The sequence below is a fragment of the Oncorhynchus mykiss genome, chromosome 10 (assembly GCF_057628025.1).
Source record: "Oncorhynchus mykiss isolate SJ-2025 chromosome 10, ASM5762802v1, whole genome shotgun sequence".
In the NCBI taxonomy this organism is placed as follows: domain Eukaryota; kingdom Metazoa; phylum Chordata; class Actinopteri; order Salmoniformes; family Salmonidae; genus Oncorhynchus; species Oncorhynchus mykiss.
This window is the reverse complement of record NC_143031.1, coordinates 40,219,967-40,364,145: the sequence shown is the minus strand read 5'-3', so window position 1 is coordinate 40,364,145 and position 144,179 is coordinate 40,219,967. Positions and strand designations below refer to the sequence as shown.

At 43.1% G+C, this 144,179-nt stretch overlaps 1 protein-coding gene across 19 annotated transcripts; it reads right to left on the bottom strand.

Annotated features, from left to right (window-relative positions):
- Positions 1 to 34,068: 34,068 nt before the first annotated feature.
- On the bottom strand, positions 34,069 to 140,657 carry LOC110533873 (unconventional myosin-XVIIIa). 19 transcript variants are annotated; one of them, XM_090186609.1, is made up of 46 exons: positions 97,574 to 97,825; positions 95,965 to 96,245; positions 95,727 to 95,758; positions 94,148 to 94,984; positions 92,297 to 92,389; positions 91,916 to 91,987; positions 89,257 to 89,322; positions 88,221 to 88,308; positions 87,861 to 87,967; positions 87,548 to 87,724; positions 87,174 to 87,384; positions 86,770 to 87,013; positions 86,509 to 86,572; positions 86,215 to 86,359; positions 83,825 to 83,995; positions 83,148 to 83,238; positions 82,800 to 82,992; positions 80,659 to 80,745; positions 78,686 to 78,824; positions 76,092 to 76,251; positions 75,813 to 75,999; positions 74,860 to 75,067; positions 74,536 to 74,645; positions 73,337 to 73,402; positions 68,336 to 68,464; positions 63,290 to 63,433; positions 62,908 to 62,997; positions 62,486 to 62,605; positions 62,225 to 62,342; positions 59,718 to 59,845; positions 59,447 to 59,601; positions 58,551 to 58,674; positions 58,195 to 58,395; positions 57,990 to 58,100; positions 55,549 to 55,653; positions 54,396 to 54,542; positions 54,032 to 54,145; positions 49,993 to 50,109; positions 49,000 to 49,083; positions 47,977 to 48,114; positions 47,123 to 47,308; positions 46,826 to 46,968; positions 46,247 to 46,291; positions 42,390 to 42,512; positions 40,166 to 41,648; positions 34,069 to 36,567 (listed from the first exon to the last, which is right to left on the bottom strand). In XM_090186609.1, the coding sequence occupies exons 2-45, from the start codon at positions 95,999 to 96,001 to the stop codon at positions 40,181 to 40,183; spliced, it is 7,575 nt and encodes a 2,524-aa protein (XP_090042735.1). In that variant the 5' UTR covers positions 96,002 to 96,245; positions 97,574 to 97,825; the 3' UTR covers positions 34,069 to 36,567; positions 40,166 to 40,180. The 19 variants fall into 19 exon arrangements, with proteins under 19 accessions (XP_090042735.1, XP_090042736.1, XP_090042744.1 ...); XM_090186610.1 differs by having other exon boundaries at positions 40,217 to 41,648; XM_090186618.1 differs by lacking the exon at positions 40,166 to 41,648.
- Positions 140,658 to 144,179: the final 3,522 nt, after the last annotated feature.

Sequence of the window (144,179 nt, the reverse complement as noted above, 5' to 3'; positions counted from 1 at the left end):
GAAGGATGGGTCCCGGGTCTCTCCGGGGCCACGGGATCCGGGGGGTTGTGGGTGGTTGGGGTTTTAGCGGTTGGACTAGTGGGGACCAATTGGAGGTTTACTTAGTTGGATTGCAAATATCATGGTACAGCTATATAGACACTCAATCATCACGTCACTTTTTAATGGTACGTTAACAAACATATATTTTGATAAACATAATTGAAACTTGTGTCTCATTATGGTCATTGATGAAATAAGTATAGCCAGTTATTGTAATGGCTTAGCAGATAATAAGAAAAGACGGTCAGTATTTAACCTTTCTAGCGCAGGAGTTCCGCTAACGGAACCCCTCGACAACATTCCGCTGAAAAGGCAGCGCGTGAAATTCAAAAATATTTTTTTTAAATATGTAACTTTCACACATTAACAAGTCCAATACAACAAATGAAAGAAAAACATTGTGTTAATCTACCCATCGTGTCCGAAAGTGCAACATATGATTATGTTAGGTCATAGCCAAGTCAAAAAAATACACAGCCATTTTTCCAGCCAAAGATAGGAGTCACAAAAAGCAGAAATATAGATTAAATGAATCATTAACCTTTGATGATCTTCATCAGATGACACTCATAGGACATCATGTTACACAATACAATACATACAACACAATACATGTTTTGTTCGATAATGTGCATATTTATATCCAACAATCTCAGTTTACATTGGCGCGTTACATGCAGTAATGATTTGATTCCAAAACATCTGGTGATTTTGCAGAAATACTCATAATAAACATTGATAAAAGATACAAGTTTTATTCACAGAATGAAAGATAGACTTCTCCAACAGCAACAGCTGTGTCAGATTTCAAAAGAACTTTACGGAAAAAGCATAATCTGAGAACGGCGCTTAGAGCCCAAAACAGCCAGAGAAATATCCACCATTTTGGAGTCAACAGAAGTTAGAAATAACACCATAAATATTCACTTACCTTTGATGATCTTCATCAGAAGGCACTCCCAGGAATCCCAGTTCGACAATAAATGACTGATTTGTTCCATAAAGTTCCATAAAGTCCATAATTTATGTCCAAATAGCCACTTGTTGTTAGCGTGTTCAGCCCACTAATTAATCTTCATGAGGCGCAAGCTCTCCGTTCAGACAAAAACTTGAAAAGTTATGTTACAGGCCATAGAAACAACTCAAATGATGTATGGAATCAATCGTTAGGATGTTATTAACATAAAACATCAATAATGTTCCAACCGGAGAATTCCTATATCTGAAGAAAAGCACTTCAACGAGAGGTAACTCTGTCGGGAGCGCGCGTCACAAGCCTGAGATACTCTGCCAGACCACTGACTCAAAGAGGTCTCATGAGCCCCTCCTTCATAGTAGAATCCTCAAACCAGTTTCTAAAGACGGTTTACATCTAGTGGAAGCCGTAGGAAGTGCAACTTGACTCCATAGACACTGTGTATTCGGTAGGCCAAGCTTTGAAAAACTACAAACCCCAGATGTCCCACTTCCTGGTTGGATTTGTCTCAGGTTTTCGCCTGCCATATGAGTTCTGTTCTACTCACAGACATCATTCAAACCGTTTTAGAAACTTCTGAGTGTTTTCTATCCAATACTAATACTAATATGCATATATTAGCATGTGGGACAGAGTAGGAGGCAGTTCACTCTGGGCACGCTATTCATCCAAAGTGAAAATGCTGCCCCCTATCCCAAAAAGGTTTTAAGGGAAGGAATATAATATATTGTTTACAGGAAACTCTTTCAACAATTTTAGATGAAGTTTTGTGGAAAAATGACTGGGTGGCTAAATATATTTCTCCCATGGGCAAAGAAATTCAAAACGGGTGATGATATTAATTAACAGTAATTTTGATCCAAACTCGCAAATTGTCTAAACAGATCCTCAAAGTAGATGGATGATTTTAAATATGTTATTGGACCATAAACAGATATGTCTTATTAACCGAAACGGTCAAAATAATGATGATCCAAGCTTCTTTGAAAATATGTATAAGAATTTATCAACTCTACAAGCAACATTAGACTCTATTATTATGGTGGGGGATTTAAATACAGTTTTAAATACCTCTATGGGCCGTAAAGGAGATCACACTACAAACTATCACCCTCAGGCACTTAAGGAAATCATGAATGTCATGGATATATTGGAATTATTGGATATATGGAGACTTAAATACCCTGACCTAGTGAGATATACATGGCGCAGGCTTAATCAAGCTAGTCATCTTGATTACTTTCTTGTGTCATTCTCTCTGGCACCAAAAGTTTAAAAAGTGTTGATAGGGGACAGAATGCGGTCGGAGCATCACATAATTGGCATATATATTACTCTTACATAATTTCCACGTGGGTGAGGATATTGGAAATGTAATTAAAGCCTACTAGATATAAACATGTTTTTAACGAGGACAGAAACATGTATAACTTGCTTTTTCCGACATAACATAGGTACAGCAGATCCCCTTATTGTATGGGACACTTTTAAATGTGCCTTTAGAGGCCATGCAATTCAGTACTCATCTATAAAACAAAAGCAATTTAGGTCAAAAGAGTCCATATTAACAAAGGAAATTGAAGGACTAACAGTACATACAGATAATGTAGCAATAAAAACAGTACCATAAAGGCACAGAGGTAAGAGGAAAAACAAAAAGAAATGGAGGAACTTAATTCAAGAAAGATCCAGTGTACTATATTATAAACTGAAGCGAACTGGATAGAATATGGGGAAGAATGCACCAAATTCTTAAAAAAATATATGTATTGAAACTTGTTACTTATGATGGAGTCACTCATGATTCACCGAATTATATTTTGAAAGAGGAAGTAAAGTACTTTAAGAATACGTTTTCATTTCAGTCTCCTCCATCTCCACTAACCGAAGCTAATTGTATGGATTTTTTTTCCTATTAATAATGTAAAATTAACATCTGTATATAAAAAGTAATGTGAAGGCCAAATTACAGAGGAGGAACTTCTTGAAGCAATTTAAGCCTTTAAGTCCTGGAAAACTCCAGGGCTGGATGTTATACCAGTGGAAGTATACCAAACTTTTTTTGATATACTCAGATGACCATTTGTAGCATGTTTTAACCACTTCTATATAAACAGTAGATTATCAGACACGCAATAAGAAGGTCTGATTTCATTATTACTGAAACAGGATCAAAGTGGTGCATATAAAGATTCCGTCCATTTAAAGAATTGGAGGCCTCTTACTTCAGTGTTGTGATGCAAAAATTCTAGCTAAATGCTTGGTGCATAGAATTAAAAAGGTTTTGTCAGATATTATTCATCCTAATCAGACAGCTTTTTTTACATGAACGATACATTTGAGATAATAAAAGACAAGTACTGGAAACAATAGAATACTATGAAATATCGGGAAACCAGGCCTGGTTTTCATAGCTGACTTAGAAAAGGCTTTTGATAAAGTATGACTGGAGTTTATATATAAATGCCTGGAATATTTCAATTTTGGAGAATCTCTTATAAAATGGGTTAAAGTTATGTATAGTAGCCATAGGTGTACAATAGTAAATAATGGCTACATCTCAGAAAGGTTTAAACTGTCAAGAGGAGTTAAACAAGGTTGTCCACTATCGGCAAATCTATTTATTATTGACATCGAAATGCTAGCTGTTAAAATTCGATCCAACAATAATATTAAGGGATTAGAAATCCATGGCTGAATAACATTAGACCTCTCACTAAAGGCATCAGTCATACAAAAGTTATATTTACGTAAATGTTTCTCTAGGAAATTTGTAAGACTGTCTCACCCCATGTTCAAGAATGTCCCTTTTCCCTTTATTCAGATTACAACTGCTCACTTTCACTTATTTGAAAATGAAATTATCTCCAAAATATCATTATTTTTTAAACAAACCTTAGAAAGTTGGTTGCAGTTTCAGTTTAATCCACCTGAACAGACAGAACAAATAATACAACAAATATTGTGGTTAAACTCAAATATACTAATTGATTTTTTAAAAAACATGTTTTTGATAATACATTTTTTTAAATAATCTTTGTAAATTATATCATAAATAGGACTGGTGGAGTTACAGTATGTCACACATGCAGCTCGCACAGACATGTACGTAAATGTCTGCGCTTCCCAAAATTACAACTAATTGCAGCATTACCACACAAATGGAAGAGGCAAGTGGAAGGGGGAAAAGGTAAGGAACTTGTCTGTCGACCCTGCATTAAAGACCAAAAATGGCTAAAGAAAATTGTGATAAATAAAAATATATACCAGTTTAATTTCAGTACCAAAAAATGGACAGGTGTGCCATATAAATTGCAAAATAGTTGGGCCGAGATTTTTTGATGTACCGATTCCATGGCACATGGTTTATGAATTGACACTCAAAACGACACCGGATTAAAATTTGAATTTTTCAATTTAAATTATTATACTAAATTCTTGCAACCAATATAATGTTATATAATATAATGTTACAATCTTCCCAGCTCGGCAGATTTTGCTGTGAGGAGGCAGAGTCATTAGATCATTTACTTTGGTACTGTCCGAACTGTATGTAGCTCGTTTTTGGTCACAGGTCCAGGAATGGCTGAAGAATTGCAACATTTATCTACGCTGCAGATTGCAATACTGGGTGATTTGGAAAGTCATAGTCAATCAATCAATAATATAATCATTATTTTAGCAACCATGTTTATATTTAATTTACAATTTGTAGAAACTATGAGAATAGAAACGTTCAGTACTTTTGTGAAGCATCACAGCACAGTTTAAAAATATATGGCAAATAGAAATCCAAAATGGATGGTGTTAAGAGATAGATGGGAGGGGTTGAATGGAGCTGAAGGGTGGGACTAATAACAACAAGATAACCAATGTAAAATATATGGGGTCTGTAAAATGAATATAGGTTCAGAAATGTTGAGAAATAGCACAGTTACAAATGGAAATCAAACTGGATGGACAACAGAAATAGAGGAAGGCCAGGACTAAAAACAAACAAAATATAACGATTGTAAAATGGACTGTGTCTGTAAAATGTGTATAAGATGTATAAACTGAAGGTAGAAGCCTAAGTGTTATTGTTTATTAGTTTACTCCAATTGGGGGAGGGGTGGAGGGTTTGCAAAGAATAATAAAGTTATTTTCTAAAAAAGTGTGTATATGTATGTATGTATATATTTATGTGTATATATAGTATGTGTATATATATGAATGTTTAGTGAATATATATAAATATATATGATCATGAGGCATTTATAAGTTATATCCTTCAAAAATCAATGGGTACATACGGTATCATTAATTTCCAAGTCCAAAAATGGATGTGGGTGAAGGTATGGGTGTGGTTGGAGTCCTGTCCTACCAACAGGTGCTTTCTTGAATTATGCTGCATTCATAACTAGTGGGAAATTCGGAAAATACTACTTGTGAACTGGGCGCAAAAAGAGTTCTGTTTTTCCTGTGTCTTGTATCATATTGTACAACAGCCAATGAAACCGATCACTGTAAAAGTGTGAAATAATTTGATCAGTGTTATTTCCTGATAATTTCTGGTTGAAAATACAATATACACTGGACCTTCTAATCAGCAGGTTGTGCATGGGTGGAGTTTCAGCATCCCTGGTGACATCACCAGGCGGTAAATAAGTTAATAGACCAATAACAAGGAGAGTTCCAAACCTCTCTGCCAAAAACAGCTTTTAGGTGTCCTCCCCCTTCCCAACTCAGACCACTCCCAGACTGTCCTAACTATTTATTGCTTAAGAAATATTTTTTTGCTAAAGATATGTTTTTGTTTCCTATTGACCATTTTAATGGAAAACTATTACAGTAAGGTACTTAATTGTTACCCAGAAATGATTTGATATTGATATAAAAACGTCAACATTGGGACTTTAACCACAGTGTGGATCAATCCACCAGAGTGGAGGGGCCTAATGAGAGGGATATATTACCTGAAAACTAGCTGTTATTGGCAGAGAGGTTTGGAAATCTCTTTGTTTGATCTGTTTATGCCACCTTCAAAACAACTTGGAACTCCGAAATCTCAGACTTCAGTGCGTTCAAGACAACTGGGAACTCAGAAAAAGATCTCAGAATGGGAAAAATCGATTTGAACAATCATCTGACTCTAAATTCCAAGTTGGGAATTTGGGCCTCTTTATAGAGCTCCCACTCCGACATGAAGCCTCTGGAAGGTTTGCAGAGACATAGAAAGAGAGAAAAGATACGTTTGAGTGGGAAGACAATGGGTGTGAAAATGTTTAACCTATTACATTTCAGACTCAAAGCCATGAAAACTAACCAAGATAGTTTTCTGTAAAAAATGTAAGAGCCCTAATTGAACATTTTGAAAATGTGTCAGGTTGCTGTCATGCCAAATAGTGACCACTGCCAGATAGTGGCCACCCTCTGCGTCACAATGAGCTAAAACAGGGTCACAAAGAGTGTTTTTTGGTAGTCTTACAAATCTTCATGGTATCAAAAGAATACACCTCACACACACATGGCTATCGGCTCAAATTGAAGAAGACACTTGTACTATGTCAGATAATGAGTTTAAATGTATTTAAGTTTTAGTGTATATCCCAATATTACATGTTATATTCAAAACAGAAGATTAAACATAAAAAACGTATTTTCTTTTTAGGTGTACATAAAGTGGAGTATTCAAAAATGGTCTGTTGGTTGATATTCCCCTTGCGGGACTCCCCATCATCTTCTCAAAATGTGCAAAACAATTCATTGAGTCTTAGCTTTCACAATAGCTGATAACTCCAACCGTGCAAAAGTTAGAGACACATTTGTAGGAAAAAGATGACGTAATAGTCTCCTGGAATATTGGGGGGGACATGTCCCACTCACTCTGAGCAAGGGAACACGACCTTCGTTTGCTGTTTGCTAAGATGGATTTCAGGCCTCTTTTCTCTCATGTGCCACTGTTATGGTGGAAAAATAGACATGGAATTTTTTTTAACAATAGACACCTTACATTGGTCCTTTACATTTTCTGTTGGATTAATTACTTTATGGTAGGGATTCTGGTTCTGGTTGGATTATAAGTATTTATTTGATTTAGACTTACTCAAACAGTCAAACTATGGTTTTGGTAGGAAGGTTTTCAGTTACATTGTGAATTTTCTCATTGCACTTTTGGCTCCTACAGAACCCTTCATTTGTTGTTGATGTTTGAATCCTTATTTTGTTGTTTATGCTGAACCCCTATGATTTTTCTATTAATACCATCATTATTGCAGTGGCCAAGTTCCTCAATATCAAAGTTTGTGGTTTATGGAGAGGGCCGTGTTGTATGCTAGGGCCACCCGGGGCTGGCCTGAGCTTTAGGTATCTGAGTGGCTGCCTCTAATTGAATGGTCTGGGTGAGGGATGGTCTCCGGGGCGATGTATGACTGCTGTTTTCTCTGGTGCAGGCGGCCTGCTGTGATACATGTGCAGCACCACAGCCAGGAGACTGCTCCATTCATCAGCACTCCTCCCCCAACCCCCTAAGCCCGCTCCGCTGGGTGGGTGTAAATATGATCTGCACCCCAGTGCGGCCCGCCCGTCCTTGAGTGATGGGCACAGTGTCCGGAGGCTGCCCACAGGCATAGCTCTCATCTATCCTCCTCACTGAAGGATCCATTTGGCCGGTGAAATACATTCCAGGAACCTGGTATCGCTCACCAAGATTTACACAGCTTCCCCTCCTCTATCTTTCATTGTCTCAATGGTTTTTAAAGGTATAGGCCAAGGACATCCCTGCAGTAAGCCCCACGCCTCAGCCCTTATGTCATCCTGTATATAACTTATACTGCACTGAGGGGATTCATGCTGGGGTTCAAATGCAGTTTGGAAGTCATTATTTTTCTTGCTGGTTTTGTAGTGTCATTTCACTCCCACACTAACATAGCTTCACCAGATCCCTGATAGGATACCTTTCAAGCTCACTGACCTATCAGCTTTGGTTTGTCTAAGCCAATGAGAACTGGCTCACAGTGGCATAATTGAATGCTTTCCTGTCATATCTATTAATGTAAATTAACATAGTGAGTGAAACTAGCCCAGGCTCAGTTCAGGGCACACTAGGCATAACAGTATAATGAGGAACAGGCTCCCCTTCTACATCATTTTTGATTGAGATAAAGTAGCAGCATACCTGAATAGTGTGACATTAGCCTCAGCCTCCAGTTTAGCCCAGAGCAGATACCATTCCTCCATCATGTGGGTGTAAAAGTCATGTTCATAAGCATTCCCGATGATCCTGGTCTGGCCAAGGGAACTCCCCCGGGAGTGGGGCAGGATGAACGGAAGAATGACACAGCATAATGTCCTTATGGCTCTAAATTGCAGTGTATGATTCTTATTGTAGTCTGTGGTGCTCAATGGCCAGTAATGAGGAAAAGGTATCACTGATGAACTGATATTGATTTGTAGCTTTGTGCTTATCCTGCAATGATAAGTGTTTTATTCTTACTGTATGTTGCTGTCAGTTGAGCTATGTTAGATGTGTACACATTGAGTTTAAATATTAGGCCACAGACATGGTGAATATACAGTGGGGAAAAAAGGATTTAGTCAGCCACCAATTGTGCAAGTTCTCCCACTTAAAAAGATGAGAGGCCTGTAATTGTCATCATAGGTACACTTCAACTATGACAGACAAAATGAGAAAAAAAAACAGAAAATCATATTGTAAGATTTTTTATGAATTTATTTGCAAATGATGGTGGAAAAGTATTTGGTTAATTACATAAGTTTATCTCAATACATTGTTATATACCCTTTGTTGGCAATGACAGAGGTCAAACGTTTTCTGTAAGTCTTCACACGGTTTTCACACACTGTTGCTGGTATTTTGGCCCATTCCTCCATGCAGATCTCCTCTAGAGCAATGATGTTTTGGGGCCGTTGCTGGGCAACACGGACTTTCAACTCCCTCCAAAGATTTTCTATGGGGTTGAGAACTGGAGACTGGCTAGGCCACTCCAGGACCTTGAAATGCTTCTTACGAAGCCACTCCTTCGTTGCCTGGGCGGTGTGTTTGGGATCATTGTCATGCTGAAAGACCCAGCCACGTTTCATCTTCAATGCCCTTGCTGATGGAAAGAGGTTTTCACTCAAAATCTCACGATACATGGCCCCATTCATTCTTTCCTTTACACGGATCAGTCGCCCTGGTCCCTTTGCAGAAAAACAGCCCCAAAGCATGATGTTTCCACCCCCATGCTTCACAGTAGGTATGGTGTTCTTTGGATGCAACTCAGCATTCTTTGTCCTCCAAACACGACGAGTTGAGTTTTTACCAAAAAGTTATATTTTGGTTTCATCTGACCATATGACATTCTCCCAATCTTCTTCTGGATCATCCAAATGCTCTCTAGCAAACTTCAGACGGGCCTGGAAATGTACTGGCTTAAGCGGGGACACGTCTGGCACTGCAAGATTTGAGTCCCTGGGGGCGTGGTGTGTTACTGATGGTAGGCTTTGTTACTTTGGTCCCAGCTCTCTGCAGGTCATTCACTAGGTCCCCCCGTGTGGTTCTGGGATTTTTGCTCACCGTTCTTGTGATCATTTTGACCACACGGGGTGAGATCTTGCGTGGAGCCCCAGATCGAGGGAGATTATCAGTGGTCTTGTATGTCTTCCATTTCCTAAGAATTGCTCCCACAGTTGATTTCTTCAAACCAAGCTGCTTACCTATTGTAGATTCATTCTTCCCAGCCTGGTGCAGGTCTACAATATTGTTTCTGGTGTCCTTTGACAGCTCTTTGGTCTTGGCCATAGTGGAGTTTGGAGTGTGTCTTTTTGAGGTTGTGGACAGGTGTCTTTTATACTGATAACAAGTTCAAACAGGTGCCATTAATACAGGTAACGAGTGGAGGACAGAGGAGCCTCTTAAAGAAGAAGTTACAGGTCTGTGAGAGCCAGAAATCTTGGTTGTTTGTAGGTGACCAAATACTTATTTTCCACCATAATTTGCAAATAAATTCATTAAAAATCCTACAATGTGATTTTCTGGATTTTCTTTTCTGATTTTGTTTGTCATAGTTGAAGTGTATCTATGATGAAAATTACAGGCCTCTCATCTTTTTAAGTGGGAGAACTTGCACAATTGGTGGCTGACTAAATACTTTTTTCCCCCACTGTATATCTCAATTGTTTATTATTTTGAACAGCTGATGTAGTTGCATTTTGTATAAACAATCAAAATAATTTGGAGTTAGAATGTTATACATCACTTGAAAGGACACAACCTCTACTGCAGAGTTCCCCAACTGGCGGCCCGAGGGCTGAATTTGGCCCGAGGGTGATTTTATTTGGTCCCCACGTTTTCTGAGCAATTCAATTTTAATTTAGGAAATATGTTCCTAAGTATTCCCACTGATCATAAACAAATGCAAGCAAGGTTTGAAATTATTTTTATCAAATATTATATCTGTTTGGGCTTGCTGCCGTAAATTTGCAGTCTACAAATGATTTTTAATTATGTTCTGGTCCCCCTACCATGCACTCAAGATAAAAATCGGCCCACAGCTCAATCTAGTTGTTGATACCTGCTCTACTGTCTACTTCGATGTCTGTACACAACTCTTGACGTTACAGTCAGCGAATAATGTAATTTGAAAACATGACTAATCTGAAAATGTAAAAGGCACATACGGTTCTTGGTCTGTAGGGCTCAACTGTTAGGGAGGATATGATATTGATACTGTATGTAGAAGATCATAGAACATATGGATTTGACTGGATTCATCTGAAGAAGAAGAATCGGTCAGAAGGAATAGTTTTATAATATGTTATGACACCGTGAACATTGATGTTGTCGTTGTGAATAACTAATTTGAGCTATTATGTAGTGATGGCTCCTTTTTGAGGCCGTCTCTCTCTGACACAACTGATTTATCAAGAGACAAGAAGATGACGATTGTGATTCTCTTCAATCTTCACAACAGTGAGATGTTATTTCCCCCCCAGCGCTAGAAAGTCACAATGATTTGAAGTCAAAAGGGCAGATTATTTTCCATATAAGTAGGCCTACATACACCGCCCTCTTTGCTTCACGCACTTCCAATCACCACTCTCACAGCATTAAAGACACAACAGACCAGTTCAGCATGTTAATGATCATCAACACATTGAGATTTGCACCCAACACAATTGCAGTCATCACACAAATGAAGAAATACATAGTGCATTGCGCACCAGAACAAAAGAGATGCATTCCAAATGCTCCAGTCTAATTAGAACTCAAACATGTGATACAGCAGAGTCGGGCATTCAGATGCATTTTGTTTTATTCATGGGACATTACTAGACGCTTTGCTTGTAGTGCTGTTGTTGTTCCCCTGTGCAAATTGCAGGGTTGGCACACATTGGCTCAATCGTCAATCACACACTGCTGACTGCACACACACACACACACACACACACACACACACACACTGATATGACACCTAGGCATTCTAATTAGTTCCACAACCACACACTGCTGACTACACACACACACACACACACACACACACACACTGATATGACACCTAGGCATTCAAATTAGTTCCACAATCTCACACACACACACACACACACACTGATATGACACCTAGGGATTCAAAATAGTTCCACAACCACACACTGCTGACTGCACACACAATCATCAATCAAACACTGCTGACTGCACACACACACACGTACACACACACACAAACACACACTGATATGACACCTAGGCATTCAAATTAGTTCCACAACCACACACTGCTGACTACACACACACACACACACACACACACACACTGATATGACACCTAGGCATTCAAATTAGTTCCACAATCTCACACACACACACACTGATATGACACCAAGGGATTCGAATTAGTTCCACAACCACACACTGCTGACTGCACACACAATCATCAATCACACACTGCTGACTGCACACGCACGCACACACACACACACACACACACACACACACACACACACACACACACACACACACACACACACACACACACACACACACACACACACACACACACACACACACACACACACCTAGGGATTCAAATTAGTTCCACAACCACACACTGCTGACTGCACACACACACACTGATATGACACCTAGGCATTCAAATTAGTTCCACAACTAAGTATTCACCATAGTGGGGAGTAACAAGTGGAAAGTTGACTGTACTCTGACATCAAACTTCCAAGTTGCAAACTCCAAAGTGTTTCCCCCACTGTTTGCTTGATTGCTGCTTCATTGTAATGTGAGAATGAGTGGGTGACGAAAACAATAACAAGCTCTCTTTTGATATATCTAATTTGGATTCAGGTACAGGAAAGGAGGCAAAAACTAAAGGCCACAGCTTTCTGATTATCACATGGGAGGACAGAAAGAAGACACACTCATGCATGCACGCACACACATACGCTCATAAGCACGCTTGTTTATGCACACACACACATGCGTACTCGCACACACACTCAAGCTTAAAGGCCCAGTGCTTTCAAAAACATGATTGTCCTGTGTTTTATATATATTTCCACACTATGAGGTTGGAATAATACTGTGAAATTGTGAAAATGATGATAATGCCCTTTTAATGTAAGAGCTGTTTTGAAAAGACCTCCTGAAGTGTCAGCCCGTTTTGGTGGGATGGAGTTTTGGCCTACCTGGTGACATCTCCAGGTAGTAAATTAATGAATAGACCAATTAGAAAGAGAGTTACAAACTGTCAATAACAGCTAGTTTTCAGAGTTCTCCTCCCCACTCCTAGAGAATCCTAGCAAATTTCTCTCTTGCGAATTTGCTCTTTGCTAAGAAGCTATATTTGTTTATTTTTGACTATTTTAATCGGGAAAAAAAATCACACGATTTGTTACCCAGAAATTATGTGATATTGAGATACAAACAGTTGCATTGGACCTTTAAAGAGCTGAGGCACCCTGCTGCTCCTCCAAAATCACCATCTGCTGACTGATATTTGACTCTCTGAGAGCATTTTATCCAGGCTGGTAGTACGCCTGCTCACCCTCCCACTCTGTGGGTTTTACCTCATCTTCTGAAACGATGCAGTTTAAAGGGCACCTCTTTGAAATATACTGAGTCAGGGTTTTGTCCCAGAGAACCGCTCAACACTGTATGCATTTGAGGGGCTATAAACATCGTCTTCAATCTGTTTTCTTGTGTGCTGCATGTCAACCTCAATGCGTTCTACATGCTCAGCTAAACCTATTTCTACGATATATAATATACAAACCAATAACCATGTTTCCATTCCCAGATTATTTATTCAGTGGTATAGCTCCAGATTAGTTTTGTCCCTGCACATAACCTATGTCCCTGGGAACTCCTATACTAGCCTGTAATTAAATAGAAATCATTATTCAGTGATTTGATTTGTTGTTGGGGCTCATACAGTTGATTCTGAGTAATAATTGACCCAGCTCACTTTAGACTGAAGAAAAACAAAATTCTAAAATGTACTAAAATGGACTAAAATGTATATAACAGTCAGGTGGAATAAACATACATATATTATATATAACAGCTCCTATAGATACTGTAGTGGAAATCCAAACCAGGGCGTATACATACGAGGGAAATGTAATTGTTAATCCATGTCCCCGTGTGTTATTAAACATGATGCTGAGAGCTCAAGCTCAACCAACCAAAAGGGACTTAATTACCTTATATTTACAAGTTACACTATTTATTTCTGAACATGTCTAAATATAAGCCCTGCCTGTTGAATATTCATGTCCCCCCTTGCTTGCACACAGGTTAATATTTGTCTGTGTCTGATGAATAACTGAAGGCTGATGAATAATGGATGTGCCTGGGCCTGCCTGTTATTTTTTTTATTACCAGCATTGGGTCTGCCTGGCTGAATCTGGCTGTGCCTGATGTGTCACGTGTCCATTCTGTCAGCTAGTGGAAGTGACTCCAGGGATCAGGTGTCTCTCTATGTCTGACACAGTTGCTGTACAGAGATCACGATTCGCTATCTACCCAGTTTTTTTTGCACTTTTACGCAGTCAGCATTGCATAGCATGAGGACATGGTTTGGTTACTGGAGTTGAGCTTCTTGAGACCGGGACATACGGTACTGGAGGAAGTCTTAAAATGCCTCTTCTAAATGTTGTTTTGAAACCTCTACAGGATTGGTGTCCCCCCCACAGGACGGTTAAACTAACGTAGGCTAATGTGATTAGCATGAGGTTGTAAGTAACATGAACATTTCCCAGGACATAGACATATCTGATATGGGCAGAAATCTTAAATTCTTGTTAATCTAACTGCACTGTCCAATTTACAGTAGCTATTTACAGTGAAATAACACCATGCTATTGTTTGAGGAGAGTGCACAATTACGAACTTGAAAATGCATTAATAAACCAATTAGGCACATTTGGGAAGTCTTGATACAATATTTGTAACAGACATTCAATGGTTCATTGGATCAGTCTAAAACGTTGCACATACACTGCTGCCATCTATTGGTCAAGTGGTCAATATCTAGTGGTCAATATCTAAATTGCACTGGAATATAATAATACATTATGGCATTTCTCTTGCATTTCAAAGATGATGGTACAAAAAAAATACAATATAATGGTTGTTTTTTTCTTTGTATTATCTTTTACCAGATCTAATGTCTTATGTTCTCTTGTATTCATTTAACATATCCACAAACGTCAATGTGTTTCCTTTCAAATGGTATAAAAAGGTCCTGAGCTATAGGCAGTTGGATGTGGGCATGTCATTTTAGGCGAAAATTGAAAAAAAGGGGCGGATCCTTAAATGAAACAAAAATCTGTCCATTATTACTGTATTTAATACAAGGCACCATGAATCTACCTGATCTGTTTTAAAGTTCAGCCTCCTCTTTCCTTCCATGAGCAGCCTGTGTGTGTTTGGCTGCTGTGTCTGCTCCATCTGTGTTGTAGTCCTTTGACAGAGTGATTATGGATGTTGGTGTCCAGGCATGAAGAAGTGTCTGGCATGGCATGTGTTGCTCTAGAATCATTATGTGGAAATGACGAGACCGCAATTGGCAAACAAGGACACTTGTGATTTGACGACTATATTTGGAGTTATGGAATAGATCACACTAGTATTAAAACTAACTGCATATTAAAATAACTGAGCTAAAACAGATCATTGTTATTTGGATTAAATGTCAGGAATTGTGAAAAAAATTAGTTTAAAGGTATTTGGCAATGGTGTATGTAAACTTCCGACTTCAACTGTATACAGTACATACACTATATATACAGTACATGAAGTACATATACAGTACATACACCACTATATATAAGGTACATATAGTGCATACACTATATATACAGTACATACACTATATATACAGTACAAACAGTACCTAAGCTATATATACATAACATACAGTACAAACACTATATATACAGTACATACAGTACATACACCATATATACAGTACATATACAGTACATACACTATACACACAGTACATATACTAGACATACAGGACATACAGTACATACACTACACATACAGTACATATACTATACATACAGGACATACACTACCTAAGCTATATATACATAACATACAGTACAAACACTATATATACAGTACATACAGTACATACACCATATATACAGTACATACACTATACACACATTACATATACTATATATACAGGACATACAATACATACACTACACATACAGTACATATACTATACATACAGGACATACACTAAACACACAGTACGTGCACTATAAATACAGTACATACACTAAATATACAGTACAAACAGTAAGTACACTTTAAATACAGCACATACAGTACACATACAGTACATACGCTATACATACAGTACATACGCTCTACATACAGTACATACACTATACACAGTACATACACTGTATATACAGTACATACACTGTAAATACAGTACATGCACTATATATACAGTATATACAGTACATCCCCTATATATAGAGTAAATACACTATACATACAGTACATATACTATACATACAGTGTATATAATATCTATACAGTTCATACACTATCTATGCTGTACATATTATAAACACACAGTGCATACACTAAATATACAGTGAATACACTATATATATAGTACATACATTATATATACAGTACATACAGTACATACACTATACATACAGTACATACACTATATATACACGATATACAGCACATACACCATATATAAAGTATATACACTATATGAAGTACATATAGAGTACATACAGTAAATACATTAGATATACATTAGATATAGTACATACACTATACATACAGTACATACAGAGTACATGCACTATATATACAGTACATACAGTACATACACTACATATACAGCACAACCAGGACATACAATATACATACAGTATATACACTCTATACACAGTACATGCACTATACATACAGTACATACAGTACCTATACTACACATGCATACATATGCAGTACATACAGTACATACAGTAAATACACTATATATGCAGTACATAAATTATACATACAGTACATTCACTACCTATAGAGTACATGCACTATATATACAGTACATACACCATATATACAGTACATACACTATATATACAGTACATACACTATATATACAGTGCATACACTATACATACACTACATACACTATATATACAATATATGCAGTATATACACTGTATATACAGTAAATACAGTACATACAGTACATACACTATATATACAGCACATACAGTACATACATGATATATACAGTACATACACAATACATACAGTGCATACACTACACTTACAGTGCATATACTATATATACAGTAATACAGTACATACACTATATACACACACTATATATACAGTATGTGCATTATGTATACAGTACATACAGTACATACAATATATAGCCATTATATATTTTATATATACAGCACATACAGCATATACACTATATATACTGTACATACAGTACATACATGATATATACAGCACATACACTATACATACAGTACATACACTACACTTACAGCGCACATACTATATATACAGTACATACACTAAACATACAGTACATACATGATATATACAGCACATACACTATACATACAGTACATACACTACACTTACAGCGCACATACTATATATACAGTACATACACTAAACATACAGTACATACACTATACATACAGTACATACACTATACATACAGTACATACACTACACTTACAGCGCACATACTATATATACAGTACATACACTATACATACAGTACATACACTATACATACAGTACATACACTACACTTACAGCGCACATACTATATATACAGTACATACACTAAACATACAGTACATACATGATATATACAGCACATACACTATACATACAGTACATACACTACACTTACAGCGCACATACTATATATACAGTACATACACTAAACATACAGTACATACACTATACATACAGTACATACACAATATATACAGTGCATGCAATATATATACAGTATATATATTACATACACTATATATACAAAAGTGTATGGACACCCATTCAAATGAGTGGAATCAACTTTTTCAACCACACCTATTGTTGACAAGTTTGTAAAGTCTGGCACACAGCCATTCGATCTCCATAGGAAAACATTGCCAGTAGAATGGCCTGACTGAAGAGCTCAGTGACTTTCAACGTGGCACCATCATAGGATGCCACCATCCTAACATATCAGTTTGTCAAATTTCTGCGCTGCTTGAGCTTCCCGGGTCCACTGTAAGTGCTCTTATTGTGTAGTGGCAACATCTAGACGCAACAACGGCTCAGTCGCAGAGTGGTAGGGGTTTGGCAGATGCCAGGAGAACGCTACCTGCCCAATGCATAGTGCCAACTGTAAAGTTTGGTGGAGGAGGAATAATGGTCTGGAGCTGTTTTTATGGTTCGGGCTAGGCCCCTTCGTTCCAGTGAAGGGAAATATTCATGCTACAGCATACAATGACATTCTAGATGAGTCTGTGCTTCCAACTTTGTGGCAACAGTTTGGGGAAGGCCCTTTCCTGTTTGAGCATGACAATGCCCACATGCACAAAGCGATGTCCATACAGAAATGGCTTGTCAAGATTGGTGTGGAAGAACTTGATTGGCCTGCACAGAGCCCTGACTTCAACCCCATCGAACACCTTTGGGATGAATTGGATCGCAGACTGCGAGCCAGGCCTAATCGCCCCACAGCAATGTTCCAACATCTAGTGTTAAACCTTCCCAGTTATAGCAGCAAAGGGGGGACCAACTCCATATTAATGCCCATGATTTTGGAATGAGATGTTCGATGAGCAGGTGTCCACATATTTCTGTTCATGCAGGGTATATAACGGCTGACATTTCATTCACCCATTCACCCATTCACTGACACACCAAGCTGACATGGGGACAATTGAAATCCACGTAAGTGTGTTCCTGTATTTAAACATTCCACTGTGTGTGGACCACACAACTCTAAGGTCTTCTGCCAGGTAAGAAGAGCACGATTCTGTATCTATTGTAACCTCTACTTTTCCTGGAACTACGTGAGAGCATATTTCCGTTTTTTTATCATAAATAAATAATCACCCTCTTGAGACCATAATCAGTGAATTATAGCGGTCTGTGTCTCTGACAGACACTGCAGGGTCAGACACAGGGCGGTAACAGGCACTGCGGGACACAGCCGGTCCGTCTCCAGAATAAATAACTCTATTTGTCCTCCCTTACTCTCAGCAGGGTCATGGTTGAAAACACTTTCTACACTTCTGTAACTGAGATGATTTATAATCACATCTCTCAGGTCTGACTGCAGGAGAACAGACCCTTCATCTAGGGAAAACAAGACAATACAAGACACAAGGGCTTGAACATACAGAGAGGTTGACTACATGAATGTAACTACAGGAAACTATGTAATACAACCTACTGGGCACACCACGTAATTTCAACATGGACATTTGGGAAATATTTGGTTGAGACAGTGATCAATTCCAATTGAAAAACAATGTCTAAGTTTTGGTTATCACTTTGCTTTCAACCATTTAAAAGCACAAGAAAGTTCAAATGGGAATACAATGTCAGATATTTTATATTTAAATATAACGTGTTATCACTGTGCTTCATCTAATAGCACAACCAAATAACCTGGATTGCAGTTGAAATTACATTAAAAGTGGTCAATGCTGTTTGATTTTTCTCAAATTATTATAACAATATTGGGAAGATCTCCACAGACCTGTGACCTTTGCATGGTAACATGCTATCTTGAACATGCATGCTTCCCATGATTACATTTCTAGTCCCAATGTGGCCATGGACGTATTACTCATTTTAAGGTTGAATAAATATTTCCATTTGTTTGAAAGATAGACTTAACTTTAGGCTTTTTACTGTTTGGCAAAAGTAATCCTGAATTGTGTTTGGTTGTCAACGCAACCAAATATCAACATTTGAAGGAGATGTGTCATCTGTGCCACTGACTTAGTCTGGATTTAATTACAGTTTGTCTAATTAATATTTGATATGTTGGATTCACCGTCTCCATCTCAACCAAAAATCAAAGTTAAAGAATATGACTAAATCACATCAAACTTGAAATGCACTTTTATTAAAGTTTGATGTGATTTAGTCATATTCTTTAACTTTGATTTTTGTTTGAGATGGATGTGTGAATCTTACATATAAATGATTAAATTGAAGATTCAATTTCAAGTCAACCAGTACAGGATGTATTGTCTATATTTAGTTGAACCCTGGGTTGAATATAAAACAATAGCTGTTGATGACTTCGCAAGTGGTACTGTACGTATACCTAAACATGGATGATACTGTACATGACTTATAAAGTATGGTTACATTTCATTTGCTCTCTTAAACCTACCCTTTCAGGACTTCGATAGCAAGAGGTGAATCTCTTTAGTTAATGATAATTTCTCAATAATCATTCTCACGATAGCACATTGGAAGCAGTCAGGGACAATTATCAAAGCTGGGCTTGGTTAAAACCCTGCATGGGAGACCAAACGGATAACTGTAGATAGATCAATTCTCCAGTAGGAGGTGCTGCCCAACCTATAGTTTCTGATTGTTGATATAACGTAGAAGATCTGATCTGATCTGATTTTTTTGCAAGGTTTGTCTATGTTGAAAATTGGTTACCGTGATGACATAACCCTTTGGTTGAAATTTCACCCTCAAAACATAGAAACACCAGCTAACTACAGCACAGGTAACTCCAGAGGAATCTGTACCGGGAGGGAGTGTGCGTTCCCTTTGAAGAAAGTATGTTAAATGTGTCTGCCCTTATGTGCTGTGCTGCCGTTGCCAGGTGGTGAACATCATTGTGTGCTACTGGAAGGAGGATGTTCCGGGCACATATGACATCAGCTGCCGCATCCCTTGCTTTGTCCAGTTGGGAGTTGAGGAATCGCAGTACCACTCCCGTCCAACCCATCCAACCCAGGCCTGATGAAGGTGAGGAACACTGCCTGGATACGGAAAGTATCACCTACTAACACTGAATAATGCAGCAACTATTAGAGTGCCATTTCCTTGGACAAAATGACTGCTGTCCTGTAGAGGGGATAGGCTAAAAGTAGCATTCCTTCACACTGTAATCAGATCCCTATTGTGAGGAATGAATACACAGAGGACTCTGTTTGTAGTGTGTATATCCCTAAGGATACATTGCATTGCATTTAGCTAGACAAACCCCACTTTCTACCCTTAATAAGACTTTAGAATATCAAACCAACCAACGCATGTAATTAAGTCATAAACCTCAATGGTGAGAGATTCAGAATGTCTCTGTGCTTCAGTAGAGGTATTGTCCTTGTGTTCATCAGATATGCTACCACATGGGCAGTGAGACGGAGCCCAACGAGAGGGACCAACAGACAGGCAGGACGGACGTCCATCTCCTGTCCCAGTTTGTGTCCCACTACCTCCCGGGCCTGGAGCTAGAGCCAACCGTGGTGGAGAGCTGCCTGTACACGGTCAGTCCAGTGGCGATTTCAGCATATAAATCTTGGTGGGGCAAACTCCCCCAAAAATGTTTAGATGCATGCCAGCAAAGCCACTACACAACACAAAAAATACAATAATTGCACTTTAACAGTGACAAACGGTGTCCACAAACTGTTAAGGTCTACATAAATCAAATCAAATCAAATGTATTTATATAGCCCTTCTTACATCAGCTGATATCTCAAAGTGGAGATTATAACAGAACATGGCCAAGATGTTCAAATGTTCATAAATGACCAGCATGGTCAAATAATAATAATCGAGGGTGCAGCAAGTCAGCACCTCAGGAGTAAATGTCAGTTGGCTTTTCATAGCCGATCATTAAGAGTATCTCTACCGCTCCTGCTGTCTCTAGAGAGTTGAAAACAGCAGGTCTGGGACAGGTAGCACGTCCGGTGAACAGGTCAGGGTCCCATAGCCGCAGGCAGAACAGTTGAAACTGGAGCAGCAGCATGGCCAGGTGGACTTTGGACAGCAAGGAGTCGTCATGCCAGGTAGTCCTGAGGCATGGTCCTAGGGTTCAGGTCCTCCGAGAGAGAGAGAGAAAGAGAGAATTAGAGAGAGCATACTTAAATTCACACAGGACACCGGATAAGACAGTAGAAGTACTCCAGATATAACAAACTGACCCTAGCCCCCGACACATAAATTACTGCAGCATTAATACTAGAGGCTGAGAGAGGAGGGGTCAGGAGACACTGTGGCCCCATCTGATGATACCCCCAGACAGGGCCAAACAGGAAGGATATAACCCTGTTGAGGGTGCACTTTGCCAAAGCACAGCCCCCACACCACTAGAGGGATATCTTCAACCACCAACTTACCATCCTGAGACAAGGTCGAGTTTAGCTCACAAAGATCTCCGCCACGGCACAACCAAATGGGGGGGCGCCAACACAGACAGGAAGATCACGTCAGTGACTCAACCCACTCAAGTGACACACCCCCTCCTAGGGACGACATGAAAGAGCACCAGTAGTAAGCCAATGACTCAGCCCCTGTAATAGGGTTAGAGGCAGAGAATCCCAGTGGAGAGAGGGGAACCGGCCAGACAGCAAGGGCGGTTCGTTGCTCCAGAGCCTTTCCGTTCACCTTCACACTCCTGGGCCAAACTACACTCAATCATATGACCCACTGAAGAGATGAGTCTTCAGTAAAGACTTAAAGGTTGAGACCGAGTCTGCGTCTCTCACATGGGTAGGCAGACTATTCCATAAAAATGGAGCTCTATAGGAGAAAGCCCTGCCTCCAGCTGTTTGCTTAGAAATTCTGGGGACAATTAGGCGGCCTGCATCTTGTGACCATAGCGTATGTGTAGGTATGTACGGCAGGAACAAATCAGAGGTAGGAGCAAGCCCATGTAATGCTTTGTAGGTTAGCAGTAAAACCTTCAAATCAGCCCTTGCCATAAAGCTATCCCAACAGCAGAGCTTTCTTTTCAGCACCATGGAGTGAATCCTTACCACTGCTACACCTGGCTATCAGCGGAGCCTTGTCTGCCAGCGAAACAGATCAATCAGCCTCACTTAATTCCCTTCAAAAAACATATCTGATATGGCTGACTTGCTTAAACAAATATGGTTTCTACTGACAATTGAGATGTACAAACTATGGCATAAGGGGACGACGAGGGGATAAGAGGCCATCCGTGATTTCAATTAAGACATTAATGAGCGAGCTAAAAAGGACGTGGTCAATATAACTATTTGTTCAGCACTTTTGAAATGTACAGTGACGGAATTCAGAACATGGGCTGTTCTTACAGTGTACTCCCTGTACACCAAGTCAGAAATGTGGGATAAAAAAATAGGGTATATAAGCAGACACTGAAAGCTCTTACAATATTCGATGATTACATTTCTCTAAATCAGAACAGTAAGCTAAGTTCTGAGGGGGAAAGGGACCAAATTATTAGGATGAGGCACATGGGCAACTACCAGTTTACTGCACAACATACACTTAGTATTGCTTTCTTAGCTACATTATACATAAATCCCTGGCATATTACATAATTTATGCAGCAGCATACAATATGTTTTTGAACTCCCCGTTGTTGTGCTGTGCTCACATGAACAGGAAGGTTGCGTGGTGGTCCTTGTGGGCAAATTTTGTCATCAAACTTTGTCATCAAAGTCTGGCATTCTCTGGATGTATATTGTGCTTTCGAGACAACTGGGTACTTGGGAGGTTGAAAGGTTGAATCATGACGTCAGTGATCTTCACATTGGATCTCTAGAAAGAGGCCCGAGTTACTACTTGGAATTCCGAGTTGGATGGCTATTCAAACGTATTTTCCCGGTCAGAGCTCATTTGTTTCAGAGCTCCCAGTTGTCTTGAAGTCACTGAAGTCGGAGATTTCCCAGTTCCAAGTGTCCAGCTGTTTTGAACACGGCAGAACTCATGCTGGATTGACAGCATGGCCAATGTATTCAACCTTTTCTGGCCCATTGTGTTGAATATTTATCCTTTTAAGCTAGGAAAAGAGACCCTTAAACCCAGACTTTGACCACACACCCACTCCACTGAATAGCAGGCTAGTGGTTGCTTTGCAACGCTTGCAGTTAGCCACTCATTCCTTCCAAACCACTCATTGTTCAATTTGCGATTTCCAACTGGTTGTGTAATGTTTATGTCCAATGGCCGATGAGCACTGATACGTTCTACCTATTATTTCTTCATATGACAAGGATTGAAAAGGATTTGCCAGTAGATTGTCGACGTGATTCATGATGATTACTGCTTGTCTAGCTTGCTAGCTAAGATTGGAAAGTATGATGTTGACATGATCAGTCCAATCAAAGCTACAGTAGATATAACCTGATTTGATGTCATTTTATCTGTGGCCAACTCTATGGCAGCACCCAAGGGGCTTGATTTTTTATTTTTTTTGCTGAACAGGTGGGGCTCTGAATGACGGGTCGCCACTGCTGCAGTCTCTGTACTACAGTAACCCAGAGCTGAACATTTCACTAGATGGATTAATCCTCACAAATCTAACTAGAGACTTAGCTGTCTGACTAAACCATCAATATCATTAGTATTGGCTATTTTCAGAGCGTCGATAGAGGCTATCAACAATAACTGTAGAATGTGTTAATTGTGTTAACTCATGACATTATGATTACAATGTTCTGTTGAGTGACTCAGTTGAGCGTGCGAATGGAACACAAGGTTAAGTTCAGCAATCCAGTTTGGATTCATGTAATTAGAATAAAAGCATTTATCAAACTCTCAGAGAGAAACAACATTATTGAAGAGAGAACACTGAGACACATTTTCAGTACTCAAAACAACCCTCCAACCCTCCAACAAAGCTCTTAATATTCTTGATTTACACTTGTAGATAAAATGTGGATACGTTTACTGTACACAGGTGTACACTTTACAAGGAGTATGCATGCTCTCTTGTTGCCTGCAGGTCACACCAGACCATCACTTTGTTCTAGATCGTCACCCTCACCACAACAACATCATCATTGGAGCAGGATTCTCAGGTATTTTACAGGAGTTCCTTTGTATTCACCTCTCACAGTACTGTGCTCTCAAATCTCTCTACAATATCTATCTGAACATTCCAGCATTGAGGAACCATATCCCTAAAACCTACAGCCAAATGGCAACTTGTGTAAGTTTCTGCCAGCCCCTCAGTTGAAAGCCAGGTTTGTAGCCTGGCTACGTCCCTTTTGATGTTGACAGAGTGTACTAATCCAGACTGGAAGACCATTCACTCAGACCAGGAGAGACTTCCCAGAATGATTTCTGTCTGTTCAGCGGCTTCTGCTAAAGGATTCTGCGATTCTGCGAACTTGTAATTCATTTCTGCTCTTTAACAGTTTATAGCCACAACCCGTACAACTTGGGGGGTTAGGAACTCCACCAAGCTCTTCCACAGCCCTGGCATGGTGCCAAAGCTATTCATCTTGCGGTGCATTGTCTTGCATGTAACGACACAACTGGAAAAACAACCGGCAGTCTGCTACACTTAGCGTGCTCTATTGTTCTTCCAGCCTCCTCATATTCGTGGGGTTTATGGTTTATTACAAGCATTCTCTTGCTTTAATAAGGCATTAAGAGAAATGGACGGGGTCACCATGTATCACTATTAATTTGTTTGATGCTCTTATACCACCCACATATTGTTTACCGCGTTCACAGTGTAATACTCTCATATTGCACTTAAACCACTTATATTGTGCTCATCTAAATGGCTTACATGCTAGGTTCAGGTCTAATTAATCTGATTTGAATCTTTCTACCACTCTGTCATTTGAAAATATGAAATATATTATACTGGAATGCAATGGTAAATCCTAAAGATATAGTAGCGACAAATTTCAGGAAGGAATTTTCTGAACCTCGACTCATAATTATTGGGTTGTGCTACCTTTTGTCTACCAGAATAGTAATCAAGCAGACAGAATCAGACAAAAGAGATTCTGCTGGCCCTATTGTGTCTCCTCTCTCATTCTCTCTCCTTCCCCTCCATCCCTCCCTCCCCATCTCTTTGTGACACTGTATGCCTGTCGCGGCCAGGACCTGCTCCCCCAGGTCTACCATTGACCTCCTCTCACCTCAATAAGATTAATGTATTTTGGGCAGGCAGCACAATCACCCTTTGAGTGATCCGCTCATCCCTCACCTTCGAAAAGCCTCCTTCCTCTCATCTGCTTGAACAGCTATTCTTAGAGAAAAGTGTGAGATGGAAAAAAGTGAGAAGTGCAAAAAAAATACTATTACCTGATTATAGTAATTCAAGATCTACCACATAATGCTCTCATTCTGTAGACCCTTTTGTTCGTAAATGACATACTCTACGTTTTACCCAGATTTATCTTTAGACATTGTATTATATGCACATATTTTAGAATGACATAAGGTCACTGAGCACTTTCTTTTCCCAGGTCATGGTTTCAAGTTTGGTCCAGTCATTGAGAAGGTGCTGTGTGAGCTGAGCCTTGGACAGATGCCCTCCTATGACCTCTCCCCATTCAAAATCCAGCAGTTCCAGTCCAACCCCAAATCCTCTTTATAGACCTAGTCACAAAGTAAACAACTGGAATCAGAAGCAAGTATTGATCCACTTTGGTTCATCTCAGTACAGACTGATTGACAAGGTCCAATGTGAACATTGTTATGAATGTGAAGTATCCAAGTGCATATGATGCCAATACCACCTCTCTTTGTGAATGTTGCACATACCATAGACTTCTGTATGATTTACAAACAAGGCAGCTACTCATTGACTTCATCAGAGCTGCATTATAAATCAAGATAATAATTAATGTAGATGATGAAGACTGAAACCTGTGTTGTTTATCTATAGGTTTTCAATCCCTGCCTTGGCACTCACTTTGATTTTCACCCCAGTGTTTCTCTCTGTAATGACAATCCCCCTCATAAAGCAAACACATTGTTAAAACGCCATCAGCTGTGGAGACATTAGTCTTTCTGCCGTGGAAGCTAACAGCTAACCCAGTAATGTTCCACAGTACCTGTTCTCTCTGTAAACATTTTCATCACTAATCAGCAAGTCACACAATGACCACAGTTCATCAGCTTCAATGGGGAAATTATACAGTGATCACCAGGATATTTATTCACAGTGCTGGAAATGAATGTATTGATTGAGCTAGACAATGGCCACATTAAAAGGCCATTACATCAGCAGCACAGGGCTAAATCCATGCCTCTCCCTAAGCAGCAGCAGAGGCTGCATGAGCTGGGGCTGGGCCAGAGGCGGAGTGGTGCTTCATGCTGAGTAACCAGGGGAATACAGCACGTCAGAGGAGAGAAGAAGGCTAGAATTACATTACATTACACCACATGAGACATTCTCCAGACAAATTCATTTGTCAGGGGTGACTTCATCACTTGGGCCATTTTTACACCTCCTATATTCTGCTGTGTTACATTTTTACACCTCCTATATTTTGCTGTGTTACATTTTTACACCTCCTATATTCTGCTGTGTTACATTTTTACACCTCCTATATTCTGCTGTGTTACATTTTTACACCTCCTATATTCTGCTGTGTTACATTTTTACACCTCCTATATTCTGCTGTGTTACATTTTTACACCTCCTATATTCTGCTGTGTTACATTTTTACACCTCCTATATTCTGCTGTGTTACATTTTTACACCTCCTATATTCTGCTGTGTTACATTTTTACACCTCCTATATTCTGCTGTGTTACATTTTTACACCTATATTCTGCTGTGTTACATTTTTACACCTCCTATATTCTGCTGTGTTACATTTTTACACCTCCTATATTCTGCTGTGTTACATTTTTACAGTTTGATTTTTTATTTTGGAACAGTTGGATCTCTGCAATGTGCCTTGTATTAAAATAGCATGTTGAAATTTAGGTTAGTATATAGGGTCATTTTTGTGTGTCAATTGAAACAGGCAACACATTCAGAAAAGCACCTGCAACACATTTCAAACGGTGGTCTAAGGTTCTGCGTTCAGCATGAAATGAAAAGCATTTAGAAACGCATCAGATGGGACTTCGAATGCTCCTAGCATAAATTATTCAGCTAATTGTTTTTGCTCATTTTTCTAATTCCACCATTGTTTATCTAGCTGCACTCCTGTCCTCCATTCAAACCGAATTTGACAAAGTGAGATTCATGGCTGCTTTTAGGGAAACAGAAATGCAACGTTTAATGGTTTCTTTCCAGCTTTTAAACGCCGTATTTCGTGGTGGCCTAGATTACTTTTGATTTATGCAGCAGAAAAGTTGGAAATTAAAACACAGGCATAGTAAATGCACTGTGTCAACAGGTAACTATGACAACACATTATTTTAAGGTAGAGAGGGCTGGTGGCTTACGCTATTGGAGGGGAAGTATTGAGAGAAAAAGAACAGTGTGTATATCATTTTGAAGGGGGTGGGGGCTCACATTGGTGCCAAAATTATACTGTATTGACATTCACTTCTTTAGCTTCTGATTCATTTTTTTTTAGATGGAGTTCAAGATCACAGACCTGGCCAGTGGGGGACGAAATGCATGAGCTAAATTAATAAGTCTAAAGACAAACAATATTTCCCTTCAGCATCAGTTAAATGAAAAAGCTATGAAAACACTGTATCACAGAATGTGTTACTGCATCTGAAAGTTTGTGCATCATAGCTTTTAAAAGGAAAGTCTATGATGCACCAATGCCCTTGAATGTACTTAGTCAGATGCAGCGCATTCGGGAAAGCATTTTGTTACGTTACAGCCTTATTCTAAAATGGATTAAATAAAACATCTTCAATCTAGACAAAATACCACATATTGACAGAGAAAACAGGTTTTTGGACATTTTAGCACACTTATTTAAAAAAAAACTGATACCTTACTGACATACGTAATTATACCCTTTGTATTAGACTACAAATTGAGCTCAGGTGCATCCAGTTTCCACTGATCATCCTTGAGATGTTTCTACCACCTGTGGTCAATTCAATTGATTGGACATGATTTGGAAAGACACACACACCTGTCTATATAAGGACCCACAGTGCATGTCAGAGCAAAAAACAAGCCATGAGGTCGAAGGAATTGTCCGTAGAGCTCCGAGAAAGGATTGTGTCGAGGCACAGATCTCGGGAAGGGTACCAAAACATTTTTGCAGAATTTAAGGTCCCTAAGAACACAGTGGTCGCCATCATTCTTAAATGGAAGGTTTGGAACCACAAAGACTCTTCCTAGAGCTGGCACCCAGCCAAAAGGAGCAATCGGGGGGAAAAGGTATTTGGTCAGGGAGGTGACCAAGAACCAAATGGTCACTCTGAGAGAGCTCCAGAGTTCCTCTGTGGAGATGGGAGAACCTTCCAGAAGGACAACCATCTCTGCAGCGCTCCACCAATCAGGCATTTATAGTAGAGGGGCCAGACGGAAGCCACTCTTCAGTAAAAGGAAAATGACTGCCCGATTGGAGTTTGCCAAAAGGCACCTAAAGGACTCTGAGACAATGAGAAATAAGATTCTCTGGTCTGATGAAACCAAGATTGAACTCTTTGGCCTGAATGCCAAGCGTCACGTCTGGAGGAAACCTGGCACTATCCCTACGGTGAAGCATGGTGGTGGCAGCATGCTGTGGGGATGTTTTTCAGCGGCTGTGACTGGGAGACTAGTCAGGATCGAGGCAAACATGAACGGAGCAAAGTACAGAGAGATCATTGATGAAAACCTACTCCAGAGCACTCAGGATCTCCGACTGGGATGAAGGTTCACCTTCCAACAGGACAACGACACTAAGCACACAGCCAAGACAACTCAGGAGTGGCTTCAGGACAAGTTTCTGAATTACCTTGAGTGGTCCAGCCAAAGCCCAGACTTGAATCTGATCGAACATCTCTGGAGAGACCTGAAAATAGCTGTGCTGTGACGCTCCCCATCCAACCTGACAGAGCTTGAGAGGATCTGCAGAGAAGAATGGGAGAAACTCCCCAAATACAGATGTGCCATGCTTGTAGCGTTATACCCAAGAAGACTAGAGGCTGTAATTGCTCCCAAAGCTGCTTCAACAAAGTAAAGGGTCTGAATACTTATGTATGTAAATGTGATTTTTCTGTTTTTTATTTTTAATACATTTATTTGCAGAAATTTCTAAAAACCTGTTTTTGCTTTGTCATTATGGGGTATTGTGTGTAGATTGAGGGGGGAAAACTTTTATCCATTTCAGAATAAGGCTGTAACGTAACAATGTGGACAAAGTGAAGGGGTCTGAATATTTTCCGAATACACTGTAAATATGGATCTAACACCAAATCAAAGTTTAAAAAGAAAAGTATTCATCCTTATGAATGTTGCGAATAGAGAGACCAACAGGGCAGGCGAGCATAGAAACCAGCGGCAATATTTAGAATTGTAATGAGCTTGGTGCTTTTGGGAAGCTGTGAAAGTGTCAAAAGATTTTTCTCCAGCTTCCCACTATCAGAGGCCCATGTGGGAGGGTTCTCTCTCACTCTCTCCAATCCCTAAAACGGAGCAAGCTGCTCTGGGAAACATCCTGGGACCTCATCACAGAGGCACAGCACTTCCACTTTGGCAGAGAGACAGAGCATGGCAGGAGTGTTTTGGCCACCTGCATGCTAGTAGTTGAAGATGGAAGAAGAGAACTCCAGTGCTGAATTTGGTTGGAGTCATAAAAGCTTTTGCTTTTTTCCACTCCAAAATGTTTCAGTAATTTTGTTTCTGGCTCACAGTCAGCTTTAATATGGCTGTGTGGTAAGAAAACATGAAATCAAATATTTCTCCTCCACGATATCATTGAATCCCTTTCATGCTAAGTTCCACACACAGAGGGAAAACGGTTGTATTGTTCCTCAGGCCCTGTAAAGACCTATGCAAAATGTAAATATTGTTTGAGCTTACCTCTGAGCCGTCTGACAAAGGCCCACTACTGTGCAGTGTTCATTAGAGTGGAATTGACATGTGCAAACAAAGAAAAGCGCCCAAAGCAGCACCCTCTGCTGACTCTTTTCTTCTCAGAGTTGCAAATGAATGCAGCTTCCTCACCTGGTCCCTGCAGGCGGTATCCAAGCGCCTCCAATCATCCTGTTATTGACAGAAGGCTGCCTGTGGAAAACTGTACGCTCTAATCACATAGGATGAGGCCTGAGTTAAGAAACATCCCCTCCTCTGCCTGCCTGTACCCCGACAGGCCGTATTGCCTGAGAGAGGGTGCTCCATCCAAGGGCAAAATGTGGAAGTGTCCCCTGATCAAATGGAATGCAACACGTCAACACCTGCTGGGTGAGAAACTAATCCCCTATCATTCAGTGGCATCACACTTTAGAATGAATGAACCCAATCTCCTGGGTGAACTTGGACAGCATAGTCTAGACAGCAGAGTCAACAGCAGTGTCAAATGCAAGGTCACTGAATACTTCAAGTGTGGCCCTAGTAACATGGTGTGGCAGCATATCGACTCATTGCAATAGAGAGCTACGGGGGGCCACGACAGCGAGTGAAACTCGAATAACAGTTGTTGTAGAACTAAGGATTACTCACCCCGTACTGGAGGAATACTTTTTCTTTAATGAGACCGACGAGAAGGATTTACTTCAGACACCCGACAAGGCCCTCATCCCCATCATTCGCAGGAGAAAGAGATGGAGGTATGGAAGACGAAGGTCCGGGTGCCTTGTCTGTCGCTGAGAAGGTAATCCACCTTTACCGTCAGTCCTATTAGCCAACGTACGATCAATCGATAATAATATAGACGAACTATGATAATGTATATCCTACCAACGGGACATTAAAAACTGTAATATCTTGTGTTTCACAGAGTCGTGGCTGAACGACGACATGAATAACATACAGCTGGCATGTTTTAAGCTTTTTTGGCAGGATAGAACAGCGGCCTCTGGTAAGACCAGGAGTGGCATTCTATGTATTTTGTAAACAACAGCTGGTGCACGAAATTTAAGGAAGCCTCGAGGTTTTGCTCACCTGAGGTAGATTATCTCAAGATAAGCTGTAGACCACACTATTTACCAAGAGAGTTTTCATCTGTATTTTTTGTAGCCGTCTATTTACCACCACAAACGGATGCTGGCACTAAGACCGCAGTCAACCAGCTGTATAAGGCCGTAAGAAAACAGGAAAACGCTCATCCAGCAGCGCTCCTAGTGGCTGGGGACTTTAATGCAGGGAAACTTAAATCCATTTTACTTCATTTTTACCAGCATGTTATATGTGCAACCAGAAGAAAAAAAACTCTAGACCACCTTTACTCCACACACAGAGATGCAGACAAAGCTCTCCCTCGCCCTCCATTTGGCAAATCTGACCATAACTCTATCCTCCTGATTCCTGCTTACAAGCTAAATCTAAAGCAGGAAGCACAGGGGACTCGGTCAATAAGAAAGTGGTTAGATGAAGCAGATGCTAAGCTATAGGACTGTTTTGCTAGTACAGATTGGAATATGTTCCGGGATTCTTCCAAAGGCATTGAGGAGTACGCCACATCACTGGCTTCATCAATAAGTGCCTCAACGACGTCATCTCCACAGTGATCGTACATACATACCCCAACCAGAAGCCATGGATTACAGGCAAATATCTCACTGAGCTAAAGGGTAGAGCTTCTGCTTTCAAGAAGCGGGACTCTAACCCGGAATCTTATAAGAAATCACACTTTGCCCTCCGACGATCCATCAAACAGGCAAAGCATCAATACAGGACTAAGATGGAATCGTACTACACCGGCTCAGACACTCGTTGGATGTGGCAGGGCTTGCAACCTATTACAGACTACAAAGGGAAGCACAGCTGCGAGCTGCCCAGTGACACGAGCCTACCAGACGAGCTAAATTACTTCTATGCTCGCTTCAAGGCAAGTAACACTGAAGCATGCATGAGAGCATCAGCAGTTCCGGACGACTGTGTGATCCCGCTCTCCGTAGCCGATGTAAGACCTTTAAACATGTCAACATTCACAAGGCCGCATGGCCAGACAGATTACCAGGACGTGTACTCCGAGCATGCACTGACCATCTGGCAAGTGTCATCACTGACACTTCAACAACACATCTGTCACGCTGATCCAAAACACGGAGGCCCCTCAGGAGTGTTTGATCAGTCCCTCCTGTGCTCCCTGTTCACTCATGACTGCATGGCCAGGCACGACTCCAACACCATCATCAAGTTTGCAGATGACACAAGAGTGGTAGGCCTGATCACCAACAATGATGAGACAGCCTATATGGAGGTCAGAGACCTGAACAGCTAATTAAAGGGTTACCCAGAACCTTCTTTTACGCTGCTGCTACTCTCTGTTTACTATCTATGCATAGTCACTTTAACTCTACCTACATGCACATATTGCACATTGACTCTGTACCGTACCCCCTGTATATAGCCTCGCTATTGTTATTTTACTGCTGCTGTTTAATTATTTACTTTTATTTTCAATTTTTTTACTTCTTAAAGCATTGTTGGTTAAGGGCTTGAAAGCATTTCTACACCTGTTGTATTTGGCGAATGTGACAAATAAAATATGATTTGGTAAACAACTAAAGAGCTCAGCTAAAAGCGCTGCCTGCCTTTGTTAGGCTGACCCCCCACCCCCTCCACCGGGTTGTGTAACAACGTTACTGCCAAAGAGGTGAAACCAGGAGAATTTAATCTGCCACTCAGTGGAAAGGATTTAAGTAAAGACAGACACACATCCACTCAGACTCACACTAGTCAGATTATGGGGACATCTCCCCTTCATAGGGTGCAGCACAGAACGGTTCGAGGAATAGAGGATTCCAGATTGGGTTGATGGGGGATTCTAGATACTAAACAGGGGATTCGTTTGAACATCGAAGTTAGTCTGAATGTCAACAAATGTACTGCGCTATACTCATTAGTTACTTAGCATCTATGTAAGCCTCACTTCTCTAACACAATGCCTGATTGTCAAGTTTGTTTCTTAGTGATTGCTTTTGTTGATGGAAATGTACCATGTTTAGGCCTAGATTCAATCAGATCGTTAACCGGCGAAAGCCGACACCCGCATAGCTAATGTTTTGGTGGTGTCGGAGGTGTAACTGCTTTGGAGCTGTCAAATGGGTGAGCAGCCACACCCGTCCCACTAACATTAGAAGTTCAGAACGTGTGTAGGCTTTCTAGAAATAATGACACTGACGCGGATCTGATTTAATAGAGCCCTTATAGCTTAATGTAAGATGATCTAGTTGCATAGCAGTGAGAGTGAGCAGTGTTCATACATTTGTCTGGTGTCTGGTGTCTGGTTGTAATTATTCATTTCAATTGTGTTTGTTTTCCCTCTCCTCTACAGGGGGAAGATGGATGGTATGATCAAGTGATGCACTTGAGGAGATGAGGAAAAACAAGTCAAGCACATCAGTAAAATGTTCCTGCTGTTTTCAATAAATAACTCTCCTTATTTCCATCCAAACATTTCCGTCTGATGACTAATTCAGCTCCAAACTATAACCGTGTTACCATTCCACCACGCAATAAGACACAATGTTACTGTAAACAAACCCCTGCATTTATTTACATTCAAATGAATGCCAGAAAAAGCATTCCTATCACAAGTGGTCAATTGTTCAATATCATGAAAATAAACAAACCTGTTTGAAAAGCTATGATGAATATACAATCAATTTCAAACATGTTATATATTAATATTTTGGAAAGCCAACAATGCCTATTCAGATGCAAAAACAAACATTTAACAGACATATTTTTATTTAACAAATCCCAACGCAGAAGCATTGACAAAGTGTCCAGTGTTCCGTATTATATTCGTACCTAATGCATAAAAAAAACTAGAAGTGTGAAAACAAGAAAATATATGCAAATAGTCTGTCCCACACACATGAACAGACAGAAGCAACGGAAACATGGACACACACACAGATATACACGTGTGTACATACGCAAACACCCTTCACCACACTATTCTACATAGAGATACAACATTTGCATATTTATTAATAAATTAATAAGGTCACGTTAATCTAAAGGATATCATTGTCACTCAGTAAGGCCAAATACAGATACAGTGTATCCTACATGAGCAAATTCTTCCAGGGATCTCAGAGAATTTTATACTGAACAAAAATAGAAAACGCAACATGCAACAATTTCAAAGATTTGACTGAGTTACAGTTCATATAAGGAAATCAGTCAATTGAAATAAGTTGTCCCTCACATGACTGGGCAGGGGCGCAGCCGTGGGTGGGCCTATGAGAGATTGGCCCACCCACTGGGGAGCAAGGCACTGCCAATTAGAAGGATTTTTTCTACACAAAAGTTGTTTTTTTTACAGACAGGAATACTCCTCAGCTGTCCGGGTGGCTGATCTCAGACGATCCAGCAGGTGAAGAAGCCAGATGTGGAGGTCCTGGGCTGGCGTGGCTACACGTGGTCTGTTGGACATACTGCCAAATTCTCTAAAACAACATTGGAGGCAGCTTATGGTAGAGAAATTAAATTCTCTGACAACAGCTCTGGTGGATATTCCTGCAGTCAGCATGCCAATTGCACAGTCCCTCAAAACTTTGTGTTGTGCACATTTTAGAGCCTTTTATATTGCGCAGCACAAGGTGCACCTGTGTAATGATCATGCTGTTTAATCAGCCTCTTGATATGCCACATCTGTCAGGTGGATGGATTCTCTTGGCAGAGGAGAAATGCTCACTAACAGGGATGTAAAAAAAAATTGGGAGAAATCTCAAGATTTGAGAGAAATAAGCTTTCTGTGGATTTGGTAAAATTCTGGGATATTTTATTTCAGTTCATGAAATCATGATACCAACACTTCACATGTTGCGTTTATATTTTCGTTCAGTATACATTATAACTTTTGTGGCATCCATGTTTTTCCCCATAAGGGAGGTGGGCTTATAGCACTTAGGCCATTTGTCAAAAAAAAAGAAAAAGATGTAATTCCTATTCTTTTTTATATCCAGCGCATGTGTATCTTGAAAGATGAAGATCCCTAGAAAGCCCCCCGTCACAACAGATAGTAAATATATTCCCTTTGAAAACCAACAGACATGACACGAGGAGACAAAAGCATGGCAGAGCTTTAAACGAGCAAGACCAAAAACCATTCCAGCATGAACTACTGTATACAAATGTAGCAGATCCAATCCTTTTCCCTCAAAGCAGCTCCCCCTCCCGTTCAATAAGAACCATACTTTCCAACATTGATAGAAAAACAAAACAGTCTCGAAACAAGACAAGTCTTTCTTCTAGTTACTGATATTGGCTAAATATTGTTTGAAACGCATGACCAGAGACAGTCCAAACACATGTAGAGGAGACAATGGCATTTCTAAGTGCTAAAGAGGATAAGCTGGACTGTCAGGCATATGGGCCTGCAGTGAGAGGTCACATTGTAAGGGAGACTTAAACCGATCCTGCTACAGTCATTTGAATAAACCACAAGCTCTCCAGTCCTCAAACAACAGATGACAGCAGGAGCATAAGTTAGCCTATGAAAAGCAGTTCTCTTAAATAAGCCAGTGGTAATAAGCTCTACAGATATATCTTAAAATATGCCATTGGTGCTAAGCTCTATACTTATATTGATTCAAAGCTGCAGAGCTGAGGTGGCCACTATGCTGTAAGATTCTATGATGGAATTTCACTTTTCCAAATCACCCTGTAAAGAATTCTTCAAAGCTCTTAGTAGCATCCATTGAGATTGAACCACGGTGAGTTCCACAGTATGTGCACTCTGACCTTCCCCTGTTCTTGCATCTGGTTCTAGCTAGCATTGCTCACCGATGTTCAAATGAGGATGGTATGGGGAGATGTATTTTGATTAAATAAATCATTATATCTGTCTCTGGTGTGTTCGTGTAGGATGGTGGTGGTAGTGAGAGATGTGACAGTCTCTGTTACGCTGTGGACTCTGCCAGCTTGCTATCACTGTCACTTTCCTTCAGGGAGTGTCTGCTCGAACGCCTCTCCTCTTTGTCCTCTTCACTGAGGTGTCTCCGGTACAGAGGAGGGCTGTGGGAGGAGAGGACAAGAGAGAGCTTTTTATATAGGAGAAACGCTGCTGAATTGAACCCTGCCTGAAAACTATGGGTGCTTGAGATTTGCAAAGGTCACAGGTCACATATTAAGCCTACTGACTCCATCTTCCTCCGTGGGTCAGGGCCAAGGTCAGCAGTATAAGCTGCTTGAATAGAAACACAGCACATTACCCCTTTCAAAGTAACATTCAATGCTGGAGCAAAGATCATGCATGGCTGCCAATAGCCAAACAAACCAAAACACTGCAACATTACTAGATCCACAACACTAGTTTCATGCACAAAAAAACAGTACAGGTTTTCAAAGTCAGAATGTGGACCTGTGTTTTTTCTAACTCAGTTTTGTCCAGTGTTATATTCATTTCTCTTGAAGCTTTTCATAATCGCCATATGGTGAGATGGAAGGACAGGCTGAAAATAGAAAAGGTCCAAGGTAGGACAGTTTAGCGTTCTGGTTTACGCTTTCATTACCCTTCGGGGGCTAACACAGAGCTTCGAAGTTGATGAAACAAGGACAAAGCAGTGGTACAGTGACTATACACTACATGGCCAAAAGTATGTGGACACCTGCTCATCAAACATCTCATTCCAAAATCATGGCCATTAATATGGAGTTGGTCCCCCTCTACTCTACTGGGAAGGCTTTCCACTAGATGTTGGAACATTGCTGCACGGACTTGCTTCAATTCAGCCACAATGGCATTAGGTGTTCAATGGGGTTCAGGTTAGAGCTCTGTGCAGGCCACAATGATCTCGACAAACCATTTATGTGTGGACCTTGCTTTGCACACGGGGGCATTGTGATGCTAGACAATTTCGCTTCACAATAACAGCACTTACAGTTGACCGGGGCAGCTCTTGCAGGGGCAGACATTTCAGGAACTGACTTGTTGGAAAGGTGGCATCCTGTGACGGTGCCATGTTGAAAGTCACTGAACTCTTCTGTACGGGCCATTCTACTGCCAATGTTTGTCTATATAGATTGGATGGCTGTGTGCTCGATTTTATACACCAGTAGCCAAATCCACTCGTTTGACGGGGTGTCCATCTACTTTTGGCCATGTAGTGTGGCACGCAGACTCTGCAGGAAAGCTGAGTAACACCACCTCTTCAGACCAAGTGGCTCTGCCCACTTGTTTCTATTATTATTGTCATGCTGTTGAAGTAACGGACCTACCGTATGTAAACGGTTCCCCTCAATCCAGCATATTAAATACATGGTGGATATATGCTAATGCAGTAATCAGTGTTCATGTTCAATCAGGTCTACAGTTATGTCTTGTTGAGGCCCGGAGGGAGCACATTTAAAGTGGCCATGCTTGATGGATGGTTGTCTAGTAATATGTGCACCAACATGCAGTTAGCTTCCTCACCATCACCAAGCACCATGTTCAGGGAAGAAATCTCTATTGTCCCTTTGCACTCGTACCCGTATACGGGTTGAAAATTGAAGATTTAGGCACAGATAAACGCCTAAATTGGAACGCAGTGGCCGTACAGTGACATGCTATACTGTACCTGACGTCGAAGCTCTGGCTCTTCGCATGACAGCCGTTTGAAACTTGAGCACCTCTCGCAAAAAGATGTTGTCCCCATCCCTCCTGCTAATTTGGCAACATTTTGGGGGGCACATGTTTTGTTGTCGGGAGTGCGGGAAATGCTAGAAATTAAGATGGCTATGTGTTTTGAAAGATGAGAAGTTGTGGATTATAACAAATGTCGCTTTGATGTCATAAAAGCAAGCGTAACACCGGTGAATCCAAATGTGCACTTCACATTTCCACATCCGAAAGCTCAAGTCATACGCAGTGTCAACGTCTATGATCACTATGTTTGATGTACAGTTACAAGATGACATGTCATCATATCCTGGGTTGTTCTGAACAGAAAGAGCCCGTTTGTCTATTGTGAAGAACATTTGCAGCAGCACAGGCACTATCATCGGTTTGCCTGAATTGCACTGTGAAAGCCTAACTCTGTAATCTCATATTTTATAACTTACCTAGTCATTTTGGCAATAGAACAGACTTTCAAAAACTGCCCACCTGATCTAGATTGTGATTTTTGGTTTGCGTAAACAACAGTAACTGTGTAATTGCGGGATGCAGGGTTGTGTTCCAAACAAAACAACTACAAGTGTGCTTGCCCTAGTTCCTCAACGGCACAGCTAGGAGAGCTCAAAAAACACCTTATAGTTGAAGACTCTTTTTTGAGTCATAAAAGTGCATTGAAATTGCTTAGGAACTGTGCACACTTTGGAGAGACCAGATAGTCCTCTCAAACCCGTATCTTTGTTTTTTGTCTTTGTCTCGCATCTACCTCACATTTTCCAGGAATATTCTTATCATGTTGATAATGTATCTAGACTATCTTCAGATTTCTTTACCAACAAATGCAGCAAAAAAGTACAGTCAATGTAAAACATAAAATCAACAGTGTAATGTTTGGATTCAGTCTTGTGTCAGATGAACTGTTGTGTCCTCGCCTTTGGTCTAATAATTTCCCCTTTCAACTGTTCCTTTCAAATGTTACCCTTTTCATGCATTAGCTTTTCATATTTTCTTCTGTAAGAAGTATCTCAATTTAGCCTTATCTATAGAGGCCAACTCCCACGAGTGTGAAGGGTTAACATGCAGAGACAATGTGTCCTGTTTTATTTCCTCAGGGACGGGAACCCGGCGCCACAACGCATGTTTCATTTAGCAATGGTCATGAGTCATCACTACAATTCAGAAAGAAAGGCATTGTGGTATTTCACATCAACCCGGATACACATCGAGTGGAGGAACACTTATGGCCTAAACTTGTGTTTATGTCAAATGAATAAGTATGTAAAGAAATCAGATACACGTGTTGATGGTAATAATGCTACAAAATAAGTTTGTGGTCATACGCACATCCTTAAAAAACACATAGGTGCTGGGCTAATAAAGAATAATAGTATAGAACACCACTTGATTGACAAGGTTCCATCCGAAATGGATCTTCGTCAGGTCAAACACACTGAGTGCTCATAATAAATATGTACAAAATGACCAAGTGGGTAACCTGGAAGGCAAAACAAATCAAAGTTAAGTGACATACTCAGGCAAGAAATGGTCTGACATCAAACTCTTGATTCAGACCTCTAGGAGACATGGTACACAAACAGTGAATCCAATTACAATTCTCTTCTCGATAATAGATTATCAGTATCTCCGCTCCACCTGGGAGTCATGACATGTTCGATGCCAATGTATCTCAGAGCGAATGTTGTGGCGATATTTATTATGTTCTGGAACCATTCCATGCACCCATTCCATTGTTATTTAATTATTAGAGATATACAAACGTTTGTTGCACCCACCATGTGCCATGGCCGCAATGGTCATGTGAGGTGAAATGTGGATGTTTTGGGATGTGAACGCTCAGTGTGTTTGACCTGACGAAAATCCATTTCGGATGGAAACCTTGTCAATAAAGTGGTGAATTGGGAGCTTTAACAGTGTACGGGCCTGCTTGTTCTATACTTTAAAGTCAACATGCTTGGTTAGTCACACCATGCTTTCACTCCATTCCCAGGCATCACCTACTGCTAGCCAGGGGCTTTAGTCACTATCAGGCTTGTAGAGATATTTCATCACCATGCTGTCCATCTTCTTCTTCTTTTTCTTCTCATCCTTCTTACTTGGGGGTCTCTGTTCAGCGGCATCTTCCTCATCTGAGGCAGGGCGGGCTGGACCTCTCTTCACACTGTTGGAGCTGCGGTAGGAGACGGTGGAGGCCGAGCTGGAGGAAGAGGAGGACTCCGAAGAGGAAGATTCAGACTCGCTCTCTTTCTTCCTGGAGCCCTTCCTGGACTTCTTTCCCTTCTTCTTGGAGCTCTTCCTGCTGTGGCGGTCATCGGAGTCTGAGGAGCTGTCTGAGGAGCTCTTCTTCTTGGCCTTGCCTCTGCGGGAGCTGGAGCTGCTGGTGCTGTGGGAGCTGAAGCTGCTGGAGGACCTGGTGCTGTAGTCCACTGCCGAGCCAGACGCTGAGCGACGCACGCTGGATGCACTACGGCCCAGACCCTCGTCATCCCCCTTCACACTGTTCCGGTCATCCTCATCTTTATTTACCTCATTCTCTTCCTCGTCGTCAGACTCGTCCAGTTTGCTGCGTTTGAACTTGATGGGCTTGAAGCTGAGGACCTCATTGATAGCCTTCTCCAGGTCAGGGTCAAGGTAGTTGCGGTGGGTGACAGCCTTAATGTCAGAGGTGTCTGGGGGGTTGTCGTCAGAGGAGCGAGGCTGGGCCGGGGTGGAGAAGCTGCGGCCTAGGGAGTGGGGGCTGTAGGCAGAGGTTCCCTGACTGAAGGCCATGCTCAGAGCATCATCATCGTCGTCCATGCGCAGGCCGAACTCACTGAGCCGGCTGCTGCGGGCCACAGATATACGGGAGTCAGCCTTGCTCACGCTGCCGGGGCTGCGACCACCAGTGCGCCTGCTCATGCTGGGGCTGACCGAGGTCCCGTATGAATCGCTACGCCCATCATCCTTCCAGGAGGTGCTACGTCGCAAGCCACGAGGGCTGGTACGACTAACACTGGTGATGCTGCTAATGGTGGACATATTGTCATCATCCATGTTTGGCATGGCTCTACGGCTGGACCTGCTAGGGGCCAGGGAGGACACCATGGAGTCCTTGTCAAAGTCAGGGCTGTGTGGGGCCCAGCGGCGCTCCAGACCCTTCCTGGCCCTGCTGGTGGCCTCAGAGTAGGCCTGGGAGATGACCGAACCACGGTCATCATCATCTTGTGACTTCTTCCTGTCATCCTGGTCTGTAGACTTAGACTTGGCCTTGCGTAGGGAGGAGCGGTCCGGGGTGTCGGACTGTTCCTTTAGCGTACTGAAGAGGGAGCTCTCGTCCCCCTGGCCTCCAATGGAGTCTTTCAGGTTGGAACGCTTCCTGTAGCTAAGGGAACTCATCACAGACACCGATCTGCTGTCTACTTCTTTGCCTTCTTTGCCTTCCTTGCTACCTTCTTTAATCTCCTTAACCTCTTTGCCTTCCTTGGCATCTACATTCACTGCATATCTGAGATGCCATGAAGAGGAGGGTGTAGGAACAAGAACACCATGGAAACAATCAACAGAGACACAGAGAAACATAGAGAGAGAAAAGATGAGAATTTACAGACAATGAAATTCTGAAATTAAAAGTTCAGAAGGATGAAATGCATATGATTGAATCCCTGAAGTGTAGAATGCTTGTCAACATTCCCCAAATATTCCAGCAGCATCTAACTGAAGTTCCTGATGACACTTTGTCCTCTGAAGTGAGTGTAATAAGGAAAGTTAAGTGGTGAGTCGATCTGCTAAAGCTCGTCAAAAAGAGCAGGTATATATTTGGGGCTATCCTGTGCTGTCTGCCAGGGGGGAGGAAATGCATTCATCTCAGGCAGAGCAGAGAGAGGGGCCATTTAGCAGGTTTGCCAGCTGGCCTTGGGCCACTTCAATAAATCTGACAGGCAGCACAGCGCCCGTATCCCTCTTCCCTCTGCTGTGCCGCCTGCTGTCATTAGAGGGATGACAGGAAGGCAGAGAGAAATGACACCTAATCTCATGAAATACTCACCCTTCCATTCCACCCTGCCTCAGCTAATCCTGGGCTCTTTAGCTCTCAGCAGGGTAAACTCATATAGAAATGGGATGGGATTGAGGAAGCCATCACTGCTTTATCAGGGCCCAGCCAGAAGGAAGGGGGATGATAACATAATGAGGAGGCTGTCGACTGAGGAGGCTGATAGACAGACAGACAAGTCAAGACAAGACTGACCTGGAGTTCTTCAGACTGCCCTCGTCTGACAGAGTCTTGGTGGAGCCCTTATTCTTGGACAGCCAGGACTTGACCCCGTCCACACGGTCCTCCACCTCTGAGTCCGTGTCCGACTCATCACCACTGTGAGGAAGACAGGAGAGCAAACAGTGTTGTTATGTTGCTGTTGGTGTTGGCAGGAGGCAGAGCTGTTTAAAAAGAGTCATCTGGGAGGGTTAGCGAGGATCCTCCATCGAGGAAAACTGTTGGTTTGGACAGGAAGTACAACACAGACAAATCCTATGTTTTGAATGTCATAAAGACAACAGCTTTCTGATTTAGTTAGTCAGACAGCATCTGTATTCCATTCATTGTGACAGTAACCTGGGGTTGAGCAATGCAAAGGCAGACAGTCACAACAAGCTTTAGGGAGACAACAGCAGTCTGTTAACGTAGAGCGATGACAGACCTAGAATTTTGCACCCAGTCGCAAACTAGTTTACCAGTCAAAATCTAGTGTTGGACTCTGCTACTTCCTGAATATTGATACAAAAAAATATCAGCCACAAAGCTAAAGTTCGCCAAAGTAAGTTTGATGAAAAACCAAGAAGCCTCATTTAAAAGAGAGAAAAAAAATGATATTAGATATTGGTGCATACATAAATATGAATGTGTATAGTCCTGAGTGCTTTCTCTTCCCCTGTTAAATGTATAATCGCTTATGATGGGGGCGGTCGGGCGAAACGAGTCATGGTGCCTCCGAGCACAGCGGAATGCAAATGAATGGAGCTCATGAAGGCGTAATTAACTCTGTGGCCATAGCGAGGCTTTTAGGATGTCTGTGGCGAGTGGCTGAGCGCGGCCTGTTGATGTAGATTGTTATTGGGGCTGAGCCGATGAGATGGCCCTCTAGCCCCGGCCTTGACAATAACAAGCAGTAAACAGATACTGGAGGGAACCCGAGGAGAAATGATATTAGATCACGCTTGGGAAAGGTCGGCGGGAGCATTTCCATCCTGATTCATCTGTTCCTCAATACTGCAGAGGTGAAGCTTCTCTGACACTGTATTATGCATGTGTTGCTTGATGGACGGGACGGACGGACGGACGGACAGGGGAGTAGGAGAGGTGAGGGGAGAGGGGGAGGGGGCCACCCACAGGGGCTAAAGTCTTAGGTAATGGACAAACGCGTCTGGGAACAATTAAGCCTAGCAGTGTTCATTCGTTTCTAGTACCAGAATGAACTATACATGAACATTGACAGAAAAGAGCAACAATTTGGATCATAACCAACAACATTCAGTCTCTGCATCAATCCAAACAACAATTCCAGCGTCTGTTGTGACGTGACATCAATCAAAATGGCACTATTTTGAGATGAGTGATAAACACCAAAAGCAAAGGACAGGTTTCCTTTCTTATTTGACCAGCTTATCTGGCAAGGCTGTGGGACAGGATGCAAAGTGCTTATCATGAGCCAACATAGTGCATCTTATTCAAAGAGGTCTCAGATGATGGCTTTCTTTAATGGTATAGACCGCTGGGCTGCATCGCCCTGCTCACATTTACATGCCTGCTATTAAAGCCTCCCACTGCAGAGAGCAATACAGCGGTATATCATACATTCAATCAAGTCTCCATGAACAAAGTGTTTGTGTTGCCTCCCCTCTCTGCATGTGCAGAACCACATTTACCTGCATAGAGACAGAGATGTGCTCTCAGAATGGCATACAGTACACAGCGGCAGGAAGTAGGGGTGCTGAGGGTGCTGCAGCACCCCCTGATAAATCACTAAAAATTGTGGCCGTCTGGACATGGACATTTGCTACCTTACTAGACTCAGTCATTTAGGGTCTCTCTCATTTTCAATGTATCAAACAAAGCTTTCTGGGGAAAGACAGTTTACGGACTGTCTCCCACATGCAAGGCAAAACTAATCTCTTTTTCCCACAGACCGAAACACACAAACACCTGCACTGGAGCAGCTGTGGGACAGAGGCGCCTTGTAATCGAGTGCTTTGCAAATCGTGTCACACACAATTTATGTCTTTGGCCTCACACCACTGGCTAAGCAGCGCTGAGGCTCCAGGGAGCAAACAAGCACAGAGAATTTAGAGCCCGACATTAATCGCTTATGACAATCGGCCTCCACTGGTTGTATATCTCTGTCCCACATACCTACAGTACATCCTCATGAAGCTCCATAGGGATGGTTCCTGTCTACAGTACATCCTCATGAAGCTCCATAGGGATGGTGCCTGTCTACAGTACATCCTCATGAAGCTCAAAAGGGATGGTTCCTGTCTACAGTATATCCTCATGAAGCTCCATAGGGATGGTTCCTGTCTACAGTATTCTACACTTGCATCCTCTTGGTCCCAGCATTTCCTATCATGGTCAAACAGTTCACTGATTACGGCAGAGACAGGTCCATTAAATCCATGTTATTTGAGCAGTGTGCGCAGTACACTGTGTACACACAGACTCACATACTCTACAGTCTTCAAAGGCCTGTACTGTTCAGGATATGTTTGTGTGATCTTCTTATGGCCGTGAAAGGGTACATTGGATAAAGAACTGCCTGAAAATGAAGAGTGCACTGGAAAGGTTGACACCCTTCCTTCCCTCTTAATGTTTCAAAGTACATCTCAGATAACCTGGAAAGAGACGTCCAAAGGTTTCATACCGATTCATTATTCGTTATCCCCTTCACACGCACACAAAAACCATTCCTACCATTGTCACCTTTTATTGGTGCAATTACTCAAATCCAGATCAAAAATAAGTCCTAATCTACCAGAACATTCCCTTCACAATTCGATGGCAAATCAATTCTTCCATTAATGTTTAGCTCGCTGCTATTACATACAGATCAAAAGGGAGAACAAATTTGCTCCTAAGTAACCATGGTGATCCACTTTCTTTTCTCTTGAGCACAGCTAAGTGAGGAATCCACAAGCTTGATGCTGATGTACAGACAGACACCGTGCACTGTGCTGAATCACATGAGCTGCCTGTCTGATGGCAAATGAATGAATAACAATGAGAGAAATTGACTCACAGGGCAGCGAAGTGTTCTCTCTTGGAACAAGCAATTAGAGGTTAATACTGACACAACTAAAACATGCTGCGAAAATGAACTGCAGACACTAACTACAAATCACATACAAAGCACCCTCTTTCATTCAAAATTGTGACGCACGTTTGCATTCTTCCGTCAAGACATGACGAGCTACACTGGAATTGGAATGTTAACTTTAATTATGGGGCTTTAGAATAAATGATTTTATGTCCGAGTCCAAAGTGATTAAGACAGCACGGTGACTTGAGTAGAGCAAGCTAGGCGCTGCGAAACAAGCAGCTCAGCCTACCACACCATCACAGAGAGTTGTAAACGAGTAAACAAAGACTCAACCTTTTGTTATTAATAGGTTATACTGTATAGAAATCCACCAATGCGCTTGAACACAGTGAAATGAGTTAGTGGGTCCTCAAAAGCATGAATGTAAAATAGCATGTCACATAACAGAGAGTGAAGGTCCATGGTTGTTGCCTAAAATGGGACAATGGTTCATGATATTTCATTGGAGAGTGATGCAGTATCGACAGGTATTCCATGACCGTGTTTAATTCAAAAATAAAATAAAATAGATAGCATTTTTTTTCTCACAGCGGTCAGCATCCCTCAAACAGTAGGTTTGTAGAGATGCTCATCTTAAAGTAGTTAGAACTAAGTTCCTTCCGCTCAAAATGTCATCGTTAAACAGCAGAAGTGCAACGTCTCCCTAATACAGCATCATTCTCTCGTGGGACGAGGATTTTAAAAACTCGAAAGCAAACAATAATGGGAAAAGAAAGGATGCATTGTCTGTTCTTACGTTTTGTTCTTTCGTTTCTGATACTTTGTCACCATGTCTTGTAAACTGGGCGATGAGTGGGAGAGGAAACAAAAGAGAAAGAGAAAAAGAGAGGAACAGAAAAGGAGAAATACAGTTAACAGTTTGAGACCAACCCAACCGGGGATGTAGTGTGCCCCAGGATAGATAGAGCTTCATTGTGTGTGAAAAGAAGACAAGGCGGCTCAAAATAATTTGCTGCAGAAAATCTAATGAACATCTCTCCATACTGCACGGTTTTGGGCAGTGATTCAGAATACCAGCTCACTCATCCTCTCTCTGACCTCACTGTTTAAAAGGGAGTCTAAACTCACTCTCAGAGGCCTTGTATGGCAACAGTGTTTACTTCAGTGGGCCTCAGAGGTAGTGTAACCCTGAACATGCCAATAAAAGAGACCTCAGCAGGCAGCTAAACAAGTGGACAAACCAACAAAGAATCAGGAAACGGGATTAAAGCAGGACAGACATTAAATAACAGGCAGTTGTTTTCTGTCAACTTTATTACAACTTTATTACAAAGAGAATCTGTCCTCCGACTGAAGGAGAGAGGGGGGCACCTACTTGTTCACGAGGTCATCGTCACCGTCACTGTCGACCATCTCATCCTCTATGGCGGCCTGCAAGTCTCCAATCCTCTTGAAGGCCAGCTTGAGATCTGCCTGCAGACTCTGATTGGCTGCCTCCAGACTCTCTATGTCCATTTCCTGATGGATCATAATGCAGAGTAAGTGACTGTCACCCCAAACCCCTGTAAACCAAGACATCCCCACCCTAAATGAGGATATTAGCCCTGTATGACCTAACAAGGAGAGTCCAGTCCAAACGTCAGTACTCTGCTGACTGGGCCCTCTTCCTTACCAGCTCATGCTTCTTGCGGCTGGCCTCGGCCTCCTTCTTGGAGAGCTCAGCCATCTCCTCTTTGATGTCCCTCATCTGTCTCTGTATGCGTTTGTTCTGCTCCTTCTCCCTGTTCTCTCCATTACCGCGGTGGTCTCTCTCCTCCGTCATCTTCTCCAGGTTCTCCTTCAGACGACCTGTAAGGCTCTGGGGACGAGGAGATGGAACTGGGTCAGAACCGCATAGAACACAGCTGAGACATCCAGCATAGGTGCCTGAGCAGTGAGCACATTTCACTTTGAGGTTTTTGGTGTGGTTAATGTAGTTGGAGAAGGGTCAAATTGAGGTCACTAAGAATTTCCAATTGAGCTCAGGTGTGCAGAAATCACAGCTGGCCAGAGAAAGATAGTATGGCTGTCGTAAAATATATTTCCCTCACAGCATTTGTTCAATGACCCAAAATGTGGCCTCACAGCTTGCCCTCTACCTCCCACATACAAGCCCCTCTCTCTTGCTCTCACACACACACTCCCTCCCCCTCCCTCTCACTCTCTCCCCCTCCCTCCCACTCTCTACCCCTATCACTCACTCACTCACTCTCTCCTTTTTCCCCTCCTTCCTTCTCCCCCACACTTTCCCCCTCTTTCTCCCTTTCTCCCCTCCCTCCCTCCCCCTCTCCTTCTTCCCCTCCCCCTCCCTCCCTCCCACCCACTCACTCACTCACTCCTTCACTCACTCCCTCCTTCTCCCCCTCCCTCCTACTCTCTCCCCCTCTCACTCTTTCTCCCCTTCCTTCCCTCCCTCCCTCCCTCCCTCCCTCCCTCCCTCCCTCCCTCCCTCCCTCCCTCCCTCCCTCCCTCCCTCCCCCGTCTCACCTCCAGGCGTTTGATCTGGGTCCTCTCGTACTCCAGCTTGGTCTCGAGCTCACGGATCTTGGCCTCCTGCCTGCTGACCAGGGACTTCTCCACCATGGACTGCTCCTGGAACTCCAGCTGGCTCTGCAGGGACTGCAACTGGAGGGGGGCAACACACACACAGTGACATACTGAAGTACTGATTACACCACACTGAACACCTCCACTCTGCCCTATGCAACCCTCCCTCTAATTCTTCTATAATCAATACTAGGCCTGCATTCAACAGATATGTGTTTGTGCCCAAAATAAATACATTCACCTCTTCCCTTCATCTGCATTGTGAATAGCATCCCCCCTGGCTGAAATGTTGGGAATCTAGCCAGCATTTTTGTTGCCTCAAATGCTAGTATTATCTGATGTGAATAGCCAATAAGCCGAGGATAGGATAACCCCAGTAGCCTCTACAGACCTAAATAACGATCACAGATCCCACTGCACAGCTTTGTGGAGGGGAATAAGATCAATGCTTTGCAAACTTGTTTCGTCTTAAGACTTTTCTCATATCTGATAAGAGGATGAAAGACATACACTAACTAAAAGTACCCAAAATGCACCAGGGCTCCTAATGAGGAGCTTTGCATCTGAGAGAAGGAGGATTTAGAGCTGGCCTTTCATGTCATTAAAGAACACAGTGTTCCTCTCATTGTGGATCTGTTAATCACTGCAGGGCTACAGGATTTAGATAGATACAATAGATAGATAGATAGCCATCTATCGCTGCCTTTGGTGGCAGCTCTTAAAACTCCCTTACAGCAAGCAGAGTGAGGGGTAAGATCAGGCTGCAAGCAGACAGACAGAGCTCTGATCCTCTCCAGGTGAATGTGCTGGTGTAGCTGTAGGTGTAGGACAACCTGTATGATTGTGCTGAGGGCATGATGTCCTCTGAGTGGCTGGTGAATGTGTGAGTAGATGGGGATGGGTGGGGGGCAGGCAGGGGGATTGGGGCTCCCATGGCAGGCAGCCATGGCAGTGTGTAGTTACCTTGTCCTGGATCTCCTGCTTCTCCTTCATGGCTTCCTCCAGCTGGGCCTGCAGGTCACTGATCTGGGCCAGGTCTCTGGCAGACTGTCACATCACAAACACACAGAGATAGTTACAGTATTTGAAGTTTACTTCCAAAACACTATATCCACCAATTTTTTACATTTGTGTTTTTTCATCAGCAATTATTATGCGTACCTTCAGGTGTGTGTAAAATATTACTGTCGTCACATTTTTAATTCCTACATTTGAGATGTCTGAAATGTTCTATTTCTTTTTTGCAAAATGCTATATATACACAAACACACAGACACATCGTTTATCTCAAATGGAATGTTCATATTTTTTAGCATTGTATTTGTCATTTAGCAGACACTCGTATCCAGAGAGACTTACAGGAGCTTCATTGCTCAAGGGCACAAACAGATTATTCACCTACTTGGCTCGGGGATTTGCCCGACGCTCTTAATCGCGAGGCTACCTGCTGCTCGTATCCTGTATATTTTACTGTGATATGTGGTTGTTTCACCTAGCCATCTTCATTTTAAGATGAATACCCTTACTGTAAGTCACTCTGAATAAGAGCAAAAATGTCAAATGTAAATGTTTTACATAGATTTCATATTACTGTATTGAGTTATTTTTTAAAAATGAAATATGGATGAGAGGGATGCACAGTATGTGTCATAGTTCTAGTGCAGGTCTACAGACCAGAAGCTGTGTAGCTGAGAGGGATGCACAGTATGTGTCATAGTTATAGTGCAGGTCTACAGACCAGAAGCTGTGTAGCTGAGAGGGATGCACAGTATGTGTCATAGTTCTAGTGCAGGTCTACAGACCAGAAGCTGTGTAGCTGAGAGGGATGCACAGTATGTGTCATAGTTCTAGTGCAGGTCTACAGACCAGAAGCTGTGTAGCTGAGAGGGATGTACAGTGTGTGTCATAGTTCTAGTGCAGGTCTACAGACCAGAAGCTGTTCAGGGGCAGGGTTACCTGGGAGACGGCAGCCTTGTGTTTCTTCATCAGCTCGTTCATGTCCTCCTGGTCCTCCTCCATACGAGACTGCAGGTCGTTCTTCTCCCTTTGCAGGCGGGACACCTGCTCCTCAAGCTGAGAGAGAGGAAGAGGGGAAGAAAGAGAAAGTCAAACTTTAACAGCTGAGCTGTTTTTCAACCAGAGCCAGTGAACGTAATCAATGGTCAACAGCTGGCCAGTCATCTAATGGATATCTATCTACCTGTGGCCTGACCCTGGTAGTGGATTAGTGTGATTTACTATAATCACACCGGATTGGGTCATTTAGACCTGCAGACAGACCTTTGTGGCCAATGCACCATGTATTAGCTTGGAACTAGTGTCCTAAGGCAGATCATCAGATCTACTCTGGAGGGAAAGACACCCAGCCTCTTAGTATGCCATCCCAAACTGGAGACATTTAAAATACCTTTCATAGCCATAAACACACCAATTAGCAGCTCTACAGGGTCACTCTCTGTCCTCTCTCTGTCCCCAGAGGACCACAAGTGTCACTCTCTTCCTGCAATTTCCTCTAAAACACAGAAAGCACTCTCATGGGAAGTGATTATGGAACGCATTAATGAGGACATAAAAAACATCAACAATGCTAATTAAACCATTAGCACATAATCGAGAAATGGGCCATTTCCAGGAAAAACTCAAATGTCAATGATGATGATGGGGGGGGATTTGTGCATATTCGTGGCAGTGTTTTAACACACACTAAAATAGTCTACCCTGTGTGAAAGGGAGAGTAAAAGAAACGACAGGCTCTCCTACTGTTTTTAATAACACTGTTTGGTTTTGTTGTGTAAAAAATGGGGTAAAGCGCTGTAATTACACAAAAACGGAATGATTTCCTTAACAAAAAAATGTGTCGATTGTGTATCACTACAATAAACAGGGTCATCAAGCATGCAATCTCATTAGAATATACCAATCTGCATTTCTGTTCAATTAAATTAAAATTGCATGGACAGAAATGGTTCCTGTCACATAAACACGAAGTATAAAAAACATTAAGAACACCTGCTCTTTCCCTGACAGACTGACCAGGTGAATCCAGGTGAAAGCTATGATCCCTTATTGATGCCACTTGTTAAAAATCCACTTCAAATCAGTGTAGATCAGTTCCCAAACCGGGGTACGGGGGTACGCGCAATGCTGTCGGGGGTACGCCAAATAAAAATGAGATTCACATTTTATTTTTAAACAGTACATTTATATTTCCAGTTATACATTTGGGTGAGGTTTTTTCCCCTCGCCTGAGTAGCCCAATTTCACTGCCAAAAATAACATTTAACATTTAGTGTTAAGTGAAATAACAACACAATGTCAATTACAGGTAGCCTAGTCAAATAATTAACATCCAATCTAAACGTCACTCTCTTGCGGGAAATCTTCACTCTTGCGCAGACATTTAGAAACGAAACATGACATTTAGAAAAATAAGAAGAAGAAAGAAGGGGATAGAAGCGTCTTATATGGTGAGCTACCGAGTGGCTTGGACAGGCAAGGCCCATACTACTGTGGTGGACTTAATTCTTCCTGCTGCCGTGAATATGTCTGGGATAATGCTGGGGGAAAATATCCAAAATAACTTTATCAAACAACACTGTTTCACGACACATCAGAGACATGCCAGGAGATGTTTTGAAACAATTACTGCTTCGCATACAAGCCAGTGAATTATTGGCGTTACAGCTGGATGTGTCAACAATCAATCAATCAATCAAATTTATTTTATATAGCCCTTCGTACATCAGCTGATATCTCAAAGTGCTGTACAGAAACCCAGCCTAAAACCCCAAACAGCAAGCAATGCAGGTGAAGAAGCACAGACGTGGAGGGCCTGGCACAGCTCCTGCTATATGTCCGGGACGTTTATGCAAACCACTGGAAACCAGGACAACATGAGAGGATATTTTTAAAGTACTGGACAGTTTCGTGACATCCAATGGACTTTGGTGGTCAAGATGTGTTGGTATCTGTACTAATGGCGCAAAAGCCATGACAGGGAGACATAGTGGAATGGTAAAGCGCGTGCAAGCAGTTGCTCCCGACGTCACTTGATGTTAAAGCAAGACCCCTGAACTCTCGTTTATTTTCTGTTTTTAATTGAGAGACGAGCTTAAAGTTTTCTTTACTGACCATAATTTTCATTTGTCTGACCGCTTGCATGATGACGAGTTTCTCACACGACTGGCCTATCAAGGTGATGTTTTTTCTCACCTGAATAATCTTAATCAAGTATTATAGGGACTCTCCACAACTATATTCAATGTGCGGGACAAAAATGAGGCCATGACTAAGAGGTTGGAGCTCTTTTCTGTCTGCATTAACAAGGACAACACACAGGACTTTCCATCATTGTATGATTTTTTGTGTGCAAATTAACTCAGGCTTAAGGACAATATAGCGAAGCACCCGAGTGAGCTGGGTGCGCAATTACACAGACACTTTCCCGGAAAACGGATGACACAAACAACTGGATTGGTTATCCATTTCATGCCCTGCCTCCAGTCCTTTTATCGATATCTGAACAAGAGAGTCTCATTGAAATTGCAACAAGCGGTTCTGTGAAAATTGAAATTAATCAGAAGCCACTGCCGGATTTCTGGACTGGGCTGCGCTCAGAGTATTATGCCTTGGCAAATCGCGCTGTTAAGACACTGATAACCTTTGCAACCACGTACCTATGTGAGAGTGGATTCTCGGCCCTCACTAACATGAAAACTAAATACAGGCACAGACTGTGTGTGGGAAATGATTTAAGACTCTCTCCATTACAACCCAACATTGCAGAGTTATGTGCATCCTTTCAAGCACACCCTTCTCATTAACCTGTGTTGAGTTATTCACCATTTGTGATGAACAAATAAAAGGTTTTATATGTAAGATGTTTAAATAAAGAACAAAATAATTGATTATTATTATATTATAATTCTTGTCCTGGTCCTGTAACAGCTCTTTGTCACTTCCCACAAGCCGGGTTGTGACAAAAACTAACTCATATTCTTATGTTTAATAAATGTATTGTATAGTGTGTATGGCTTACAATGATAGAAAAAAATAAACATTTGAGAGTGCGCTGACCCAGGTCTAGAGGGGGTATATGCAGCTGGAGGTTGAATGTTCGAAGGGGTACGGGACTAAAAAAAGGTTTGGGAACCACTGGTATAGATGAAGGGGAGGAGACAGGTTAAAGAAGGATGTTTAAGCCTCGAGACAACTGAGACACCCACAAAAGTACAGACACACATTGTGGTATTGAACATTTTGTGTTGTGGATATGTGGTGGTCTAGGGATGTTATATGATGTGCTGTTATCGTTAGCTCATTCAGTACGAACATAGTTCCCTGTTTTATCTGTTGTTTTATATGCAATGTGGGTGCGTGCTTTGGTGTGTTTGGACCCCAGGAAGAGTAGCTGCTGCCTTGGCAGGAACTAATGGGGATCCATAATAAATACAAATACATGGATTGTGTGTGTGTGCCATTCAGAGGGTGAATGGGCAAGACAAAAGTGCCTTTGAACAGGTTATAGTAGCAGATGCCAGGCACACCGGTTTGTGTCAAACTGCAACGCTGCTGGGTTTTTCATGCTCAACAGTTTTCCCGTGTGTATCAAGAATGATCAACCACTCCAAAAGACATCCAGACAACGTGACACAACTGTAGGAAGCATTGGAGTCAACATAGGCCAGCATCCTTTGACACCTTGTAGAGTCTATGCCCCAACTAACTGAGGCTGTACTGAGGGCAAAATGGGGGGGGGTGCAACTCAATATTAGGAAAGTGTTCCTAATGTTTGGCATACTCAGTGTATGTTTTACCTAGATAAATGGCTATCTTTACTGATTTAACGAGGCTGTAAGCCCTTTTAAAAGGATATTGAAGTACAGCACAGGATGTGGACGTACTCCGTACTCTGTGTGCAGTTCACACTAGGCAGCTATAATGGTAGGGAATCCTCTTATATTGAGACGGGACAGCTGAGGGAGCTCTCACTCACCGACATCTTGACTTTGACCACGTCCTCCATCTGGATGTGCAGGTCCTCGATCTCTATCTCCATGCCCTTACGAGACTTCACCGCCGCCGCACACGTGAACTCTGACTCCTCCAGCTGTGAATGGATATATAACAGGAGGAGGAAGCGGAGGTGGAGGAAGAGAGGGGGAGAGAGGATTAGAAGGTCAAGGTCCGGGAAAATAAGAAATCTTCAGAAATCACTAAATGTAACACCCTGTCCTTGATCGGAAGGATACATTTTTGACAGGACTATTTGTAGTAGAAGAGCTGAGAATGTCACTGAAGCACCTGATTGACCTGATGTTAACAAGACGGGCCATGTAGTGTAATGTAGGCTGGTGTACCTGGTTTTTGAGCTGGGCGGTCTCTCTTTTGCTGGGGGCGTTGTTCTTCATGTGGTCCAGCATGATCTGGGCGTCAGCCAGTAGCACTTTGGTGCGTTTCAGGTCCTTCCTCAGCCTCTTCTCTGTCTCCACGTCCCTGCAGCCCACCTAGAGATGAACACGCAAACAGTCTCTGGGTCATTTCACCAATTCAGTAGAACTGACTTCTATTTTACAGGCTGACTACACCGCTCGCGTCGCGTGCGTTGCAAAATACAGTTTGAAATCTATATTACTCAATTATTGCACCCACACTGCTCTCGCGCGCCAACGAGCGTCTGCATTGCCAAGGGCTAAATAGAATTCAGTTCTATTTGTGACGCAGATCGCGCTACAAGTCCTGCCTCTCCAATCTCCTCATTGGTTTATAGAAGCAGATACCCACATGCAATCTCCTCATTGGTTATACCCACGTGGGTGACAAAGACGAACGAGGTCAGTGGCGGTAATGCACCTAATTTATGAAAGCTGCCAATCGCAATATAAAGTCAAGAGAAGAAAAAGCCTGGAAGGAGGAGAGATGACTAGAAACGATTTGGTTGACTGTTTTATGTGTGGATTAACTGGCGGAGTAGAGGACCTTGTGCATTTCAGGTAAAATAACAACTCAATGTTTATATCCCAGGAAAAAATAGCTAGCAACAGCAAGCTAATTAAATAGGATAAATTAGCTAGCAAGTGCAAGCTAGCTAGCTAGCTAATTTGCCATACATGTTTAATGCTTTTCGACCTGTCCCCAAATTAATATAATTGGTTCAGAGTTTGTTTTGATATTTTAACCTGCGTGTCGTGATTGCGTTTGATGTGGGGGGACAAAATACATTTAAGCATGATGGCGCACGCGTGCAGCTGGTTTAGGTTCCGTGTTAGCCCATGGCAATGCAGAAGCTCGTTGGCGCGCGCAAGCAGTGTGGGTGCAATAATTGAACAATATAGATTTCTACATTTATTTTGCAAAGCGACGTGAGCGGTGTAGACAGCCTGTCAGAGTGATTTAAAAATGTATATTTAATTATTTTATTTATTTAACTAGGAAATTCAGTTAAGAACAAATTCTTATTTACAATGACGGGGTGATGAGCACACACACATCAGTAACAGTGTGATGGAGTACCTGGTCCTGGGCAGACAGCAGTTTGGTCTCCAGCTCTCTCCTCTCACGCAGGACTTTCTGCTTGTCATCATACTCCTCCTCCAGCTGTACCTCCATCTGCTTCAGCTGTAGAATGGACATACAGACAGAGACAGCCAGGAAGAAGATAAGTAGACTCCGTAAACTTGGTCTCTGTGGATGGTTTGTCTTCTGACAAATCAACTGTAAATTTCGGTGTTCCTCAAGGCTCCGTTTTAGGACCGCTATTTATTTCACTATATATTTTACCTCTTGGGGATGTCATTCGGAAACATAATGTTAACTTTCACTGCAATGCAGATGACACACAACTGTACATTTCAATGGAACATGGTGAAGCCCCAAAATTGCCCTCCCTGGAATCCTGTGTTTCAGACATAAGAAAGTGTATGGCAGCAAATGTTCTACTTTTAAACTCAGACAAAACAGAGATGCTAATTCTAGGTCCCAAGAAACAAAGAGATCTTCTGTTGAATCTGACAATTAATCTTGATGGTTGTACAGTCATCTCAAATGAAACTGTGAAGGACCTCAGCGTTACTCTGGACCCTGATCTCTCTTTTGACGAACAAAGAAACTGTTTCAAGGACAGCTTTTTCCATCTACATAACATTGCAAAAATCAGAAACTTTCTGTCCAAAAATGATGCCGAAAAACGTATCCATGATTTTGTCACTTCTAGGTTAGACTATTGCAATGCTCTACTTTCCGGCTACCCCGATAAAGCACTAAATAAACTTCAGTTAGTGCTAAATACGGCTGCTAGAATCCTGACTAGAACCAAAAAATGTGATCATATTACTCCAGTGCTAGCCTCTCTACACTGGCTTCCTGTTAAGGCAAGGGCTGATTTCAAGGTTTTACGGCTAACCTACAAAGCATTACATGGGCTTGCTCCTACCTATCTTTCCGATTTGGTCCTGGCCGTACATACCTACGCGTACGCTATGGTCACAAGACGCAGGCCTCCTTACTGTCCCTAGAATTTCTAAGCAAACAGCTGGAGGCAGGGCTTTCTCCTATAGAGCTCCATTTTTATGGAATAGTCTGCTTATCCGTGTGAGAGACGCAGACTTGGTCTCTATTGAAGGCTCATCTCTTCAGTAGGTCCTATGATTGAGTGTAGTCTGGCCCAGGAGTGTGAAGGTGAACGGAAAGGCACTGGAGCAACGAACCGCCCTTGCTGTCTCTGGCTCGCCGGGTCCCCTCTCCCCAGTGGGATTCTCTGCCTCTAACCCTATTACAGGGGCTGAGTCACTGGCTAACTGATGCTCTTCCATGCCATCTCTAGGATGGGTGCGTCACTTGAGTGGGTTGAGTCTCTGACGTGGTCTTCCTGTCCGGGTTGGCGCCATCCCCTTGGGTTGTGCCGTGGGGTTATCTTTGTGAGCTATACTCGGCCTTGTCTCAGGATGGTAAGTTGGTGGTTGAATATTTCCCTCTAGTGGTGTGGGGGCTGTGCTTTGGCAAAGTGGGTGGGGTTATATCCTGCCTGTTTGGCCCTGTCCGGGGGTATCGTCGGACAGGGCCACAGTGTCTCCCGACCCCTCCTGTCTAAGCCTCCAGTATTTATTCTGCAATAGTTTGTGTGTCGGGGGGCTAGGGTCAGTCTGTTATATCTGGAGTATTTATCCTGTCTATCCGGTGTCCTGTGTTAAATTAAGTATTTTCTCTCTCTCTCTCTTGCTGTCCCCAGTCCACCTGGTCGTGCTGCTGCTCCAGTTTCAACTGTTCTGCCTGTGGCTATGGAACCCTGACCAGTTCACCGGACGTGCTACCTGTCCCAGACCTGCTGTTTTCAACTCTCTAGAGACAGCAGGAGCAGTAGAGATACTCTGAATTATCGGCTATGAAAAGCCAACTGACATTTACTCCTGAGGTGCTGACCTGTTGCACCCTCGACAACCACTGTGATTATTATTATTTGACCCTGCTGTTCATCTATAAACATTTGAACATCTTGGCCATGTTCTGTTATAATTTCCACCCGGCACAGCCAGAATAGGACTGGCCACCCCTCAGAGGGATCAATGTCATACTCTATGCGGCACTAAATGCCTGACTGTCAATGTGAAATTACTGTGGGTAAAAATGTATAAAGAATTATACAAGTACGTAAACAAAACATTCCAAATGACAACAAATCACGTCAACAGTCATTTCCAGATATGGTTGCCATGACTTGTTGCTATTGGGGAAATTAAGGTAGTCAAGATAGGATTTCAGAGTGCAGCGTAATTTGACACGATTGCCTACACATTATTGTATGTGTTAGTTTAAGTGCCTGTCAGAGCTGTTGTATACTTGACATGGGTCGGCATGTTGTTTTTCTAAAGTAGGGAGGTTATGCATAGCTGATAAAACACAAATAGGACTGCTGTGGAAAATAGAGTTGTGTGCTGAGTGTAAGCAGGCCTCCATACCTTCTTACTGCAGGACTGCCTGATCTCCTCCACCTCCTCATCCTTGCTCTCGATGTCTTTGGAGTGGGTCTGCCGCAGACTCACCATCTCCATCTCCAGACGCAGCTTGGCCTGAAGGACACACACAAATAGACTGTTATAGACCAGCAACTACTATAAGGGCTCTGTATTGTTCCCCTCTTCACCTCCTCTCCTCCTCCACTACCTGCTCCAGCATCTGGATGGTCCCGGCCTGCTCGTCCAGCTCCTCTTCCTGGTCTTTGACCTTGGCCTCCAGGTCGCGGAGGGTCTTCTTGGTCTTGGACAGCGACGCCTCGTCCTTGGACTCCTGGGAGGACAGGTCCTGTAGCTCCGCATCCAGCTGCTCCACCTTCAGCTGGACGGCACACAGCTCCATGTCTTTGTCCTGCAGACAGGCAAGCAGGTAGGCAGGGGGTAGTAAAGAGACAGAGATACTCAGAGGACTCCTGGACCAGGCCACACATACAGAGGACATGGAGAACATGGTCTTCCCAGGGGCAACGATAACATTATGATCTATCATCCTTGTCCAGCTGGTACCTGCAGCTGCTGGCGCAGACTGAACAGCTCCCCAGTCATCATGTCTCTCTCCCGGCACAGCTTCTCTCTCAGGTTCTTCTCCCTCAGCACCTCGTCCTGGGCCTGGTTCTGCTCCAAGTCAAACCTGCAACACACAACACTCATGTTACACTACTGGCAGGCCGTCATACAGCCTCAAGACCTCTCCTAAGATCAAATATTTAACCAGGGCCATTTGTTGAGTTAAATCATTTACAACTGAATTCATTGCAATAAAAAACTATTTCACTTCCTCTCATCCCACTGAGGACTATAGCTAGCAGTATAGCTTCCATTTTAACCTCATTATCAGCACTCACCTTTAAATGTTATGAGTGGCCTGTTAATTTACAATAGCATAATGTTCTATTCAATAGTCTGGGCCAGCTATACTTAGGAGTGTTCAGCTGAATTGTGAAGTGTTCTGAACTGTCAGGTCTCTTAATTCTCTTTTTCTTCTCTAAGAGGAGCCGTCCTCGGCTTTGCACAGCTGAAAATGATTACTCCCACAGAGCATCTTCAATTAGCCCCAGGGGAGAGATCACATTCTGTCACAGCACAAACCTCTCAAGTTCTAAAAGTCTGACTCATTCCCTTGGCTAATGCAATTCCACAGATTACAGCCAGTCTCTATTCTCTGTTCAAATGAAGAAATGTGTAGTAGTATCCTAGGTAGGTCACCTAGTGAGAGTGAGGACATTTCAGCAGACAAAGAAACAGGTTCATCACTTCTCCCTCTTTGGATGGTAAGTCATCTAGTGCTATATGTGACCGTCTCTTATATCTATAGTCAGTGTTAAATAACCAGAGCTGGTGAATGAAGGCTTTACCATTGTGTATCAGTGTGTGTGCCTGCAAGTGTGCGTGCGTGTACATACTTCCTCTGTTTCTTCTCCAGGTCGTGGTTGCGGCTCTGCTGGCCCTCCAGGTGCAGCTTGGTGTCCTGCAGCTCAGCTGTCAATCTGCTACACTTCTTCTTCAGCTGCTGCACAGAGCGCTGCACCTCATCACTGTCCGCCTGCAAGTCAGTCAGCTACACACACACACCCACACAGTCTGAGTGCTCTACTATCATACAGTATGAGACATCACTTCAGTACACCGGGGAACAATATGGAATTAAGCATTAGTGTAAGACCAGGGCTGTACCCTTCTCTCCAGGTGTCTTTTATTCTGCTGCTCCGTCTCCAGCTTGTCTTCAAACTCCTGCTGAAGTCTCTTCTTGGTGAACTCAGTCTCCCGGATGGCTCGGTCGTACTTCAGCCGCCACTCTCCTCCTGAGAGACAGACCGAGGACAGTACATACGGTCAGGGAGTGACGGAGACAGACCATGGGACATTTGGAGTGACCAATCCTTTAATGCTAGATTGGCTGACTGAACGAGGATGGAGGCTCAATGTGACTGAGCCAGTGGATGCTGCTGAGGATCATTAGGTTAGAGACGATTTTCTGTGTCTCACATTCAACCGTTGCCAACAACAGACACGGAAACTTCTACTAAACATTTCATCATAACTTGATAACACAAAGGAAAACAAAGGAAATACTCCTGTTCAAGGGAACAAGAGTATCCCTCAAGATATCGTCTCTACTGAGGGAAGATGACAAATTCATCAACTACAAGGAGATTAATGTAAAAATGGACTTGACACCATTGAAAACACAGAGTATGGAATCTGTAAGGGTTTATGTTGGAAGGGCAGAACCTAACAGCATAGCTACAGTTGTAAATGTGCATTTATTATTATTATTATTAATACTATTATAATATCATTCACTTCTCTTTTTTTTACCTATACTGTTGGAGCTCGGAGAATACGAATTTCACTGTACACTGCGATTACATCTGTGACCCTGTGCATGTGACTAATAAACTAATCTAATCGATCTAATCTAGAGCTTTAACTTGGCCCAGAGCTGTGGCTGTCAGAGACTATCTACACCAAAGCAGCAGAGACTAGAGGCGGGTCCAGGTTCATTTCTCAGACTTATCGTTTGAGAGGCTGTCCATTCCCCCTTCACACAGGAACACTGGGGCTTTCCATTACGAACAGACATTTGCATATATATAGTATAATGACAGCTTCCAGGGGCCACCGGCTCTGATCCACAAGATTATTTTCTCATTTATCTGAAACCTCCCCACTCTGGCTTTATGGAGGCCGGGTATTCGAGCTCCTTGACTCACGGGCACAGAGAGACTCAAGGACAATACACTCACAGCATGACACCTCACTCAATGCAGAAGATCAGAGGAGAGAGAGGACTCAGGCCTGACAATGGGCATCTTAATTCCACAGCTGTAAATCCATAGAAGATCGGTCAATTCATGGGCCAGTTATATTATAATGCAACTATTGACCCAATTTCCTACTGTATGGAGTCTCAAATATTGTACTAAGGATGAGTCACACAATACCCTCATATTACCAGTTTGGAACTATTAAAGATGCACTATGCAGAAATCGCACCAGGTTGCAAAACTTCTAATAAACTGAAATTAGGCAAACTATTTGACAAAACAAGCAAGTGTTGTGTAGAGATTCATTGAACCATCTAAACCGCTGTGAAATATAGTTTCCATAACCACAAATATTGTAGGAAACTTAAGGAAAAGCATAGAAATAGTGCACATAGAACAGATCTACCGCTTCTTAGGCTTGCTTTCAAATGAGAATGATAGATCTATAACGAGCATTTCTAGTGAATTTGGTCGGGTCGCCCAAAAAGTTACATATTGCAGCTTTACATACCATTGGCCCCTAAGCTGTGTCTGTTAGCCTCTGAAAAACAAAGGTGATCATAATACAACTTACAACCCACTCTTCCGATGTCATTTGTGAGTAACCTCTTATACCAGTAGTCTTATACCAGTAGACATGCTATGGAGTGGGTTGAGAGCTTCAAGTTCTTTGGCGTCCACGTCACTAAGGACTTAAACATGGTCCACACACACCCACACAGTCGTGAAGAGGGCAAGACAGCGCCTCTTCCCCCTCAGGAGGCTGAAAAGATTTGGCATGGGTCCTCAAAAAGTTCTACAGCTGCACCATCAAGAGGATCTTGACTGGCTGCATCATCGCTTGGTATGATAATGCACTGCCCTCGACCACAAAGTGCTACAGAGGGTGGTGCAGACAGCCCAGTACATCACTGGGGCCGAACTCCCTGCCATCCAGGACCTCTATATCAGGCTGTGTCTGAGTTCACTCTGTTATTGTCCAGCTAACGGTACCGCAGCATCTGCTCTAAGACCAACAGGCTCTGAGACGGTTTCTACCCCCAAGCCATAAGACTGCTAAATAGTTCATTAAATGGTTACACCTCTTATTATTATCTATTCTGATGCCTAGTCACTTTACCCTGCCTTCATGTACATATCTAAGTACCTCGTACTGCTGCACATTGATCTGGTACTGGTATTCCCTGTATATACAGTAGCTCCATTCTCATGCATTTTATCAAGTATCAAGCCCCCTTTTTTCCAATTTTCACCTAAAATGACATACCCAAATCTAACTGCAAAGGACAAATACAATTTCATTCGATTTTTTATATTTATAATGCCGTTCATTCCCTCAGCCATAATGACAACAGAATAGTCATTCAATGGGTTTGTGTGGATAAGAGACTTTTGGGCAGCAGAAGAACTCACCTGCATCATCATCGTCGTCGTCCATGTCCCCGTTGAGCTCTGCCGTTCTGATGAGACGAGCCTCCATCACCTCCATCTCCATACACTCCATCTGCTTCTTCATCAAGTCAAACTTAGCCTGAGGTAGACAGAGGTAGACAGAAAATGGAATACTCCCCCTACTAAATGTTACGTTCGTGCTCCATCTTCTCTGTCCTGTTATTTAGGCTCACAACATTAGTGTAAGTACAGACACTCAAGAGTGAGTGAGTCTGTCTGTACCTGTAGGTCCTTCATGTCTTTCTCCAGTCTCAGTCTCTCAGACGTCTCTGTCTCCAGCAGCTGGGAGGCCGACTCTCCAGTGTTCCTCTCATCCGCAAGCTCCGCTGACAACTCGGTGATCTGGAGGAACACACACACAGTATTTAATGTCTATTCCCCATGGCCTGGCCTATCTTCGGTCACAGTGCACTACAAACACACCCTCAAAAGGCTACCTATGAAGCCCGAGAGTCATATCCTCAGCCTACTTTTCTTATCACAGACGGAGTCAAACATTGAACAAAGGTGGACTGTTTGAGTTGATAACCTGACACAGCTTCTGGTGAATGAAGACAGTATGACTGAGTTACTTTATACTACTCCTGCAGCAAACACTGTCTCCCAGAATGCAGTGCATAGAAGAAAGGCCCCAGGAGACTCACCCTGCTCTCCAGTCGATCACTGTTCAGTCTCAGTTCGTTCCTCTCTTTCTCAGTCTTCTCCAGCTTGCCCTTCAGATGCTGGATCTCCTCCTGGAAGAGAACATACAGTACAAGCACAAATATAAGAACGGGAAAGAGACAGTAGAAAATAGCTACAGCAGAGGTAGCCATGTTGGAATCCTGTGCAACACTATGGAGATATTCACCACTCCCACCTGACATCATATAGCAACTCTGGAGACTTGACTCATGGTCGTGGGTGTGCAATCACACATTTCCAAGTATGAAAACCCTTACTTTAGTCATATGGAGCAGATTTGCAGTGGGTGAGGTTGGATGGCTAAACAGGCTTAGAGTCAAAAAGCGAGACAGAGATACTCACATCTTTTCCTCGAATCTGTTCCTCTGTGAGCTGCACCTCGATGAGCGGCCGTACGGTGGTGAACAGCTTCCACCAGGGCCAGCCCTTCACTCCCTTGTTCTTCTTGATGTTCTTCTGAATGCAGCGGATGGCCAGGTCGTGGGTCTGTTCAGCACACAGAGAAAGAGAGTGGGTGCGATGGTACTGGACTGTACCGTATGGGGCTGAGAAAGTGTGAATGCAGAGGAGAGAGTGGAAGCATAGAGCAGTACAGTGCAGAGGAGGTACAGTACAGCAGAGCTAGCCCTACTACAGAAATAGAGTACGCAGAGCCACTCAACGCACTAACTATAGAGAATGAATATCTCATCAGATTAGTATTATCAGCCTAAACGTCACTGTGATTTACTCTTTGCTATTGAATAACGTGCCGTTTTTGATCTTGAGAAACCCTAGCCCTAGTCTCCATGTTATTGACATACAGGATGGCTGGACATGTACACATCCAATAATCATGTGTTGCAGCATCGGCAAACCAGCCAGGCCTCATCAGTCAGCCTTCTCTGGAGGGTTGCTGCAGACCATTTTCCAAGGCTGGAAGCTCTTTTGATGAATTAAATCAAACATCAATACATCTTGGAAGCCGATTCCAAGTGTTACACGATTTCCATGCAGCTTGTGCATGAGCATTTGTAGTGGCGGCAGATTATGGCAAAACCCAATTAGACAACACAATATTCCCAGCCCCGAAGTCAGCCTCTATGGCCAATTAGGATTTGTTACGCCATGAAAGCCGTAACACAGTGCTACATTCAGCAAATCTCAGACAGACATATTCAACAGGACTAATTTGTGATGTTTAGACCTTAATGAATGAGGCAAACAGAAGAGAAATAACCAAAGGGCTATTCATATTGAGAGGGTGTCTGTCTGTCTACTGTATGTCAGTCTGTTGAGAGGATGTGAATCGTGGGCCAAGATTCTGACATAATCATCTACACTCTTAGAAAAAACGGTGTTGTCTAGGGAACCGCCGAAGAACCCTTTTGGAACCCTTTTTTGTAAGAGTGTAGGGCTAGGTAGGAGTGGATGTCATTGCCTGGGTAATAGCTTTGGTTCGGTGTGTCTCTCTCCTACCTGTGTGTGAATGTGTGTGTGGTCTGCATGCATGTGTGTGTGTGTGCGCTGTGTTTGTGAAGACTGAGCTCTACTTTGACGGTGCAGGAGAAGCACCCGCCCACACCACCTGCTTCCACTCAGCAGCGCACTCCCTGACTTAAAACAAGCACTTAATTAGGAAGCTCATCGGCTGCTCTGTTCAATTCCCCCCGGCTCCCAGAGGTATACATGAGGAAAGAAAACACACAGAGGAAGACTGGGCTGTGTTTCAAAAGAAAACATCCTGTCTTCCATATGCCCTCCCTCCACTACTGTATGAGAGAGAGAGAGGAGATAGACACAGGCACACTTTCAAAAGGGAAATTGTTGCTTCTCGAAAGGGAGATATATATTCCTGATGAAGTCATGCTGGGACGACTTCAAAAAGCTCTGGAAACCATGATAAATCAATCAAAAGTTACAGGACATTCTATGACACAGCCAGCCGCTTATCAAGCACCATGGGCTTTTCGTATGTTTGTCGCTGCCATAGAACACATTCCTAACACTCTCAGAGTGTATTTCCATCTAACCACGGCACATCTGTTGAGAACGGATACATCATACAGTGACATTATGGAAGCCTAATCAAATTTCATGAACGGGGAAGACGGAGTGAGAGCCCTAGTGGGTTTCATTATACAATCATTATTATAAGACAGGCCTCTGGATAGAGACACACTCCGTTAATCTTCCTGCTAGAGAGGGAGGCAGGAAAGAGGGAGGAGGGAACTCGATTCGCACAGTAATATACCACTTCACCGCATTCCTCCAATTACACTTTTCTATTTCTTGGGCTGGTGCATTTGGAATAACTACTTTTTTACCAACTGCATATATTTGTTAAATGTTATATATTTTCAGAGCAGACAGAGAAATGCACATGGCCTGGTCTATCATCATTACTATACTGACTAAACCAGACAGACTCAAGAGGTTTGCAATGAAAAACTAATTGTTTTATAGTTAATCTAGGGCGGCTAAGGTTTTGTGGTTTTTATCTGGTTAGGAGTGGTTGTTTCATATCAGTGTATGTAAACGGTTGTTTCTGTTCCAGTAGAAAAAGTGTTATTTGAGTAATTCTTGGTTTGGTGGTTCAATGTTCGCTGGAAATAATATCCGGTTTTTGACCTGATTGAACATTATATTAACATCATATTCATCAAGTCATGACTTCATATGTTTATGACTTTATTTAACATTACAAACACATTATCTAAAAAGTTCATATAATGTTAAATCAAGTCAAAAACCTGATATTATTTCCAGCGAACAATGAACCACCAAACCAAGAATTACACAGACTTAGACTTCTATTTTTCAACTGGAACAGAAACAACCGTTTCCATACACTGATATGAAACAACCACTCCTAACCAGATAAAAACCACAGAACCTTAGCTGTCACCCATAATTGAGTACTACATCTTACCTCACAAAAACCTGAACTTCAGTTCAGAGGCAAAGATTTTACAATAAAAAAATCAATTGAATCTTATCTTTCTATTAAAGATAAACGTACGAGAAGAAACAGAGGAGAAAGCATTCAGAAAAAAAATAGGCGACCCGAATAATGGATTTAGTAATGGTACAGTTAGCCTTCACACTGTTCCTCAGTGGTGATTTCCTGCCCTTTCCAGTGGATTATAAAGCGCTCCTCACCCTCAGTCTCTGAACGATGGCCTTTGAACTTAATAAGAGAAAACCTTGGCCTTTCCCGGGTTCCTATTTCCACCACATGCCCATTACTCAAAAGCTGCTTATTTTGTCATGAGGGCAAAACGAGAAGCACAAATCTTTAATAGAAGCAGAGATAACAAAAATGTATTAAGGCTAAAAACTTCAGCTTTTTGCTCAACTAGCTAAAAAATGATTCCCATAGGCCACCTTGGGAAGATACTGCAGCGTATGTCCATTTCTCAGAAAGCTTAAAGCCACATGGATGCTTCCTGGAAACAAAGAGAGTACAAAGACATGGCTGAAACGGAGCTAGTGATGTCCTGTGGGTGGCGGTGAACCAGCCAGTGAGTGTAGTGATGTCCTCTGGGTGGTGGTGAACCAGCCAGTGAGTGTAGTGATATCCTGTGGGTGGTGGTGAACCAGCCAGTGAGTGTAGTGATGTCCTGTGGGTGGTGGTGAACCAGCCAGTGAGTGTAGTGATATCCTGTGGGTGGTGGTGAACCAGCCAGTGAGTGTAGTGATGTCCTGTGGGTGGTGGTGAACCAGCCAGTGAGTGTAGTGATATCCTGTGGGTGGTGGTGAACCAGCCAGTGAGTGTAGTGATGTCCTGTGGGTGGTGGTGAACCAGCCAGTGAGTGTAGTGATGTCCTGTGGGTGGTGGTGAACCAGCCAGTGAGTGTAGTGATGTCCTGTGGGTGGTGGTGAACCAGCCAGTGAGTGTAGTGATGTCCTGTGGGTGGTGGTGAACCAGCCAGTGAGTGTAGTGATGTCCTGTGGGTGGTGGTGAACCAGCCAGTGAGTGTAGTGATGTCCTGTGGGTGGTTGTGTACCAGCCAGTGAGTGTAGTGATGTCCTGTGGGTGGTGGTGAACCAGCCAGTGAGTGTAGTGATGTCCTGTGGGTGGTGGTGAACCAGCCAGTGAGTGTAGTGATGTCCTGTGGGTGGTGGTGAACCAGCCAGTGAGTGTAGTGATGTCCTGTGGGTGGTGGTGAACCAGCCAGTGAGTGTAGTGATGTCCTGTGGGTGGTGGTGAACCAGCCAGTGAGTGTAGTGATGTCCTGTGGGTGGTGGTGAACCAGCCAGTGAGTGTAGTGATGTCCTGTGGGTGGTGGTGAACCAGCCAGTGAGTGTAGTGATGTCCTGTGGGTGGTGGTGAACCAGCCAGTGAGTGTAGTGATGTCCTGTGGGTGGTGGTGAACCAGCCAGTGAGTGTAGTGATGTCCTGTGGGTGGTGGTGAACCAGCCAGTGAGTGTAGTGATGTCCTGTGGGTGGTGGTGAACCAGCCAGTGAGTGTAGTGATGTCCTGTGGGTGGTGGTGAACCAGCCAGTGAGTGTAGTGATGTCCTGTGGGTGGTGGTGAACCAGCCAGTGAGTGTAGTGACGTCCTGTGGGTGGTGGTGAACCAGCCAGTGAGTGTAGTGATGTCCTGTGGGTGGTTGTGTATCAGCCAGTGAACTGAGTTCTAGCCAGGCCAGATGAAGGCAGCCTGCTCACTCAGAGCGCAATCACACAGTGAAGGAGAGGAGTGCTGGATTCCATACATCAACTGCAAAAATGCTATCAGCGCCAGAGAGATGGCCCCATACCATGTGGCGAGAGATTAATGGAGGGACAAGGAGATAGAGCTGAGGAGAAGGAGATGCTGGCATGTATAATAGGGCTGCTTTTAAAAAGAGCTGATCAATGAGAGTGTGATTAAGGGGGACATGTCACCCCCCTGTCCCTGGTGCAGATAGTGACAGGGTGATTCAGGTGGGATGGGGGTGGGGTTAGGCCAACAGATGTACAGCAGAACTAGCTGTAGTCCTATGGCGGAGCAAACAACCTTTAAAATGGGACCTGGAACAGGCTCCTTCACTCCAGACCCCGAGGCAACCACATCTCTCTATTTTAGATCACATGAAAGTTGTATTCTCTGTCTCTAAATCAATAGTAAAATATTGTTCTGTAGAGTTTACTGTAGAGCTTGCCGTAGTCTAAAAAAAGACTTCAGGAACAGGGGCAATATACAGTAGGAAGACTGAACTGTTCTCGACAACAAAAAACTATCAATGTAAATCATGGAAAATAAATCCTGGATTTCAAACTATAAAACAGTTTCTGATCATATTGGACAGTCACAGTCATAGCCTTGACATCCACAGTACATCTTTGTCTCCTTCCCTGCTTCCATCTTTATATCCTGCCTTTCTTCTGATGAAGTGAAGCCGTGGTGGAGTCATGCCTACCTTCCTCTTCTTGAAGGCCTGTCTGGCCAGGTACCCACTGCAGGCTGCTTGGAACAGGGTGATGTTGCGTCTGGTCTGCTCATCCCTCTGCTCCTCCAGTTTAGCCAAGGTCCCCGCTCTGAAGAACAACTGGGGAGGAAAGTACACACCTTTTAGTTCATCATCAAGCAAAATAGATATAGTCACATTTGTTCAAGTCTGGAGCTGACTTAAATAAAATAAAACGGTCACATAATTGACTTGAAATTGACTTGAGGAGAGTATGCCTTTTTAGCACCTATTACACAAATACATTACATTAACAAGAAAGAGGTAGATCCATCCACTGTAGTCTAAAGACAACGGCCCTTTAATCCAAGAAGATTGGGTAATAAAGTAATTGAGCGTGTTTGAGTGGTAAGGTGAAAGCAACCGACTGTAGACGAAGGTCGAGGAGGGAAGTTGGGGAGGTATATCTTTGACAGTCGACAGTCGGAAACTAAAGTTGTTTATGAAAGTTTTTATTTATAATGTTGAAATATACGTCTCCAACTCCCATAACACACACTCACAAACTGAAATCATATGTGTGTAGGGCTACATTGTACAATCAGTCAGTGAGAGAGCCTCAAATATCACATTCATTTGTATCACTCCACCATATAAATGAATCGCACAAAAGCTCCTGTTTCAGTCATTCTTCCCCATAATGCAACAGACTTTGAAAGGCGCTGAAAAACGATGGTCACCGACTTAACAAAAGTGATCCGCTGGAACGCGCCCGTTATCTCTGCCAGAGAGTGTCAGCATTGTGTCCTTATTGGCCGGGTCAAAGATGAAACAGAGTTAAAGGGCCAGTAGAAGTGCCGTCACATGACAATCTCCTATCATTCACATACGCTCTGAGAGATATCATCAGGCCAGGGTCAGGCACAGTGTGAAGACTGGTGGCAGTCAGTCAGCTTAAAGGCGAAGGATGGATGGGGATGGGAGAGTTGACAGGCTCCAGTGCTTTATAAAAGATCAAACCTCTCTGGCATACATGAAAGAACCAGTAGGTGGAACAGGCAAACACTTTTTTTATTTTTTTATTTCACCTTTATTACTTAAGCAGGATATACTGTATTACCAATACGAAGAGGAGGGGTTCAGAAAACACACTGTATAGCAATGTTAGAGGGATAATGTCATGGATTTGGCTTCAAAATAAAACAGTAAAGTCATGTTTGTCATATGCATTTTGTCCATAATGTAACTCTACATCAGAAAACCACAAGTTAGGAGATCTCTGGGTGTCGGCGTCATATTATGATCAGAATGGGTAAATCAAAGCGGACATGAGACGTGACTTCCTGTTGTGGCAATGTTTACCACAGTGAGAGTTGTGTGGTGGACCCAGTGTCAGGAGAAGATTTGGTGCTGCTGTTAATTGGCATTCTGCTGAGGCCACTGCTGTTGCTAGGACACAGTTGGAATGCTTTGTGAACCACCATCTTGGTGCTAATCTACTCCAAAGGCCATTTCAATCTCCAAACCCCGAAGGCAACAACAGCTGTCTCCCAAAAAATTACCATTTTTAATTACAATACTTTCTTGTTGGCTATGGGCCACTTCTCAGCTGATGGGATTAAACAGAAGTGTGCCAAGCAGTGTTTACTGTGATTAGTCTACAAGTGCCAGGGCGAAAGACAACATCGAAGACCATCACCTGCCAGAAATTACTCTATAACGACATGAATACAAAGGAGACATGATTGTGCGTCTCACGGTGAGGCTGGAAGGCAGGCATGCCTCTCAGACCCATCCTCCCCAGCCAAGAGACTTTCAGGACAGGCAACACTTGTCAGACAGTTCACCCAGAGTCACAAACACATCCCCGCTAACAACAAACATTCCCACAACATTAGTCTCATTAGGTCATTAAATAACGTTTTCATAGGAATGTTCATGTGATGTTCAAGGAATGCTTCCAAGCGACCATTCCCTTAATGTCCAATAAAACTTACCCAGAACTTAAGATAATGTTCTAGACAGGTTTCATGGGAATGCTGCAAGAACATTCATGTGTCCAGTTTTCTGAGAGTTAGGAAATTATTCCATAAACCTCCTACCAAACATACACAGAACACGGTCGCCATGTTCTCAGAACAAAACATATTAATATTCTAAACATGTTTTTATGGGAACGTTGCAAGAACATACATTTTTTCCGCACTTCCTGTCATTACAGGCTGCATCACATTCGGCCGTGAATGGGAGTCCCATAGGGCGGCGCCTAATTGGCCCAGCGTCGTCCGGGTTTGGCTGTCATTGTAAATAAGAATTTGTTCTTAACTGACTTGCCTAGTTAAATAAAAGTTCAATCAAATTATGCCATCCATGAGTAACGTGCGCAGGTAGCCTACATTAAGTAATAGTTTGACAATCAGTTAACATCATAACCAGTTGTGTTTATGCCACATTAAAAAGGGAGGCTAATTTTAAGTTAAAAGACATCTTTACTATTAGGTCCATAGAGATCCTATTAAATTAATATGGATACTGTATGTAATTACTGTATATGATCAAATAGATATGTGCATGCACACATGGGAGGTCTCATATACAGAAATCCCTTAATTTGCTGAAATTAGTCAATCAAATCAATGATGAGAGACTAGTCAGAATAACTGATACCTGACATGGACATGGTGGCAGTGCAGGAAGATCGGAGTACAACGTCCCATGCAATGTACCATGAACCAAGAGGTTGTGAGTTCAAATCCCAGGAGAGGACATGTTGAATAATAATTGCTGTATAAATGAACATGCACAAATAGAAGTGTGTGTCAAATATGTAAGTTGAAAGCACTCTGTTAAAAGCACTGTGTGTGTGTGTGAGTTTCCCTTACCTTGCCAAACAAAGAGATGAATGGATGAGTGGTTCACCAATCAGGGCTTTGATTGGCTTGGCAAAAGTAACAAGACTTTCTTTTTTACACCAAAAAATATTATTTCAGCAAATGAAGGGCTGTGTGTGCATGCACATATCTATTTGATCATATACAGTAATTACATACAGTATCCATATTAATGTAATAGGATCTCTATGGACCTAATAGTAAAGATGTCTTAACTTAAAATGTATTAGCTTCCCCTTTTTAATGTGGCATAAACACAGCTAGTTATGATGTTAACTGATTGTCAAACTATCACTTAATGTAGGCTACCTGCGCACGTTACTCATGGATGGCATAATGACAGGAGGTGCGGAATAAATACGTTTTAAGCCTCATTAAAATATGTTTTTCTGCTTCGAATTTCCGACATTTGGTAGGCTATCTGTTAGTCAAATTGTCTATAATTAGATACATGCAGCTTCTCTTCTGTCATTACTAGATACTCGTCTAGAATATGAAATAAAGCCATGCTCACCAAATCGATAGAATGATCAATGTATCATCAACAATCTAGTTGACATCGGTAAAGTTCTCTTTCATTTCTGCTTCTGTCACGGAGCGAGGACGTAAAGAAACCAGGGATAATTCCAAATGACATAATCATGACCGGATTTAAGGAACAAATTGTGACAAACAATCCTGCATGTTTCTGATATTTTAGTTAGTCTTGGACGCATATTTTATGTGGTTGAAAATAAAATAAGGTCAGCTTTTATGCTGCTGAAAGAAATTGCACGTAGGCCGGGAACACTTCTTTCTTCAGAAGTTAATATTGTAATAGGCTCAATGTGAGGCCTATAGTCAGTGTCCAGACTTCTATTCCAACTATTAGGCTACTGGACTAAAATAATTCTGGCATCACGTCTAAATAATGATATTCAGTGATTGTCATTCATTAAGCCTCCTACACTAAGCCTCCTACACATGTCTTGTAACTCCAATTGATGCATACACTGCTGTCCATGTGCGTCTTGGTCTCGACCACTTATCTTTGCCTTGGCAATAATGTGTTATTGTTGAAACACCGCATTTTGAGCGTATTCCACACGTTTTCAAGACTATTCACAAATTGTTCATGCGACTGACATGAGGTAATGATAAATACTGTGATAGCATACAGTTTTCATGGAATCTGTTTTCATTATTGTGATAGGCTCATGTTTTACCGGTACGGCGTACCACCACTATTTATTTTGCCAGTAGTTCATACCGGACCATTCCAGCTTGCTTTCACCCCTGGAATAGTCTAAAATAACTGATCATGTACACAGACATGGTGACGTAGCAGAAATATATGAATGTTGTGAACCATAAGGTTGTGAGTTCAAATCCCAGGTAAGGACATATAATAATTACTGTATAAATTACCATGCACAATGTAATAATTTATGTGGTGTCAAATACGTACGTTGAAAGCACTGTGTGTGTATCCCTAACCTTGCCAACAGGCAGAAAAAGAGCTGTGAATGGATCAGTGGTTCACCAATCAGGGCCTTGATGGGCTTGGCAACAGTTACAAGGTGTAATGTGTAATAAAGACACATTTTTCTAAAAACATGGCAACCATGTTCTGTGTATGTTTGGTAGAACGTTGATGTAATATTCTTCAAACCCTCAGAAAACTGGACACGCATGTTCTTGCAACGTCCCATAAAACACATCTAGAACATTAACATTGTAACCATGTTCTTAGTTAGATAAGTTCTGTTTGACATTAAGGGAATGTTCTCCTAACACAAACACATGCTAAAAAGGTTCTCAGAACGTTTTTTGCTAACAAAGATAGAATGTTCCCATATAACTAACGGAAAACTAGACCCCTAAACATTAGGGGGAAATTACGGGTAACATTATGAAAACGTTCTCTCTCAGAATTGTTACTGGGATTCCTCAAGGAAAAACAAGTGGAAGGAGGAATCTTTAGCTACAAGTTGAAGAAACCTACTGTATGCATGGGACAACATCTGTTTTCTGGGTTTCTATAACCCATTTTCACTCAATATAAATATGAACAGAGGTAGTTTAACCAGTGACTAATTCAAAGCGTGAAGTGTTTTAATGTTGTGGTAGTATTGGTACTCACCCTACTCAGTCCCATGTGATAGCTGCTCTTCTCCAGGTCCAGGGACTCCAGCAGCTCCTCTACCGCCTTGAAACGCACACAAACACACAGATCATTCCCTGCCCCTCTACCCCCGGATTATCCCTCTACAGCAGTCCCGCCAAGCTGCCAACTGACACAATCCCAGCATCCCAACAACCACTCCTCTAATCAGACAGATTGACAGAATCCTGATCTGTCGTCCTTTCACATTCTACCTCACACATCCGGCCCGATTCCCACCCTCTCCTCTTCTATTCTCAAGGACACAGAGCATGTGCAGGGAGAGAGGCAAAAACTGACCAGACAGCTCGTCCTCCAGAATCCACCTTCTCCAAGCTTGTTCCTCCTGGCCCCGTGGTGGTCTCGGCCCCATAGTAGCCTTGAACACATACAGCCTCTGCAGAGGGGCACCACCTGCAGCTCTCCCTCTCTGTGTTACGGTCGGTCTCTGTGTGTCTCTCTGCCGTCCCTTTCCCTGGGTGGTGTGGACAGGTCCACTTGAGCCCCCAGCCTGAAAGGCCCCATCTAGATTACACTGTGAGGGGAGCTGCAGCCCCGAGCACTGAGGGCCTTTTGTCTGACGCCGTTTCCACAGAAACCCCGCTACGAGACACTGACTGCTTTTCTCTCTCTGTACCACCTTCGCTCAGTCTCTCACACTCTTCTGTAAAGAGTAGCTTTTGTGTTCTTTTCCCCACCATTTCACTTCAGCCTGGCTCCTCTTTCAGGGGACCAATACACAATTGACCCTCATTGATAGTTAACCTCAGAGTGGAACCCTCATTAGCAATCCTCCCTTCACAGGTTGGGTCACACTAAAATACTTTTAGGCCCTCTCACCATTTACATCGCACATAAACCATTGCAGTGGAGAGTTCCTATCCTAAGAAAATCATTAGGGTAAAACCACCAGGCAGACAGCCTCCAGGGTAGACAATATATTTCACAAAGTTGATAAGTTCAGCCCTAAACCCCAGTGCAATTAGAAGGCCTTTCCTTCCTGTCTCTGCTTCTGCTATGTTGATTAGGTCATCACAATAGCTCTGATTAACGGAGGTTTATTCCTCTGTCAGTGGGCTACTGACAGCCAGGAAGGAGACGGCCTCTTCAGATTATTAATGTAACACTACAGACCTCAGCTATGCTCCACACACACACACACAGAAAAATAGACTGACCCTCTTCTCATCCTTCACTATGTAGTTGCGGCCAAGTTTCTTGGTCAGGTGGGGTGCCAGCACATCGAAGCGGCGGCGGAATTCTGAGAAGACCATGTGATCAGGGTATCCTGTAAAGACAACGACATGGGGGCAAGGTTACGGAGCTACAATTTTTTACAGAACTATTTATTCTAACCACATAGTCTACGTGACATACAGTAGAGCAGTGTTGGTCGTTTGGTTTGTTTGTGAAGGAAACCAGACTCCAGTCTAGGCAGGTCAGACCCGTCAGGACCTTCCTCATCTAACAACCACAGCCTCTAGCTCTGTCAGCCTTCTCACCTTGTCTGTAGATTCTGAGGGCGTCCAGCAGCTTGGAGCCGCGGAGCTGGGACCGGAGCAGGGCCACATCCAGCTGCATCAGGCCAGAGTCTCCACTTTCCCCCTGGGCCTCCAACTCCCCTCTGCCCGCCCGCAGGGCATCAGCATTGGGCAGCAAGCAGTGGACAAAGTGAACCCTGGACCTCCTTACCGTGTCCAGCAGAGCGTCCTGAAGGAGAGAAGGGTTAGCTGGGATGATAACAGTGATAGAGGGCTAGAGGATAGGGCAAGGCCTCACCGTGCACTGAGAGAGTAGCCCAATTTAATCACAGACCAAACCTCTTTAATCATATGCAAAGGCGCCACACAGTGGCTCTCACACATTTCATACATTAAGCAATCTTAGAAAATAATCAGCTTGAGTTGTAATAAATGGTATAGTTAAGAAATGTACTCTGGACCAGGAAATCTAATGCCTAGACCCTGCACTGGGACGGCTTCTAGCTCCTACCCTTTAAAGCTGTTATAACATAGCAAAAACATAGGAAGATAGATTATACATTTAGCAGACACTCTTATCTAGAGTGACTTTCAGGAGCAATTAGGACTAAGTGACTTACTCAAGGGTACATAGGCAGATGTTTCACCTAGTTGCCTTGGGGATTCGCACCAGCAACCTTTAGGTTACTGGCCCAACGTTATTAACCACTAGGCTACCTGCCACCCCAAACACTGTGAACACCTCTCTCAGAGGGAGGGCGTACATTAGGCAATGCTAATTAAAAGACTCCATTTACTAAATCAGCTCGTGTATAGGATTTAAATGAGGGGCTTGTGGCCCAACACCACGTGGATATACACATAATGAAACATGGATGAAAATATAATAAGTTATTTGGGGCCCTCTCGATCTCTCTCCCTCTCACAGTCCCTCGACCAGACCTGGCCCCTGCAGATGGCCCCTAGCCTCTCACCACTTGTAGTTTGATCTGGATGCAGAGGGACTTCTTCTTGACGGCTGCCACCCCAGTGGTGAAGGTCTTCCTCATGCTGGTGGCACGCCGCAAGGTCAGCTGGGAAACGCCCTCGAGGCCAGCAATGGAGCCTGACAGGATGGTGGCCCCACCCCCTCGACTCATAAACAGACCACTGATGTTCTTCCTAGAGAGGAGAGCGACAAATCCAACACGGTCAGAAATGTCTGTTGCAAGTGTTGCTAATCAAGCTAAAACATTATGTGGGACGGGTGTTACTTTTGGGAGTCCTGTAGGAGACTCCCTGCGTTGGTCGAGACAGGGTTCTGTTTAGCATGGCTCAGCCAACCACGGGCATCATACTCCACCCAGTCTGTACCATGGCTGTGGCCCAGCAGGAAGTGATGTAGTCTCTCACTCTTCAACAGCAAGGTGTGACCTGACCAGTAGAGAGGATAAAGGAGTTGATAACAATTATGTATGCCAATGTTTGCCTGTATGGATGTCTACAGTATGTGTGGTAATGAACATTATGTGAAAAAGAAGAAAAACAACAAATCATCGTCACCTTTGAGCAGACAATATATTTTCTATAAACCTGTATTTTTTTGTGTTTTTGCAGTAAAATTATTTTAGAATATGGCAGTTTAGAAAACAGAGAATTCTTTGAACATAAACACTGTTTGCTGCTATAGTTTTCTCCCCATCGTTTTACAGTGAAGAATAATAGAAACAGAGTGGCAAATTGCATACCACAACATATCTGGGTGATTAGTGCAGTTCTGTTAAAGTAACCTTTCAACTCTGCCACTGCATTGGTAACCGGACTGCCAGTCTGTTAATGCTCTCTTCCCAACTCCTTATGGAATTGCCATGCAATTGTTTGGCTTGACAATCACAACGCAGGAGGCAAAAGCACAAACTGATCTGGGACCAGGCTAGTGTATTGGTGGGTTCAATGTAAAACGGACTTTACCTGACGAAGCACATCCATTCACTCCTTTGCATTGTCATGACAATTCTGAATCATAAAAATCATCCAAAGGACAGTTGGTAGAATGTTTAAATGTAGAATGTCTGGTCGATAAGAGTGACAGTGTTGATTTGAAACCCATTTTATTGCTTTGCCATGGTGATTCTATTCATCAGAACGCAATTACATTTGAAAATGATGATATCAAAATGTTTGTAGAATTAAGAACGTTAGAACAGTTGGTTGATAGGATTTAGAAAATCTGTTTTGGTGGCAACAACCTCAAAACTAGACGTGCAACTTGTTTCTGCTATCCAAGATTTTCAATTGTTAACTCGGTAGAGCATGACACTTGTAATGCCAGGGTAGTAGGTTATTTCCAGGACCAGCCATACATAAAATGCACGCACGCATGACTGATGTCACTTTGGATAAAAGCATTTGCTAAATGGCATATCATTTTACAAAATGAGCTTCTACACCCAGCAATTTAACCAGTCTGTACCATGGATGGCACAGGAGCATCGATATCTTCCTATCAAATAGTTTTTTCTTATCAGTATTTGGTTAATTGCTTATTTTTGTGTATTATCGACATTCTATACTGAACAAAAAAAAACAACATGCAACAATTTTACTGAGTTACAGTTCATAAGGAAATCAGTCAATTGAAATTCATAAATTAGGCCATAATCTATGGATTTCATATGACTAAGCAGGGGCGCAGCCATGGGTGGGCCTGGGAGGACATAAGCCCACCCAATGGGGAGCCAGGCCCTTTTGACACAAAAGGGCTTTATTACAGACAGAAATACTCAGTATTTCATCAGCTGGCCGGGTGGCTGGTCTCAGACGATCCTGCAGGTGAAGAAGCCGGATGTGGAGATCCTGGGCTGGCGGGGTTACACGTGGTCTGTGATTGTGAGGCCAGTTTAACGAAATGCCAAATTCTCTAAAACGACGTTGGAGGTGGCTTATGGTAGAGAAATTAACATTTAATTATCTGGCAACAGCTCTGGTGGACATTCCTGCAGTCAGCATGCCAATTGCACAGTCCCTCAAAACTTGAGATCTGTGGCATTGTGTTGTGTGACAAAACTGCACATTTTAGAGTGGCCTTCTATTGTCCCCAGCACAAGATGCACCTGTGTAATGATCATGCTGTTTAATCAGCTCCTTGATATGCCACACCTATCAGGTGGATGGATTATCTTGGCAAAGGAGAAATGCTCACTAACAGGGATGTAAACAAATTTAGAGAAATAAGCTTTTTGTGAATATGGAACAGTTCTGGGATCTTTTATTTCAGCTCATGAAACTAACACTTTATATGCTGCGTTTACATTTTTGTTCAGTGTATGATTAGAATGCACTTAGGTACATATAGAACTGGTTTTATGAGTGAATTTTCAGATATCTGGCATTGTGAGTGCGACTGTCCAAGTCCCTAAATATGACCAGCTTCCGCTTCCACAACCAGCACTGGCCTGAACAGGAGAAACGCAGGCTGTTCCACAAGCACATAGCGGTGAGGTGCAAGGTTGAATTTGACAGTAAAGCGAGGAGGGAGTTCTATGATCAGCGTGTGACCTCAGGCAACAAGTTGCTGTTTTCTGATGAAGAGCGAAACTGGAAGCCATTCCAGGGGTGCTAGAGTTGGCCGCAGAGATGGGCTTCCTGTGAATCTCTGCCCCTCTGTTGAATTACTATTGATTTATTTTGGAGAAGTAGTACTAAGACAAGATTGGATAATATAAAACGAGATTGGTAGGCATAGTAGGTGTGATAAGTGTAGGTTAGTGTCTATTTTAATCAAAATAAATCTTCAGTCAAAATAAATCATATTTGAAGTATAACAATAGTGATGGATTTTTTTTGTGAGGCGGGTGTGTCTCTGTACCCTTGCTCTCGCCCTCGGCAGGGCCGTAGTAGCTGAAGAGACGTCCCAGTAGAGTGTCCTCAGAACCCCCAGGCTGCAGAGCCTCCTCCTCCATCAGCCACAACAGGCCCCGCGCCTCATCAGTCCTCAGCGTCCGCACCTGGCACACACACAGGTCAGACTCGCTTCCAACCCCTCACCTCACTGAATAGATAACATCTACTGTACTCTGACACATTTTCAGTCCTTCAGATGGTTGTAGAATCAACAGTCTCACCAAAATACACACAAACAGACTAACTGGGCATCCGTTTGCTTTTCAGCCTACACATACTGACTCACTTTAGCAAACACACCCAGCCAGCCAGCCCACTCCTACTCAAACTCCAAGGCCTGAAGCGAAGTCAGCTCTGATCATCTAACCATCTACTTTGTGGGAATCATTCCGTAAGCCTGAGGAAATTTCATCAACATTTGTTGTAAGGCTTTCACCTGGAATAACACAACATCTCCCAACTCTCCGGACTATGTCCACAACAAACACTGACACAAAATAGTGTAAAGGAGTCAGCTGATCATATTTAGCACCAAAATACCCCGCTGACAATACAGTGAAACACTGCTTTCAGATTAAATGCTTTTTATTAAATAACAACCACAAAAAAATACAACCGTTTTTTTTCAATAAGCAATTGCAGTCGGGTTTTTTTTAAGGTCCAGACGGCAGAGAGGGACAGGCCATTAGCCATGGCTCTCGTTAGGCCTAATATCAGAGTAATAGCTCAGAGAGCACTGGAGCGTTCAGGAAGCCTGCTCTAAACAGGCCACTTCAGAAATTACCACAAGAATGCTGGCCGCAATTGAGCTTTTTGGTATAATTGAACTCTAACCCCTTTTTCTCTTCAAATGGCTTTTTCTGAATTCAAGAATATACAGTGTATACCCACCTACTGGTAGAATCTGAAGAAAATGCTTTTTATCAGTGTTAGCACATTGTTATTATCAATAGAGAAGGATAACTACTGTAGTAGTGTTGAGTGCAATGACCTTTTAGACCTAGAAAAAGCTCAGCAAAGCCATATAAAAGCTTTCTGTTAGACATACAAGTACACAGTAAAACCTGTTCCTGGGCCTCGCTAAAAGCCTTCACAGCAAGCAAACAGACCCCAGTGAACCCATGGGTACTGAGTCTTTTATGTCAGGGGACAACATTTGAAGTGTCAGTGTAAATCCAACTGTCAGCTTTCATCCTAGTGTCTCGACATCGACAGAGAGTGATCTCTAAGAGCGTGGGCTGTGCTGTCCCATTCTTTTGTTTTTGTCAGCCTTCAAAGGCTTTGGCCTTCTGCAGCCATCTGCTATACCCTGGTTCAGTGCTTTTGATGACAGCTCCAGCAGGGCCAGGACCCCTTAAAAGGTAGAGCACTCAAACCAACTTATTACACCGCCGACCATGACACTCTCAACACCTTGTCATTTTGGTTTCCATGGCACACACACTGGAGGAGAAGCAAAACACAGATTTTGTTTTCTTCCACCTGAGTGGGTTTTCTAGTCTTTGTTTACTGGATGAAATGTCTGCCTTTTCCTTCAAGCCTCTCCCTGTTGATTCCTCTACAGAAGCATTCGTATATTATGCTCACTGAAAATGTTTACAATAAACAGAAAACTCTCAAATCTGCAAAAAATGCATACAACTGACTCATTGTGAGTCACAAAGGACTCGTGAATGTAATTATATATGTGCATAACAGTGCACGGTACAAACGGTGTGGGCAGTGAGAGAGGCAGGGTGTCAGGACTACGAAACAAAGTGGCAAGAGCTTCAGAAGGGAGTTTAGATAATGATGCTCTGGAATGTGCCATTACTGAAGAGAAATGGCACAGAAAGGTGGAGACAGAGAGTACTGCTGTACAGCGTGACACTGCCATGGCCGTAAACTCTGTAACCAGGTAAACTCGTGTGAATATAGGTATTAAAAGAGTGTCCTTACCAGTGCTTGACTTGACGCTTGGTCTACCGCAGCTACAGACAGAGAGGTGTTAGGTTCCATGTCATCTAATGGAAGCTCTATGTTCTCCTAGAGGGGTGACGGGGGGGGGGGTTAGTAACCAATGACAACGACATAAGTCTGAAGACAGGGCGCCAAGTTTGAAGTTTTCTACTATAGGGATTAGTTCATCATCACCTACAGTATAGACATAATAACATAATAAATAGTAATACAATGTTGAAAACTGCTCATAAAACTGCTGTTAAATGGCTACAGGCTATGAAAGTGAAAGCATTGTGTTTTTTACAATGGGAGTGATTAGACATACATCGGTTAGGACAGAGTGTTGGCAGGGATATTTCCGCCCTATTATGATGGGTGTATAGTCTAGTATTCTGCTATGAGAAGAGAGGGCGTTAGAGAGTGGGGAGTTATTCATCCTCGTCGAGCGAGCAGCTCCACTGCTGTGCAGCTCAGCCCAGTTCACACAGCCAGTGATGAGTGACCTCGCTTTGGGCTCGGCAGGGGAGGAGAAATGGCAATCATATGGCCATTATATAGGCTCACTGTGTGACACTATTAATGAGAGGGAGGAAACCATGAGTTCTATGTAGCTCTAACTTGCCATGGCTTACAGGCAGGAATAGTGCAGATTTTCTGTCCTGATGTATGGATTCTATGGGAGTATGTATATTTGAATCCTTAAAGCAGGGTTCCACAACTGGCGGCCCGCGGTTCGGATTTGCCCCCCCCCCCAAGTTGTGTTTGTTTTATTGCTGGACATAAAGGACTGGAAAAACACTAGCAAATCAACTCCAAATAATTAACTTATTTGAAAATATATGTTCCAAAGTATTCCCACGCATAATAGAGAGATATACAGTACAAACATAAGCAAGGTTTGAAATGATTACGTTTTAAATCAAACACTATATCTGTTTGGGCTACTTGTAGTCAATTTGCAGTATACACATGTTTTGTAATTATGCTCTGCCCCCTGACCATCCACATCTTAATCTAGTTGATGATCCCTGCCTTAAAGTTTGAATCAGCAGCTGCTACATCAGGGTTTCCTAAACTCGGTCCTGGAGACCCCAAGGGGAACACGTTTTGTTTTTTCACCTAACACTACACAGCTGATTCCTATAAAATCAACTAATCGTCAAGCTTTCATTATTTGAATCAGTTGTGTCAGGCTAGGCCAATAACCAAAACGTGCACCCCTTAGGGTCCCCAGGAGTTCAATTTTCTTACTTATTTATTTATGATATGCACCCAATGATTTATGTAGCACATAACTTATAAATACCTCATGAGCTTAGTTCAACTGTTGTACCCCATCAGAAACCAAAATATAAGCTTGTTAAATGTAAACAAACACTATATAGCCTCAAAACATGGTTAAAACATCATGAATGGTCAGTCCTTGCATCCATAGCTCTGTCTATGAATTTGAGTGTGGTTACATTTCTCCAGTCCCATCCCTCAGCTTTTTACCGAAACAGGGGCGGGGAAAATGCTTTGTTATTGTTTTAACTGCTGATTGACGCTTTAAAGTGTGTGTGTGTGTTAGTGTATGCATTTTAGTATGTGTGTGTTAGTGTATGTGTTTTAGTGTGTGTGTATGTTAGTGTCTGTATGTTAGGGTGTGTGTTAGTGTATGCATTTTAGTATGTGTGTGTTAGTGTATGTGTATGTTAGTGTCTGTATGTTAGGGTGTGTGTCAGTGTATGTGTTTTAGTGTGTGTGTATGTATGTTAGTGAATGTGTTTTAGTGTGTGTGTATGTATGTTAGTGCATGTGTTTTAGTGTGTGTGTATATGTTAGTGTGTGTGTGTATGTTAGTGTGTGTGTGTGTGTGTTAGTGTGTGTGTGTGTGTGTTAGTGTGTGTATGTGTTAGTGTGTGTGTGTGTGTGTGTGTGTCTGTTAGTGTGTGTGTGTGTGTGTCTGTTAGTGTGTTTGTGTGTGTGTGTGTGTGTGTGTGTGTGTGTGTGTGTGTGTGTGTGTGTGTGTGTGTGTGTGTGTGTGTGTGTGTGTGTGTGTGTGTGCATTAGTGTTTTCGTGCATTAGTGTGCGTGTTAGTGGATGTGTGATGATGTGTGTGTGTGCGTGCGTGCGTGCGATGTGCATATTAATATACCTCTTTGTATCTCTCTAGCTCCTGTACAAAGGTGCGCTGATAGAACAGTGTCTGCAGGCGCTCCTGGGTGTAGTTATGGCAGAGCTCTTCAAAGGTGGCTCCGCGCTCCCGCTTGGCCAGGCGAGGGTTCTGAAAGCCCGGGGTGTCCACGATGAGCAGGGAGCACAGAGAGTGCTGGCTGGACTTTAGAGCCCTGACACACACACACACACACACATAGGAAGACAACCAACAACAAAAAAATTCAGCAAGACAACAAGTACAAGGCAGCAGACTCTAAACAGAGAGGACAGCTGCAGTGGTGTCCGTGCGTCATCTCCCTCCATCTCTGGTAAAGTAGTGACTAACCTGTTGATGAGGGAGACGAGGAGGGTGAAGAGCTCCGAGTACAGCCCAGATGCCATGGCTTCTAAACACTCCATGGCTGTGGTCTTGGAACCTGGTGGTAGAACAGGTGAGAAGAGAAACAAATTTACAGCAATATGTCTGTCATCAGATCAGACCGCATACATCACAGCAGAGGCACGGAATACTCTGCTCACTCCAGTAAGTGTTTGATTTGAAAATGGGAGAACTGCAGGGAACCAGCTAAGCCTAGTGCTATTGCCCTTCAATCTCAGAGATGGTGTGAGAGGAAGACAGGTGAATCACAACCATGTCTTATATGTGACAACGTGGGAGGGAGGGCAAGGTGGGAAGGAGGGCAAGGTAAAATAAAGGCTAACTGTCAATTTTTACTGTGATACGGTTCTGCCTATATGTCCTTCGAACTGTGCACGTCAACCTCTGATAAAACTCCCAGAGGTACTGTACATGTGGAAAAAAATCAATGGAATGCAATTATCATTTCAAGGGCAATGCATGGAGGACTTCTAAAATTGTCCTGATATATTTTCGTTATACCTACCTATCAATAACCACTCTGTTTCTGTGGTAGTCATTACTAAGATAAGCTTTAACGTTCAGAGACGTGTGTCATCTCCTCTAGGTGATGAGCTGGTGTGCGTGCATAGTCCCAGGTGTACCTGAGGCTTCTCCTGCTGCATCGTCTGTCCCCTGGCGTATAGAGCTGGCTCTGGGCAGGGTGCCTTTGGCCTGGTGCTTGAAGATGGAGGAGGAGAGCTCTTCCAGGGTGCAGCCCAGCAGGTAGGCAGCCTTCTGCGCCCACTCGTGACGTGCAAACTGCTTCCTACCGGCTGAGACGCACAAAAATAGCACCATTATCCCCTCTGCCAACAACCATACAGCTTCTATACACGACAGGAGACTACAGTTACTGGAATAGGAGGTGTATGTATGGGTTTGATCGACCGTGCCCCAGGCTAACACCGCTGCGATGGTATAAAAGCTAATAATAATCCCCTCATCAGGACAGTGAAAAGTAGCCTACAAAGGACATGCACGGTACTGGGCATCCAAATGGTACAAACCCAACATTTTCTCATTTGTCCACAGTCCCATTAGCTAAAAGCCTTTTTGCTGCTACTTTTTCAAATGTTATTTTTCTCACAGCTACAAGTCCTTCATCCACAGTACATGATTACAGGGACTATCATTCCAAAGTACAATGACTTTGCATTAACACGAGCCTCGGTCTGCAAACCAAGTTTGACTTTAATCTGGTGGATGGGTGATGTGAGTGGATAGGAGTGGCTTTTCATTTCAGTGCGTTATTGGAGAGGAACCCTCCTCAGACACTTAAGAGGGTGACTGACTAGGGAACATAGAACAGTTGGGCTTCTGACTGAGGCATGCTGTAATCTCCCTGTTTCATCGGCCTATGAGAGCGGCACATGCCGCTGCGCTGTGACAAACAAGAGAGTTGTGAAGACGATCAAAGTGAAACACTGAGAACTTCATTAAAATGCTAATGACGCCATGTCTGCTCACAGTGATAAAAGCACAGAGGCAGGACATAACAATATGGAGAGGGGTGTGTTTACCTTTCTCTTCGTCTGCGATGCAAGGGGAGCGGCATGCAACATGCAAGTAAGAACAGGTAGTTAAAACAGTTAGTACAGAAGTCCTGTATACAGTGGATGAGCAGACAAACCGTGATCTGATAAGTTGATCTGATAAGCCTTCTCTCACACAAACACAAACATACACGCACGGCACTGACCCTCAAACAGCAGCAAGACCACATCGAGATGCGGGGGGGAGAACGAACATGCAGGTTCTGACTAACACAGGAGCTTTATTGAAAAACCTCTCCTGAGAGTTGAGGAATGAAACAGCCCACACTTGTCAGCACACCCAATCAACCTCCCATTCATTGTCAGATCTACTGGAAGGAGGTTCATAAAGTCATGCAATTCTTTAGTGTATCGACACTGCAACTCACGAATAAAGGTCTAGAGTGCCCTCTGGTGTTACCTAGTCAAACTACACTGCTTATCATTCGGATGTGTTTCTGCAAACCTGCAAGGAACTCACACGTTTCTAAACTCTATATAATACTACTAAGATGTTTTAATATTACAAGAGGGCAACAAGTGGTAACTGATTTCCACCAAGTGGCAAACAACTAATTTTTGTGTCAATTATCTGACAGATTGTAACCCAACAAAATGTGTATATTTATAATTGTAGTTGATCAATTAACCCTTCAGAGGAAGAGAGGAAAAGGAGATCAACACAGTAGAAGACACAGAAACACACAGAAGGGTGTTTGTTCGGGTTCATTACCAATTTCCTCGATGACTGACACTGCAGAGAAGGCAGTGTTAGACAATGTGAATAAACATTCCAACTGTACTCACACCCGTTTTCATTACTATAGTGTAAACAATCTGTCTTGTTCTGGGCTGTCAGGCAAATAGCAATCAAACATACTGGGTTGTTCCCTGCTGAGGTACAGCAGCAAGCAGACACTGGGAACAAGGCAAGGCATTTAGACAGCTTAAGGCTGATGTTGGGCTGGGACTTTGTCGCCTCGTAAGCTGGAATACTTAAAACTCTTCAGTTGTTGCACGACTGTCTCAAACTGACATCAACCAGTTTGGTTCTGTGTTGCGCACGGCTGAACGGTAAAGGAATGCAATTAACATCTCCCCTGCAGACAGTAAAACTTGGCATTATTGACAGGGCCTCTAGACTTCACAACTGTCTTTGTCACAAATGTTCTCTGCCCGAGAAGCTCCTTGAAACAAACAAATAAAGGCCCTGGATAGATGGCAGCTGTAGCATCATGAATTCTGTTATTTTGGAATAGACCCAATATCTCTTTGCTTGACTTTACTCTTGCAACTACACTATGTAAATTCATAATATTTAGTTGAATCTGTCATTGTTAGTAGTAAATTATCTGTAATTTAATACAGAACGCAGCTGCATTAACACTATAGGCCTCTGAATTAACATCTGACATAGTGACTGAGTGGGCTCCTGGTGTGTACTGTACTGTAATTCTTACCCTTGGTGGCCCCTGCAGCTCCTAGATGATAGATGGCCCCCAGGACCAGCCAGAAGGCCCTCTGCTCCTCCCCACTGATCCCCAGGACCTTCATAGCTGCCTGCAGCTTGGTGAACTGCTGGGAGGCCCGCTGCTTGTCTTCAGACTGGGCAAGCACGGGGGGGGGGGGGGGGGGAGAAACAACAGGAATCTATATGGACTGTCTTTATTATAAAAACCATAGTGTGAATCTATTCACTCAAAACCAAATAAAACGTTCCTGACAAAGGTCTTTGGGGCCCTGGCAAGAGTTACCTTGGGTTGAGGTACGATTCCGAAGGCGCTGTTTTCAGCAAAGTGGTTAAAGTGCAGCTCAGTCCTGGAATGGCAACCAAACAAGCTGTCAGTCAGTCACCATGACAAGACTATACCTGACAGAGCTACTCAGAGTTTCTGACCAACGGACACTCACAAGTAAATAAAGGACAGAGAGAGGAGAAAGATAGAGAGGAGAGAGAAAGAGAGAATAGGTAAAGGTTCACTCTACACAGAGGTCTGAGGAAGATGACAGCTTACTTTAGAGAACTGTCGGCTCCAGCCATCATGTAGTAGAAGACATTGAAGGTGGACTCTCCCTCTGGCCGCCTGGTCACCCTTAGCTTCTCCAGCAGCATGGTCTGAATGGAGGCCGAGGCCACCTGGCCAGCCTGGTCAAAGTCCAGGGACACGATGTGGGAAAAGCGACTGGCATTCCCGTTCATGGAGGTGGAGCTGTTCCCAAAGGCCTCCAGGATGGTATAGACCGCCTGCCACTTCTCCGCTGGGAGACACACAGAAACAAGCCAAATAGTACATACATACATGCGACATGTTGCAAGTAAATATCAGACATACAGTGGACTGTGAAATGAAGAAGAAAAACAAGTTGTTCCCTAAACTGTGTTCTAACTTAATGCATGTTCTTTCCCCTCGAAACCTACCAGAGAAGGTCTTGCCAGTGCTGCCAGCGATGGTGACCAGGTACTGGACCAGGTGTTGACAGTTGACAGTCTTTCCGCTGCCGCTCTTGCCCAGCAGCACAATGGACTGGTCCTGACGCGTGGTCAACAGGTTCCTATAGGCTGACTGGGCAACACCATAGATGTGAGGTGCCGTGTCCTCCCTCCTGCACCCCTTAAACATGTGCATCACCTGGGGGGGAGGGGGAGAGAGGGAGAGATGTCATTCTCACCATATAAAGCCCCACAAATTAAACAAATCCAGTCCTACTTGCCCTTCCTGGTTTACTTGCTACTCTAATAGAATATATCCCCTCCCCTATCCTGCTAACCCCAGGCTCCACCCAGGACTGTACCTTCTCAGAGTACATGGAGGGGGCGCTGATGGGGTTGATGACCACCATGTTGGGCCCAGCGTGGGTATGGATGAGGTTACCCCCGTAGCGCTGGCGCAGAGAGTGCATCACATTGGACTCATTGAGGTACTGCAGCGAGGACAGGTCCTCCACCCGGTCAAACAATGGAGGGTTGGCCTACACACAGGGGTCAGAGGTAAAAGAGATCATACATCCCAGACTTCAGATAATGAGACAAAAAGTCAATAGGTGAAAATGTTTGGTGCCCTGCTGGGGCTAAACAGCATGTACATTTTGTTGAGTTTAGGCTAACCTTCTCCACATCATCTTCATCCACATCCAGCAACGAGCCGTCGCTCTCCAGTCGGATCTTGACTTTCCCCTCTGGCAGACTGCCTGGCTCCGTCTTCAACAGGGTCGCTGTGGTGACAGAACAGGGTCAATAGGATCTACAGCCACTCATTAGCCACATATTTAGTCATCTAAAAACCTTGTGTTTGTCTAGGCTGGATGTGTTATATTCAATACAAGTGTGAAATAGTGCACAATCAATACAAATTTGGTTTCCTATCTCTGTCAGATAAATCAACAAATGGAATCTGTGATGTACATTTAATATGTTTTAATGTGGCCCCTATTGTGGTGAATGGCCTAGTGATTCAGGTCTACTAACCCAAGGAGAATCCATCCTTGTGAACCAGCCATACTTTCTCTGTGCCGTACCAGGCCTTCTCAGCAGCTATTTGCTCCTCGGTCTTCACCTAGGAGAGAGAGAGGACAGACAGACAGACAGACAGACAGACAGACAGACAGACAGACAGACAGACAGACAGACAGACAGACAGACAGGGTTAGTTTACTGCTATAAAGCTCAGAGGCAGGGGCAAAGGTGAATACCAGAGAGAATAATTAGCTAGATGAATGAATAACTCCAGTGGAGGGGGTATTGTCACCGCAGTAACCTGACAAAGTGGAACAGGAGAACAGGAACAGGTGTGGATTGAGGTCTGGTTTCTTCATCTCCTTAAGGGAGGAGTTTTGGGTTTCAGGTCTAGTTCTCCCCCTCGCAACATTTGACCCAACCGCCCAGTAGTCCACCCACCCCAAACCCCCAACTCCACACCTAGCATCCACTCATGACCCACTAGGCAGGCCCCTGGTCCCCACTCTGTGTTTACCATCAGATCCCGCTCTGCAACCAAACTACTGAGAACCCACTCTCACTCACGATAACAGGACAGATGGTACATAACCCAATACAACAACACATGACTTGACTGGCTGCACATCAGTACCACATACTTCACCACAATGTTTATGAAGACTGTGGTAGACCTGCAGTATAATATGAGCAAACTAAAGACACATATCCTATGACAATTTATATGTGGACACATCATGCAATTTGAGTAACTCGGTTTTCCTCAAACACGACCTGAAAATCATAGTGAAAAGCAAGACTGGTAAAGCATAGACACTCAGTGCAAACCTACTACAGAATACTGAGGAACTCACTTCACCGGCAGTCAAAAAAAGTTTAACAAGTCATGTATTTCATGAGTTTCTCACTATTCTACTGGTTTATCATCACAGATACAAAATCCCAGATGAGGATGTTGGTTCTGTGATTTACACACAACAGCACACTCCAGGGAAGGGACTGAGGGAGATGCATGGGGTATTGCAATCAGGCATAGCAGTGGCCAGACCTTGGGTTGAGAGGCGGCCGTGTGGGCCGCCTGCAGGAGGGCCACGGGGTCCTGATCCAACTGTGTCTGGAAGAGGGCAGGAAGAGTTGGATTTAATCAAGGTCAGAGGTCAACTTCGAAGTTCATACTGCATGCTCAAACATGCCAACAGCCATGTAACAAGTATATTCCGTGAATTTGCCTAGAGGGTAACATAACACATGCAGATGAAGAAAACAACTGACACCCACACTTTTGCTGTGAGAAAAAAAAAATGGGGGAAAAATTATAATCCTTCTAGCTTTACCAGTCTAAGTTACTAAATCCAGCAGAGCCCGTCTGTGGGGGAGTGCTTAGGTCATATTACTGGGACTTCCAGCACTGCAGCACAGACATAGGGAAAGAATTCAGTCCGTAACAACATGGTGGGGGAATGAGTAAGGGGCGCAGGCAGAACCCCAGGTGGGTGAGACAGAGGTAGGGGATGGCGGGGTCAGTTAAGGAGAGCAGGCTTACACCCCAACACGAGACACAAGCACACAGTCCAGCCAGGCCGTGTGTGAGGGCGGTGGGTGAGTGGCCAGCCTGGGGAGCGGTGTGACAGGGGACAGACAGTACCTATGAGGAGACCACCGGATAGCCACGGCCACGAGGACAGCAGCAAACAGCGGAGCAACACACAGAGGGGAGGGGAGAAGAGACAGAAGAAGATGGGAAGGAGGAGCCAGGAGATGAGAGGAAAGGGCGATATTAAAACAGATCACAGAGGGGTTTTTAGAGTGGATGTGACAGCTGTGATCTGGGATCAATGGTTCAGTCTCAATCCAACATCAAAGAAACCAAGTGGATAAAAACAGACTTGGACTTCAAGGGAAATGAACACCCCTTTGTCAGAAAGTGAATGTCAAAAGGACAGAATACAAATGTAGGGACAATCCGGAAAATGAGGACATGACTGAGTAATGATATTGCCTGTTAAAACAGAAGGGACAAAGAAGGGGAGAGAGAGGAGAGGAATAGTCTCTGCACATACATATGTGAAACAGGGTCCAAAAGTGTGTGCCATGTCATATCAAAATAATTAACATTTTCTCACTTGACTAAAATCTATATTGTGACTGTACAAACATGTTGTAATTAGTTAGTTATAGCACTACATTATATTAAGTTTGAAAACCCAGCTGTGAAGTCACACCAAAGCCTCCTCTCAGAGAGAGAGACAGTGCCCACCATGAACCCACACATAACCTCCATTCATATGAACTCTTATCCATACGTCTTAGCCATGATGATAGGAGACCATATGACTAAGACTGACAGACTCTGATCTCTAAGCTGATGAGACATAAAATGGACGCTGCTAATCGGGGTTCACATTACAGCACCACAGGGCACCTCATAATTCAATAATAGTACAGCAGGGTGACATGGACCCATGGCAGGGGAAGATTTGGTAATAGCACAACAGGGTGACATGGACCCATGGCAGGGGAAGATTTGGTAATAGTACAGCAGGGTGACATGGACCCATGGCAGGGGGAAGATTTGGTAATAGTACAGCAGGGTGACATGGACCCATGGCAGGGGAAGATTTGGTAATAGTACAGCAGGGTGACATGGACCCATGGCAGGGGAAGATTTGGTAATAGCACAACAGGGTGGCCAGGCCCATCACAGGGTAAGACTGGGTAATAGTACAGCAGGGTGGCATGGACCCATGGCAGGGGAAGATTTGGTAATAGTACAGCAGGGTGACATGGACCCATGGCAGGGTAAGACTGGGTAATAGTACAGCAGGGTGACATGGACCCATGGCAGGGGAAGATTTGGTAATAGTACAGCAGGGTGACATGGACCCATGGCAGGGGAAGATTTGGTAATAGCACAACAGGGTGGCCAGGCCCATCACAGGGTAAGACTGGGTAATAGTACAGCAGGGTGACATGGACCCATGGCAGGGGAAGATTTGGTAATAGTACAGCAGGGTGACATGGACCCATGGCAGGGTAAGACTGGGTAATAGTACAGCAGGGTGACATGGACCCATGGCAGGGGAAGATTTGGTAATAGTACAGCAGGGTGACATGGACCCATGGCAGGGGAAGATTTGGTAATAGCACAACAGGGTGGCCAGGCCCATCACAGGGTAAGACTGGGTAATAGTACAGCAGGGTGACATGGACCCATGGCAGGGTAAGAGTGGGTAATAGTTCAGCAGGGTGACATGGACCCATGGCAGGGTAAGAGTGGGTAATAGTTCAGCAGGGTGACATGGACCCATGGCAGGGGAAGATTTGGTAATAGTACAACAGGGTGGCCAGGCCCATCACAGGGTAAGACTGGGTAATAGTACAGCAGGGTGGCATGGACCCATGGCAGGGGAAGATTTGGTAATAGTACAGCAGGGTGGCATGGACCCATGGCAGGGGAAGATTTGGTAATAGCACAACAGGGTGGCCAGGCCCATCACAGGGTAAGACTGGGTAATAGTACAGCAGGGTGGCATGGACCCATGGCAGGGGAAGATTTGGTAATAGTACAGCAGGGTGGCATGGACCCATGGCAGGGGAAGATTTGGTAATAGTACAGCAGGGTGGCATGGACCCATGGCAGGGGAAGATTTGGTAATAGCACAACAGAGCAGGCAGACACACAGGCTGAAAGAGAGAGGTGAAGTTACAGTAGAGCCAGCTCCGGTGAGGATCTTTCTCAGACGCCTGTGGTTCTCGTCTGTAGGGACCAGCTCTGGAACCTACAGGAGGTCACACCACCAACACCGGTGAGTCCTCACCCAGCCACTCCAGAGTCTATTGTTGCCATGTTGCTAAAGGTTTGTTATGCATGTTGGGGACCCCTTGTATATGTCATTTCCTTTGGCCAATCCCAGGTCATTTACTCTTACTGTGATCCATCTAATGTCAATGTTGAATCATAATGTAGTCTAAGTCAACCTAGCCTACATTAAAAATATTTAAAAATACTGTCATTTACCATTGTACAGCATATTCTAAAATCTACAACGCCCAGACAATCAGAAGCATACCAGCTGCAGGACACACACCTGTTCTTTGGAGCCAGGGGTGCCCTGAGGCTGGGACTGAGAACTCCCAGAGGAGGGCTTCCCAGCAGGAGAGGAACCAGAAGCTGCCTTCACCTTGATATATCAACACACACGAGAGTCAGTGACCTCTAACATAAAGTCTTCCACACACCATGCTCCTGATAAGGACAACACACTCAATCCCGTCATGCTCAAATCCTATAAAACACGCAGCGTTCCTCAAGCCCATTCCAGTTTAAACAAAATCCTCATATTTTGGACAAGGATCTTCCCAACATTTTGGTACATTATTCTCTACAATGTTCAATGGTTATTCTTCATTAATAAGGCTGCATTAATTGTCCTCCGTGGTCTAGTGTTAGGCAAGTCTAGATGGTGTTCCCAGGGAGTTCCCCAGAGCCTTGTGAAAATGAGTAATGGCTCAGTGCCTCAGATCAGCCTGGCTCTCTGTGGACCAGTCATTACCAGACCCTTGTACCTACTGATGAGACTGAGGTGGGAAATACTACCTTTTATCTAATTTTGTACCTTTTCTCACTGCAGGAAGACTACGGTTTGAAGTAAATGAGCCAGTTAGTAGCCAGTTAGCACTTTGCTGATGCAAATGAATGAAGCAGCAGTTTCTACCATTGCAGCAAGACAAGAGAGATCCTGTGGAGAGACATACACTACATTACCAAAAGTTTGTGGACAGCTGCTCGTCGAACATCTCATTCCAAAATCGTGGCCCTTAATATGGAGTTGTTCCCCCTTTGCTGCTATAACAGCTTCCGCTGTTCTGGGAAGGCTTTCCACTAGATGTTGGAACATTGCTGCGGGGGCATTAGTGAGGTCGGGCACTGGTGTTGGGCGATTAGGCCTGGCTCGCAGTCGGTGCACCAATTCATCCCATAGGTGTTCGATGGGGTTGAGGTCAGGGCTCTGTGCAGGCCAGTTAGGTTCTTCCACACCGATCTCAGCACAGCATTTCTGTATGGACCTCGCTTTGTGCACAGGGGCATTGTCATGCTGAAACAGGAAAGGGTCTTCACCAAACTGTTGCCACAAAGTTGGAAGCACAGAATTGTCTCGAATGTCGTTGTATGCTGTAGCATTAAGATTTCCATTCACTCGAACTAAAGGGCCTAACCCGAACCATGAAAAACAGCCCCGGACCATTAATCTTCCTCCACCAAACTTTAAAGTGTGATTTATCACTCCAGAGGACGCGTTTCCACTGCTCCAGAGTCCAATGGCGGCGAGTTTTACACCACTCTAGCCAACGCTTGGCATTGCGCATGGTGATCGAAGGCTTGTGTGCTACTGCTCAGCCATGGAACCACATTTCATGAAGCTCCAGACGAACAATTATTGTACTGAAGTTACTCTCAGAGACAGTTTGGAACTCGGTAGTGAGAATTGCAATTGAGGACAGGAAGTTTTTACGCACTACACACTTCAGCACTCGGTGGCCCCGTTCTGTGAGCTTGTGTGGCCTACCACTTCGCGGCTGAGCCATTGTTGCTCCTAGACGTTTCCACTTCACAATTGACAGGGGCAGCCAATGTTTGTCTATGGAGATTGCATGGCAGTGTGCTCGATTTTATACTCCTGTCCGCAAACAGGTGTGGCTGAAATAGCCGAATCCATTCATTTGAAGGGGTTTCCACATACTTTTCTATATATAGTGTATGATCCCTATCCACTCAGCATATTGTGAAAAGTCAAATCCATAGGCATAATTATTAATTGTGTTAATTTCACACACAGAATGGGTTAATAGGTGTTCAGTGCACACATCAGAACCGCATGCACCATTGAATTATGTAATACTCTCTTTAGGCAGGCATTTTGAGGGCACACACTCTGTACCTCTGGTTTCTTCACAGCCCATGAGCGAGGGGCAGGGACGAACCCTGGAGGAGGGGCAAGAGGGTCGGATTTCAGGGCAGGGATAAAACCTGGGGGCCGGGCAAGGGGATTTTGTCTTGGGGCAGGAATGAAGCCTGGAGGAGGGGCAAAAAGGTTGTTTTTTGGCACAGGGGCAGGGATGAAACCTGGAGGGGGGGCAAGGGGGTTGGCTTTGGTTTTGGGTGCAGGGATGAAGCCTGGAGGAGGGGCGAGGGGGTTGGCTTTCGGTGCGGGTGTGGGTATGAACCCTGTTGGAGGGATGGTGGGGTTTGATTTGGGGGGAGTAGGAGTGGACACGGAGGTGGACGGGGCCTCATCTTCTTTTACTGCTGGAGGCTCCTGGCTCTCTACCTCCTTCTCTTCCTCCTGTTCCTTCTCTTCCTCTTTATCCTCCTTGCGGTCTTGAGTACGCGTACGAGGCCGGTGATCCTTGGTCCTCCCTCGGCCCATCAGGCTGGCCAGACCCATGGAGATGTCATCCTTCTCATCCTTTTTGCCGGAGAGGGGAGCAGTCTTGGGTACAGATGTGGCTATAGGGGCAGCTTTAGGAAGCTCTGTGCTGGGGGCCTGAGGCTGCTCCTCCACCCCAGGCACTACCCTCCTCACCACCCTCCTAATAACCTTCACCACCTTCTTCTGAGTGGGACCCTGGTCCTCTGTGCTCTCCTGCCTGGAGGAGGAGGCAGCTGGTGGGTCAGGGCCTCCCATGACACTGTCACTCCTGGTTGTGTCGCTGGTTGATGATGTCAACGGCTGTGGGTCACCACTTGTTTCTGTTTCAACTTCCACACCATCAGACTAGACACACACACACACACACACAGGTATAGGTAAGGAGGAGCCAATATTAGAGATACTGTATAGAAGACCCAAAGCTGTAGAGTTGTGTTTCATAAACTAAACACCATCATTTTTCACTGGCCAAAGCCCATGCCATTGTTATGTTATTTAGAGTGGCTGTTTGCCATCCCATAGTCTTCTTTACCAAGCATCTGTCTAGTCTACAGGAAGGAAAGCTGTGTCAAACATCCACCAGCACACAAACTACATGTCCAACTTGTTGGATGTGAGTAATTTATACACATCAATGTTTCTACTTTTTCAGATTTCCTTTCGCTACACAGAGCTATAATACCTCAGATCATAAACCATGACTGGAGGAATTTCTTTCTCGCAGATTGTCAACATCAGATTAAATGTGGTTTACGTTGGCTTATACAGGTCCCCCATTGCAAAAACCTCTTTCAGATAGAATCTGTGGAGCACTGTCTCACTGATTGCCCAGGATTAGTCTTCCTGTACTGTTCATTACTTTGTGACTACATCAAGGCCTACAGGTGACACCTCTACTGCATGGCAATATGGTGCTATATTGAATAACCGACTAACGGCTAACCAACTAACACCCTGAAAACCCTGAGAGTCAATGACACGGGTGAAGAGAGACTGCCACTTGGCTGAGAGAAGAAATCTTCAAAAGGTCCTACTTCTAGATTGTTAGATGCTACTATTAAAAAGCACACAGCGACGTTACACTTACATCTGAGGCTGGCTTGGTTTCAACTTCAACCTACAAGAGAGGATGGTCAAGAGAGGCCGATCAAACCCGGAACTAAAGCTCACTCATGCAAGAACAACATGCACATCTCTACCACGAACATCCTTCCTCTGTCCACAGAGAAGACAATCCTCCTCTTCAGCCTAAAGCTCAGCTGACAACAGTACATGTGCAGGAATCTACTAAAGGTGCAAACACAAAGGTAAAACAAGACTTCCCTTTTGCCGCCAGAATGAAAAGCGTGAACTGTAAGCCATGGTAGTAGCCCAGAAGTCATGGGCTGAACCGGGAGAGTGGAGGTGAGGGGAAGGAGGGAGGGAGAGGAAGAGTGTAAGGTCGAGATAGACAGTACAGAGAGAGTAGAAAGAGAGGATATGAGGATGGACTGATGAGAGTGCGTGCGTTTCGAGGTGGACGGTAGGTAGGGGGACGAGGACTGGCGTCTTTCTTCACACTAGCTACTACCAACAGGGCAGTAGGACCATGCAGGCTGAGGCAGCACTGAGGACAGAAGACATGAAGAACAGGATGAAATGGATACATACAGTACAGGCAGACAGGAGAGACAATTTACCTCATGGAGACAGGACATCAGTTCACAATCACACATGGAAAAAGATCAATCTTTTGCAAATGTTCTTATTTCTTCTAAAAAAGTATTTCAATATCAATAGAATCACAACTACATTTCATCATTATATATTCAAATATTCTCCTCCGCTTTTATTTGACTACAGTATGACATACATTTGACATACGGGAGTAGTGCAATGTTGTGAATGCTGCATTAGGTCTGCCTGTTATTAGAGTGTAAATGTCGGACATACCGGTGGTTTAATCTGCAGGCTAAGAGTGTCACTGACTCGATCACTGCCATATCAGACTCAGCTTATCAGGTGAAACCCTGTGGTTTCTCTATGTTGTTAGGAGAGTTAAGAGTTAACATGTCAGTGAAAGGTGATCACAGGAGAATCAATTGTCACCAGACCTCAGATTTCTGCGTCAGTAGTAATTGCCCCTAATGTAAAGAATTGAGGATTTGCACGCTTTAAAAAGCTTGGTTCCATATTGGAGAAAAAAGGGTACAGGCCAAAATAGAACCAAGCAAACAGTCATACACACACAAACAACAGTTGTGGCTAGAACTTATATAGCTAAGGATGGAAGTGCGGCATAAAATCGCAGGTTCGTAAGTTCTCCTAACCTGCTACAAAAAGTTCATTCTGTCAGTCGCTGTATGCCATCTAATTAAAACCACAATCATATGGATTTGTCTCATGTTGATGACGTCACAAGAAGCAAACAAATGACAACATAAAAGTGTAACTGACATGGACACCGCACCTAGGAGGCACTACACAGATCTGTGGTTCTGGCTATCCTTCGTAAACAAGCTACCAGGTCAACCTCTAAAGGCTAAATACATTAAGAGTATTACATAGTCTCCAATATTGTGTCTCCATCTCCAATATGGTTCCATTCAGATTTACCTTTCAGTTATAGCCAAGAACACTGCCAACTGTCATCTTAGCCCAAAACAAGTTCAAAACTGTGGTACATGACAGCCACGGGCTGTGCAGTACAGAAAGTAGGCACGCTGGGCATTCTCTATAAGCAGCAGGGCTGAAATGAGTGGCTCAGCAACGTGTTTCACCATCCTGCCCTAGCTTTCATCAGACAGCTTCCACTCCTATTAATAGTTACCAGCAGCAGAGGAGGCCATTCTGAGACGCAACTAGAGCCCTATTGCTCATGGTACAGCAGACAGACACACTCCGAAAGGAACACACTACCAGGCCCATACAGAGTCTGGACCACTCTTCTGTTACCTTGTGTCGTCTGGAGGCCCGATCAGTTTTGTCTCCCTCACCGGATCAGGGAAGAATTGGATGTGGGTTTGAGGAGAACGCGGTTGCTAGCCCTGGTAGAGGAGGAGGAGGAGGAGGTTGAGTAGAACCACAGGAGTTGAAATCGTCACAGCTAGCACTGCAGGCAGAGCTGGGTTAGGGATCTGTCGTAACGCGATAGGACCCTGGGTGGAACGCTGGGAGGGCGGGGAAGGGGACAGACGGAAGGAGGACAGCTGCTGGGATACAGAGGAGGCTATAAATAGCAGCACACAACAAGCACCATGACACTACCATGCCAATTACCCCCAACCCCCTCTCTTATCTCCTGTAGTGTGTGCCCCACCCAGCAGAATGACAGGGAGAGAGAGTTTAGGTCTTCTCTGTCCCTCTCAGGCCCAAATCACTGGCCCTCCCTACCTTTCCTTGTCCTGTCTTAGCTAGGCCTGTGTAGGCATGCCAGAGTAAATCTGGAGGGGCAATGGGAAAGTCTAATCCCTCCGTCTTTTAGAGCCACACACAGAAGTAGGTTAAAGACTTTGAACTACATTCATGATGTGTCAAACCAACACAGGACCATGTGTTAAGGCCATAAACACAGGTACAAGCACAAATCATTCATGCCAATGACTGAAATAATGTAAAGCGCATCTTGATTTAGAATCACAGGTTTTTTTTTTCCAAATGATGTTTACAGCATATAAAAGGCATCAGAAAAGTAGGCATACTGATCAGAATCATTTGGGCTCAGAGAGCGCACAGACTACCACTAGAGGGACATTACTTTTCCCTTTGTTCACCGAGTTTCACTTTGCGTCCTACACCACAAGAGGGAGCTATAAGCCTTACAACATTTACTTCTGCTTTTCAATTCTAGGAAGGTATCAGTTAATCATTCTACTGCCCTATATTCAACATTCATATGAATTGTCATTTTACCAGAATTGGAGTTGAAAAAATACAACAAGACACATTGATAACAGTACGTATTTAGCCTGTGGCTGAGAAAATAATATTACTCCAAAATAATCCATTGTGGGAAAACCGGTGTGACATAACATGTGGTCTGGGCCTGGAGGGAGAGAAGAGCATTCAGCTGCTGATTGGGTGTGGTGAGCAGGGGGAGTGGCTGCAGGAGGACAACACGGAACTGCAGGCGGTTCAGCCGGGCTCTGCTAGACCAGGCTGGTGGAATCCAATTTATCTGTTCCATCTAACACAGCCCAGACGGTTAATCCTTCCTTCCCCACAGTGTGTGTGTGTGTGTGTGTGTGTGTGTGTGTGTGTGTGTGTGTGTGTGTGTGTGTGTGTGTGTGTGTGTGTGTGTATGTATGTATGGCTGAGTGTCTGTCTATACATGTTAAACACTGATCAACGATTACTGACCTCCAACTCCACACACAGCTCTGATTCTGACGCAGTTCAAATGGAGGCTGAACCTATAGGATTTATGAGATTCTGTCATGAACATGACCTAGATTATCCAGAGTCACAGTAAATACACTAAATACAGACCTGATTACAGCACACGTATAGAAAGCCAAGAGTTAGCATCAGAAAACACACAGATGGAGAGTAGCTTATAAACAACCTGCTACAGCTCTGTTAGAAAGAGGTGTGAACACACACAAGGCTGACAAATGATTTAAGAGGAAGTGATTATCAAGCTCAATTAGCAAGGTGAAAATGAGCTTTTAGAGGAAGGTAAAGACAACCACATGGCAAATTGCTATTGTATTCAGCTGGTGAAAATAGAGTAATTTAACAGGTGAATTACACTTCAACACGAGAGCAAAGTGTGTGTGGAAGCTGAAGGGAAATGGCAGCAGACAGAGAGCAGGTCTATGTAGGTTGACACAGACTGTGGAGAGTGAAGAACACTGCCAACAGGCTATCAGGCTATGGTCTGAGACATGTGAGGATACCAGAGGCACACCACCACACTGCCCTCACTGTCACTAATGACCCCATTGTGTCCCCTTCAGCCTGCCTCTCAGGGCACTGCACAACACCCATCACAAACACACACACTCCGCAGTCCACACGCATACTAACACAAACACACACACACCAACTCTGAAAACTCACAGGCAGGCAGAGGGGCAAGGCCAGGCTTATTATTTCCGCCACACTGTGGGCACCATTCAGCCCCCAGACACAGAGAGACTGACGGCATGGGCACAAATAGCAGCATGGAGCCATTCACTGGGTTGAATAGAGGGGTGAGCATGGAGTAGAGAACAGAGGGAGAGGGGGGCAGAGAGACCCACACACAGGGAGTCAGGAAACAGAACAGATTCGTTCCAATGTGAACTCCACTAGGGGTGTGACTGGGTGATCTAGCCAATCAAAACACCACATATCACTCTACACCGATAAAAGAGTTTCGGGGCAATAACAATAGGTTAAGACCATTCCAGACATAAAACACACAGTGATGATTAAGCGCAATGGCAGCTGCTATTAGAAACCTGAAAAGCTGAGGGTGTGTCTGTTTGAGTGCTGATGTCCAAACACAGCAGGAGGACGAAGACTATGTCAATGAAATTCCTCGACACACCCACTTTGCAGGCTCAACCACATTCAGAATGTTCATTCAGAATGATTTCCTATCAGAGATATTAAACTGCAAAAAAAGCATTCCCTTCCTGGTCTAAACTAGCTAGCCTATGTGAGAGCTTGGCTGGCTACAGGGGTAGGAGTCATGATTCTATATATTTTTTAACAACTTTTATTTATTCCGGGGAGCCCAATTGAGACCATGGTCACATTCTCAATGGCGCCCTGAGAACAAACAATTCGCCTCCCCCCCCTGTAAACCTGACAGCTTTATTAGTAGCCACAGTAGCCCAGCCCATCTAATCCCAGTGTCTGTAGTGGACTAATGCTGAGTGTTTACTGTGAGAGCATTGCCTCACTGCCTCACTGGGACTGGGGAGGATGTCATTGAACTGGGCTGCTGCTTGGGCGGGAGATTAAGACGATTTACTCATTTCCTAATGACAAAAGCTTGTCTGCAGCTAGGCAGGACATATGCCTGAGATAAAGTTATTAAGTCCACTCATTTTCCGCTACTTATAAGTGGGGCTGGGGTAACTGTACTAACTGGGGCTAAAAAGCTTTTGGGAGTCATTCCACCTCAAAAAAAAAGCACAAGAGGATTTTGACACTAGCCAATCTCCGATTGATGTAGGAACAGATCCAATTTGCATTACTGAAGCATTATTTTGTTGAAATAGTATTTGATCTCTGAGAAATTAAGCTAATTGATTGCACCCAAATTGGCCATTTTAATTTATATGATGAATATAATATTCAGTGAATATAGTACTTAACATCCCATTTGGACCTACATTCTTCCTAACAATGAGTAAGGCATGAGGAATACAATAAAATGATCAAAAGCCAGCCCCGGACCACACACACACACAATGTATTTTCATCATGAGCAAAAGCTAAAGGTTTTCTACCCAAAGTGTCAAAGAAAATGTAGTGATTCATTTAATAAACCAGCAAAATTGACAAAAGGGTGTGGTGAAAGTAGAAGGAACCGCGGCATCTCGTGGGCAAAACCTGGTACTTTCACACTCATTTATAATAAATAATGCAAGCAACTTCACATGGCTAATTTCTCTAAACAGGGGGGGGGGCATCAGCAGAATCACAGGGACACACATTACAAAATGGTGAACAAGTAATACTCCAAGCCGCAGCTCCATACTACCTGTAAAACAGAGAACTGATACTTTATACTGGTTGTGGAGGTGGGATTGGCATGTGATGTGGGGGGGGGGGGGGTCCATGGTTGGCTTCTGACCATATTATTGGATTCCTCATGTCTAACTCAGTGGTAGGGAGAAGTGTGGTCCAAATCAGGATGTTGGGTACAATAATTTGTGGAATATAATGTGAATGCTGTAAATGAAAAGGGCCAATTTGAAGCAAATCAATTAGCTTTAATTCTCAGAGATCAAATAACATTTAAACAAAATAATGTTTCAGGAATCCTAATCTTATCTGTCTTTAACTACAGACAATATTTCAGAACAATCTGAGATGGTGGGTGTCAAGGCTTGCTGAAATGACATGGAATGACCCTGGGAGCTGGTCTGAGATGAGAGGAGTGGGGAAGCCAGGCGGTGATGTCCGAGCTGCTGCATATGTCCATGGTGGACCAGTGTAATGGATCACTGGCTAAACTAATCAACCCCTGTTGAAACAACGGACTCTCTGCAGTGAGAACATCATGGGATAATTTGAGGACCTGGAACTTGAAAAGAACCAGACTGTTTCTGTGTGCTGCTCATAACCACATACAGCTGCCGTAGCAGCCTTTCAAATATCGTTTTTAGTCTACAGTACATTTTGTTAGCAGGTTAGACGGGGGGCTCCACTACTACACTGAGCATCTCAAATCAAATCACAGTTTATTTGTCGCGTGTGCCGAATACAACAGTGAAATGCTTACTTACAGGCTCTAACCAATAGTGCAAAAAGGTATTAGGTGAACAACAGGTAAGTTAAAGTAAAAACAACAGGTAAGCAAAGACACAATGCAGATAGCCCAGTTAGCCAATGTGCGGGAGCACTGGTTGGTCAGCCCAATTGAGGTAGTATATACATGAATGTATAGTTAAAGTGACTATGCATATATATCTCAGGAGCCAAGTTGAAGTACAGGAAGTTAAAACGGGTTCCCTTTTCAGTCAATTACCTCACAAGAAAACTCTTGAGCAAACTGGAATTTGACCTGTGCACACAGAAATAGGGGTTGACGGTAAAACAGGATCATTTCATCTCTCTGTGTGGCTGAGTCAGTAAACAGCGAATCGGTGAGTCAGAATGAGTGAGTTGTCCAGAGTTACAAACGCACGTACACAATAACCAGGTGTGTCTTGCTGTGCCACAGAGTGAGATAGGAATGTCAGTCTGAAGAGCATATTGGTCCTAGTGGTATAGACAGGCATACCAGTCTCCACGAGGGGGCTAATGGGGCTCAGCCCCTCAGTTCAAACTTGAAACAAATGAGTGACAGGTTGGCATGAAAGAAAATCTGTATCTCCGCTGTGCTGAGTCAGCATAATGGTCAGAGCACACCGTGGTGTGTGTAGGGGGGCTATGGAAAACCACTGGGCAGTTAGGTATGACTTCTTCGGGTTTCCATTTTTTTTAAAACAGGGAGAAAGAAAATACTTCTCGTCTCTGTAGTAGTAAATAACGTGATACGCCTCCGCCTGTAATATTTGATTAATAAGGCCGGGGTTAAATTTACCAGTCGGGCCCTGGTGAGGACACTGTGTTGGAGGCCGAACTGTCTCACTTGTGCAGGAGTGTCTGCCCTATGATGGGGTGTGTGAGGATTTCATACCGACACTGACTGACAGTGAATTAATGATGACCGAGCTCTCTCCGGAGCCTGAAGAAGAGAGGGTGTTCTCCGACCCTTTCCCCAGGCTTGGAGAGAAAATGACTGCACCGCAAAATGTTCCTGGGTGTGGCAAGGAAGTTGTGTCACTGCTGGGGAGGTCTAGAGACAACCCCAATGTCCACTGTGCATCGTTCGGGAGAGAATGCTCCATTAATCTGCACCAGCTAAGGCCCATGCAGGGAAGTTTGTGCCCCCGCATCGCCAAACGGTTAGTGGATAGTGTTAAGGGCAAAGTGTTCATCTACCTTGAGGCAACTGCTATGATCCTTTATTTTTGCTCCACCAATCTACATGGACATATAATGTTTGTCAATATGTACCGTGTACTCGTTTGGAATGTGCCCTTCTGTCTTGCGGTCCCATGCCCATTAGTTTGAGTAGTGTGTGCGTTTAAGGGGGGTGGTCAAAAATACTGAACCGTAACGACTTCAGTTCAAGGGAAAATGTCCACTGCTACATCCTGACAATGTTTATGAGGTTATTCCTTATGTGTGAGGTACGTGCCTCGGGCATCATTTCAAATGTCGAGGCCAGAATAAGGGGAGGGATGTGTGGCCAACTGGAATTTGACCTGTGCACACAGAAATAGGTGTTGACAGCAAAAAGAGTGTAATTTAATGTCTCCGTTTGGCTGAGTCAGTAATCAGCGAATCAGTGAGTCAGAATGAGTGAGTTGTCCGGAATTAAACATGTACACAAACACACACAAAATAACCAGGTGTGTCTTGTGCCACAGAGTGAGATAGGAATATCAGTGTGAAGAAAGAGCATGTTGGTCCTAGTGGTATAGACAGGCATACCAGTCTCCACAAAGGGGCTAAAGGGGCTTAGCCCCTCAGTTCAAACTTGTGCCCCCTCAGTTTTAGTTTTATGTCATTATATAAATATAGCAAAAAAGTTCAAATGATTGGATGACAGATTGGTGGGAGAAAAATCGATCTACGCTGCACTGTGTCAGCATAATGGACAGTGGCTATGGAAAGCCACTGGGCAGTTAGGTATGACTCCTTTGGGTTTCCATTAAAAAAAACGGGGAAAAACACTTTTCATCTCTATAGTAGGTCAAGTAAATAACGTGATACGCCTCCGCTTGTTAAATTTGATTTTAATATATACAAATGGGCCAGTCGGACCCTGATAAGAACACCGTGTTGGAGGCCGAACTGCCTCATTTCTGAGGTGACTAGTAGACTCAAAGGGAGAGAAAATAAAGTGGGATGTTGAATCAAAGAGAGAGAAAGACAATAGTTAACAGTTTTGAACAAATTAATTTCTTTAAAAATGGATAAGCAAGAGAGAGAGAAAGAGAGAGCTAGCTATATTTCGTTGTATTTGTTTCACTTTAACTTAGCTAGCGAATGCAGCTAGCCATTTTAGCCTGCACAAACACCCAGCTCAAACAGAAAGGGATGCTATGTTAGCTAGCTGGCTATGGCTATCCAACACTGGAACTCTTCCAAGTCAAAGTAAGCTTTTGGTTTTATTAATTGATTGCAACCAGGGCCTGTGGGTGTAACTGCTAAACTGCTTGCTGACTGTACACTGTACTGCATGATTGCAGCAGATTTTCTAACGCGTTAGTTCTAGCAGCTATGTTGACTATGACGTTAGATAATATGGTGACAACGATGTAAGCCATGTGTAGCAGTTAGCGGTTATAATATGAAGGCTTGGCTTGGAAAGGTTTTTTCACCAGGTCACAGACAGTTGATGTGCTGTGCACTGAAGTCCACAAGCCAAGGGAAAAATGATCATGCTGTTTGTATGTGGCTGCAATGAAAGTGAACTGTACTTGCGCGTGATCAGGGGTGGATTCATTCAGCTAATTCTGTTGAAAAAAATAATCTTAAAAACGGAAGCAAAGGCAACAAAACAGGCATAAACATAGCAGAATTTGTCCAATAGAAACTCTTGCTTGCAGCTGTTGGACAAATGATTACACTCTAGATCAGCTAGATGCAGGCAAGAGTGTGCAAGACGGTATAGAATGTGTCAATGTCTGTCACCTTGATTACTCAAATTTCTCGACCAGCGCACCTAGCGTGTATTGTAAACGTTCACTCATAGGCTAGTTTGTAGCAACCTCATTATAGGGAACTGTTGAGTATTATGTAGTAGCCTAAACCTATCGATGTTACATTGAGCTGGGTGAATGGAATATGAATGGCAGTCAACCAATATGTTGTAATAGAAATAAGGCCATGCTCGTAAATAAAAATATCATCCTCCCTCATCCTAAACGTCACCGACCGCCACTGCTACTGAGTAACTATCTGAAGGATCAGGGGCCTCATTTGTAAGTGTTGCATAAAAGTAACAGTAAATATCTGCGTACGCCATTTCTAAAAAGATTGCGAATGCACAAAAAAAAATGTACATTTATCAACTTGACGCACGCCATACATACACGTTTCCTGGTGTAAATCAGACCTGTCGTAAAACTGTGTGAACGGTCATTTACTCTGCCTGAAAAGGCCCATCATTCACCTTTTATGGTGACAATAACACCCTTATTTGCTGTATAGTTTGGAAGTATTGGAATTAGACCAAGACAGTATCTAAAGGAAATAGCAATGGTGAACTTGATCAAATGTCTTTGGAGGTGTTGGCAGAATGTTGTTTTCTTTTGCAGTGACATTTGTGGTATCTGACCGTTTCTGAAAAAAAACAATTGCAAATTGTTTTGGACCTGTAAACAGATCGTTTGAATGCAATAATGTTTTGCGTTCACTTTTTCCCTAAACTGAATATGCTGCCCTGCCTGCGAATTCTGAAACATTGTCTACTCTGAAAAAAACGTTACAATTAAATGAGAGATGTGCATGGCCATTTTTTTTATGGCTACTACGGGAATCTAAACTCACGGCCAGAAAAGGTGCGGAATTGATTCTGCAATGTGATGATACATATATTATGGTTTAGAAATGAAATATTGTCTACACCGTTAAACTACGCTTCGGATCGCATAGAGAAAAATAGACAACTTGAAATAGCTTATCTATTTACTATTGTGATTTAAATTAAATGAGAGATCGGACAAATGGTAGTCTATCCTAACTTCTTGTATCACTATAGGCTATTTCGCAAGTAGCCTATGAAACCATAACAGTCAGAAAAGGTAAGGAATTTATTCTGCAATGATCATTGAAATATATGCCTATTTCTATTTCAGAATGCAAACAGAAATAGATTTTAGTTTTTCTCACTAACGCCAAATTATTGCATCTTGTTATTATATTTTACTAGGCTACCAGTGTTTCTGATATGAGTAAGAGTGTCATCATATATTCCCCAAGTAGCACAAGGCTACTTCTGCTTTCTTGCAATGCAATACTTCAACCACTAGAAACTGTGCGTACACATGGTCTAAAGTTTGCAGGAGGATAAGCACATTCTCACATCAAATTCAGTTATATAAATGCCAACTCATGCATGAAGATACTAAAGCTGATCTACCCCTTAAAATATATATTTTTTAACATTTACGTGAGAATCGTTTACAAAACGAAGTCACAGGTAGCCAGCCATCACAACTAATCAGAGATTCATTGACACCAGCGTCAGACATCTGCCAACTTGGTCAAATCTAGCTAATTTATGCTAACCAATGTATAATAAGAAAAACAGAAGCCATTTACTACTGTGAGGTGTGGGCAAAATGCTGCATGATTATTTGCATCAAAGACTGGCCATTTGTTTTGGTGGCCATTTGTTTTGGAGCTGGCCAAACTGCTGGCCAAAATGCGCACCTGAATTAAAATGGTTCCCAGACCTAAACAAATGGTCCCCTAATGTGGTTTAAGCATGGTTGTGGAGCTAGAAAAACAACAACATTGTATGTTCTATTTCTTTTTTTAAAACATTGAGGCTGTTCTGAGGGCAAAAGATGAAACTCAATATTAGGAAGGTGTTCCTAATGTTTTGTACACTCAGTATATTACAATATGATTGATATAGGCCTATACCCTACTATATTTATACTTTAATGCAGTCATCTCAGTTTCCGTTTGAAAAATATTTTTATACAGTGCGTTCGGAAAGTATTCAGACCTCTTGACTTTTTCCACATTTTGTTATGTTAGTCTTATTCTACAATGGATTCAATTGTTACTTCCCCCTTATTATTCTACACACAATTCCCCATAATGACGAAGCAAAAGCAGGTTATGAAATTTTAGCAAATATCACATTTACATAAGTATTCAGACCCTTTAATCAGTACTTTGTTGAAGCACCTTTGGCAGCGATTACAGCCTCGAGTCTTCTTGGGTGTGACGCAACAAGCTTGGCACATCTGTATTTGGTGAGTTTCTTCCATTCTTCTCTGCAGATCCTATCAAGCTATGTCAGGTTGGATGGCGAGTGTTGCTGCACAGCTATTTTCAGGTCTCTCCAGAGATGTTCAATCTAGTTCAAGTCCGGGCTCTGGCTGGGCCATTCAATGACATTGAAACTTGTTCCGAAGCCACTCCTGCGTTGTCTTGGCTATGTGCTTAGGGTTGTTGTCCTGTTGGAAGGTGAACCTTTGCCCCAGTCTGAGATCCTGAGCGTTCTGGAGCAGGTTTCCATCAAGGATCTCTCTGTGCTTTGCTCTGTTCATTTTTCCCTCGATCATGACTAGTCTCCCAGTCCCTGCCACTGAGAAACATCCCCACAGCATTTATATATGAATGTTTCTGCTCAGTGTTTCAGATCAATTGACACCCTTTACTAAGGAGCATTGAGATGTATTCTAAACTGCAAAACCCTTACGCAAAACTGCACTTTACATACCAGGGTTGGCTGGCCTTCTCTAGTCACTAGTAGGCTCAGTCACTGGTTTATTTTTTATTTACAAAGCCAATTTGGGTTTACTATTTCATTCAGCCCTTTTTATTGTTCAGAAATGTGGTGGAGGCTGATTCACTGACCTATCAATGTTTTTAATTTCCTGTTTTATGATTGTTATACTCTTATGAATTCTATGCTTTTTTTTACCAGATTACCTGAAGTTTTTCATGTTGTCTGTCTATAATTGTGTAATGACTTGGTGCTGCCTATCTTGGCCAGGACACTCTTGAAAAGGAGATTTCAAATCTCAATAAGCCGTTCCAAGTTGAATAAAAGGTTAAATAAATTTTTTTAAATGCTGCCACCACCATGTTTCACCATAGGGATGGTGCCAGGTTTCCTCTAATTGTGACACTTGGCATTCAGGCTAAAGATTCCAATCTGGGTTTCATCAGACCAGAGAATCTTGTTTTTCATGTCTGTGGGTCCTTTAGGTGCCTTTTGGCAAACTATTAGCGGGCTGTCATGTGCCTTTTACCAAGGAGTGGCTTTTGTCTGGCCACTCTACCATAAAGGCCTGATTGTTGGAGTGCTGCAGAGATGGTTGTCCTTCTGGAAGGTTCTCCCATGTACACAGAGGAACTCTGGAACTCTGTCAGAGTGACCATCGGGTTCTTGGTCAACTCCCTGACCTAGGCCCTTCTCCCCTGATTGCTCAGTTTAGCTGGGCGGCCAGCTCTAGGAAGAATCTTGGTGGTTCTAAACTTCTTCCATTTAAAAATGATGGAGGCCGCTATATTCTTGGGGACCTTCAATTCTGCAGAAATGTTTTGTTAACCTTCCCCAGACCTGAGCTCAATTTCGAGTCTCATAGCAAACGGTCTGAATACTTAAGTAAATAAGTAATCGGTTTTATATTTTTTATAAAATTGCATTTCTCAAAACCTGTTTTCGCGTTGTCATTATGGGGTATTGTGTGTAGATTTATGGGGAACATTTCTTATTGAATCAATTTTAGAATAAGGCTGGAACGTAACAAAATGAAGAAAAAGTCAAGGGGTCGGAATACTTTCCGAATGCACGGTGTGTCGTTTGTTTGTATCAACTGCAAAGACATTGGCAACTTTGTATTTGTAGTCAACTTTGTTTTGAAGTTATTGGCGGAGATCTATGTTTAGTGGAGATCTTCTGTGTAGAAAGTGACGCAGGAGGGCAAAAAAGCATCTAACAACTCACTTAGCTGTTCTACAAGTGGTCTGAGGCAGGTGTTTGATTATGAGTGTTTTCAAGTGCAAAGTTAATAACAACGGTTTTGGGAAAACGCTCAGAAATTTAACAATGCTCCTATGAATGATGAACTTAGCCTTAAGATGCTTTTAGAGAAACTGGGCCCAGATCATTATCAATTATACATTTAAGTGATAATGCCCAAGAAGCCGGTGTTTGGAGGATATATTTGCACGGGTGTTGTCAGGCCCGAGACGAAGTGGAGGGCCGGCAAACCGTGCCAATATGTCCTACAAACACCGGCTTCAAGGGCATTATCACTTTTATTCAACTGGTTACCAACATACAAATAATGATTGACATATTCTCATTAAAAACGTTATTTTGTTGAATTTATTCATACTATTTGATCTTTCCACAAGATATCGTCCCGACACAACTCTAGGGTTGCTATCCAAGCCGGCTGGTCGTTCTATCGGTTCGTTTGCCAGAGACGCGACCCAGTCGTTCAGTCTTTTTGTTCTGTATCTATTAGTGGTGTAACGGACCAGAGTTGATCCGTGATCACCCCCCCCCCCCCACGGTTTGGCACGCATGTGAACTGCGGATCAATTGCAAATTTACTGCGAATTTACTGCCGCTGTTACTTTTTAAAGTAATAATTCCCTAAATCTCGACGCAGAGTTGCAGTGAAAAGATAAAGACAAGACAGATGCTGTGTTTTACTCTGAAACCTGAAGGTTGATTTGATCATTTAAAAAAAGCAGTTGTGTGTTCTGTACACGTGAACGGGGCATGTTGAAACCCAACGAATCAATCCTGGATGCTCGCGTTGCAGAAAGCAAAGAAGAAAAAAGAGCAGTGACAGACATGGAGCTAGCGGAGGAGCTGAAGAACTGGAAGAGCCTCCCGCTTCATTAAGTCTCATGTATGGGAGCATTTTGGCTTCCCTGTCAAATATGATGACGGAAGAAGGGTGATGGACAACACCATTACGGTGTGTAGGCACTGTGCCACAAGAAAGCCGTATGATCATGGAAATATATCGAGCATGGCCACACATTTAAAGCGTCATCACCCTGGTGTGTCAGTGATGGGAGCCAACTCAGCCAAGAGACAACTTCTCACCGCGGAATTTAAGCAGCCCTTTGCTGCAGAATCAGACCGGACTAAAACCATCACCAAATCTATTGGGATGTTTATCGCTGCAGACATGAGGCCATACTCTGTAGTGGAAAACAAAGGGTTAAAACATATGGTGAAAGTGCTTGAGCCACGCTAGGAAATCCCCTGGCGCACCCACTTCAGTATGAAGATAATGCCAGATCTTTATGAACAGGAAAATATCAAAATTGTCCACAAATTATCCAAGGCATCCTCTGTTGCCCTCACCACAGACGGGTGGACCTCCAGGGCAATGGAAAGCTATGTGACTGTGACTACTCACTACACCACAGAGGAGTGGGAGATGTGAAGTCCGGTGCTACAGACACGCCCCCTCTATGAGAGTCACACAGGCACAAATCTCGCGCGGGTAGCAGAGTGGAAGCTAGAGAGGCTTCAATATCCCAATTACCACAGATAATGCCAAGAGCCAAGTAAATGCAGTGATAGAGGCTGGACTGGGGCCACAGATAGCTTGCTTTGCACATGTGATCAATTTAGCATCCCAAAGGGGAATCTCTGTGAACCAGATGGACCGCCTCCTTGGGAGGATCAGGGAGGTTTCCTTTTTCCTTTTTCCACCGAAGCACAACAGCCGCTCATGTGCTTAAGACCAAGCAAGAAATGTTACAGCTACCGACCAACAAGCTCACACACAATGTCACAACAAGATGGAACTCCACTTATGACATGTTGGAATGCTATCTTGAGCAGCAGGCAGTTGTATACTCTGCACTGACAGACAAGACCCGGGAAAAATAAAGACATCGTCACCTTGTCTGATGATGACGTGAAAGTGGCAGGAGGTCCTCCAGGTGTTCAAACCCCTCAAAACGGTTACAACCCTATTGAGCACTGAAACTGTACTGTCTGTGTCCATGATCCTACTTCTGAAAACAAGGATTCTACATACAATCCATGGCCCCAGGTGAGGAAGACAGCACTATCACTAGAGAGGACCTGAACCCCAGATACCCCCTATTGTACGGGACTACCTTCAGGTTCACGTCCCTGTCTCCCATAGACCCTGACCTACACCGGAGGACATACAGTGATCTCACCACTTAGATTAGTCTATGCTATTGCTATTAGAATCATCCATTTTTGATTTGGAATAATAATGGCTTTTATCAAATGTTATTGCCACAATTATAGTTCTATGAAATATAAAAATAAATATGTAGTTGAATAGATCAAGTCATTTTTTTCTGCAGGGTCAAGCCACAGAGCCAACAGGAGCAGACTCAGAGGCATCTCCTCCACAAAATAATTTGGTCATGAAGGAGCTTTTTGGGGAGACCTTTGCGAGCAAGGACACGGGCAAGACGTTTGCCAACACCATCAAAGAGGAGGTGGCATCCTACAAGGCAGCAAGCGTCATTGCAGTGGATGGTGATCCACTGGCATGGTGGAAAAGCAATGGAGTGTAAAAACCCTCACATTGCCACGATGACAAGACAGCTGGCTGTGCCTGACACTTCAGTTCCTAGCGAGAGGGTGTTCTCCACGGCAGGGGACAAAGTGACTGCAAAGAGGTCTACCCTCTCCCCAGGCAATGTTGACACCCTCATCTTTTTGAAAAATAATTCGAAGTTATTTATTTATTTTACCTTTATTTAACTAGGCAAGTCAGTTAAGAACAAATTCTTATTTTCAATGACGGCCTAGGAACAGTGGGTTAACTGCCTGTTCAGGGGCAGAACGACAGATTTGTACCTAGTCAGCTCGGGGATTTGAACTTGCAACCTTCTGGTTACTAGTCCAACGCTCTAACCACTAGGCTACCCTGCCGCCCCAAGCTTAGGTCTGCTTTGCTTTTTCATTTTGAACTTTTCTTTGATGATGTGGATACAGGCTATTTTTTCATTCACTATTGTTGAAAGGAAAAAGGTATCATGCCTCATTTTGCACTTTAACAATCGAGTATTGAATGTTTTATTTAAAGATGTTATTTCAACATTGAAAAGTTCCTTGCTTCAAGTGTTCTTTAAGTAATAAATGGAAAGCAAAGTTATATTTGTCTCCCCTTTTTTTTTTGCTGATCCGAAAAAATGATCCGATCCGTGAGTTTTGTGATCCGTTGCACCACTAGTATCTATAGATGCGACCCATTCATTCATTCTAAAATGTTCCATTGCCATACTGGCAATGTTCTTATCCCGTGCTTGCTAGCTAGCCAACTACGGCTAACTTCAAGCCACGTCAAACAGTGCAGCCAGAACAACAACAAAGTATTTGCATTTGTTGAAGCTGTTTTCTAGTCACATTTATTTGGAAACATCCATAACAATGAGCTAATGAGGCACAATTTCGCCTGGAATAGAAAATGTGCTCTCTCGTCAGAACACTGTTGTTCACAGGAGCGAGCCAACATCACAGCGAACACAATAACTTCAAACTGAAGAAAAAGACTGCAAACTAGCTGCATTTGACCTTTTTCCAATTTACATTTCTTTATATGTATCCACAAAAATGATGCTAACTGATTCATGATTTAGACTGGCTGAGAAACGTTGCATGCCTGTCTGTCTCGTCCCGACATGTTCATTACTATGGGACAGCTGGAGATGGAATTTGAATATTGAAACAATGTTGAAAATGTCAGAGAAACAGACTGCAATGTTTATACAAATCTCCCCTGCTGAAAACAAAATGTTGTTCTAAAAGAAATGTGAGATGTTTTTATAGTGGAGATCAAGTTGAAATTGCCTGGCTGGTCTGATGAGACAGTGGATTGTGCAGTCAGATGGAACAATAACTTGTGGAATAGACACCGGCTGGAATGCGCTTTTAACCAATCAGCATTCAGGAATCGACCAAGCCGTTGTATAATTTTGTATAAAACAAATTATTGTGACCAAATCATGTGCTGGTGCCACCAACTGAAAAAAAGTTTGTAGCACAATTGCCACCAGTGGGAAAAGTTAGTGTAGAACCCTGGCCCAGTTAAGCCCATTGAATGATATACTGTTGTTGAGTACTCATATTAAACATGAACATGCATACATTCCTTATTTTCATACAGTCAATGATACGTTTACATTCTCCTTTTTGACTGTTCATTTAACGTTTCAACACCACAATGATGTGAGTATCCTAATAGATAGGGAGTAAACCATACTGACAGAACACCAGCAGAATGTACACTGTGAAGGAGGTACACCTAGCAGCAGCCCATTGCAAAGCCATGCCCAGAATATACACAAATCTGTCTCACGCAAACTAGGTCCATCTTCCATAAAGAAACAAATGTCTATCATCTTCTTTTTTTAATCCTTCCACACTGAACACACTCATGAGCTCTGATTCTTACATAAGACCTTTAAGAGCATTGTTCCAGCTCTTCCACCAACATCTCCTTCAATTTAAATCAAACTAGGGTTGCACAGGATAAGCGCTAGCACTCAACTGTAATTTGATGCTTCAGTTGACTCTCGGTGAGTAGCGTTACAGTAGTCTGATGTGAACAGCTGATCCATCTTGCTCAAGCCGCTGAAGAAGAGGCTGTACGCTAACATGAACTGCCTTCACTCTTACATAAATACAAATGCTGAACTAGGCGCCAAGTACATGGGGAGTTAGGCCATGACAGACATTCAGTACATTTTTTATTCAGTGACAGCCCCAAGTGAACAATGTACACTAGTCTCTATTTTAGCACATCATCGACTTCCAGAGTCTGTCGGGAGCACATCTTGACCCATCATCTTTACACAAAGAACTTAATGGAGGACTCCTGGCAGTGGCCAGAGTGCAGCATAGCAGGCCGGTAGCCCGGGACAGAGTGTCTTCCTGCACACCACGGAGAGAGGAGAGGCCAGCGCTCAACAGCCACAGCTAGGGACACAGCTATGGATACACAGCACCAAAACAGGCCAGGAAGCACACTGACAGCTCTGAGGAAGATAGGAAAACAGAAAGGCCTGTGCAGAAGAATACATCTTTAGCACCCTGTAGTGTAGACAGTGGCTGAGGTCCAACAGACAGACCCTTGTTTCCATTGATTCAGCAGCTGGTCCCGGGCCCCTGATTATCCATTACATAATCTCATTTGGTCCAAACATTCATTGTTGATCCATTCAGAAACAGTTTGTGCTACACAACACGCTGTGAGCACTGGACATCAGTGGGCATTAAACATCTCAATATCTTAAACCCAGCAGTGACAACTGTGTTGGAGGAATTGTGTAGTATTTGCTAACAGCTTCCAGCCTGTGAGGAAGGTTTTGGTATGCAAGCTAAATGCAAACCATCAGAGAGTGGTAAGGCGTGACCACGCACGCACGCACGCACGCATGCAAACACACACGCACGCATGCAAACACACACACACACACACACACCACACAGGTGACCTTCTGAAACCTGTCTGTCTGGTTTTCACAAAACAGGCTCACTTGTTGAGTCCTCAATCACTGACTGTACAGTATATGGCGCTGCATATTGGCTTCCATGTCCCAAGCAGACGTCACATAAAATGTAATCTGTTGATAGTGAGCGAGAGCCATAAGCAGGTTTACTGCCCAAAGATCATTGCGGGTGTATAATGTGGAAGTACATGGGGTAGCTACCCACTGGGCAAACTGATTGAATTAATGTTGTTTCAACATAATTTGTAAATGTATTGTGACTTGGAATCTAAGTGGAAAATACTTTTGATTTGAAAAAAGAAACCTTGTATAAAATAAATTGAATTTGTACCTTTGATCTTAAAAGTTACAACCACTAACAGAAAAAAACAATAGGCTCAGCAGCACCTCCTACTGGAGAGTCAATTTACAGCTATTCATTTGCTCTCCCAACCAGGGTTTTAACCAAGCCCAGCTTTGATTTTTGTCACTAACTACTACAAATGCGCAATTGTGAGAATGATTAGAGAGATCTCTTAATAACTAACTATATATTCAGTGTTGCTGTCAAAGTCATTCCAAAGGGTAGGTTTAAAGTAACCATACTTTATGTCATATATCATCAATGATACTATTTAGGCCTATATAGCATTTGCAAAGTCATCATCAGCTATTGTCTCAATTCAACCCAGGGTTCAACTAAAAAACAAAAATACATATAGGACATGCATTTCAATCTTTGGTTGATTTCCAATTTAATCTTCACGTTAATCAATCATTAATATGTTGGATTCCCTTGTAACATTCGCACTGAGCTAACGGGTAGAGCTGCCGCTTTCAAGGTGCGGGACACTAACCCGGAGTCTTACAAGAAATCCTGCTATGCTCTGCGACAAACCATCAAACAGGCAAAGCGTCAATACAGGGCTAAGATTGAATCCTACTACACCGGCTCCGATGCTCGTCTTATGCGGCAGGGCTTGCAAACTATTACAGACTACAAAGGGAAGCACAGCCGCGAGCTGCCCAGTGACACGAGCCTCCCAGATGAGCTAAATCACTTATTTTCTCGCTTCGAGGCAAGCAACACTGAGGCATGCATGAGAGCATCAGCTGTACCGGACGACAGCGTGATCACGCTCTCTGTAGCCGATGTGAGTAAGACCTTTGAACAGGTCAACATACACAAGGCTGCAGGGCCAGACGGATTACCAGGATATGTGCTCCGGGCATGTGGACCAGCTAGCAGGTGTCTTCACTGACATTTTCAACATGTCCCTGATTGAGTCTGTAAAACCAACATGTTTCAAGCAGTCCACCATAGTCCCTGTGCCTAAGAACACAAAGGAAAACTGCCTAAATGACTACAGACCCGTAGCACTCACGTCCATAGCCATGAAGTGCTTTGAAAGGTTGGTAATGGCTCACATCAACACCCTTATCCCAGAAATTCTAGACCCACTCCAATTTGCATACCGCCCAAACAGATCCACAGATGATGCAATCTCTATTGCACGCCACACTGCCTTTTCCCACCTGGACAAAAGGAACGCTTATGTGAGAATGCTATTCACACCTCAGCGGTCAACACCATAGTACCAAATCAAATCAAAATCTAATTTTGATTTGATTTTGATTTGAACACCATAGTACCCTCAAAGCTCATCACTAAGCTAAGGATCCTGGGATTAAACACCTCCCTCTGCAACTGGATCCTGGACTTCCTGACAGGGCGCCCCCAGGTGGTGAGGGTAGGGAGCAACACATCTGCCACGCTGATCCTCAACACTGGAGCTCACCAGAGGTGCGTGCTCAGTCCCCTCCTATACTCGCTGTTCACCCACGACTGAATGACCAGGCACGACTCCAACATTAAGTTTACCGAAGACACAACAGTGGTAGGCCTGATCACCGTCAACAACAAGACAGCCTATAGGGAGGAAGTCAGAGACCTGGCCGGGTTGTGCCAGAATAACATCCTATCCCTCAACGTAACCAAGACTAAAGGAGATGATTGTGGACTACAGGAAAAGGAGGACCGAGCACGCCCCCATTCTCATCGACGGGGCTGTAGTGGAGCAGGTTGAGAGCTTCAAGATCCTTGGTGTCCACATCATCAACAAACTAGAATGGTCCAAACACACCAAGACAGTTGTGAAGATGGCACGACAAAGTCTATTCCCCCTCAGGAAACTAAAAAGATTTGGCATGGGTCCTGATATCCTCAAAAGGTTCTACAGCTGCAACGTCGAGAGCATCACTGCCTGGTACGGCAATTGCTCGGCCTCTGACCGCAAGGCACTACAGAGGGTAGTGCGTACGGCCCAGTACATCACTGGGGCTAAGCTGCCTGACATCTAGGACCTCTACACCAGGCAGTGTCAGAGGAAGGCCCTAAAAATTGTCAAAGACCCCAGCCATAGACTGTTCTCTCTACTACCGCATGGCAAGCGGTACCGGAGTGCCAAGTCTAGGACAAAAAGGCTTCAACAGTTTTTACCCCCAAGCCATAAGACTCCTGAACAGATAATCAAATGGCTACCCGGACTATTTGCATTGTGTGTCGCCCCCAATCCCTCTTTTTACACTGCTGCTACTCTCTGTTTAATTTTATGCATAGTCACTTTAACTACACATTCATGTACATACTACCTCAATTGGGCCAACCAACCAGTGCTCCCACACATTGGCTAACCGGGCTATCTGCATTGTGTCCCACCACCCCCAATCCCTCTTTTATGCTACTGCTACTCTCTGTTCATCATATATGCAGTCACTTTAGCCATATGTACATACTACCTCAATCAGCCTGACTAACTGGTGTCTGTATGTAGCCTTGCTACTTTTATAGCCTCGCTACTGTATATAGCCTGTCTTTTTACTGTTGTTTTATTTCTTTACTTACCTGTTGTCCACCTAATACCTTTTTGCACTATTGGTTAGAGCCTGTAAGTAAGCATCTCACTGTAAGGTATACCTGCACCTGTTCTATTCGGCACACATGACAATTAAACTTTAATTTGAGACTAAGTCAGGGACACAAAAGATACATCTCCTTCAAATGTTGATATTGGCTGCGTTGTCAACCAAACACAATATTACTTTTGTAATATAGTAAATAGCCTAAAGTTAAGGCTATCTTACAAACAAATGTAACAGCTTTTATTGAACTTTAAAATGAGTAACACATCCATGGTCACATTGAGGTTAGCCAACTGTAACTATAAATGTCAACTTATGTACTCATAGAAAGCGTGCCTGTTCAAGATAGCATGCAAATGGCGCAGATCTGTAGATATATTCACAATTGCTATAATAATCAGTGCAGAATCTCAAAAGACATTGATCACTTGCACCATGTACTTTACATGTAATCTCAACTACAATCCAGGTCATTTGGTTGTGCACAGTGATAACACATTACGTTGTTATATAAATAAACTAAATATCTGACATTGTATTCCCATTTGAACTTTGATGTGCTTTTAAAATGATTGAAAGCGCAGTTATAATACATTTAGGTGACAACTAAACCAAAAATCAGACATTGTTTTTCCATTGAAATTTGGTTGTGCTTTTTGCATTGTGATAACACATCGGAAATTCACCACATTTCTGTCTGTCTTTTTGAGTGGGTGAATAAATGTTGAAATTTCATTGATCGATGTCTGAACCAAATGTTACCCACATTTCCACTTTGAAAGGTGTGCCCAGTGGGTACTAGATAGTGTTCTGGATCTAATTTCCTCTTCAAACAAATCCTATCCATTGTATCCATACCAATAGATACATTTTTAAAGTGGCAATTATAGCCTGATCTTCCTTGCACAAATGGAAGTTGCCAGCCCATATTCAACAAAACAGAGTTCTACTTCCACAGCACTGACTTGATCTAGATCTTATTATAACATCCTATTAATAGAGCTGCTGGTTGGTTCTAGGTCACACTCTCATGCTATCATTTCTTACTGTTTCAAATGGCCTGTCTCTGACGATCATGGTCATGACCAGTGGTATCTGGGACATAGTGCCAGGGACGGGGGTCCCTCAGCTGGTTATAACCAACACACTCCATAGACCAATTAGACCCCGGCATCAATAGGCTCCTAAAGTTCTCTGGTTGCGATGTTGTGTGGTGGGATGGGCAGTTTGAACACTCAGAACAAAACAGACTGCACCATGTTGAGTATACACACCTGTTTCATGGTGCATTCCACACAACTGTTCCTGACAGTCTTGTTCCTGTGACAAAGGGAGTTCCACACTCCAGGAGTCATACACTTTTACACTTGATCCCTATGGGTTGAAATCGCAAAGAGCCAATGTGATGCAGAGTTACAGATCCTGAAGGAGGAGCTCTGATGTGATGTGTTAGTTCAGACCAAAGTCTTCTATGGAGGAGATAAGAGGTTTAGAATGGAGAAACATGGTTTGTATGGTCAAAGTAGAGCTATCTACCCCCTCTTGGAGTTGACTGGAATTGGTGAAACCTGAAAGACAGCCAGTAGAACTCAATCAAGTTAACAACTCCATTGTCAGGTTAAAACAGATCTAAAACAGGAGCCATTTGGAGCCATTTTCAAAAGTATATGGTGACTTTTCAAAAGTTTTAGTATAAAACTCAACCGGCAACACTTGTAAAAGTTTTACATCAATTCCCACTGCGGTTACATACCAAAATGTGTGGACTGCTGTCACTTTGGATGAAAGGGTCTGCTACATAAATTGCGAAATGTTTATGTTTTTGTGTAGTTACCTTTTCAATTGAACTGCACAGGCACATTTAATTGGGAAGGTTTTTGGGAAAGCCTTTCCATCTTCCAGAATACCGTTTAGGCCTATTGTTAGCTTCGCAACATTTTTTACTGTTCCTTCATTGTTTGAAACCTGGACCTTTTACATCACATTATGAGGCATGTTTTACCTTGCTTCAAAGTAGCCTACACCCAAAATACCACCATTAAAACATGGAGGCAATCATCATATGCACTCTCCTGTTCTATTGGTTTTCAAAATCAACTTTCTTTCATTGTCTAGCAACCAAAGGCATTATCTTAGTCAAATTAGCATCTTATGATAGTTGTGGCATCCTTAGATCTCCCCTATTTTCCTCTCTGTCCATGAAACTGCTTGCATGTGCAGTGCGCATTTCAGAACAGTGTTTTAGCGCAAATTGCATTTTGGAACATTTGCGAGCAATGGGACCTGCCGCGCAGAAATCTCAGCCCACATAGAAGCACGGGATTAAACTTCATTCAACTTTCTAGAGCAGTGGTCACCAACCGGTCGATTGGTAAAATGGTCCAAACACACCAAGACAGTCGTGAAGATAGCACGACAAAGTCTATTCCCCCTCAGGAAACTAAAAAGATTTGGCATGGGTCCTGATATCCTCAAAAGATTCTACAGCTGCAACATCGAGAGCATCACTGCCTGGCAATTGCTCGGCCTCTGACCGCAAGACACCACAGAGGGTATTGTGTACGTCCCAGTACATCACTGGGGCCAAGCTTCCTGCCATCCAGGACCTCCATACCAGGGGGTGTCAGAGGAAGGCCCTAAAAAATTGCCAGTCTCCACATGGCAAATGGTACCAGACCTCCAAGTCTAGATCCAAAAGTCCTGATCAGTTCAGGTTACACGAGACCACAACCCTACAGATTATCTCTCAACCCCAACAGAAGAGGAGGAGAGATCTAGAGGTCTGAAGATGTGTGGGTTTTACGAAACATACGAAAACATTGTAACGTGAAGAGTTTGTCCAAATCAAAGGGAATGTTTTGGTAAAGATTAAATGTTAAGTTAGTTGTCTAAAATTGGATTTGAATCAAATCTAGACCTTGCCTCATTAACTTGGTACGCCCAGAGAATTGCCCTAAAGGCGGTTACGCCCACTTCTGACCCAAGGGTATAAAACCTGTGAGTATAGAATTTACAGACAAGACTGCGTGACCCATGCTGCAGCCAAGGTCTAAAAAGTCAAAGTTCTAATCAATAGCCTATAATGTGTATCTTTTATCATCATTTTAGCTTTTTAGTAAATAAATATTCAACTAAGATTGGTGTGGTACGAACTCATTGGTGAGACCCGGGTCCGTGCAGATTCACGGGCTATACGACGTTCAGAACGAGATTGGTAGAGGTAACTGGTTAATTAGCGGCTGTTGTAAAATCGATATTCTGATATTCTTTGAGTTAATTTGGGAAATAGAAACTCAATAAAAACTAGTTTTCCCATGGTGCCCCAGGTTAATGAGTTAATAATTGCTTGATTCAGTTAATCACGCAATTAGAAACTTTAACCATTCGATGAACAACAGTCGTCATATTAACTAATACAACGTCACAACATAACCATGCAAGAGATTTTGTTGAAGACAGAAAGCATTGGAGTAGGATTCTATTGCATTGACACACACTACTCAGTCCGTACTCTAAATAGACCGGTGCGGCATAAACAAATCAGAGTTGTAGTAGGCCTATATGCAAATAGACCATTGCCATTTATGGACCTGTGCCATTTACTTTGAACTGGACTGTGTTTACAGCATGAGCCTCTTACTTTTTTCCATTTTTACTAACGACATGCTACTGGCTTTGAGTAAATCCAATGTGTCTATGTATGCGGATGACTCAACACTATACACATCAGCTACTACAGTAACTGAAATGACTGCAACACTTAAAGGACTGCAGTTCGTTTCAGAATGGGTGGCAAAGAATAAGTTGGTCCATTTTATTTGTTACAAATCATTCAATACACCATGAACTTCAACTAAATATTGTCATGAATAATGTGGAAACTGGGCAAGTTGAGGTGACTAAACTGCTTGGAGTAAGCCTGGATTGTAAACTACCATGGTCAAAACATGTCGTCGATACGACAGTAGCCAAGATGGGGAGAAGTTTGTCCATAATAAAGCGCTGCTCTGCGTTCTTGAAAACACTCAAAAAGGCAGGTCCTACAGGCCCTAGTTTTGTCGCACCTGGTCATGTGGTCAGGTGCCACAAAGAGGGACTTAGGAAATTTGCAATTGGCGCAGAACAGGATAGCACAGCTGGCCATTAAATGTACATGGAGAGCTAACAATGATATGCATGTCAATCTCTCCTGGCTCAAAGCGGAGGAGAGAATGACTTCATCACCACTTGTTTTTATATCACCTCTTATAAAAACAAGTGGTGATGAAGTCACCAAACTTATGGACAAACTTCTCCCCATCTTGGAACATGTCGTATCGACATGTTTTTTGACCATGGTAGTTTTACAATCCAGGCTTACTCCAAGCAGTTTAGTCACCTCCACTTGCCCAGTTTCCACATTATTCATTACAAATGAATGCACCGAGCAGTCTGTTTACACTACTACACTAGCACACAACTCAGACACCCATGCATACCCACAAGGCATGCCACCAGAGGTCTCTTCACAATCCATAAGTCCAAAACAGACTGTGGGAAGCGCACAGTTCTAAATAGAGCCATGACTACATGGAACTCTATTCCACCTCAGGTAACTGATGCAAGCAGTAGAATCAGATTTATTTTAAAAACAGCAGCTAATGGGGATTCCTAATTACATACAAATGAGTGTGTGCACAGAGCTGCTGAGAGCTGAAACATGTGCACATTTTGTTCATATCCTTTGCTAGTTAGTGAGTAATTAGCCCAGTTATAGATCATTTGTAGTCAGCAGTAGGGGAGTGATAGCTTCCTACAATAGAACAAAAACGTATACATTGAGACATCTTTGAAAACCCAAGTCAGGTAAGGAGCATTTTTTTGTCTTAAAAGGGGCCCTGTATTTTGAGACAGGCTTGAATAAGCTAAGTAGCCAATAGGCAGAGGGTAGCAGACGGTCTGGTTCTCATAATACTGGTATGTGATTAATAATGCATTTTATTTTGTAAAGTGGTTTCTTGCATCAAACACCACAACATTTTCAGTCACCTCCTTGTTTGAAGGACACGTGGATAAACAGGTTAATGTCAAGCCCTGTTGGCCTCATGGAATGTAGGCCTACATTGAACACCACACATTGGCTGCTACTTTAGGCTGAATGTTAGAACAGCTAATTCCAAGTGAAAATGTTATGGGATTCATTTTCTCCATTGTTTTTTAATGGTAGGCAACCGGTAGGCTTTCTCCTTGACTAAACTCGTAAAATACAATTTTATTCATATTTCCAGATCACATTCCAGTTTGTTATTAAACCAAATGAAACTTCACATGTTCATGAAGGGATTTCTGCAACAATAAATAAATAAATAAATAAATAAATAAATAAATAAATACTGTGAAGTAGATACCAGCGTCAAACGCCCACCTCCCTGAAACTAGTTACATTTCTCCTTTTCTGAAATATCCTCTTTGATATTGTGGGAGAAATGTCTGCGATTTCAATCTGCCGTTTATTCTATCCCACTCTCTTTTTTTGTGGGGAGGAAATGTCAAGTATTTCCTGAAGCTGGTGTGTGCGGTTGTCAAGGAGAGGTACCTTCAATTCTCTTGATTTTCTGCCATTATTCTGAGTAATTTCTTCTTTACAGTTTTTTAAATAGCTTTTGCTCAATTTTCACAAGTACACTATATAATAAACTCAGCAAAAAAAAAAAAAAATCCTCTCACTGTCAACTGCGTTTATTTTCAGCAAACTTAACGTGTGTTAATATTTGTATGAACATAAGTTTCAACAGCTGGGACAAACTGAACATGTTCCACAGACATGTGACTAACAAATGGAATAATGTGTCCCTGAACAAAGGGGGGTCAAAATCAAAAGTAACCGTCAGTATCTGGTGTCGCCACCAGATGCATTAAGTACTGCAGTGCATCTCCTCCTCATGGACCGCACCAGGATTTGCCAGTTTTTGCTGTGAGATGTTACCCCACTCTTCCACCAAGGCATCGGACATTTCTGGAGGGAATGGCCCTAGCCCTCACACTCCGATCCAACAGGTCCCAGACGTGCATAATGGGATTGCGATCCTGGCTCTTCGCTGGCCATGGCAGGACACAATCACGCAGAGAACGAGCAGTATGGCTGGTGGCATTGTCATGTTGGAGGGTCATGTCAGGATGAGCCTGCAGGAAGGGTACCACATGAGGGAGGAGGATGTCTTTCCTGTAACGCACAGTGTTGAGATTGCCTGTAAACTCATTCCTTCGACGATTAACGCAAATCCGATCATCACCCGTGGTGAGACAAAACCGCAACTTGTCAATGAAGAGCACTTTTTGCCAGTCCTGTCTGGTCCAGCGACAGTGGGTTTGTTCCCATAGGCGACGTTGTTGCCCTCAGTCCAGCCTCTCTCAGCCTATTGTGGACAATCTGAGCACTGATGGAGGGATTGTGCGTTCCTGGTGTAACTCGGGCAGTTGTTGCCAACCTGTACCTGTCCCGCAGGTGTGATGTTCGAATGTACTGAACCTGTGCAGGTGTTACACATGGTCTGCCACTGCGAGGACGATCAACTGTCTGTCCTGTAGCGCTATCTTAGGCATCTCACAGTACAGACAATGCAATTTATTGCCCTGGCCACATCTGCAGTCCTCATGCCTCCTTGCAGCATGCCTAGGCACGTTCACGCAGATGAGCAGAGACCCTGGGCATCTTTTTTTTTGTGTATTTCAGAGTCAGTAGAAAGGCCTCTTTAGTGTCCTAACTTTTCATAACTGTGACCTTAATTGTCTACCGTCTAAGCTGTTAGTGTCTTAACGACCGTTCCACAGGTGCATGTTCATTAATTGTTTATGGTTCATTGAACAAGCATGGGAAACAGTGTTTAAACCTTTTACAGTGAAGATCTGTTTAGTTATTTGGATTTTTACGAATTATCTTTGAACGACAGGGTCCTGAAAAAAGAACGTAATTTTTTTGTTGCTGAGTTTATACACAAAAGCGGTTATTTCAGCAACACCTGTTGCTGAGTTGTATGAAATCGAGCACGCAGCCATGCAATCTCCATAGACAAATATTGGCTGTAGAATGCCCTATCTGAAGAGCTCAGAGACTTTCAACGTGGCACTGTCATAGGATGCCCTATAACAGGGGCTGAGTCACTGTCTTACTGGTGCTCTTCCATGCCGTCCCTGGGAGGGGTTCAGGATGGTAAGTTGGTTGAAGGTTGGAGATATCCCTCTAGTGGTGTGGGGGCTGTGCTTTGGCAAAGTGGGTGGGGTTATATCCTGCCTGTTTGGCCCTGTCCGAGGGTATCGTTGGATGGGGCCACAGTGTCTCCTGACCACTCCTGTCTCAGCCTCCAGTATTTATGCTGCAGTAGTTGATGTGTCAGGGGGCTATGGCCAGTCTGTTATATCTGAAGTATTTCTCCTGTCTTATTCGGGGTCCTGTGTGAATTTAAATATGCCCTCTCTCTCTTTCTTTCTTTCTCTCTCTCGGAGGACCTGAGCCCCAGGACCATGCCTCAGGCCTACCTGGCCTGATGACTCCTTGCTGTCCCCAGTCCACCTGGTCATGCTGCTGCGCCAGTTTCAACTGTTCTGCCTGTGGCTCTGGAATCCTGACCTGTTCACCGGACGTGCTACCTGTCTCAGACCTGCTGTTTTCAACTCTCTAGAGACAGCAGGAGCGGTAGAGATACTCTGAATGATCGGCTATGAAAAGCCAACTGACATTTACTCCTGAGGTGCTGACTTGTTGCACCCTCTACAACCACTGTGATTATTATTATTTGACCCCGCTGGTCATCTATGAACATCTTGGCCATGTTCTGTTATAATCTCCACCCGGCACAGCCAGAAGAGGACTGGCCACCCCTCATAGCCTGGTTCCTCTCTAGGTTTCTTCCTAGGTTTTGGCCTTTCTAGGGAGTTTTTCCTAGCCACCGTGCTTCTACACCTGCATTGCTTGCTGTTTGGGGTTTTAGGCTGGGTTTCTGTACAGCACTTTGAGATATCAGCTTTGAGATATCAAATATACATTTGATTCTGATTTGATGCCACCTTTCCAACAAGTCAGTTAGTCGAATCTGCAAGTGCTGTTATTGTGAAGTGGAAACGTCTAGGAGCAACAACGAATCAGCCGCGAAGTGGTAGGCCATAAAAGCTTACAGAATGGGACCACCGAGTGCTGAAGCGTGTAAAATTGGTCTGTACTCTGTTGCAACACTCACTACCGAGTGCCTCTGGAAGCAACGTCAGCACAAGAACTGTTCGTCCGGAGCTTCATGAAATGGGTTTCCATGCACAATGCCAAGCGTCGGCTGGAGTGGTGTAAAGCTCACCGCCATTGGACTTTGGAGCAGTGGAAACGTATTCTCTAGACTGACGCTTCACCATCTGGCAGTCCGACAGACGAATCTGGGTTTGGGAGATGCCAGGAGAATGCTACCTGCTCAAATGCATAGTGCCAACTGTAAAGTTTGGTGGAGGAGGAATAATGGTCTGGGGATGTTTTTCATAGTTCAGGCTAGGCCTCTTAGTTCCAGTGAATGGAAATCTTCATGCTACAGCATACAATGACATTCTAGAAGATTCTGTGCTTGACTGGCCTGAACGAAGCCCTGACCTCAACCCCATCGAACACCTTTGGGATGAATTGGAATGCCGACTGCGAGCCAGGCCTAATCGCCCAACATCAGCGCCCAACCTCACTAATGCTCGTGGCTGAAGAGAAGCAAGTCCCCACAGCAATGTTCTAACATCTAGTGGCAATCCTTCCCGGAAGAGTGGAGGCTATTGTAGCAGCAAAAGGAGGACTAACTTCATATTGATGCCTATGATTCTGGAATGAGATGTTCGATAAACGGGTGTCCACTTTGGTCATGTAGTGTATGTGGTACATTTTCACTACAAAACTCAAAACGGATCATCCAAAAGGCTGTTTCAAAACCCTAAGCTCATTTTCAATTGACTAAGTACAACACAAAAATTGTCACTTTTTTACCAAACTTAAATCAGTGTTCCATCTACAAATACATGTTTCTCATTGCAATATATGTATAAAGTCATAATGCAGTGCTCACAATCTTTTCGATAAGATTCTCTTTTCTTTTGTTAACATACATCTGACTGCCTCCTGAGTGGCACTGCGGTGTAAGGCACTGCATCACAGTGTTGCAGCGTCACTACAGCCTGGGGTTCAATCCTGTATCACAACAGGCTGTGACCGGGGAGTCCAATAGGGCGGCGCACAATTGGCCCAGCGTCGTCTGGGTTAGGGGAGGGTTTGGCCGGGCTCATCGTGCTCTAGCAACTCCTTGTGGCAGGCCGGGCGCCTACAGTCATCAGTTGAACGGTGTTTCCTCCGACACATTGGTACAACATTTAAAAAGAATGTAGCCTTCCCTGGTCAGTATTGATAATATTTGCTGCCATATATTTTTATAGACACAGCTATGGACAACTGCTAAAGTGATGCTACAGCGGTAAACAACATTGCTGCCCAGAAATTAGCTGGAGCTAAACAAAGGAGACGCATTCACAAAAAGAAATGTGAAATCTTAAAGAGATGGGCAGGGCTAAGGCTTAAGAGGGTGTGAACAATGCTGAATGGGCGTACACAAAGAAGAGCTCTCTAGCTAGTGTGAAATTCTCTACAAAATATGTTAGCTGCTTTTTCTCAAAAGTTGGGTTACAAGTTGATCAACTTTTAAAGTAGCATAACTTCACCCAACTACAGTATATGACATATCAGTTTGAAACTCTGAGTCTGTACTTTTTTTTAAATGCTTTTAAAAAGTTTGGGAAGAAAAGCCCAGATAGACTGTTGGTAGTTCGATGAGCTTTGTCATGAAACAACTGTAGTTACATTCACACTCAGTAAAAAAAAAAAAAAAAAATGTATGTTTACATATAACAATAGAAAAAGAGGCCAAGAATAAAAACAAATATGATGCTAAGTATATTACAATGTTCACAGTGCCTTTATGTGTAAGCCTCTAAGCATCTGGTTGCCAGGTGTGTGGATCCTGCCTGTCAAGCCTGCGTACTGGTGGTGGCTATGGGAGAGTAACGAGAAACACAACACCCTCACACTGCTTGTTTATGTGCAGTCCAGAGGCACAAAGTACATTCCCACCCAACCCCATCCATTTACCTAGCGGTAGTGACCTGGTCACACTGGCAATATGGACACATGTATGAACAGGATACATTTGAGGAATTGTGAAATCAAAATGGACAGTGCCGTATTCTGTGCAGTTCCATTTTAAAAATGTAGACTCTAGGTAGACAGCAGTACAGAGCAATGTCCACATTCCTGGGCAATGCAGGAAGAAAGCCAACATTCCACACACCTTGCCAAAAGAGAAGGAAATGGACTTTGATACTATAAATATTCTCAAAATGACATATAGTGGTACAGCAACCAGAGAAAAGATCCTTTCTTTAGCACTCAGCTAGAGATCCATCTACCCAATCCATTCTAAACTCTCTGATTAACACAACGTGATTATAAATTCCCCCTCCAGCTCCTTTAACCATCTGCAGAAAGTCACACATTCCCAGCACAACTCAATACCAACCCACAGCTTGCTGTACAGGACCAAGAGGACAATGGCCACAATACAAGGGTATGAAAAGAGGATATGATCAAGTACAGCACATTATGTAAATCAGAAGACCAGTCCAGACCTGTCTGATGCTGCTCTGCTAAGTCTACTAAATCTGACAACAATACCCCAGTCAGTGGTTTATCTGGAGCCGGAGTCAGTGGGGCATCTGTCTGTAGAGGGCATGGGCCTGCTGGGTGGTTGGTACTAAGCTTCTAAGCTAACATACCCACTGCCCTGACCCAGCAGGGGGTGAGAAAGATAGGGCACACATCTGGGTAGAACCTCAGAATTGCCTTAGTAGTGAACCAGGATACAGACTAATACATACTCTGTCCAGGGAGTGGCAAAGGCTCGGACTGGACACCCTTCTCACATTTAGTCAGTAGATTTGAGTGATTTTTCCCAGGCTTTTATTCGGACTCTTGCTGAAGCCCTGTGTGCAGCAGGCATTGTGCACCAGAATAACAAACCCTCTGGTGACTGACATGGATATGTACCACCAGTCTAATAAAAAATAAAAAGAAGCTGTGATCTTCACTTCCTCTTCACACGAGGAAGCAAAAAAACTCCCATTCAATTTCAGTTCCATTTTAGACCATGTATTATGAGTCAGCAGGATCCTTGAATTAGTGATGATGTCCCTGTATCTCTACACAACAAATGGACCTGATTAGGACCTAATCACCAGTAATAAAAAGTGGATAGTAAAATGTTGGGGAATCTTGTCATATACAGTAACTGCTGGAGAGGAGGAAAAGAGTAGGAATGACAGGAGTCCTACTCTGGTAGCCTACCAGAGAGACAGTAGAAAGACCTGCTACACGGGAACATGGGACAAGTGTGTGGGGTTTAAAAGGTTATATATATATGAACAGAGCATAGAGTATTGACCAAAAGTTAATCAAATCCTTATAAAAACCATGACAATATGCTTCTCTTGTAACTACTGCAGTGCAACTTGAACCAAAAATTCATGTCATGAGATTGTAGACAACTGCAAACCGGGCCTTCACTTGTTATTGCAACAACATATGGCCATGGGGCTGTTGTAATCTTTGTGCCATTGTCCTTCAACCCCCCCCCAGCTCGCCTTTGTTTGGAGTCAAAGGGGGAGGTGGGTATGGGATTACATACACCAAACACACACAGGACAGCACCATCAAGCCTTTCCACTGAAGACAGCTCCTCACAGTTTTATTTCACCTTTATTTAACCAGGTAGGCCAGTTGAGAACAAGTTCTCATTTACAACTGACCTGGCCAAGATAAAGCAAAGGAGTGCGACACAAACACAGAGTTACACATGGGATAAACAAACGTACAGTCAATAACACAATAGAAACATCTGTATACAGTGTGTGCAAATGAAGTAAGGAGGTAATGCAATAAATAGGCCATAGTGGCCAAGTAATGACAATTTAGCAATTAACACTGGAGTGATAGATGTGCAGATGAGGATGTGCAATAGAAATAGTGGTGTGCAAAAGAGCAGAAAAACAAAAACGGGATGAGGTAGGTAGTTGGTTGGATGGACTATTTACAGATGGGCTGTGTACAGCTGCAGCGATCAGTAAGTTGCCTGACAGCTGATGCTTAAAGTTAGTGAGGGTGATATAAGTCTCCAACTTCAGTGATTTTTGCAATGCGTTCCAGTCATTGGCAGCAGAGAACTGGAAGGAAAGGCAGCCAAAGGAGGTGTTGGCTTTTGGGATGACCAGTAAAATATACCTGCTGGAGCGCGTGCTACGGATGGGTGTTGCTATGGTGAGCAGTGAGCTGAGATAAGGCAGAGCTTTACCTAGCAGAGAGTTATAGATGACCTGGAGGCAGTGGGTTTGGGGACGAATATGCAGCGAGGGCCAACCAACGAGCGCATACAGGTCGCAGTGGTGGGTAGTATATGGGGCTTTGGTATAAAAATTTAAAAAACAGATGGCACTGTGATAGACACCCGGCATACAGAGAGAAATGTGTCAACTCTCTCTGTGAGGTGACTGTGGAACAATGTAGTGACTTCGGAAATGATTCACACAACTTTACTTTTTCCACATTTTGTTGTGTTACAGCCCGAATTAAAAATGTATCACATTGACACTGTGTCACTGATCTACAGACAATACCTCATAATGTCAAAGTGGAATTTTGCTTGTAGATGTTTTATTTTATTTATAAAAAATGTAAAGCTGAAATGTCTTGAGTCAATAAGTATTCAACCCCTTTGTTATGGCATGCCTAAATAAGTTGAGGAGTAAAAATGTGCTTAACAAATCGCATAATTCAACCACAAAAAACAGGGAGGTTTTTCAATGCCTTGCAAAGAAGGGCATCGATTAGTAGATGTGTGAACAGACGCTGAATATCCCTTTGAGCATGGCAAAATTATTCATTACACTTTGGATGGTGTATCAAAACACCCAGTTACTACAAAGATACAGCTGTCCTTCATAACTCAGTTGCTGGAGAGGAAGGAAACTGCACAGAGATTAAAACAGTTACAGAGTTTAATGGTATTGATATGAGAAAACTGAGGATGGATCAACAACATTGTAATTACTTGACAATACTAACCTAAATGACAGAGTCAATAGAAGGAAGCCTGTACAGAATAAAAATATTCCAAAACATGCATCCTGCTTGCAACAAGGCACTTAAGTAATACTGCAAATATTGTACAATCCAGATGTGCAAAGCTCTTAGAGACTTACCCAAAAAGACTGCAATCGCCACCAAAGGTGCTTCTACAAAGTAGGACTCAGGGGTGTGAATACTTATGTAAATGACACGTGAATTTCATTTCAATACATTTGCAAAATTTCTAAAAGCATGTTTTCACTTTGTCATTATGAGGTAGTGTGTGTAAAAGATGAGAACAAAAACCTATTGAATCGATTTTGAATTCAGGTAGTAGACAAACAAAAATGTGGAATAAATCAAGGGGATTAATCATTTCTGAAGGCACTGCAGTACTGTGCTTACTGGTTTCCTAACTGAGAGGCAGGCATCACTGCTGACGAATGCCAAACATGAGAAACCCCACTCAGTATGGGGCTGTACAGCCATGCTTCACATTCCCAGGTGAGACAAGTGTGGAAGGTAAACACTACTTATCTTAATGACAACTATATACTTAAACAGTATTTAGACATCAACTGGATATACAGGTCCAGAAACAGAGTCAACTCTTCCTGACACACACAGTTCAGTTCAATGGAAGGGTAGTGATAGAGTTTGATAGATTGCTGAAAAATGGTGTTTAGAAACTTATGATAAAAGCAGCACAGAGCATGTGCAGTGCAGTTTTCAACCTGTAAGAAAATAAGATACCCACACTTCCTCATTAGGAACTGGCCTTTTCCAACAGGCCCTTCACAAATTCTCTCAGGTACAGACTCACAGTCATCAGCATTCAGCAGAGTCCACTGATATGTGGAATCTATTACTGGCAGCACCTTGGTTGAAAAGGTTAAAAAGGCAAGATAAATTAAGTACTTACATCGTAGGCCTCCCTGCGCAGCCCCTCACTGCTCCTCAGCCAGCAGCGGCTCAGCTCACTCAGCTCCACGATGGGCTGAACCTTTAACCTCACAGAGTCCCCAGACTGACGGATCTTCTCCACGATCTCGTCCCGGCTCTTATTCTCCACGTTGTGCCCATTGATCTCCACTAACCTGTCTCCAGGCACCAGACCCAGCGCCAGGTCCTTGGTCCCAGCTCCAGGCTCAGCAAAGTGGACCACCCTCCGGTAGACCCCACCGTCAGACCTCCGGTCCAACATGGTGGTGCGGCGCAAGGAGAAACCAAAGTCTCCTGTGTTGCGGCGCTGCAGCTCCAGTTCCCTGGGCTCAGGCATAGGTGGAGCCATGACGCCAGGCAGTCGCAGATCTGCAGGGAAGGTCTTCTCCACCACTTCTGGGATGTGAACCCTCTTCCCAGCCCTGCTGCGGACCTGGGGATGCTGCTGTGAACCCTGTCTGTGGTAGGTGTCAAACACCTTGTCCTCTAACTGGGGAGATGGTTGAGTTGAGCTTGGTGTGGAAGCCTCAGAGGCACTCTCCTCTTTGCTCCTCTGGGAGAAGGAGAAGGGCTTCATGATCTGGTCCACCTGGGAGTTCTGCTTGGCCAGACCACCGAACTTGGCGGCCCGCTCCTTCACAGAGATGCGATGGGGGTCCTGTCCCCCCTCCCCCTTGATGTCATCACTGGAGCTGGCTGCACTCACCTGGCCCAGGTCCAGGACCATGCTGCCACGGTTACTGAAGCGATCAGCATCTAGATCAGTAAGGCTGAGCTCTGTGTTGCTAGCCACCTTGATAGGGATGGGGCTGGAGATCTCCAGCTTGACCTTGGAGTCCCTCTTAGAGCCTCCTCGGTGGAGGTTGAAGAAGCCCCGCCTCTGGCTCATCTCGTCCAGGCTCGTCAGCTCTGCTTGGGACATCCTCTCCTTTTTGTCCTTCCTGTCTTTTTTCTCCTTCTTCCTCTCATCCTTGTCTTTCTTAATTAGATGGAACATATTTGGCTCCAGATAGCAACCCCCTCAAGGTTGGTTTGTGTCAGTTTACACCAGGGGAGGTTCCATACACAAGTGTAGTATCAGTTCACGCGTTTGACCCAGGTCATGGAAACATCTGGGTGACACTTTGAAATGTAATCAACAGAGGGGCCATGAGGAGAGAAGAGACAATCAAGTAAGTATTTGGCCAGGCCATTATAATCCAACAATCATCCAATACAATGGCAATGAGATATCCTTACAGATCATGCCCATGGCTAGAGACGATGACTCATCAAAGAGAGTGTTTGTTACCCGGGAATGTCTAGGCTCATTTAAAGTAGCTGTCCAGATTTCTATGAAATATGACCTATAATTACAATACGAGTGAAATAGTTATTTCCAATGTCTTTATTAAGTATGTTAACGGCCTAGTGCAGGCAAAATCATGATTGTCCTGTGTTTTATATACAGTATATCCACACTGAGGTTGGAATGATACAGTGAACATGTGAAAATTATGATCATGCCCTTTTAGTGTAAGAGCTGTTTGAAATGACTACATTCAATTTCTGCCAGTTTTTGTGGGAAGCAAGTTGTCTACCAGGTGACATCATGTAATCTAAATTGTAATCTAAGTAATCCCCATAAGTAATCTTTTAGCATAACAGGGCCATAAACAATAACTAGTACTGCTGCATACACCAAAGTAAACATATTTCTTGTAAAAATGTGTTAAATTGCTGAGGTGTAGTCACTTTTGAGGACATAAGCTACACAGTACAAATATGATACAGATATTTTATATGTATTGCCTATTGAACAAAACTGTATGAATAAGGATTGAAGTGACTTAAGCTTTCTAAATATAATAAAATTATAAAATGGCCAAGTGTAAGATTCCACCTTCCTTATAAATGTAAAATGCATATTTGCATATTTTCTAAAGATCTCTCTTGATCAAAATGTCTGCCCCAACTGTTTTGAACGTCACACCGAGCTCTGGCTTGGCTTCCTGAACTTGTTAAAAAAACATTTCTGTTTGTCATAGAGAGACAATATTAATGAGATAAAAGGAGAGTTCCTTTTATCTCATATTAATATTGTCTATGACAAACAGAAATTGTTTTTGGTTTAAAATCTATTAATTATTTTAGATGACTTTGATCAAGTTGGCTATAAAATGGACCTGCTAGTGATGAAACCTGCTGCGCTACCATGTAAGGATTGCAGACGTGTGCTTTGTCAGTCTCTGGGAAGTAGGGTTGTAGCATTCCACCTAACTAGACATACCCAAAAATAACAGCTATTCATGTGTAATTACATGGTTCTGACATGCAAAAACTTGGAAAGACATCTGGGAGATGAGGAAATGATCAGAAGATAGGAGTTACATAGTTCAGAATACACAAGATCAAGTATACATTAAAAAAATATATATATCAAAGATATCAAACAAACTTGGTTACACAATTGTCCTTTATTAAAGAAGGTGCAAAAATAGAAATAAGCTGAACTATTTACAAAATGGCATTTGTTTTACATCACAGGTGTAAATTATTAGATTTCACTTTCACCATTCTTGTGCATGTCGTGATAGTCTCTGCCAGGAAACAAAAAGCAAACTGGCATTTCGAACAGAAGATCTGGCATTTCCCCATTTTTCCCTCCTGTGTTTTGTTCAATGCTTGCAGTTCTTCCTTTTGGCATGTGTGTTGGATAGTGGTTGCTTTGGGCCTCCAATTCAGCCATTTCCAACACCAGCTGCTCTCAGAAGGCCAACCAGGAGACGGGTTTGACCTTTTGCTTTGGCCATCTGCTTGTAGAGAATGAAAACATTTACTGTAGCAATGTCCACAAAGTGGTCAAAAAAAGTCTTACCACTTCCTGGTCTTGTGGAGGACCTGGTAGTAGCCTATCAGAGCATCAGATAGGTCGACACCCCCCATGATGGCATTGGAGTCCTTCACAGAAATAGGGACATTCTTCCTCACCCATGCCCCATTGGCATTTCCCCCCCTCCTTGAGACATGGTTGTTATTGAATACCTTATACTGTGTGGTGAGCATGGTTACTCTTCTAGTGTCCTTACATTTCACAAAACGCAGCTTGTTAGTCCTGATCCGACATAGGGTCCCCCTCTCCACTGTCTTGGTCATGTCGTTTACCTTGGTCTTGGGGGAAAAGATTCTGTTCGGATGAATGGTGCCACAGGCTCTTATCTTGTTCAGGAGGTCTATGAAAAGTATGGAACTAGTATACAAATGATCCACAAAGAGCTTGTACCCACTGCCAAGTAAGGAGAAGTCCATCAGCTGCATGACAGAGTCATAACTAAGGCCCTTAGTTATGTGGGTGTTATCGCCTTGCCTTCATAAATGAAAAAGTTCCATGTGTAGTCGGAGGCTGAATCGGCTGGTTGACTTATTTGTCATATATTGCTTCAATGAGGCAACCATGCGCTCATCTATAGATAGATTTTGAGCAGGCTGGAAGTAAGTTTTGCATGCCTCCACCATGTCATGATAAAGGGGCTTGACTCTTGCAAGACGATTGCAGCCCCCTTCTTCTGGACATTCCCTGATCCTTTTGTGGGTCACTCATGTGAAGAGTACGGTTGATGGTCAAGAATCGTTTTTCACTCATGATGGAGGTGGGGAACGTGAACCGATAGAGTGGGGACTCTAGTTGTCAACTAGTCTTGATACATTTACCAGTCCCATGTAAATCACCAAGGAAATGTAGTTGATCATGTCACCCATGGTGACAGGTTTCCAGGACATCTTCCTTCCCCCTGCAGCTTCATGTCCCCATACTTGTTATTACTAATTAGCATCCCCGGTACAGAGGTGGTAAAGTAGAGCTGAAACATCTGTAAGGGGGTGTGTGTTTCATCACTAAACTTTATCTGTACAGTGACTCACGAAGAAGGTCTGAAGAACACACACAATGCAAAGAGTAACACGTTGGAGACAAATGCAGAGGTGAGAACCACAAATAAACAATAGCCATGAGAGTTTAGTGGCCTCTCCAAAGTTACCAGGATGAAACATAGAACATCAAACAGTGAACTAATATGAAACATAGACAATAACTACTTTGGAATTATATAACATGGAAATGACTTGTTACATAGGCTAATGTAAACTAAATCCAAAGCACAAAAAGTAGACAACTTATAAAAAATGAAATACATATAGTAAATTAGCTATACAAAGTCATGAAAATAATTTGCTTACAGATCTAAAAGTGGATCCTTCTCGAAAGCAATCTTCGTCGGCCAAGTCCAAATCCTCATTGTTGTCCAAATTGCTCCCCTGATCCGAGTCCGACCCCAGTATTTTATTCAAAGCTTCTATGTCTGTTTACTTATTCATAGCTGCCTTCTTTTTAGCTTCCTGTTCAATATTCTTAGTTTTTACCTTTTTATTCCCCCGTGAGAAGCCATCTTTTATGCTAAAACGATGAAATTAAAGCGATGAAATCTGTTTACAATGTAATGAGGTGTGCTCGGTGCGTCTCATCTCTGAGCCAGGTAGCAATAGTTTGCATTACGCATAAAGGTTCTAAGCCTTGCTTTGTTCCACCCAGGTCAACTGTATATCCCTGGAAAGCTTTTCTCATTGGCTACAAGACTGTCAAGGTGCCATAGTAGCCAATCCCCTGTGTAATGGATGCCTACAGACGTGCAAAGAGTCATTCGGTGGACGCTCGATGTTGCCATTAAGTCATACATCATCAGATAACATTGGCAATATGCTAGATTTGTTTCTACCAACCTAATGATTACCCCCATGTAGCTTTAGCTCAAACACAGACCAAATTGAAGCTTACCTTGTAAGATGTTTACTGTTTGGTGAAAACTTTGTGTAAAATAAACATTTTGACCCTCGGGGCTGGTGATCAATAACAGTAGGTCACAGACAGACAAATAAGATATCCTCATGATCTGTGGAGTCCCGGCTTTCAGTGTGTATGACTGTATTCTGTGTTTATTTTGTTTATGCTCACAACACTAACCAGAATGTAGGTCTCAGCCCACTTTAAATGAGGTCATCAGCTCGGCCTCCCCTTATAAATTAGTATGTCCATACATGGTAGTAAGTCACAAAGATTTGAAGGTACAGATCAATAGCCAAGATACTCAGCTTTCCGCAGACACCCTGCTTTTGCAGATAGGGGCTACCGTTCTCATACTAGACTATATTGAATAGGGTCCCCAAATATGGGGACTTTACACTTAAGAGTTTAATGGACAGTCGGAAGAGAGAATGTAATTGTAGGAGAGACACCCATCTTCAAGTGGTGTCAGAGTTCACGTCATACTTCAGAGAAAATTATACCCACAGACAGACAATGAGCAGAGAGGAAGAGGCTAAGCGAAAAAACAACCAAAAGGTTCATGGCTAGAATGAATCCAGCTTTTGTGAATTTATCATCAGATTTCACTTTAATTAACCAAGCAGGTTAGAATAATTAGGTCAATGTTAGGAAAAAGGCCAAAACGCTAAAACACAAACAATAAAATTAACTTTTGATGTTATTTTGATACAAGCTGAGAGGCCCAACTATAGCAGGTGGCATTGCTAGGTTTCTTCCGGTACCCAAGTGAGGAGTTTTTGTATGGAGGTCAAAGAGAGTCAAATTTGGTCAACAAAAAAATCTAAAATGTCTTATTTGCTACGTGAGGTTTATTTGATTGAATAGAAGTTTCATACGGCTAAGGTTGTTACGAGTGTACTGATATAAGTAGCACACGTGACATCCCGGCAACTTTGTGAAAAAACACTTCATATATGAGTTGTCTCGAGAGGGCTATGCATATTCATGACACGAGGCTAGTAGTATAGCATCTCCCTCTCCATTGAATACAGAGAGTTGACGTTAACAGCCCTCATTGAATTTAAAATGTTAAAATAATGAGATGTATCCACCAATCCAAATAGAGTAATAGGCAGGAACTTGACAGCCCACAGTGCCTCTATGATGACAACAACTCCCATTGTTAGGGATGAGAGACAAGTATCTTGTTAGTATATCCATAATTGTTGCAATGAGCCCGATGTTTCACCGGATGTATAAATCTGAAGCATCCGGTTGGCATTTCCACACAGCACCAATTATGGTGATGAGAGGAAGCCCAGTGGCCGGCAGTTGGAGAATATGGAGCAAGATGGATTTTGGTCGACATTCTGCTCATTTTCTCATCGATTAAACATTTGATCTCAATACAGTTCTGTTCTCAAAACGAATATCTGTTACGAACAGAGTGGACTAAGTTTTTTTATATACTTCACCTTTTCCCAAAGTTTAAAAAAGGGTGCTGTTTAGAAGTGCAAGGGCTAATTGAGTTATTGCACATGCGCACTTCACAGACTAGGTGTTCCCTAATGGAAATAGATGCTTGAACACGCTAATAGGCTCTCGTTAGCTCGTGCTTGGCTCTGCTCCTTGATTGTTCTGCCCGATATGATTAATTTGCTCCCATTGGAAACAACAGGTTGTGGTCTATCTTGGGTTAGTTGTAAAAATCTTTGGATATACATCTGTGTCCGTGGGAACCATAACTACCGCTCAATGCAAGCAATTATGATCTACGGTGTCCACAGATCCATTTATAAGCAAAAATGTCAGTCGGAACCGGTACCAGAACCACGCAGGTCCCCTAAACAAGGGACTTAATATTTAACTGGTTTAATAGGCCAATAACAAAAGAGAGTTCCAAACCTCTTTTCCAATAACAGCTTATTTTTGCAGTTACTTCCAATTTAAAGATAGTATATTATGCTGGAATATAGAAAGTACTCTCATGAACATGCAAGTCAAATTTTAAAAGACCCAATGCAGCGGCTTTAATATTAACTTCAATTCATTTCCCAGTAACAATTTAGTGCCTAACTAATATATTTCCATTAAAATTGGCAAAACATTTTTTTACAAAAAACTCTTTCTCAAGTGAACATTTTGCTAGGACTGTCTGGGAGTGGTCTGCGTGGGGAGGAGAAAACTGAAAACATGCTTTTATTGGCAGAGGGGGTTGGAACTCTTTCTTTTTGGTCTACTAACCAATTTACTGCATGGTGATGTCACCATGGAAAGCCGAAACTCCATGCAAACCCGCAGTTTAGAAGGTCCTGTGTAGATTCTATTTTCAACTAGAAACTATCAGGAAATAACACTAATCAATGTTTTTCCATTGGCTGTTGTACAACATGATACAAAACAGAATTTTGACTGCACTTGGCCTTTAAACTGTCAGGGCCTGTGAGTGGGTCAGCTTTACACAGCAATGCATTTCAATGTGTCAATTAACTTAGTCACCAAGGGCTAGGTAGAAGCAACCAGACACCATTGTTGTAGCGAAGGTATCAAATGTGTTGGAGGCTGGCTTTCATTAAATAACAATGTTGCTTCTTTTCTGTCAGTAAACTGTTCAAAACCACTACACTTACAAGTGATGTTCCACAATTTCAGGCAAATTACTGTGGGGTTTCCAAAACAAGTTGGTATGCTGATATGACTTTTGTAAGTTTCCATTGACGTGACACAAGTAATGTTCTTTCCAAGTTGTAAGTGGGAGGGAAAAGAGAGTGTGTCAGAGAGTGTGTCCCTGTTGACCCTTCATTGAAACCTAATGTGCCCGAAGAAAAAGTTACCAGGGTTTCCGAAGTAGACTCCCTTTACACCGGTACAGTCCCAGTCCTGAGGGGCCAAAGAGTGTGCTGGCTTTTATCTAATCTTAATCAATTATAATCGCAAAAAAACTGGGAACTCGGATATCTCCGACTTCCGACTGGGAAAAATCATTTTGAACGGTCATCCATCTTTCTAGAGCTCTGACTTTCCAACCTGAAAATCACAGACGTCATGATTTGACCTTCCTTTATACAGAGTTCCCATTTGTCTTGAAAGCATCATATATTGGATCATGTATGGATCTTCATCTTCCAATCAGGTTGCTGAATCAGAAGCCATTCCCTTCCTGACCACCTCACTCCAACCACACCCTGCAGCTGAAAGCTGTCAGTGAATTAGTGGGGATAGCGTTCTCTTTACTATTGCAACACATTGATAAACCACACTTGACAAAAATAAATAAGACACTGCCATTCTCCAATGTACATGGGCATATCAATAAAGTTACACAAACTAGGCTACTGACCCTCCTCAAAATGCTTCTCGTGCCGCACAGCACTGCTATGAGAAGCAGTCATGCATGGACAAATTTGACCACTATCTAAAAACAAAAAGATAGCCTATAAACTGAATATGAACAGTAGCATATATTATCTGCGATATGATTGCCTATAGCCTATGCGAGCCATATATCTAGTGGGAATTATAAACAAATTAACATAAATGTAACCACCCAGGGTAAAAACTGGTTGAATCAATGTTATTTCCACGTAATTTCAACCCCCAAAAATCTGTGATGATGTTGAATCAACGCGATAAACTGATTGAATTTGCAAAATGTCAACGAAAGGGCATTTCGTTTTTTTTTTTTTACCTAACTTTTAACCTAAATCCAATGACATGGTGACACGTTTTGTTGAAATCACGTTAAATTCATGTTAAATTGACAACTCAACCAATTGTAAATCAAAACTAGACGTTAAAAGGACGTCTGTGCATTGGGCTGTTCGGTTATACCTGCAACAACATATTCCTGACAGGAATGTATACATTGTTGCTGAATTATTGCCTACTCGTATCCAACACTGTGGAGAGTTTATTGTCGCTGTAGTCACAGCTTGGTCATAATGCGCTCCCTTTAAGCTGCTTTGCCCTCATTCTTTATCACACTGGTGGCTTCACATGACCAACAGTTTAATCGAGAGCAGAAAGATGTAGCATACACACCGTGGTCTAATTACAAAATAAAAACGAATATTAAGTTACTCACCGCTCAGTGATATGCTGGTTTAGTGTTGGTGAGCAGTCCGATGAAGGGTTGAGTAAGATTGTAAGTAGCTTCAGCAGTTTTATTGCAGTGTCTGCCGTTGCAGGGCAGTCCAGTCGATTAAGGCATGACTTAGGGTCAGTTGGTTTGCAGTGACCCCTACCGGCTTGTTTGGGGACATTAGACTATAGGGACAGATGGATCATATGGAGGACCAAACCTGCCATAATTAGAATTAAATGAATAAATAAATAAATGCACACATAAATAGATACATATATGAATAAATAGATAAATGCACAAATAAATAGATAAAATAATGAATGAATGATTGCACATATATATATATATATATATATATAGATTAATTAATCAGTTAATGATTGCACATATAAATAGATAAATTAATGAATGAATGATTGCACACGTAAATAAATAATTATTTAAATAATTCATCCCATTTTCTTTCATTTTATTCATTTATATTATTTCATTTATTTATGTATTTCTTCCTCCAATATGACAACGGCGGGGTGTCAAGCAAACATATGTGATTGGTATCTGAAACAACTTTGGATGATCAATGCTAAGGCACATTGATCAATTGCATTTGCCTGGGCTGCATTCAATATGACAGAACATGTTAAAGGTTTAAAGGCCATGTTTCACAATAGCACTCCCCAAACAATAATATGTAGCGCATATATGTATCAATATGATATGTAACTTTTGTGGGGGAAATTGGAGGTAAAATCTATTATATGCTGCTGTGCTGCACGTGCACCATAAAAACACACAAAGAAACATGCTTGACGTAGAAACAGGTGAACAGTTTTGGAACACTGAGCCATTGACTCCCTGCCTGCACCAGGTGGCTGTGTTACGATTGGGTTGCTTTTGACAATAAGGCACCGGACTACAGCCATATAGTTTTGAACCTAGAAGAAGACCAAGAGACAAGATGGAGTCGACCGGGATGGGCGAGAGGAATGTCCAGTTGGCCAGAAAAGCATGATAAGGTCACGTTACTGAGTATCAAGCTAGCTAGCTTGGCTACAACTGATAATGTTGAGTTGGCTAGCTGCTTTTTACAGCCAGACTCTCAGTTTTACACTTAGATAATTAACTAAATTAACTAAATTGCAATTGTCATAAACCATTATTATCTAGCTAGCTACGGTACCTAAATATCTGTCAGAAGTAAAGCAAGCAGGATTGTGGCATGTCAGAAGCAATACATGTTGACTAGCTCACGTTAGCTAGATCAATCAATCAATCAAATTTATTTGTAAAGCCCTTTTTATATCAGCCGATGTCACAAAGTGCTATACAGAAACCCAGCCTAAAACCCCAAACAGCAAGCAATGCAGATGTAGAAGCACGTGGCTTGGAAAAACTCACTAGACAGGCAGGAACCTAGGAAGAAACCTAGAGAGGAACCAGGCTCTGAGGGGTGGCCAGTCCTCTTTTGGCTGTGCCAGGTGAAGTTTAAAAGAGTACACGGCCATTAAGGCCAGATTGTTCTTCAAGGTGTTGAAACAGTGGGGCTATAGCGGCGTGATAACGCATCCGGCTTGACATTCTTGGATCCTTCTCTCTCTCTATGAGAGAGAGAAGTTGAACCGGGTGAACAGCAAGCCCCACCTAGCTTGCCTGGAATTGAGGCGCTTGGCGGTGCGGAGATATTTCAGGTTCTTGTGGTCAGTCCACACAATTACCGGTTTTCCACCCCATCCAGCGAGTGCCTCCACTCCTCCAGCACCATCTTTATCGACAGAAGCTCACGATTCCCCACATCATAGTTCCTCTCCGTGGCGTTGAGGCGGTGGGAGAAGAAGGCGCAGGGATGTAACTTGAAGTCAAGGGCAGAACGCTGGGACAGGACAGCCCCCACTCCGACATCCGAAGCGTCGACCTCCACCACGAACTGGCGGGATGGGTCAGGATGAACCAAGATGGAACCTATGGTGAAGCGATGTTTGAGATCCCAGAACGCCCGGTCAACAGCTGGGGACCACGTGAACAGAAGCTTGGGAGAGGTGAGTGCAGACAGTGGGGAAGCCAGGGTGCTGTAACTCCGGATAAAGTGGTGTTAAAAGTTGACGAATCCCAGGAAACATTGCAGCTGCACCCTGGACGTAGGCTGGGGCTAATCAACCACCGCTCTCACCTTTCCGAGATCCATCTGTACAATCCCTGCGGTGATGATGTAACCAAGAAAGCTGGTTCTCCAGGAGGCGTTGGAGAACCTGTCGAACATGGATCATATGTTCATGGGCGGAGCGGGAGAAAATGAGGATGTCATCGAGGTAGACAAAGACAAACCGGTTCAACATGTCACGGAGAACATCATTAACCAGAACCTGGAACACAGCAAGGGAATTGGTAAGCTCATTTGGCATGACTAGATATACTCGTAGTGACCGCTGGACGTGTTGAAGGCAGTCTTCCACTTGTCCCCTTCCCATATCCGCACCAGGTGGTAGCCGTTCCGTAGGTCCAGCTTGGAGAACACGGTGGCCCCTGGAGCGGTTTGAAGGCAGAGATGGCAGGTAGCGGTTCTTCACCGTGATGTCGTTGAGACCCCAGTAGTCGATGCATGGGCACAGGGCTTTGTCCTTCTTCTCCACAAAAAAGAACCCTGTGCCGGCAGGGAAGGCAGAAGGACGGATGAACCCTGCAGCTAGGGAGTCCTCGATGTAGGTCTCCATAGCCTTGGTCTCCGGACCCGACAGGGTACAGTTGTCCCCGGGGCGGAGTGGTGCCTGGGAGAAGGCCAACAGGAAGACGTCCCGGGACAGTCTGCGCTGACTTCAGGCAATGGGTGTGGCAGAACTGGCTCCAGCCCATGATGGCACCAGCAGACCAGTCAATGAGGGGATTGTGTCGCTGGAGCCAGGAGAATCCCAATACCACGGGGACCGGAGGAGACGTAATGAGCATTATACTAAAGTGATAATGTAATGTGTTAATATGGGCCTAGGCTACTTTAATGTCATATTAAAGTAATAATGTCAAAAGTGTTAATATAGGCCTAGGCTACTTTAGCCATGCTTCCAAACTTTGTCAATTTGTTTTTCAATTTAATAGGCTAATTTTATAATTTCAATTTGTTTTATGTCGATTCATATTAACAATTAACACTCATTTGGCAAGCTATATATCTCACATGATGACCATTGGGAAAACAAAACAGATTTTTTTAACACAATAGCATCCTCATCTGGACTGAAGTTGAATGGCATTTGGTTCCTCATATCCAAATAAGTTCATATGTAGGTGTAGCCTATATCCTTCTTTGTTCTTTGCCTGTTTTGATTATATTTGTATTTTCATACATGGAACAAAACACAATGGTATCCACTGTTTATCCTGGAATTATTTTATTCAATAATCTACTCAATCATGATAACATTACATTGTTTCAGCTCAGTCAGTAGGGCTGAATCTGTTGTGAAAGTCAGTAAGATAAGCAAAAAACACAGCTGAAATCAGCTCAGTAGCGATTTTATACAGCATTGATTAATGGCAGGGATGAAAGATGCCTGGTACACAGTATTTAAAAGTCAATGACATCAATTAACACCATACAGAACATCTTCATGACACCCCCAAAAAATGTATGACAAAAGAAATCCTGGAGATCGAATTTACTAAACCAGTGTTTGATTATGAAATGAGCTCCCAGTTCTATAAGGCATTTTTTTGTTTTTTTGTGACCAACTTTTTAATTTCATTTTCT

What these genes read in the sequence shown, in the direction of transcription:
- LOC110533873 (XM_090186609.1), bottom strand. Translation starts at nt 96,001, where the DNA reads ATGGCTTACAGTTCACGCTTTTCATTCTGGCGGCAAA. An exon ending in AGCTGCAGGGGCCACCAAGG is followed by an intron (nt 83,996 to 86,214) that starts GTAAGAATTACA and finishes TGTGCGTCTCAG; the next exon opens with CCGGTAGGAAGCAGTTTGCA. An exon ending in CTCGTCTCCCTCATCAACAG is followed by an intron (nt 82,993 to 83,147) that starts GTTAGTCACTAC and finishes TGTGTGTGTCAG; the next exon opens with GGCTCTAAAGTCCAGCCAGC.